The 144,179-nt window shown below is 40.3% G+C and overlaps 5 protein-coding genes across 6 annotated transcripts in view; 2 read left to right on the plus strand and 3 right to left on the minus strand.

Moving 5' to 3' along the window:
- Positions 1–21,983: 21,983 nt before the first annotated feature.
- cunh3orf38 (chromosome unknown C3orf38 homolog) lies at positions 21,984–26,962 on the minus strand. Its single transcript, XM_034134167.1, has 3 exons — positions 26,741–26,962; positions 26,061–26,394; positions 21,984–22,672 (listed from the first exon to the last, which is right to left on the minus strand). The coding sequence occupies exons 1-3, from the start codon at positions 26,865–26,867 to the stop codon at positions 22,309–22,311; spliced, it is 825 nt and encodes a 274-aa protein (XP_033990058.1). The 5' UTR covers positions 26,868–26,962; the 3' UTR covers positions 21,984–22,308.
- Positions 26,963–27,419: 457 nt separating this feature from the next.
- zgc:152951 (uncharacterized protein LOC569013 homolog) lies at positions 27,420–37,757 on the plus strand. Its single transcript, XM_034134389.1, is given in 12 exon segments — positions 27,420–27,607; positions 29,408–29,647; positions 30,146–30,208; positions 30,210–30,264; positions 31,429–31,581; positions 31,714–31,899; positions 32,775–32,848; positions 33,969–34,166; positions 34,534–34,671; positions 34,780–34,869; positions 34,947–35,090; positions 35,358–37,757. Coding segments are annotated over 11 exon segments (1,470 nt in total). The 5' UTR covers positions 27,420–27,607; the 3' UTR covers positions 35,487–37,757.
- Positions 37,758–37,888: 131 nt separating this feature from the next.
- Positions 37,889–49,255, minus strand: LOC117485787 (zinc finger protein 292-like). 2 transcript variants are annotated; one of them, XM_034134488.1, is made up of 12 exons: positions 49,117–49,255; positions 47,877–48,022; positions 47,424–47,505; positions 47,042–47,174; positions 46,361–46,563; positions 45,938–46,074; positions 44,432–44,573; positions 43,976–44,260; positions 42,708–43,883; positions 41,698–42,461; positions 39,888–40,894; positions 37,889–39,322 (listed from the first exon to the last, which is right to left on the minus strand). In XM_034134488.1, exons 1-12 carry the CDS (start codon positions 49,240–49,242, stop codon positions 39,318–39,320), a joined length of 4,206 nt encoding a protein of 1,401 aa, XP_033990379.1. In that variant the 5' UTR covers positions 49,243–49,255; the 3' UTR covers positions 37,889–39,317. The 2 variants fall into 2 exon arrangements, with proteins under 2 accessions (XP_033990379.1, XP_033990377.1); XM_034134486.1 differs by having other exon boundaries at positions 47,042–47,177.
- A 1,658-nt stretch (positions 49,256–50,913) lies between these two features.
- Positions 50,914–70,594, minus strand: htr1fa (5-hydroxytryptamine (serotonin) receptor 1Fa). Its single transcript, XM_034134503.1, has 3 exons — positions 70,466–70,594; positions 53,777–53,884; positions 50,914–53,455 (listed from the first exon to the last, which is right to left on the minus strand). Exon 3 carries the CDS (start codon positions 53,452–53,454, stop codon positions 52,249–52,251), a length of 1,206 nt encoding a protein of 401 aa, XP_033990394.1. The 5' UTR covers position 53,455; positions 53,777–53,884; positions 70,466–70,594; the 3' UTR covers positions 50,914–52,248.
- Positions 70,595–138,042: 67,448 nt separating this feature from the next.
- The window catches only part of pou1f1 (POU class 1 homeobox 1), an 11,328-nt gene continuing 5,191 nt past the window's right edge, over positions 138,043–144,179 (plus strand). The window contains exons 1-3 of the mRNA XM_034134197.1: positions 138,043–138,725; positions 140,755–140,910; positions 141,132–141,230. Of these exons, the coding sequence (XP_033990088.1) occupies positions 138,593–138,725; positions 140,755–140,910; positions 141,132–141,230 (388 nt within the window). The 5' untranslated portion in view covers positions 138,043–138,592. The remainder of the gene's footprint in view (positions 138,726–140,754; positions 140,911–141,131; positions 141,231–144,179) is intronic.

The following is a 144,179-nucleotide window of genomic DNA, read 5'->3' on the forward strand; positions in this document are numbered from 1 at the left end:
TAATATGAAGGAATGAATTCAGTATTTTTAGGCCTGTGAAAAGAAACACAGCTGCCAGCTGGCTGCCGATTCTCCTCCATCACTGCTCAGAATACACATAACAACCTGTAACTCTATTCATGCATTACATTTTGTTTTGGACAGAGATTTCTTGATATACTGATTTATACAGATTCTGCCAGTTAGATAATAAATAACATGTAAATGGCACAGGGTGTATAATGCTATATACCCATTGCGTGGCCAAAGAGTAGAAAAAAAAGGAACTTGTGATTTAATAATGTATCTATGTGCACTGTTCCTATATGTTTAAAGGGGACCTATCATGCAAAATGCACTTTTGTATGTCTTTTATACATAAATATGTGTCCCCGGCATGTCAGGGAACTCAAAAAGTGTCAGAAAATAAAACCCTCTCTCTTTTCCTCCATGCGCAAATCTCTGAAAACGGGGCTACAACAAGATTATCCAGATTTGCCATCCGATATGACGTTATTTACGTCATATCGGAAGGCACCCACGTGGTGGACCCACGGCCCTATCAGAAACTCGCTATCAGAATCAATGCCCGACGTGTTTTGGACGTAATATGGTCTTTGTTTACATTAGCAAGCATCGCTAACACTCAGAGCTTTTTGTAAAGCTTTATTCCCCGAATCAGCACTTTAATAAAAGGGCTGAAACGGAGGGGTATGAGGCATGGCTAGAATGGGTGATCTGTTTGGTATTTGGAGCAAAACACTTCCAATGCCCCTTTCACACCAACGCAACTCCGGTTCAAGCTCCGTGCTAGAGCTTTTCTGGTTCAGAACCGGTTCTTCGGTTTAGCGCCGGCTCTTTTCACACCGCTCAGAGCCCGACTGGTGCTGCCGCTGCTGCGTCATGACGTCACAGTTTACGTCGCTGAGTTTCTCCCCAACGCCGGAGCTCACCTCACAACAACAACGGGCCGGGGACTGCGTTGCTTTTAATCATACGAAGCCAGATTAAATTAAATAACGACTTCTCCAACCTTATACTTTTCTCCAGAGTGCCGTGGTTCATTGTTTATTAATGTGTTTCAGCGGCATTTACCGAACGCTGCAGTGTTGGCCGGCTGCTCTTCCACGAGTGTATTCTCCCATTAGCTCCGGGTTAGCTCACACGGCTCTAAAGTATTCACTGTCTGACTGTCACACAAGCAGCTGATACATATCCCCAGTTCCCCTTAAGTGAATGTGTGTCAGTCTGAATTGACGCTGTTTGGTGTCAGTCTGAATTGACGTTTCTCTGGTATAACATGGGTGATGTTAGCATAGCAACCGAAGCTAAACTGACTACTTGCTAAGCCGTTTTCTACAGGCACTTTTTACCGACGTATTTTTCATTATGATTCTACTTGTGATAGTCGGACATGACAACCTGTGCAGCCCATGTATTGATTCCATCCGATAGCTGCTATAATAACAAACAAAACGTCTGCCTGCTCTCCACAATGATCAATAACAGCGAACGGATGGTCAAAGTAAGGTACAAATAAACAGAATCACACGAAGCCTGGTTAGTGTTGCCTGACTTTATAAAGTGTGTTTTTTTTAACAAGTGTGTGGTTGCGTTCTAGTCACTTTGCTCAGCACTACTGCTTGTTAGAACTTTTATTTGCCGTACTCGCCTTAAGTGTTAGCTCAGGTTAATCTCGCCCCCCTCCGACGTAAGCGTGACGTATGCGGTTCTTGCTTCTAGACGGACAACTTTTTGGTGCTCGAAACGAACCGGATTCCGGAGCTATGACGCTGCTCCGCTGCGGTGTGAACAGGAAAACCCGGTGCTTTTCAAGCACCAGCACCGAACCGGCCCCGAAACACCGTTGGTGTGAAAGGGGTAATAGACATGTTTTTTATACATTTTTATATATCTGAGACCTATGCTATTGCCTAAAAATTGCATGATAGGTGACCTTTAAATCTTCAGTTTGATTGTTTTGTGTCTTTTATCTTAATCTTTAGTATGTATAAACTCTTTTGGCAGTGTACATGTGACTCTGAACTAGTCTATCATTCCAAAAAAAATATTACAAATCTTAATCAAGAAAAAAAAAAAAAAGGATTTTTCCACTCCATCAAGCTTCCTCAAACATCCTGAATATGATGGTCTTTTCCTACCTGACAGTGGAAGTACCATCTGTGCCTGCAGACCCCATCTGTAGTGCTTAGTCAGCATCAGACCATATGCTTGGTCATTGCTCTGTGTCCTCATCTGTGTTCACCAAATAAACTCTATGTTAAACTGGTGTTTGTCTTATACAACTTATATAAGTTAACAAAAAGCACACAATCTTTACTTATGAATTGAAGGTTCACAGAGCGCAAGGCCCTTTTTTTTTAAGGACCGGCTCTCATATCACACTGACATAGCACAGAACCTTTAGCAGATATGGACTTCTGTAGTCCTGTTAGGAGAGGAGTGGTCCTTTTGTCCCTTCTACATTCAACAACATATGTCTTAGTAATTCACCAGAGTATTGTAAAGACTGGAGTAAAATAGTAAAAATAAGTTCCTGGAAGTACAAAAAACATGCTAATAGGTGGCCTTTTGTAGCTAAGCGCAACACATAAATAAAGCAAGCAAAATAAAGGTTGTTTCTCACTGTGTACAGTTTTAGGAGTCTATTTCTAAATACCATTTGGAGTAGGAATTGTTAAATAGATTGCCCTGATCATTCACAAATGTAGGGCTATCATTATTGGATGGATGCAATCCCAAATCTGAGCTCTCAGGGAGTTAAAAAAAAGATTAGTTTGTTGTTTATTTGGAATCTTTATGGGTGTTAGTTACCATGGCCATAACTGCTTTTTCATAGAAGGCTGGAGGGTCGGTGATGAGTACTACATTTATTTTTTCATTAAAATGACGACCACTTTGTTGTGTTCAAGCTCCTTACTCAGAACTGATTTGTTCATGGTCACATTAGAGAGCGCGCCAGCTCTTATCATCTTCTCCTGTCCAGGCCCAGAGTCAGGGGGGGTGCGCCCGGGACATTCACACAGCTGGGGTGTGTTTTATAAAGTTTGTCAAAGGGAGGATAAGAAGAGCAATGACTCACTGTTTAGTAGATAGGTTTGTGATGTTTATGATAGTAATTAATTTAAAATGAACTCAGTCCTTTGGGGGCACCTCCCCTTCTCTGGCCTTGCAAAGGGTGAGATCTGCTATATGTCAGTACAACTGGTGGGGATTTAGTGTAAAGCATTTTCAGCAGCACCCCCTTTAAACCATGATGTATGGTTTAGATACAAGTCATTCAGTATAAATCCAAGTGTATTCTGTAATTAAGACAATACTCATTAGTGAGTGACTACAAATGTCACAGCAAGCAAACCATGTGAAAAATGTTCAAAACACATAAACTGTTTTTATTCAAATAGAATTAGGGTCAGGGTTAGAGAAACAAAATGGATGAATAATGCTTAATAATATTAAGTTGATTTAAAAAAAAGGGTTAGGGTTAGAGCACACGATTTGTTAAATAAATGACAATCTGCACCAACTATGATGTATTAAAATTGCAACTATTAGGCTACGTTGACATTACTACAGATGCTAACAAATTGAGCTGACTGCCGAACACTTTCTGATGGTAACATCTTTCCCTTTAAGACCTGACGTTATGGCCTTGTCGTGACTCGTTAGGCGCTGACAGAGATATTGGAATGTAGCCTTAGACATCTTTAAGTTTTGAATAAACTATTCCTCTGTCAAACTTTCCACATTGCCGCCCAATCACTCATGACTTCCCCACCACCAAAACCTCTCATTCCACATTTCTTTATTTTCTCCGCCTCATCTCCAACACATGACAAATTGTTATAGGATCTCCGCAGCAAATCATTCAGACGTTTTTGTTGTTGTTCCAGACACTTGCATGTTTGTGAAATAATTTGCTGCATGTGAGGCGTTCCGGGGCAGAGATCGGGTCACGCAGATGTCAGATATGGGCCACTGCGAACATGAATGTGAACCGTCTAGGCACTAGGATTTGAAGAAATAAACTTATATTGAGCATTAAGTCCCGTAATGTGAATTTAGCCTTTGACACATTGGGGCGGAACAGTTTTAAACTCAAACTGAGCAGACACTTGACACAACACAATAATGTAAGACCCATACGAACAGGCATGCACACTATATGCGTATGCGTATTAACACACACTCACATTGTGTCATCTGCTTTCAGCAATAATTTAGCCATCTGTGATGAGATCTGGCAGGCCGACATGACAGGATAATGACTGGGCTGACAAGTATGAGCAGTACAAGAAACAGAAATGGGTGGAAAAAAAGAGAAGGATTTTGGCTCCTTCAGTGTGAGTGTGAGAGTGTGTGTGTGTGTGTGTGTGTGTGTGTGTGTGTGTGTGTGTGTGTGTGTGTGTGTGTGTGTGTGTGTGTGTGTGTGTGTGTGTGCACAGGCGGACAGAGGAAGCTGTTAATTACTGTGATAGAGAGTGAGAAGGCTTGTCACGTTACCCCCCAGGTGGCATTGACAATAAAAGGTGATTTACATGACAGAGATGATGGAAGGATATGGAGGGCTCGTCAGGTGGAAAGAGATGATTATGACTGTGTGCGTGCGTGTGTGTGTGTGTGTGTGTGTGTGTGTGTGTGTGTGTGTGTGTGTGTGTGTGTGTGTGTGTGTGTGTGTGTGTGGCATTTATGTGTATACATTTTCTGTTAGTGTCCCCTTGATGTTAACTTGTCTTTGAACACTTCATTATGATGGGACTAAAAAGCTTGCATTTTTTATTTGAAATATTCTTAAGCATTGCCATTCAACTACATTTTAATTTACAGAGACAGACGGTTCAAGTTATACAGAATTTTAATGAGATGATTAATTCAAACAAAGTTTTTAAGGTCCGTCTGAAATTCTCCAAATGATTCAAAAACATAGATAAACACTAAATAAATAATTGGTCTATAAAAAGAGATCTAAATCAGTAGCTATACGATATGTCTTTGGGTTTATCTTTACCCACTGATAATAATTTATTTTGTAACATAACTAATGTAAGAGGAAATATGAGACAAATGTGACAAGAATGAAATGGATAAGAGTAAGCAAAATAACATGAAACAAGATAAGACATTTAGACAATGCTGTGCCATCAGCTGACAACACCAGACAAAGCAAGATCGGAATAGATGATTTAGGTAATCGAGTAAAGGAATGTAAATAAGACGAGGGAGAATATGCTGACAAGAACAAATGAGTGGAGGCAGCAGGAATCATGATGATAAAATAGGCGATTAAACGTGAAACAAAGCCTAAAATGTGGGGGGTCAAAATAAAGTGACATGACATGAGATGAAGGAAATAAGACAACAGTTATTGAGATGAAACTAGAAGGATCCGCGGAGAGCACTGACAAGGTCAAATTCCCTTTGGGATTCACTCACAAAAAAAGCTAACCAACATTAATGAGGTACGGAGGGGCAGAATGGGCGCTTTCACACCAAGTACTTTGCCGTACTAATGGCGCGTTTCCACTACAGCGCGGAGCACGGTTTAAGAGGGCTGTGACGTCAGCGGCCCGTTTTTGGTTGCGTTTCCACTTGGCCTAGTACCGGCCAGCGGGTCCTAATTCACAGTTTTTCTGGCCTCATAAAATCGTGGGTCTAGGGCCAGAGACAACGAGGCTGAGTCGGGCTGAGTATGCTAAACTAGAGAGAGAATCGCTGGCAAGGGGGCTACAACTACAACAAGATGGACATATTTGACCGTGATTTAATTGTAATGCACGTTTCAAAATGATGCCGAAGTAACAACATACTGATACCGGTTAGTAAAAACCATGAATTAATGCTTTGACAAGTCTGCAGACAGACGGCAGGCGAAAAACCTTTTAAAATGCGTGTTTTCTAAATGGAGATTGGCTAAGCTAACGCAGTATATGCTCCGACCGTCCACACTTACAACAACGGCCTATACAGACATAAATAAAGCAGCGACTGTATTCGCCATGACACAGGCAGTCTGTGGTTTGTACTTGTTTAACTTTTGTCTAGTTTCTGAACATCTATGAGGAGCTGTGAGCTCTGAGGGCTAACAGCTAACGGCTGATGTTGGTTTTCTGTGGTTCTCATTGAAGATGACGTCACGGCTCCGCCTACACTGCGTTACTATAGATACTACCCCAGTTCCTAAACTGTAATGGAAATGCGCCATAAAGTGAGCCAGTCCTAACGAGGCCTAGCCATACCGAGCGAGGCCGAGCGAGGCCGTGTAGTGGAAATGCGTCATTAGTTCCCAGTACTTAGTTCATTAGAACTCTTTAGTTCTGATGAACTAAAGAGCAGATCGCTCTTATGCATTGTGAATACTAAAGAAGACCATTGTCTCTGTGTTAGCTGATTATTTAGTAGATTTCTGTTGAGTATTAAACAATTGCGTGAGTGTGAGGGTATTAAAAATAAATTGGTCAGTAAGTCAGAGATGTGCAACTATATTTAACTTTTTGTTTTAAAACATTTTTTTATAAATGATTATGGGAAGTGCCCTTTTTCTCACTTGAGCACCCGCCCCCCAAAATGTCTGTGAACGTCCCTGCTCTCTCCGTTGGTGCGCTGGGCTAATGCTAATGCTAATAATGCTAATGCCAGCAAATACAATGGCGGCTTCACAAAACCTTTCGGAGTTTTACGGGGCGTGGTTTGCAATTCGCCCAGCCAATCAGAAATGGGAACCTTTTTCTCCCAGGAAAGTACCTGCTCTCTAGCACGGACTAAAAAGGTTCTCATGAAGTTCTAGTTCCGGATCTTTTTGGTGTGAACGCAACATTGCAAGAACTATCGGAACTATACTGGGAAAAGTACTCCGGTGTGAAAGTGCCTATTGAAACTAATGATGATATGAGGCAAGAAATAAATGACAAAATGTGACAAAAAATATAAAATAAGAACAAATGAGATTGCCTCTTGGTCTTACAGTAAGCTCACCTTTACTGTTCTTTTTTTTGCATGAAATTTGATTGAATTCAAAACATGATGAATCAGCAAAAAGATGACTTGTCTATTAGGATGCAGCCCTGGTCTTTGTTTCCCTCTGACACCTTGTGAATGAAACAAGATTTGAGGATGCAAGGGGTCAAAAAACAAATTCAAGTCAGCAGGAAATGAGACAAGATGAGGGGAGACAACTCAATATGAAAAAAGCAAAAAAGGACGTGTTGGTAGGCAGACTCCTCCAAGTTAACTAATCCCTTAATTAATAAGATGTGACGAGTAATGAAACCAGATTAACTAAAGGTGAGATGGGCGACCAAGCTGAGAGTCCTTTTCAGTTTCTTATTAACTGAACAGTGTCTCCAAGACGTTAGCAGATTCTTATCGGTAAATCGCGTCCTGTCGCCCTAATCACTGCAGATGTGATTACTGAATTATCCGTCTCCTCTGATCTTTCCATCTGATAGAAAAACTACACTTCCATCTCTCCGGGGCACAATTCAACTCCGGTGAACTGCTACCGTTTTCCCAGCCTCGCATATCTGTACCCCGGCTCTGATCATATCTGTGCAGTTCAGCGAGAGGAACAGAGGAGATCACAAGGAGTCAATTGCCTGTCCTGATTCATTGGTTGTAATGCTTGTCATGGCTCATAGGCAGCACACATTGGAATCAGCATCACAGTGAAAGACAGTCAGATGAGATCTAAGATGTGAGCAAGGAAGGAATAAACATCCTTTCAAGTCATTCAAGATCGTTCATGAATGATTAACACTTGAATAAATAAAAACAAGACCACAGACAGATTTATTTTGTTTGACCAATAGAAGAAAATACATGACGGGCCATGGGGAAAATATCTGAGGTTCCAAGAATATATAATATCCTGCTTTATAGTTTATATAATATATAATATCCTGCCATTTTTTTTAATACTATTTTATTGCCATTGAGATGTTGACATTTTGGAATTTACTTATAGTCTTTTAATTTGTATTGTACAATGTCTTTTTATGCTGCTGCAACGCAAACATTTCCCAATTTGGGATCAATAAAGTACTCATCTTATCTTATCTTAAGAATAAAGGAAAAAATGTACACGAAAAAAAAGTGATAATATCTCCAAGAGAAGAACACCCTATTACGAGCTGACGTGTTGTTAACAGTTGAGGGTCAGTTTTCTATGTGTCAAATTAGGTTTCACTACTTAACACCTTATCATCGAAGATTTACAGCATATCAAACTGATTAAATGAAACCAGGTACATGATGTATGAGTCATGCTCGGCTGGAGCACAGAGGGGACAGTCATTGCATTATAAAGTGATTAAAAAGCTTTAGGCTCTTTGTAAAATACAGATTCCTGTGGTATACTAAACTGTGCAATACGTTTTGTCTTCTGGTATATCATTCAAAAGACACATCAGATTTTGGAATGTGTCTGAATGAGACAAAGTTTACAGTGCTGTGTTCTATATACTTTTCATATACGAGCATTTGCCAAAATAAGTCATTATGCTAGAATCATCATCACTTTTAAAACCAACCTAAAACTAAAGTAGAAGGCTAATAATCGGATATGTATGTACGTCTGACAAACACAGATGCCAGTAGTCACCCAGTTATAATGGGACGATCCTCAATTTAACATCACATTTGTTGTTAGTTGACAGTTCTGAAACAAGGATTTAGTTTATACTCTTTGAAACAATATAATGTGTGTGTGTAGAAAATGTGTCCCGCCCTGAAACAGCACTAAGGCATTTTGTGGACATAGATCTGTCAAAGTGAGAGCTGCTGGTGGTTTTAATTGTCTCCTACAGCACCATAAAGAACTTTGAACAATGTTCTGTCATAATGCTGTGATGAAGAGAGAACATCTGTGCCTGACAGGCAGCCTCTCAAAAACACTGGGACTCGCTGACCTGCTTTGAGGTCCAAAAGTTTGCTTCATGAAATGTTATTCTGCTCAGCTTGATAAAAATGCCGCTGTTGTGTTACAGGGAAATTGACTATTGCCACATAGCCCTCCACCTTTCTCCTTCTCTTGATGCAAAATGATAACAGATAGCCAGTTAATGAAGCGTGGATGATTAAAGAGGCCCGCAGGGAAAGGTTGTCAAACTCTGCAGACAGTAAACCTTTTTTTATTCGTGTCATCCTCTGTTCACTTTCAGCTGGGGGCAGGAGACACACAGGGAGGGGGGGTGGGTGGAGCTGTGTGTCATAGGGTGAACTTGAAGGAGACATTTGCAAAACAAGTAAGACACTCAGAGAATAAGAAAGGAAATACAAGCAAGGTTTAAAGAGATGAAAAGTAGAGCAGAATTGTTCATTGTACCAGCATGTTCAAAATACCCTGACAAGTGACCTGCTCTAATTTGAATTGCATGAAAAACCAAAACATTATAATTTCCTCAGTTTAATACGGGCCATTAAACCCTTACACACACACACCCCTCACACGCTTATATTTTTGCAACTCTGCAGCTTCCCTCCTTACTTCACAGCTCTCCCTGCCACCGTCCATCTCCCCCTCCATCCTTTGATCAGGAGCCCTCAGTAAACAGCGGCAGGATTTACATCAGTGAAGTCAAGCTGCTCTCATCACTTTGTGTGCCAAAGCTCCGCGGAGCATTTCAGGCACCCATGGAGAAGAATTACATCAGCTCTTAGGGTGCAGCTTTTTTCTGTCAGCAGGACTATGACTGTGCTTCAGAGCTAGTAAATAATCCCTAAGTGCTCCTTATTTGACCTCGGATTGATTCGGCGGGGATAAATCTCATTGCCGTGTGCAAAGCTCTCTAATGAAAGTGTGAAAACATTTGGTTGTAGTTTAGTAATTTAGTTTGTGTCAACACATCAAACAATAAGAAAACAATACATCACTGGAACCTGATTTGTAAATGGTGTTTATGGAAATGCATTAATATGATATAGAGATTTTGAAATACCAACAGTGTTTCTTTCATGCTGTAGATCAAGTTGTTAAGTGGCTGCAATTTAAAGCCTCTTAATTTCATCAACATATAGGATCTTATTCACTTTGAACATTCATCAGATATCCAGTTTACAGTCATTCTTCACAAGCCGAGCCCGTCAAGTATCTTGGGAAAAATGCTTCTCCTTTTTTCTGTAAGTGTTTAATCTTTTATACGAATTTCAGAGGCTTTGACTATTATAATTGAATAAAATATACTCTGAAGTTTCAGCCATCAAAATAATGTATTCATCCACCTTCCATTCACACGTTTAAATCAATCACAAATGTATTATAGCCTGTGTTGGTATAGTTAAAGGTAAAAACATTTGAGCTTCCTGGAAGTAAATAAGATGTGGAGATTCAAAACACTTTAATCTTTGTACACTAAAAATAAAGCTACCGCCAACAGCCATTTTATTTACAACTTATAAATTACGATTTTAAAAAGTGTGGGAAACAGCCTAAGTTAACGTACCAGAACCTCTTAAACTCCAGTAACACATGGTTATTGTTTTACAGGGGCTGTGAGGGACTATTTGAGATGGCTAATTCAAATAAACAAGAGTTGTCTGCACTCGGCAGGAATAGTAACATATTTCAGCTCCAAAAATATGTATTCCGATTAACATTATGTGTGAGTGACACTTTTTATTGCGTCTATATAATCAATGCCCACTTAAATCTTATTGACGAAGAAAAAGGGGAAATAAAGTGATGATATCTTCATATAAATCTAGTCCAGTAACCAGTTCCCCTGAACACTTTATCTTGATGATATCCTTAAAGGAGGATGTTGGGCTATTCATCTGCATTGCTGATCTAAGCACCTCTCACACAGATGTGGCCCATTCATGTACAATGTTTAAACAGACTTTCACATTATGGGGGTGTCCTAATATAAATACTGTAAGTGAACTCCATAAAGAACGATCAGAATGTGTTCTGAACACAGCAGATGGTTGCAATTCTGCCAGCGCTAACTAGTGCCGGGCGATTATGTGAGATGATAAGTTGCTTCTCAGTTGAAAGCCTATCATTAGGGCTTTAATTAAAGCAGTAGCCAGGGAGGGTGACACTGTCTGCCTCGGATTCCTCGTACACAGGAGGAGGTGGGAGAAGGGGGAGGGGGGGCACTCTTGCTTATTCTCTCTCTGTCAAAGCCAAGTGGTGCACATGTGTGCCACATGAATCCGTTTTTCCTTTCGTGTAAGTGGCTCGGTATACACAGAATAAGCAGCACGCACACATGGCAGCGTCTCAGACTGGGGGCAGCCAGTGTCGCCTTGTGTGGTCGAGCGTCTAGACTCAGTGATGCCCGATGGCATTTATTAAGGGGATGGCATGGGGAGAGGGCAATGGAGAGTCTTATTCTGAATTAATGCAGCCTTTCACTGTTGTTTGGACACAAGGGCCTGTCAGACACAATGCAAACTACTCCCCTCATTACTGTCCAAAACTGCAGAGTCATATCGACAGAATTTGAACAGCAGAGACATTCAGCCACATGTTGTGCATCTGCAGCCCATTCTTTGCCGCTCTGTGGCTCCCTGATAGGCAGCTCTCATTACAAAAATGAAATAAGCACTGCTCTGTGCATTTGACCCCAGCACAAAAACAGAAAAAAACAACAATAATGCCATCTGTACAAAGGACAAGTGGATAGTCCGGGCTCTGTGTGACTGGCCTAGTTTTCGAGGATGCAGATGGATTAATAAAACATGGCTGGGAATAGATGTTGTGCTGATTGGAGAGACAGAGGAGGACAAAGTGGCCTTTTAACACTTTTAATGTTCAGGATTTGAAGTTGCAACACTAACAGGTTTTAGAGCAGTTAACATATACTATAATCATTAGTGAAGTTTTGTTTCCATTTAAGAACATCAGACTTCACATAATTAAGAGGGTAAAGAGCTGACTTTCACATTTAAGACGCTTTGAGGTGTTCACATTTGGTAAACAGTGTATGAGCCATTTGTATTGAGATCCTGTATTCATTAAATACTTGCTCACAACCAAACTGAAAGCAAAAAGTGCTAGAAAATGCAAAAAGTAAAGATGTGAGGCCTGTCGGGTGTTTGATGATGTCTGTTGGTTGTAGACTTTAGCATTGACATGATTCATTGCAAAGGGTGTGCAATAGAAACAAATCATCTTCAGTAATGATAATGATAAGTATATCAATTTCATCTGTGATCTCCCTCAAATTAAAGCTGACAGTAAGCACTTAACCTTACAGCCATTGCTTCATTACAAATCTAATGTCCTGGAGCACAGGCCAAATGATTAAAATGTGTCACTGTCCGATTACAGCATTTACCCAGCGAAGTGGGAATGAAATCTAGTATCTTAAAATAATTGCTTTAGAGAAAGCACATCGCTTAATTCTGACCTTCTTTGTGTCTCCATCCCTTTCCCAGCAACTCACTGTCTCTCAAAGAGCACTTTGAAAACGCCAGGCATCTGGCAGCACCCTTATTAAAAGAAAATACAGATAAATTGAATGCCATCAATACGGCTAAACTGCAGGAGCTGTATAAAATGTCAATCAGCGTCCTTGAGAGGCCGGCCGGGAGCGAGAGGATTTAAATGTTCCCTCACTTTGTTAGTGTCTCTGGATTTATGGAGGCAGGAAGGACAGTTGACTTTATATCAGACAAATTCAAAGTAAAAAACACTGCAAATAACCGCTCATCTCTCTACCAGCAAAGAGTCATTTGTAAAAGTGTTGTTTTTCAGAACATCAAGTGCAGGTGGGCGATCCATTCGCTCAACAACTGCCAGCTAAAATGATATTGTTGTGTTTTTGGCCTTGCTAATGCCCACTCCTAAATCACCTATTAAACTAAGGACATTAAACATATTTAAAAATAAGTTACATCATTTCTTTAACTTTGAACTATTCTCTGCTTTTCTATACATATTAACATGAAGCTAACTTTTACCCTGGGTGCTTTGCAATTCAATAATGAATATGTCCACTTTGGTGGTTTTTCTAACAATATCAAGGAAGCTCTTATACATACTGATATTTGATTTGGATTATCTAATTTCCTTCAGGTTAGTGCAGTTTAAAGTTTGCTTTATATTACAAACAAAAGAAATGAATCCTAAAATAAATAGATGTATAGAATAAAGAAAACATTTTAGACTTTTGCCAAAGTCTAATTGCCGTGAATGATTTTCAGTTCAAATATTGAGAGACTTGAGTGTTTTCTATGGTTTCTCCGGATATCTGAAGTCATTCCTGAAAATCCTTTTTCCATATTTGATGTAGCTGAAAGAATGTGATCCCTGAGAGTTCAATTACATGTAAATGATAACAGAAAGTGAACCTGATCCTTTATTGAAACAAGGTTTGACTGATGGATGTCATTTCAGACAGTTTGGGTGTGTTTAGCCCGATGGAGTGAGCTATCTAAACACCTCGAGCTGTTTGAATTAATACTGTACAGCGCAGTAACCACCAGCAGAAAATGAAGATGGATGACCCTGCTATGAAAAACATTCCTCGGTTAAAGGTCACACATCACCTCACATGCAGCCTCTGACTCTCTCCACCCATAATCTAGGCGGGACTCAATACAAACACAATCTCATGCACGTCAACGTAAGAAAGCAGTTTTAAAGAGTGTTCAAACATACACATTTAAAGCTTCTTGTTTGCCCCAAAGCTGAAAAACTGTATTTATAGACATCTCAGGGGGAGTAAACAAAATATCTGAAATGTTTTAAATTCAATTGCATGTAATACAGTCATGATCATCATCCATTACCGCTGCTGCTCCTGAAATGAAATCTCAGTCATCTCGTCCTCTATTAGCTGTGCATTATATTACAGCCGAGGGAACGTCAAGGCAGCGTGAGTGGACGTGTTCTGCTCTCCTTTGCTATGAGGGGTACTCCGCTTAGGGAGGAGTCAGACTTCACTCGTTCTCCTTTCCCCTCTTCTCTTTCTTTCTTTGCCCGTTTTTTCCCCTGTCACTTTCTCTGTGACCCTCGCTAAATGCAGTAAAGACAATTACCGTCTCGAAGCCTGATATTAAGAAGCCCAGAAATGTTCCACTGAGCTTGATACTGTTCTCCGAATGGCCATGATATTGCGGTGATTTCCTGGCTTTTAGCAAAGTGCTTCATATTTACAGTGCACTTTCTGGTCTAAATGAAACATTTAGTTACATTGTGTATGGTGATATGAAGTATTTTTGCAAATCGCAGCAGCTTGCGGTAGAGGATGGATGGCGACATTAAAAATAACAGCCTTTATATCTAAGCAAAGTCAGAATATTGTTCAGAAGGCAAAGTTGTAAAGTGTGCTGGATGCTTCTATAACTTTATACACGTTTTTCAAAGCTTTTTTATGAACACTCTCTTTATTGTAGCAAAGAAGAGACTTATAAAGGACTTCTTTATGGCCAAAGCTTCACATTTTCCCTTGATGCCCCGCACACAAAGATTAAACTAAATAATTCATACGCTACATTTGTACTGAAGGTGTATCATCCTATGAAACGGTCGGTTTGTTCTCCAAACTGGCTAAAATTGTGTTGTCAGCACTGCCAGATTGGACCATAAGTGCTTACGTCTGCTTACTGTGCACGACTCCACCCGGCTAAGAGTCCCTTTCTTGCACAAAACAAACACTCCCCCATGTGTCCGTTCATCATCACAAATACCTCTCCGTCACACGAATGGGAAGCACATCATGGGCCGCCTGAGTTATGAGCCTTCCTGTGAATACAGAGGAGAGGTGTGTGTCCTGCAATGGATATTCAGTGGAAAGAAATACTAATAAAATGGAGACTGTTTTGCTGACACATCTGCAGCGGGTTACTATTCGCTGCCAACTGGCAGATATGACGATGATGACATATTGACAGAGAATCCACGGGGATCCTCCCAACTCCATCGCTTTCCTGGGCTCGGGGCATGAGATTTCTGCTCTGGGGTTTCGTCGGGGGAAATCTAGACGGGGTTGATGACGCCTGCGGGCCTCTTGGATGAGGATGGATGAGGACATTTGGCTGTCAGCAGTAAGGAGGCCTATCTGGCTTTGTCAGGGGCTCACAAGGGAAAGAGAAGACACCCAGGGGCCTGGTCTCAATAGGCAAATGTAGCCTTCCTCACACACATTCCTCATCATCCTCATCTTTCTCAGGCTGGAATGTGTGGTATTTGAGTGTTAGAGTTGCTTTATAATACCAGGATGTTAGTCATCGATTGCCTTAGCGCAGCTTGCAGTTCCTTCCTGAACTCTTGTGTCTTTAACAAATCTTGCTATTTTTTTTGTGGTGGCAAGTAGAGGTGTCAAGGGAGCCACTTGAGATGATTGGGACGAACGTGTAAGAGCCCTGTGTGAGACGGCCATTGATTTGGCTGTCTTTCTCTGCCTGTTAGTGTTGTTCAGGGCCTTCAGGGCAGCAGTCTGGCATCCCACAACAAACACTATAGGGGGCGAGCAATCCACTGCCCGATCCACTGGGCGCTTTATCAATCAATATGACCTTCTGCTACAGCACTGATTCCTCCCTTCATCTCTGCCTTCACCCTCCAGCTCCTTTCGCCCCACGGCCTACATTGCCCACTGGGTAACGTTGGCCCTCAGCACCCACAGAGAGGAGGCAATCTCATTATCTGGGTATCCTGTAAAAAGATTGCAATGGGAAAATGATGAGAGGAACTCTAGCTTGTCTGCAGGATGCTGCACAGCCAGTTTATTTGCAGCCCACTGGCATGACATTGAATTCTTGAGGCACTCCTTGGTGGACCATTAAAACCAGTCGTAGAAAAATCTCAGGAAGAAGGTGAAACAAGAAATGGATTTAATAAACGACTACAGCCGCCTTGGGAGTTTGAGTCCGGAATGTTTTCATTTTCTCCGACTGAGGACTGGTTCACTAATTGGGTTACGTGGGCTCAGCGAGGAAGTTGTCAGGCTTCAGGGGTTTTTATTTGTGCCTGGCCGTCAAATCACAGTCCAGGGCAGTGACCCTCGGGGCGACACCCCCACAAGGACCTTTAAGGTACAGCTGTCTGATGAGTCAGTCCAGAAGCCCCGCTTTCCCAGAAAATCCCAGATTCTGAGGTGATAGGGTGACAGAAGGCGAGAGGCCACACAGCTTGGTATTATGGGGGGGTTTTACTGCCCCTCCGGTCAGCTTAGCGGCTGCTGAGGAGGAGTAGCAGCCGCAGTCAGTATGTCACTCTCAACTTTCAAGGATAAAAAAAAAACTCACAAGTTGATGAGGTAGTGTGGATGATGCACTCTGTGGACACACCTACAACTCTATTGTAATGTGTTATCATCCATACATGCATGTGGTGCTGTTATTTTAATTGCTTGATATGTCTGTGTATTTTAAATAAACACACAAAGTTTCATGTTTGTTCATTAAGGAAGGATGTTGTCTAATCCGTATCGCCACTAAGCCGCTTCACTTTTGCTGATTATGCTACATTTGCTCTCAGGAAAGTGTTTGCGTATGAGCTTGAAATTGTAATGAGTCAAAGGTAATAATATGGTATGACATTGAATTTTCCTTTACAGTTAATTTTGTAGCACTACCATAATTACAAGGCCACCCTGCTGGCCCAGATGTTGGGAGTTTACCAGATGTGGTCCACCTGCTGAGATGAGGACAATGACTTATGAGCAGCCGGTCCGAACAACTTTCTTCTTGTCCGCCGGCTTACAGCTGCTAATAACATTCAAAAAATGTGACGCAGAGGGTGTTTGCATCTGTGCATATGATCACAAGAAACATGAAACTTATATTAGTCAACATATCATCATGACTCTCATGCACAGACTCAGAAACAGTGCACATTTAACCAGCGAATTACATTGTTAGTAAAGATATAAACCATAATTCACTAATAATCGAATTTGTGATTAAGAAATATTGAATTAAAATAAATATTTAAGATGACATATTTGGAGGGTATAATTAAGAGCTAACAGTTTCCCTCAAATGTAACTATTCTATAGCTACCTCCTCCTCATTTTGAACCATAATTGCAGTATGACTGTATGTAGGTGTGCTAAATGAGAACATGCAGAGACAAAACATTTTGAATATCTAACACCGTTCGTACATTTACGCCTGTCCATGCATGTTTGTGTGTGCGTGTGCGTGCCGTGTGCGTGTGTGTGTGTGCCTGTCTAAAGGCAGCTACGGTGGTGGTGGTGGTGGCTTCCTGGGGAATTGAAATTAATGAGTGTAATCAGAAGCAAACAGCGAGCCAGGCAAGGGCAATTAATACAAGCAAGGCGAGCAGAGCTGCTGGTTTGCTCGGCCAGGCATGGCTGCAGCCGAAGAGATGGAGGATTAAGATGCAGCCGCAGACAAACTGCACAGCTTTTCCACACGCAGCAGATGTCCATGGAGGGGAGGCGCTGGGAGCCTGGCATGGACACGCATCCGCCAACCGGCCACTCGGTCAGCCCGGCCCAATACGAGCTGACAACCTCCTGGCAGCACTCTGATAACACCATCTTCTCTGTTTGGTTCGAGAGCCAAGGGAAGGCCCTCAGCGGGGCCCTTGCACTGCATACTGAAGGGACTCAGTGCAAAGCTGCACAGTGGAGCCACTATGTGTGAGAGAAGGAGAGGGACATAAAGAGATAAAGAGAGATGGGAGGGAGGGCATTGTGTTGTGAGATCAACTCAAGTACATCTCAATGTGAGGGACATGTTTGTTCTCCATCCATGTTTTCCTGATTGAAACATCCTTGGCTGGTGCATTCACCTCAAACATGCATATTTGCCTCAGTATAAATACAAACTTTGGACCCAGCTGCCTCCAGGAACGTCTCTGCTTGTTGTTTTCTTTAATTGACGCTAAGCGAGAGTGTCACCGCCCAGGATCTTTTCACTCAGCCCCTCGCTTTGTTGCGTTGAATGGCGTTTGTTCCCCCGGCGGTCTCCAGTTTCCAGTGTTTACGTGAGATAATGATGCATGTGTAAGGATACACCGCCAGGCCAGGAGAGGGGCTGATATGAACTGTGACGGCTGCCTCCTCGGTCCAAACCAATTTGTGTTGAAACGGAACAATGAAGTCAGCTCGGACATCGGGGAGTGAAATGAAGAGTGATTAGGGGAGATCTGTGATGCACACTGACTGTAAAGGCTCAGGCCCATTCCCAACAGGTTACGTAAGGTCAAACCAACATGAGGCCAAACCTGATTCTACAGATGCCACAATGTTGTTGAACTCATTACCTCTCTGTGTAATGTCCTTAAAATGCAAATGGTATCACTTTGCTTGCATATTGAGTCTAAGTAGACCTTTTCAGGAAACAACCACTACTTTATGGCTAGAGTTGACCGTACAAGATGTTTTTCTCTTGGGTAATAATAAAATAGATGTCGGGACACTCAAAACATCAATAATGTTGTTGGGAACAACTTAAAATGTACGGATAATTAACTTTACTCAAATGAAAGCTCTAGAGCAATTCAAATTGCAATAAATAAAAAGTGCAATAAGCCAAAGCAGTTTGTCGCCCTATAATCAAAACAAATAATGAAATCCTAACCCCTCCTGAGCAAACAGAAAGTGTGAGGTTGGAGTATTGTGGATTGTGGTTTTAACACCAACGCCAAACTCTGTTGACCTCATTCCCCCCTCCTCCTCCAGTTATGTGGTGGTTTCTGTGCAGTGTTAGTGTGTACTGGTTTATGAAACACTGTTGGGTTGGAGGGCAAGTCCAACAAAAATGACAACTACGTCAAACTGTGATTGAATTCTCCTCCAGCATGTTTTGTCAGCGGGAGAAATATCATGGCCTATTGATTGCGTCCCCTTCCCAATCATAAATCATTGTCTTTATTGTCCAGAGAATGCAGACCGCTGAGAGTATTGTGTAAAAATGGTCTTTGACACCTTCACGGGTACAGATAAATTACTGACACTTCAATAACTTGTGAAATACGTGCTCTGATGCCTATGAAAGACAACAGTTTAACGGGTCTCTCTTTTAGAACCCCATTACTTTAATGGAGGACAATTCAAAAATCGAAAAATGTACGGTTTTCCTCATGGCATTGGCTGGATAGATATTGCCTGGTAACATCAGATTGCTCTGAGGAATTTATGAGTTTCCTCAAGTAATAGTGTTAAAAGGATTTTTTTCACTCCACTCTTCTCTTGGCCCGGGATCAAAGTCTGTCTTCTCTCTGGTGCAGCTTGTCTGCCCTCTTCTGGCCTCATGTCGCCATGAGGTCAAATCAAATTGACGGATCACTGAGCAAAATAAATGAAATATTAACATGGTACTTCTTGTATAAATCCAAAATCACATAAGGACACAAGTTACTTCAAAAAGACCCAAACAGTACGGGCACATTTATGAAATGATTGAGTAAATGTCTATTTTACAAGCTGGAGGTTTATTGAGAGAATGGGACATGCATGTGTTATTCTAGCCACTCAGATCATTTCTATTAATAAACACTATAAAGATGAGACTCATTTTGCATAATACCACTTCAAGGACTCCTTCAACTCGCTGAGAAAATCCTGGGTGTCCCCACGCCCCACTTTGAGAATTACTGCTGTAGACATTTAAAAAAAATGCACTTTGGCATTAATGGATGTGTAAAACCATCAGATTGTCACACAGTGGAAAATGGCTGTGGCGTGAAGCGTTTAATAAAGTAATGTTTGAAACCTAATGAAGCAGTTTCTATGAGCAAACCCAACATCCAATCAGTCACAATCAAAGTAAAAGGTGGGGAAAAATGGATTGACAATTAAAGCAGCAGTCTCCATGGTTCACCACCCATAAGCTATTTCAAAGAGCCATGCATCGAAGTTTTCGCATGTTTTTTTATGAGAAACACACTTCCCTATTAGAGGAGGGGAAAGAAAATGTAAGAGAAAAAAAAAGCTTTCAGAGTCAAAACCATCACCAGACGCCACTGTAACGGTATTTTTGAACCCATGCGTCAGAGCTGCGCCCGTGGCCAAACCGCTTATTAAAACTCAGAGAAGCCAAGTGCCATAAAGACAGAAGGCGAGCAGCTTGTTATTATTCTTTCTGAGAGGTGAACAGGCTGAGATCAATGGCTGCAGTGGTTTCCCCTCACCACAACTATGGCCCAGTAAAGCACAAAGAGCCATGCGGCTCCGACCCATACAGTCACAGATATTAAGTATTCCAGGAGCCTTTGAGAACAGCTGCCAAGAATAATTTCCCACATGTAACATTTCCCACCAAAGCCACAGAGTCAGAATGGCATATTCTGTACCCACCAGACCCCATGTGCCCTGCCGGGGATGGCAGAGTAATCAACGGAAAACTAGATCCACTTCACCAATAACGTCTTCATTAGGAGCTTATGAAATGTATTCGTTTTGTCCAATTAATAGGACATATGAGCATATCAAAGAAAATGGTGTTTTGTACAGGTAAATAAAAGTACCAGTCAATCAGAAAGGATAAGCTGTTAAAGGGATATATATTGATGGAGTCTTTTCAGGCTCCCATCGGGTGTTACCATAGACTGTATGGGTGTTGCTAAGCTGTTGCTCAGCAACTCATGACCTGTGTTAATGATGAGGAGGCCAGATCCCCTCCTCCCTCCTGACTCATACCCTTTCACCCTTGATATTTTTGGTATTGGTACTGAGTGCCAATGAGGCTGAACCTGCTGCTGTCAGGGATGCAATGAGGGCGGACTTGATTTATTTTTCACTTTTTCAAGGCAGAAGTTTTGCTGTTTCCAAATTGTAACAAAGAGTGTAACAAATGATTTGTGTGTCATATGCATTTTGGCCAGAAACAAATAAGATGTTAAATATTAAATATAACAGATCCTGCAATCAAACCCGACAGCATGGAGAGGGTCACATTTATGGATATTGAATACTTGCCCAAAAACGTGCCCTTTATCATCGGGGGTTGGTGACAGGCTTTGGTTTGGACACAATGTATGTTTTGGAAAAAGTCCTTTACTTAACTAAAAGCAAACATATAATGGTCTCAAAATACTCAATCAGAAGTTAAAGTCCTGAATAGAAAATGCTCTTAGTAGACATACAGAAGTATAATCAGCAGAAATGAACTCCAAGTACCAAAAGTAAATGATGATGTTCAAATACCGGTTAAAAGAATATTGATTTATGTTGTCAATGTTTTTTTTGTTTTTTTTAAATACTGGGTACATCGGCAGTAAAGTAGGCTACTACATCATGTCTTATTACTTTGCATATCATGTGTTTTAATAGGAAGTACAAAGTAGCTAGTGTTAAATAAATGTATTGGTATTAAAGTAAAATAAAATAATATTTCCCTACAAAATGTAGTTGAGTATATATATATATATGTACTTTGTCACTGCACAATGTACAGATGCTTGTCCTCTGCTGGTCTATGAGGGATGGAAGTCCCAAATATGAAACAAATGTGACAAAAATGCATCTACTCACATACATTCCAACTATGATAATCAGACAAAACATCTTTCTTCGCAGTGAAATACTATAATGATCACATCTGTGAGAGGAGTTTCGACTTGAGAAAAGCAACACGGATCTGCTCATGTGGATAATACTTGGGGAAATTATATGATTATACCTTCAATACAGCATCAGTCTGAGCTGCGGGACTGCACAGCATCTGGCCTCCGTGTGAACAAGGGAAGTAACTCAAAGTAATCCTCGTTGTGTTTAGGTTGAGGCTGAATGGGACTTACATTCATCAGGCAAATGTTGTGCCAAATTACACTGTGCCCCGGGATGAATAGAACGAGAACAAAAACATAACAACTAGGCTGCTATTCTCCCAACAGCTGTGCACTATGCTATCACAATGTAAAATGGAGTAAGACTAATATGCTTTTCCATGCTACTGCTGATAATCACAGGATACTTCACTGCCACTTATTGCCACAACGCAGTGATTCAGCAATAGTGTCATCATCAAGGAAACATCAAGAAACTGTTTGTATACTGTGTGTACAAAAAGTGTGAATCACTCATATCAACAAGTAAAACCAGAAAGAGAAATAACTGCCCGGATACATTGAGATATACCTACATTTATTTATTTTGATACATATATACAAAAGCCCATCCATGTCTGTATTTACATTGTATTTTAAGTAAGGCAAAAGATGAAAGAGCAACATGTTTTATAAAAGTACATTATAAAGTTAAATAAAATATTTCCACAACAAGAAGCAGCAAACTTATATTTTCTAGAAAGCCGAAAACAATATTCTTTTTCTCGGGTTTTGTCCTGTGTTCATGTTACATCAACAATATGCCGAGTAGATTTAGATGAAACAGTGAGAACCTAACCCTACATCCTGACATGCTAAACATCAACAAATAAAGTGTCTCATCAACTGAAGAGAAGTTGCAATTCAGTGGAGTTGTAAGTCAAGGTGGGCGCTGCCGTCTCTGCGCCCGCCAGAGAGTCCTGCCCTCTGATCTTCAGGTTGACGAACTTGATCTTCCAGCTGTTGTTCTCCAGCGGGGAGCGGATGAGGCCAAATATTTGCTCAAACACGCCCAGACAAGCTCCGTCTCTGTGGATGGTCCCGGCTACTGCCACCAGCACCAGGCCGTGGGGGGAGGCCAGGGTCCTGAGGCCCTGGGGCTCCAGGTTGGGGCTGAGGAGGACCTGCTCGTCCCGGGTCAGAGCCAGGAGACGCAGGCTGACCAGCTCAGCCCCCAGGAACTCCTCCATCTGCTCGCTGCCAGCTCTGAGAACAGAGACACAGCTCTGTCATCACGGTTTAGTTTTTGGGTTATTTTCCCAAAATGTATTGTGACTGCTTTAGTTCAAGCCTTTACTGTATGTGTGAAAGGTGCTTATCATATCTCACAAATCATTCTGATGGTCATTTTGTATACAGAAAAGTTGAAGACAATTGGTTCAGTTGGTCCTACCCAAAATAAATAACTGATTTGAACATTGAGAGTCCAACAAACCACATATCATTATAAGAAAAAGATATATTGCAATACACTTTCCAAATTCTGATTATGTTTTAAAGTCTTTTTAAGACCTACCATTCCAATTGTCTTTCTAAAAAACATAATTGACAGCATACACAAACATTTTGTAACTTTTTCTTGAATGGAAAATTCAATTGTATGTTGCATTCTTTGAAATAAATCTCTATGAATCGTATCTATTTACAAGAATGTAAAGGTATGCATAATATAATAACTTGAGGCGTCCTCCTGTCTGCCCCACATTACCTGACAGAGGAAGGATTCTGTGTGTGTGTGTGGCTGCTATGTTACTGTTAAGGCCCTGACACACCAAGCAGTCACCAGAGAACTCGCCGACGCCGACTGTTGCGTCGCCGTGTTCTTCTGCGTCTTGGCCATGTGTCGCACTGGAACACACCGCAAAGACTTCAGCCGAGCACGTACAAACTGCGCATGCGTGAGTGGCAATAACTCTCCTTACCAGCAGGCGGCGGTAGTGTGTATTCGTCATTCAAAAGAGACAACAACCGGAAGACAGAGAAGAAGAAGAAGAGACTGCGTGATCTAAACAAACAACAAATAGTGTGTGCGTTCCATTTTCACTCTCGTCCATCGAAAACATGTTTCGTGCGGTACTGGAGCTATCAGCCATTGGAGTGTTGCTTGTGAAAGATATTCTCAAGCAACCGTTTCGCTTCTCATGCACTGATTTGCTAGCTGAACAGCCAATCAGAGTGATTTCTTTGGCCTGTGGCCGACATGTTGAATCAGCCGTGCGTCGGCCATGAAAGGCCAAATAAGACGTGTCACGGCCGACGGTGCGGGACACACCAAATTGAGTTTGGGCGACAGGGCACGCTTTGTCGTCCGATTAACGAAAACGGCCGATTTCGGCCTGGTGTGTCAGGGCCTTTAGTGCTGTGGGGGAAACTCCTGAAGCAATTGGAGTCAGGACTCAGAGAGACACGAGGAGAGCTGGAGCTTTGATGGCAAACACTGACGGTTTATTTGGAGCTTCGGCCGGAGAATTCACAAGACATGTCACGGGCCACGATCTGACCACACGGTTGAGATGCCACAATCAATTCTGAAGAACCCTCCTGTAGCTCGAGGTTTTAACTAGTTCAGAGTGTAATAATCAACATTCTTCAATAGATAGACTAAACAGCTGAGGACACTGAATCACAGTTGTTGTCGCTTATGGCTCGGGGTCATCTATGGGCTCAGAACAGTCTCATAATACACACATGCACAAAGAAGGATTCACACTTGTATTTCCGGATCCACACTTGTGTTTTTCAATGCACACACAAATGTGTTCCGTTTCATATACATGTAAATAAAATCCAAATACAGAAAAAAGTTTTACATATGTATTTTTGATCCTCACATATTTGTTTTCCGTTTGAATCCCCTGCACCTGCAAACACAAACCGCTTTCTGTGCATGGATCGCTGTGCAATCGTGTGTGGGTTTTTTGAGACTCCCCTGACGGTGACCCGATTCGTACTTGTAATTTTCTATCTATAGCCAATCAGATGTCTCCTCAATTCTAAGCCAATCACATGAGCGCGTCCCCACGAGGGTATGATTTATTGCGTTCATGACACTTCATATACGCATTTTGCGCTGTCCGGAGCAGGGTTTCCGCAGACAGAATTTATTTTACCGGACAAATTTGAAACTTACCGGTCATGTTTCAATAATAATATTAATAATAAGAATTGTGTAGCAGAGTTTCCGTTAGCAGGTAATTACCGGACTATGACCGGATATGGCTAATAACACGGGAGTAACGGCTCCTCTCTTTTCCTCTCTCCCTCCCTCTCTCCTGACAGCCCGTCAGTTTCTCATGCAGCTCGCTAAAACTTCACTCGCGTTTATGTCCATATCGATCAGATCCAGCTCTCCTGATCGGCCTTTATAGAGAGCACCGATCAAACTATTAAAAGTGAATATCGGCCGATAATGACCGGCGGGGCTCCCCCCGTTGACAGTTCACTGTCTAGCACTGGCTTCGTAGTGCACTGATCGATTAGGCTAAGCTAACCTGAAGCTGCTCCCTCCACACTCACAACAACTTCATACAGACATAAATAAAGCAGCTGTATTCACCATACAGGAAACACACATTTAAAACGGTTTTGCCTGCCGTTTTTATGTACACAAGCATTCATTAATGGTTCGGAAAGTGGCACTGTACCTTAATAATATAAAGGCTTGTATTTGCGTGCATTTCCTGTTCGGAAAGTGGCAATGTACTGAGAGTGGAAGTGTCCTGAGATTAGCGCCTGCAGGCAGGCTCCATGGACCTGTCAGCTCCGGACAGCGCAAAATGCGTACATGAAGCGCTACGTCATGAACGCAAGAAATCTACCCTCGTGGGGGCGCGCTTATGTGATTGGCTTAGAATTGAGGAGACATCTGATTGGCTATAGATAGAAAAAATTACAAATACGAATCGGGTGACCGTCAGGGGAGTCTCAAAAAACCCACACACGAATGCACAGCAATCCATGCACAGAAAGCGGTTTGTGTTTGTAGGTGCAGCGGTTTTAAACGGAAAACAAATATGTGAGGATCAAAAATACATATGTAAAACTTTTTTCTGTATTTGGATTTTATTTAAAATGTATATGAAACGGAACACATTTGTGTGTGCATTGAAAAACACAAGTGTGGATCCGGAAACACAAGTGTGAATCCTTTTGCGGATCATGAAATACAAGTGTGAATCCTTCTGTGTGCATGTGTGTATTATGAGACTGTTCTGAGCCCATAGTGAAGGATGTGTTCCAGGTGTCCCACAACAATAACTATCTCTGACAGAGAGTTGCCCGGTCATAAACTGGTAACAACAACAAAATGCTAGGGCAGCCCCTCCTTAAGGGAGATAGCATGCTGCCCAAGGCTGGGCCTCTGCGTCAGAGGGCGAAAGATGACATGCAGGGGAAATTATTCCCTGACAAGTGCCACTGTGTTTACGATATAAAACCATTTTAAGCCAGGTGTGTAAATTTGAACAGCACATATATATGAGATTGAATAGCCGGTCACCATAATGTCAGACTATCTGACAACCCTGACATTTTGCTTGGTGAATCTCTAAGAGTAGCTTAATTTCAATGTACTTACTGTTAATGGCATTCTTACCTGGAGAGAAGGCATAGCTTCGCATCAGGCCAGAAGTGTTTTGGTCCCCAGTCCTGAGGCGGCTGGCCCAGAGAGGGGTTCTGACTGTTTAAGAGTGGGAAGAACCACTGGCAGAACTGCTGGCCGAGCACCAGCTCTAACCCTGACCCTGTCCCTACCTTCCCAGAAGACCAGAGCTCCAGGGTCCTTTTCACCAGCTTGTTTTTCTCGCTGTTTGGGGGCATCACCACACCTTCATTGGCAAGGTATTTAAATATGAGGTCACGATGAACCTTCTTCCTTTTCAGGAACTCTTCAGCATTTTCAGTAAAGGTGATAATTGCTCCAATGGCCTCTATACAAACATATGAAGAAAAGGCACATGGATGATGTTATTATTTGAACATATGTTCTTTCGGTATAAGAAAAAACGCACGAGCAGTCCCTGGCGTCAGTTCATGCACATTTTTATGTTCTGAACTAATGTCATGTTAGTTCATGTCTGAGACATTTATAGCTGACAAAATAGCCCCACCAAGTCTGTGGCACGAAAATATAATTTAAATAATATAAAATATATGTTAAACATTGACTTGTTCAGTCTGTTGAAATATAAGGCAATTGATTGTAGTTAAAGTTAAGTAAGCTTTAGTTGATAGTATGCTAGCTATCTTGCTACTTGTTATCTGGTACAACGTTACCTGTCACATTCTCCACAACTATCAGCTTGTTCGTCACTGTGTCACTGAGTGAGAATACATCGTCTTTTGACAGAGACTGCAGTAACTTTGTACATCCAGCTCGCTCTGTTTCTGACAGTCCAGACATTTTCGACACTGCATAACGAAACTTAAGATCCTCTTCCCTCTATTTGTGTCCTTCTAGAAAAGTGTCCGTACAGAAACATGAATGAGTGGGAAAACGTTCCGGAAAAAGCCATGGTACGACCATTCTGCAGAGGACACCAAGCTGCTTTCAGGACTATAGGAATTATTGTTTATATGGTTAACCCTAACCCTAAATACACATGAACAACAACCCGTAATACTTGGTTCTACTATCTGAAGAAAATCATCAGAAGTTATGTGACCAACGTGTTTTTAAGGATTAACTAGAATTTCATAGATTATTTTACATTTCAAAGCAGTCCTTTTTTTGTTCGATAATAATTACATGTATGGTTGTATATGCCATGTTAAAAGGGGACCTTTTAATTAGAACAAAATGCAGAATTCAGTTCACAGATACAAAAATCTGGTTTTAGGTTTTAAACATGTGATTGTTTTTTTGTATTGGTAATTTAGGTTTTGGATGTTTTTATTTATAATCAATCGTATTTACGAGGAGCACCTGAAGGCATCACAGGACAAGATAGCTAGCTAAATAAAAGCAGCTAGCCTGCGCAATGATGATGTTCTGCCAGTGCAGCTGTGTGGAAATACACCTGCAAGATAAGCGACCTCTCAGCTGGCAACACACATAGCATTTTAATTCACAGGAAAGAAGAACGCAACTGCACGATTTAAAACTGTACTGCCGAATAACGAAAGGGAGTAAATCGCGTAAAGGTAACGTACCACTATGTTTTGATAATAGATCCACATTAGCTTGTTTAACCTTTCGCCCCTGCATAGTTTAGCTTGTATACACATACCTGTATCGTTAAATATTGTTTATCGTATGCCATTAAACGACTTGTGTAATGATTTAATCTCTGTTGATATTATCGCTTCTTAGGTATTGGAGCAAACGACCGTATCCAGTGCCAAACTCCATAAGAAACTTTGCACATTTAAAGTAACTTTAGCATTGCTCGTTAGTAACCCTTTACAACCACTAACATGTAAACATTTTCTATAATAATACGTTTTATTTTACAATTCGGGATATTGGTATAACTTTAGTTTGAGTTAATTTGTTGGTTTAAAGGCTTAGTTAATGTGCATTCATCTTTTATCAACATTCTGAATAAGGTATTATTACTGTATAAATGCTGTATAAATGAAGCTGATATACAGGCGGACGGGAAAATTCCTTAGTAGTAAATCAATTATAAAATAAGAACATTTTGTGGAGTCAATGCTTGTGGACTGTTTTTAATGCAAATGTTATGTTCTCACTTGCATATTGTTTTTGGAAGCATTTATTTTGTTAAGAAATCAGGACATGGAATTTGACCATGTTTTCAACACTAGGTGTGGTATTGATTGATAAGCCTGACAGGCTGATATTGCCTAACTGCTGCACTAAAACTCTGTCACAATGAGGAACTGTTTTATTGGCTTACTTCAGTTTCTATCATTTCACATCGTTACACATCACAGTGGCCTGCTTTCAACACAAGGACATGTTCTGAAATGAGCTAAGAGGAAATTGTTTAAGTAATTTCCCAAATGATGCAAACATATTTCCTCAAACCAGAGTAATAAAGAAACTGGTTTAAATCTCTCAACTGGCCAACATAACTCAACATACAGTACTATTAGAAATTGTCAAAAAAAAGTAACTTCTTTCCTTTAGTCATTTGCTAAATAACTCAGTTTCCTTCCTGAGAAAGCACAAATTAAATCAGAAGAAAGAGAGAGATACAAATCTGTAAAGAGTGGAACAGATATGAAATAATTAGTATGTCCTGGATCTTGTCTAAATAGAAGTCAGAATAAATCATACATTTTAAACCTGCAGTTTTCTTTGTACTACCAATTTCATGCTTTAAGTGTCAACAAAGAAAAGTGTAGGTATACAAACAAACATTTTTCACATTTAGGCAAATCACACTATTAAATTGTTTTTAAATCAGTCTTTCAAGAGTCTGAAACACTAAGTAGGGGGAATTAGGATTGAATATATTTTCTGACGTTGCATTATAACATTTCTTCATATTTGTAACATTGATTTTTTGTTAAATATTATAGATCCGGATAGAGGAAAGGATTGGGTTCAAAACTGTTTTTTAATATTATTCCGAATATCATTAAAATAAAAGTCTTGCTCCTAACTAGCATTAAGCTACAGAAACCAACTCTTCATGCATGAATAAAACACAGACAATATGGAGCTACCCAATAACACAAAAAGCCCAAAAAGCGTAGAATTACACTTTCAACGATATAAAGACTTGAAAAAGTCAAAAATTGGAATCCACAAGCTAACCCAGAGAAATGCAATTGTTTAAAGCTTTATTCAGGCCAAAAGGTATGTCGCTTATACATTGGAATTCAACAACATTTAAGTGTGTTGAATAAAGTACCTGTGTACACATGTGAATCATATCGTTGATCAGGAAAAACAGGGAGCGCAGCATTTCTTTTATCTGGCAGTCGAAGTTTAAAACATTTAGCTTTCTTATGTTTCCTTTATTGCAGCAGATGGAGGAGTTTGAGAGCAGTTCTCTGGGCCGGGTCACGGTGTACTCAATCCAGGGCTGCCCACACTGTGTGCAGGCTAAAGCCACCCTGGGGGGTCTGGGGGTCCCAGTGTGTGACGTGGATGTGGGGAAGCATCCGGAGCTCAGAGCCAGGGTGAAGCAGCTGACCGGACGCAGCTCCGTGCCTCAGATCTTCTTCAACAATATTCATGTAGGCGGGAATGATGACCTACAGAAAATGGTGAGAAGAAACTAAGTTTAATGTATAAAATGTTTTGTGTAAGTGTCAAAAAATATATAATTGCAGAAAAAACTAATTTTTGAAATTGTGGTTTAACTCTTTTAAATTATTTAACCATTTTGCCCATACATGTACTTTGTTTTTCACACAATATAAATACAACAATACAAAGAACATGCCTAAGCCTATGCCATATATCCAATAACATTTTGGCAAAGCAAACCGACCAAATAATATGTACAGTATACCAAAAAGTCAAACATATACAGAAGAGGATTAGGGCCACACGAAAACAAAAATGTGGGGATGTGAAAAAAGTCAGAATTCTGAGATTAAAGTCAGAATTCTGAGAAAAAAGTCAGGTCAGTCAAAAAAAAACTTTTTTCTTCTTCACATCCCCAAAAAATTGTTTTCATCTGACCCTAATCCTCTCCCGTACACATACATTTAAATGCATAGAAATACAAATCAAACACTTGCATGTGTGTCTGTCCTCAGGCTCCTGAAGAGCTGCAGAGGCTGGTGAATGTTGTGAGGAAAGAGCCTCTTCCAGCAGACGCCCCCCCCCCTCCCAGAGGAGAATCCAACAGAGAGCACGTCAGGGGAGACGGATGGAGGTGAGGGATTCAGGTTCTGACAAAACACTTTTTCCTTTTCCCAATTCAAGTTGTTTTCTTTGCCAGCAATATCATTTGTTAGAGATTTTGTGCAGAAATACATTTGACACTGCTGTACTCAATGCCTTAACCCTATTAGAATGCACATTTCATGGTGTGTTTATCTTGAAGTGTATTTAAAAAGATCTGATGGTTTACTGTGCTCAGAAATGAGATGGTGAAATGAACCACACTGAGGGGTGTGTTTGGGTAACAGCAGATGTGTGTGTCACTCTTGCTAACACACACAGTTGATACAGGAAACATGACACTCCGTCTGGCAGCACAGTACCTGTTTGGCTTTAACCTCCTACAGTGTAAACAAAGTCTGTCCAAAGAGACACAAACACAGCTCTTAGTGGAGTAAGATTTGCGTTTGAATTATATCATTATGTTAACACATTCCATCTGTTTTTTACTCCCTTGACAGTCTTGATTAAAACAATTCTTATAATACCGTTGACGTATTTCAGTAATTCTGTCCAGATTTGGCTGCTATGAGGAGCATGTAGGCCACTGTATAGCCCCGTGTTATTAGGAGAGAATCTGACTCTCAAAGTTGTTAATCTGAATGAACCACTTTGATTCAATGCTGTCATTTCCCAATTCTTTAATCCAAATAAGTGGATATAGTGAAGATATGTCCTGTTTAAATATGTTTCACCACATGTTGTGTGGTAAAAGGGCAAAAATATATATATTTTTTAAGTAAAATAGTCCTAAACTCTATGGTACGTTTTTTTTCTTTGGTCTTTCTTTCTTTAAATACAAAGAAACCGAACAGCCATGCTGGATTATTCCTTTATTTCCCGGGGTCTACACAAAAACATCAAAAATGAAAAGCTAGTTAAAATAAAACAAGGAAAGACAAAACAAGCAAAATATAAGGATCAGAAAATGTGTGAAATTACATATGGAACAATAAACAATGATGTACTACAATGTAAACAAAAACAAAAGTGTCACAAATACATAGCAACAAAGTAATAAAAATAGTAGATGCAACACTGAAAAAAAACAATAACCAAAGAGAAAAGGAGAAGCTATGACCTGATGAAACTAATTTGCCACCTTTCCCACCAACAACATTTTCTGTGTTTGTACATATGTCGCTGACCCTCACAGAGTTTGTGTGTGAGAGAGATGAGTTGGCGGACCTGGTAGAGAACTTCAAACATGGCAATGTGATTGGCAGTCATAGGAAGGGGCTGACAGTACACAAAAAGAGCTTCTCCAGTGACCAGCTGGTTGACTGGCTACACAAAGAGAAGGGCATGGGTGAGTAAGGCTGTGGACCTGCAGTCAAACAGGCGTTCAGCGTCCTGTCACTCTGATTCTAAAGCAGTTAATAGCATAATCTGATGCCCTGATTGATACAAATTGTCTGTGGCGTGTGTGTGTGTGTGCCAGCCAGGGCTGAGGCCTGTAGCACTGGCCAGGCCATGATGCAGAAGAAGTACATGGTGAGTGTGCGTGGCTGTGGGGAGAAGGAAGTCTGTTTTGGAGAGGGGAAAGGCGCTCTGTACAGGCTGCTCGAGCACGACCCTCACTCGGCCCTCAACGCAGGACGGATGGCCGCCTGCATCCCCATCCCGGGTAGGTCAGGACTAGACCCGGCTCTGGGGCGTACGCACTCACATTGTAGATTCAGGCTGACTGGGGGCCTCCAGTGCTCTCTAACCCCCGTCCTCTCTCTGCTGCTGCTGGCTTTGGTTTATGAACTCTTTGGAGGCTTGGGGGTGCGTATTATGTCTGTGAGCTTTGTGGTGGGGCGAACTGAGGTAGGGCTTAATGATATATCTTGTATATATGGCCTTTTATGATAAATTATGGACAGAAACGTCTATGCTTGACCCTTAGAATTAAGCTGTAGTTAGATTTGTTTTAGTCTGTAATGTTATATTGTAAATTCAGTGCTATAATTATTTAGTCTGTCAGAAACCTCATCCATTGATTTTGATCAAAAGGGAAAATTGGCCTGAAAAATGTATATCATTGAAGCCCTATTTCAAACCCATGTTTGCTTTCTGCAGGTCTGGTGTCATCTTCTGATGATTCTTTTCTTCTCCCAAGTGTTTTGTTCTTTGGTCGTGCTTAGATGTTTGGTGCGTTGTATTTATACCTGAATGTTGCTCACCTCCAGAAGCTAACTAACAAATTACTCCGTGCTGAACACAGAGGTGACCATAATCACTGTTAGCATTATTATGCTTCATCTGCAGTGCTCTCTTTTTCCACAGGTACTAAGTATCTTATCTGTAGACAACACTAGCCTGATCTTTATGCAAATGATTTAGTTTTTTCCCCCATGGATTATTTCACAGCTACTCTGAGTACACTCACCAAACATGTATGCTGCTTTGCTAACACAGTTGCTTTTACCTTTCAGATATTGGTTTTGTTGGTCTCACCAAAGAACACTGTTTAATCTAAAACATTAACCCTTCTCTCTATCTCTTTCTCTCTCTCAGCTGCCGAGCTGTCTTTGCTTTTACGGGAGTTGATCCTGAAATTGTTCTCTGAACATCTTTCTGCTGACGGCAAGGTAAGGAGACGCAGAGTGTTTTCATCTGTCTGTTGATTTTTAACTGGTTATGATTAGATGGCATACACTGCTTACTATTGCACTTGGAAGGTGAATGTTAGGGGAGGTTTGGTGTTTTGGAGACAAACAGGTTTATTTACAGGTCTATCCTTTTCTGCTATATCTTAAAAGGTCAAACAAAAAAAAAAGATGATATATATTAACTCATATTATTTAACCAGGTAAATGTGTCATTGAGATTTAAAATCTATTTTTCAAGAGCGACCTGGCCAAGAGGGCAGCATGAACAATGTTCCAACAAATGAACCCAAAACAAAACAGGCAGACGAATACAGGGGTCGTAAAACAGAAATAAAACCAGTCAATATGCAAATAAAAGAAACTATTATAAAACATTTAAAAACTGGCACAATTTTCAAACGACTTCAATTAGGGGGTGTAAGAGCAATCACATCGACCAATGGTTTCTTGTTCTCTGTTCTTTAAGATGGACTTGAACTCCCCATAGTGATTCAATCTGACGGTTTCAGCTCCTTCTGTACATTATTTCAGACAGAAGGAGCTGAATTTTTACCTAGTTCTGCTCTCACTTTAGGAACCAGCATCTGAATAATATCTTGAGAGCGCAGGCCATATAGACTTTGTTTTTTTACACATATAAGTGCAAATATAATTGATGGTGTAGAGGCTAAGCCAACGCTTTAAGCCTCTGAGGATCCACTATGTTTGCGTAATTGACGCACATAACATTTGCCAGGTGAATAAAAGTCAGATACCAAGTTTCCAGTTAAATACAGTCCATGTATTTCCTTTTTACTGGTGTCCATTTAACTTGCTTCATTTTATTATTCACCATACACAATATTACGGTTCACACAATACCTTTAGCAAATGTTTGTAATCCTGTGTTTGTGTGTGTTCTCCGTGTGTGTGTGTGTGTTCTTTGTGTGTGTTCTCCGTGTGTGGCCAAAAACTGTATGGCCTTCCGGCGGAACCTCTAACCACGAACATTGGTTCCTACCTTTATACCCACGGTGTTAATTGGCTCCTAGAGATGGGTTTGTTAAGCTGTGCATATTTGTGAAACAGGGTACTGTATGTTTTCTTGTTGCTCCACCAGTCTGTGGACTACAAGGGCATGTCAGGTGACCCTGCCTTCGAGCGGTACTGTGAGCTGGCCATCCAGCTGCAGCGGGTGGAGCTGCTCTCTCTCAGCCGGGAGGAGAAGCTGGCCTTCTTCATCAACATCTACAACGCCTTGGTCATCCACGGGAACCTCCGCCTGGGGGCCCCCACCAACATGCTGCAGAGATACAAAGTAGGGTCACACAGCCACACTTTAAGAGGCTACAGGGTCTCCTGAAGTCCTCATAGCCCATAGTCCTCACTGTAATTGAAAATACAATATGAAAATATTTATGTGTTTTTTAATACTTTGAAATAGTGCTGCAAAAAATATGTAGATATCAATATTGCTTAGATAATGTTTCTATGTTGAAGTTGAGGTTAGCCATTTCTTTATGCTGATTTTAACCAGTATCTCCTATAATGTACATAATTGTACATCCAGAGTGAAATCTAAAGATAAACATGCAAATTAAGTGACATAAATGGTTGTGTTATCTTAATATTTGATACATGTACTTTGATTAAAAATATATATTGTGTTCCTGTCCCTTATGTAGTTCTTCAACTATGTGAGCTACCTGATTGGAGGAGAGTTGTTCACACTACAGGACATTGAGAATGGCGTTCTGAGAGGGAACAGTAGAGGAATGGCTCAGCTATTAAGGCCCTTTTCCAAAACAGACCCACGACTACAGGTATTCAGACATTCTGTTAAATCACAGAACATTTAAATAATTCACAAGATAGACACTGTTTTGACAGAATAACTAGAGTAATGTTCTATTTCTCATGTTGTCCACTAGGTGGCGCTTCCAGATGCTGAGCCCCTCATTCACTTTGCCTTGAACTGTGGAGCAAAGGGCTGCCCACCCATCAAAACATACACTCCAAAGGTGAGCAGAGTTCAGCAATATGGATTAAGTGTATCTGCAACATATGTGGTGAATACAAATCTGATCTACCCTATCAGGACATCGACAGCCAGCTCCGCACAGCAGCAGAGGCCTTCCTGGAAAACGATGACTCCTGCCTGGTGGATTCTGGGAAAAGAGAAGTGCGACTCAGTCAGATTTTCAAGTGGTACAAAGCTGACTTTGGAGGAACGGATGAAAAGGTACTTCTGACTCCCAACTGACCACTGCGCAGTCTTTTTTTCAAAAACTGGAATCACAGGAGTGGTGGAAGAAATATTGAAATATTTTTTCACAAGTTAAAGTAGAAACATACTATACTTTTTTGTATTAAATTGTACCAAAAGTATGATGCAATACAAATATTTTTTTAACAAAATTGAAGTTAGTGTTGCCAGTGTCTTAATCATATTTCGATGATAATTGTGAATAAATACCATCCATTAACCCTGTGTTTTCTCTCTCTGCAGCTGCTGAAGTGGGTGCTGGATCACATGGGCGACTCCCCGAAGAAGAACAGCCTGCAGGATGTGATATCTGCTGGGAAGACCAAAGTCATCTTCCTCCCTTACGACTGGAGCACCAACGGCACACACTGAGCATCTCTCTGCTGCTCCAGTGTGTCTCTGCTTCTGTCCACTTCCTACTGAGCTGCATCTCCTCTGAAACCAGAAGGTCGGTGACCATGTGTTTCACAAATGCAATCCACTGGTCCTCAACCATGCAAATCGACGTTATGCAAAACAAACTGTACATTCAAGTGGTGAGAGGGGCGCGTTTGCACTGTCCCATAGAGTCATACTTCTCCCCCATGTTTAAATGTCATACGTACGAGTTGAACATCAACGTTTTCATTGGTTTGAAGCAACAATAATCGAGCCATTTAGAAATCAAGATGTTATTGACTTCCGTTATTATTGTACTATGTTCAATTTTATCCTGAAACTTTCCCAAATTATTAATCGAACCCCTACCCAAAGACTGCATTTAGTGTGTTGAGAAAAAAAATCTATAATATTTATTGTAATTGGTCTAAATTCTTGAAATCGGATATGGACCTACTTCATAACCAAGTCCACAACTTGGACATTTTTAGATCGCATGAAATCTGACTTTTGTAATTCAGGAAAAAGAATGACAAAATAGACTAGTGTTTTTTCCTCAAGTATAACGATATATAGTACAAACACCGTTTACCCAAATACTGTATATAGTAAGACAAGAAAATCTAACTTTGTCCTACAAAAATGTAACATTTCTTCAGAGTTTTCTTGGGCAAGCACTTCAACCTTTGAATTAGGAAGGACATTCAAAAATGAACTAAAAGCATACTGTATAATAATTTAACAATTCTCAACATGGCTTCCATGTCCTCAACACTATGTCAGCAACTCGGGAGTCATAGATTACCACCCTCTTCAGTCCAATACAACACTCAGCAGGCGGTTTATGTGGAGCATTTCATCAGAGCAGAGGTAGGTGAGACACACACCCTGCCTTGGAAAGCCATATCGAAGCCCTTTTAACTCACAAACTTACACAGTCAAGTTTAGCAGCTGCAGATTCTCCTCATTCTCCAATGTTTAAAATGCTTTTTTACAGGTAAAGAAACTACAAGCTGTGGAAATTAAACATTAGTATCCAACTTATGGATATTAAATATTAAAATATAAAGACAACTTCACCTCTGGCTGTAGAACAAGATAACATTCTTTGAAGCTTTTTACAAAAAAACTATGATAATGAATTTATTATAAAAGAAAATCTTGTTTACAGCGCTTTTGCATGGCTTGATTATTTTTTTTATTATTTTGTTACTTCCTTACTTTATGTTAGCCTACATGGATGTCCACCCCTCTCTTTTTGATCCAGGTCTTCCATTTGAAATGACTACTGCTGTGTTTTTAAGCGCAGTTATTTAGTAAAATATATATATATATATATAGTAATATTTTGAATTCTAGAAATATGTATCATAGCTACACCCCTTTGGGAAGCACTCTGCCACTTTGCATGTGTATCACCAACTCTGAATGCTGTTCAGACATGTTTGTACTGTGTTTTTCACAAACAAAAAAGTTAACTGTTGGTCAGTGTGAGATTTATGGGCTGTTTGTCCAGATATTTCAAGGGTGTCTGCGGGAAGTGAAGAAAAACTTCATGTCTTCAATTATTGTTTGTTTTATTACCCAGATCATTAGTCATGAATATAATTAAATGTAGCAATTTGAGTGTAGATTATATTACTTTAGGGTTTCTGCCTTTAAATCTGTACAGGACCTACCTTTGGTTCCATAATTGAAGGATTTTCTTATCTCAGGTCAAAGGAAAATGTGTGAGGAAACGATATTAGGGTGTCTGATGTCATCGATGCACTGTAGGATGCATGTTGTGTATAACATGTCCATCTCTCTCCATATTCCTTTGCAAAGACATCGTGTCCGTTTCTTAGTCCTTAAAATAAGCAGCACCAGAGCATATGGTGAAATAAGCATGTGTTAAAAACTGGAATGCATTCGCTGCACGACTCTGGAAACTGTTGAAAGCTGTTCTGTAGCCGGACAGCCTGTCAACTCTCTAGAGCCTGTTATTGGAATGCAATAGATTGAGAATATAACCTGAGTTCCTGTTACTCTATTATTTAGTGACCGATGGTAAAATACACTTTGTTGGCTAAACTGGACTGAACAAGTACATTTTATTTATGTATTTAGATTTTCCCTGTACTTTATAGAACCTTGTGTATCAGGAAAATGTGACGCAAAAAGTTTTTTAAACAAGAAATTCTAATATATTCTATTTCCTCTTTCCTGGGGTGAACAATAAAGCAATATGTTTATGAACAATAAATATGCAATGCCTGAACTTAACCGTCTCCTTTACTGTGTAAACTCACTGCATTTTCTTTTGAAGCAAATGAAACTAAGAAAGAAAACTGGATTGTTGATTTATGTGAATACATTATTATATTAAACCAATGACAACGTTTAGTTTCATTTGTTTATTCAAACAAATGAAATCCCTTTTTTTTTTTTTTGATGAAAAATAGATGGGAAATCGTCCTTCCATTTACAAATCTAATATATTAACATTTGTACATATAAATAAGCAGGTTTAAGTGCACAGTCCCATAAAAAAAGATTACACATACAAACTTATTTGAGTATCTCAAAAGTATATACATAACATGGGGTTAAACTGAATTAAAAAATAAATTCAAAGTGAACAGAGATTTTAAATTGTATATCTACCGACAGTGCAAAACAGATTTGTTCTTGGCACTAATGAAGTTATAAATATGTGGCGTATTGTACAGAATAATAGTGTGACTTTACAAAGGCATGATCACAGGGTTTCAGACATTTTAATATGCAAGTCACTCCTGTTGTCAGACCATAATCAGAAGACTTGTTGACAAAGGAAAACCCAGTCCGGGAAATCCTACATCCACCTCTTAGTTTCAAAAGTTACTTTGGAGGATTTATTTAGAAATAAATACTGTTTAACAGTATAGATGTACAACCACCACATATCTACTGTTAGTCATTATTAGTGACACTTTTTACCAAAGCTCAAACCAGTGCATGATTGGAAGACAGTCATTGAAGAAACACATTTCATCTTTCCATCCATTTATGTGGTTTGATGCAATAGTTCAGAGAGTTGCAAATACTGCTCATGACATACTGTATGTAAATACATAATGAAAGGTTCAAATCAAGAGCTGAAGCCATTAAATGAAATGATTTCAAGTGTTGCCAGCAAGTCAGGAAGAGAAAACATATTCAAAGCCAGATTCTTAATGCCTGCTTTTTTGCCTTCAAAATAGATTACAGTGTAAAGTAAATCATAGTTGTCCCTGGAGTAAATTACTTCGGCAACCTTTTGTCTTAAAGGGATTCAAATCAAAAGCACACTTGATCAAATAAAGGCTTAGTGAAGAGAGTAAAACAATATATTTAAATTAAAACTACCTGAACAAGTGGTTTAAATCTTTTTTTTCAGGCTCACTAACCAGTATATGAGCGACATGGACATTCACCTGATAGTGTTAACGGGACAAGCCAAAGACAACCCTTCAAATATTGGCCTTCTGTTGGTGAAATAAACGAATGCAGTAACCAACATAGTATTTGTTTGAAGAGGAAAACATGATAATTATCACAGGTTTAGTTTTTTTTATATATACTTATATGATATTTTGAAAAGAATGTGTTAAAATATAGTTTTAACTATGCAAAATATTGCTTCGAAAAGGTTTCATCAGTTGAAGAGAAATACAAATCCCCAAATTAGCTATTTTGGCACAAATCTCCTCTTTCTTTTGAGTACTGTAGTATTATGAGAGTCTTCCTCCATCTTGATGCTAGCCCTGAGCCCGGTGGCAGAGTAGAGTGGTCACCATGGTTACAGCTCCTCTTCAGTCATTACTAACCTAAACAAATAAAACAAAGATCATCCAGCGGTAGGTTAGAGAGTCCTACAACCCAGGAATGAGTTCAGCACTTCCGTTCCCTCGTCTAAATGTTTTTTTGGTTAGACGTCTGAAATAAGATGTGTGGTGAACGCAAGCTTAAGAAATGTTCATGTTATGGTCTAGGACAAAAAACAAGTGAGTTAATACCCTACAGGTGAATGTCTAAAGCTTCTATGAGTCATACAAACTGCGGATGCTAACGCTAAAGTGGCTAAATGAGACTACGTACTAAACGCCATCACGGGCAAAATCAAGTCTGCCTTTAGCTTAGCAGTGGTGACGCAAAGCTATGTTTCCAGGAAGTAGTCAGTTTATAGCCTAACGTTAGCTATTACTACAACTATTATAAAAGTGTTGTTGATACATGCGGAGTATCCTGCTTGAAAAAATATGTGTATGTATTATAATTATTTGTTTGTCACAATACAAAATCCAATTGCATAGTCTTTTGTTGAGGGAGACATTGGGATGCTAACGTCCAGGTTAGACTACTTGATATGATCCCTGCATCCAGCCTACTTACTTTCATCGTCTGAGTCGAATCCAAAGAGTGCGGAGCAGGTGTTGAGGGCTTGGTGTTTCTGGAGTTCCTCCACGCTGCTGAAAGAGGAGAGACATTTGTCGCAGCGCTGCCTGACCTTCTGCACGTCCTCCTCCACCTGCTGCTCCTCCTTATTTCTCTTAATGTGCCAGTAGGTGGTGTTCTTCTTCGGAGCGACCTCTTCGGGGGCCCTCCTCTTGCGCATGGAGAGCCGGGCTTCATCCAGGTAGGTGGAGGGCGGCGGCCGGATGAAGGGGGCTTTGACGGAAGGGGTGTATGCGGGCTCTTCTGGTTTGAACGTTTTGTGCTCGGTAATGTGCGGCTCTCCTATTGCCCGCTGGACTCCCTCGGACAAAGTGGTCAAGTCCTCCAGTTCTTTGACGTTCAACGGGTCCACCTCGACGGGCACTCTTTTCCGACGGCTCTTCTTTGGAGTGGCTCCACCAGAACCAGTGGACGTCTTTCCTTCCGTCCTCCTCGTCTCCTGCTCATGTCCATTGATGGTGGATTTAGTGTTGCACATAGGCTCATGACTGACTGTTTTCTCTGGGCAGTTATCCGGCTGATAGCCGTCTGGGAAGTGCTGACCTTCAGTTTTAATTTCTCTGGAGCCCTCGACATTAGAGGCCTCCTCCCTCTGCCCCTTTTTACTCTGCAGCCACAGCTCCTCTACTTTCACCCTCTGCTTCCAGGGGGCTTCAGCACTTTGCTGCATCTGCCGGCCGGGTCCCATCTCCAGCTCATCTTTCTGAGGCGCTGGGATGTAGTGTCTCCATTCGTGCTCCTGGAGCCCTGTAATGCTTGAGAACAGCTTCTCACAGTCTGAGAATGGACATTGAGGTCTGAAGGGCTTATGGGTGATGACGTGGTCCTTTAGTTCCTGCTGTGAAGGGAAGCGCTGCTCACAGTCCTGATGGTAGCAGAAGTGCTGCAGCGTGGTGTCGTGGAGCTTCATGTGGTCCTTATAGTGCTGCACAAACTGGATCTGCCTGTGGGGGGAGAGCACAGTCAGGATAATAACCAAATATTGTTTCAAAAAAAGAAAAAACACATTTTTTTCAGAACAATGAAGACATAAATTCTACTTTAGGCCCCTTAGGAGGAAAGATAACAGTTGTATTATTAATATTATATTAATCCGGTATCCAAAAAAGTACCCACAGGGACAGTTCACCCCAAAATCAAAACATACATATTTTCTATTTTACGTTTATTGCTACTTATCAATCAAGACCGTTTTGGTGTGAGTGTTGGAGACATCCGACACAGAGCTTCCCGTTTTCCATCAAATATCATAGAGCTCAAAGAACCAAAACTAATGATTTGAAGGACAAAACAGCAATGTCTCTTTGCAGAAGTTATGAGCCAGTTACTCAAGATAAATCTCAGACCTTGTGGGGAGCAATTTCATGTAGAAAACATTTTCTTTCTACCAAAATCAACTCAATGAGTGACAAAGAGATGCTCATCCATGAGGAACTGCATGCTTCCTTGTGCACATGTTGGTCAGTTGCCATAGCTACAACTGATATCCCCAACACTGGAGCAATTCACACCAAAATAACTTAAGATTGATACGTAGCTTTACAAGTAAGAGCAAAAATAAAACAAATAGATTTTGGAGTGAACTGCTACTTTAAGTTCGGAAGGCAACATACATTTGCTCATGTGAAAAGCCATGTGTGGTCTATATAAATTCACTTAACAAGTCAGTTTTCACCATCCCTGATTTACATTGCCACTAGAACTAGCATTGGGAAATGTTAGATGTTATCCTACGAGTCTTTCTTACCTGAGGCATATGGAGCACTTGTGTTTGGCCCACACAAAGGTCTTCTCCAGCACCTTCTCTTCGCTGATATGGCATTTGATGGCGTGCTTAGTTAGTGTGCTGCTGACCCTCAGGAAGACTCTGTCACAGGTCTCTGAGGGACACAGGTGGTACGTGATGTCCACACTGAAGCCATTCTCCCCCGCTGGCTTCTCCTCCTCTCCCTCTCTCCCCACCACAGAGGGGTCCTTCACGATCACCAGGCCATCTTGAATGACTACCTGCTCGTCCTTGAAGTCGACCTGCCTGTATATATTAGAGTCAGGTTTTTTGCACTTCTTGTGAAGCACAGCTGTCTTTTTGATGAGGGTGCGCAGGTTCCTGATGATTCGATCTTCCCTTTGGAGGCTTGACACTTTACATTTCCCCGCGGGTTTGGGTTCAGGAGTTTCCTCATTGGAAATGGAAGTTGTGTTTTTATCCTGATGCTGATTGTCCACATGATCTGCTACACCATTAGCAGCAGGAGCGTCCTCAGTACATCGCTTCTTCTGTTTGGACATTTCATCAATGTGGTCCATGACATGCTTTTTGGCAAAGGGGAGTTGTTTAAAGGCCTTTTCACAGAGTATACATTTGAGTTTCCTACTCTTAAGGTGCGAGAGAGCATGCCTCATGACATTCAAGCCTTTATAGTCCTTGTGGCAAAAGTTGCAGTGGTACATCAAGTGGGCATATTGTTGAGTACGCAGCATTCGGTCCTTCCATGACCTCTTGGATTTCACCTGGAGAAAAGAGACAACAGAATGAGTGCTATGACATTGAAAGAAAAGCCAGTAGAATGTCAAATAAAATGTTTTTTTCTCATTTATATGCAGTAAGTGTTCTTCCTGAATAGCACACACATTCCACAGAAATATAGCAAGTTGCTGCTAATGCATAATGCAACAAGACAAATCAAACTGAACGTGATTTCCCAAAATGAAAAGGCCTGCATTATGACATTCCTGAGAGGGTAAAAACAAACTGACCTCAGTGTCCGTTTCCTCCTTGGGTTTCGGCTCCTCTTCTGTATTGCCATTAACCTCGTCCGGTGCCGAGGATTCTGGGGGTTTCTCCTCATCAGGCTTTTTGGATTTTAGAGAGTAGCTGTGTAACGCTTCTATTGGACAATTTATTAAGTATAAGGGAGGACCATCGAGCTCAGGATCGGCTTCAACAGCCGGAGCAGCAGCTTGAGGTTCAACAGAAAGACAAAGCTGTGTGTGAGATTCCTTTTGGGTTAGTTCTTCGAGAATGCTTTTACAGTCCGAGTCTGGAAGTTTCTCAAGTCCATTTTCCCTCTGGAGATCATCCATCTGCTCAAATCGATTCTCTTCCTGTTTGATCGTTTGATCAAGTTCATTCTCCAGGTGAGGCATGCCCGGCTCTTTGTCTTCTGTGTCAGTTATCTCCTCAAAACCAGACTCTTCCTCTCTACGGGATATCTCATTATCAGGGTATGAGAGTTCCACTTTCTGTAAGGGCTTCCGTCCGCGCTTTTTCCCTTTGTATATGACCTTCTCCTTAACTTTGACCGTGGTCTTTTTAACCGTCTGCACCTGCTCCAGCCTCGGGAGACCCTGCAACCATCGCTTCTTCCGACCCTTCCTTTTCAGAATTTGGCTCTTCACACACCGAGCAAGATACTCTCTCTTGGGTTTCAGAGGGACTTTTACGGAAGCTGAATTTTCCGTTTTAATGTGATTGCGTCTTAGTGAGTACATCTGTTTATTGCCTAAAGAGGTGAGTTTGAGATTGTATTTGAACTCTGGATCATCTACACGTTCGGGTTCATCGTCAGACAACGATCGGCTTTTCCTTCCCATCTTTTTTCTCCATTTTCTCCTCTTCAGAAGATTATTATTTGACGGGGCCACACACTTTTCCGTCTCTTCAGCCACAGCCTGCACCTCTGGGAGGTCTCGGCTCACAACAGCAGTCTCTGCGGCCTCAGTGCACCGACAGGGATTTAAACCTGGACTGCATGATTGGTTTATACACTTATTTATGAACTCTTCTTCCCTGTTTTCCTTCTCTTCTTCCTCCTTCATCTCACTGAGAACAGCAGCCTTCATGACGTTGTCACTTATCAACTCCAAGCAATGAGTCCTGATGGTCAGGAGGTTCCAAAACTCGGGGTCGAAACACAGGCGCGCCTTGAGCATCTGGAAAAGAAAGATGCAGCATTTTTAGGCACAGATTATAATGCTATATATAAAAAATAACTATACATGCAGATCATATATCTTCCTCTGACCTGCAGAATATGGAATCGCACGCTGGTCCGGACCGGGCTGTTTTGGGGATGCGGCTCCTGGTCGGGATGATTGTAAAGCAGGCAGACAGTTCGGTAAGCTTCCAGGCTGCGCTCCTGGCAGAACACCAGCAGGGCGCACGCTCGACAGATCTCCAGGTCGTGAGGCAGCAGGAAGGCGATGGTCTTGCAAGCAAGAGAGCGGGTCACACTGTCAGCCTGCATGTCAGCCAGCCGCAGGGCCCTGGCACAAAGCTCCACACACACCTGGACGCTTTCCACTCCCAGCTATCCAAAGGCAAAAGAGTGGTTGAACAAGATGAAATGGTAGATAAGAGCATCAAATGATTAAGGCTTTTTCATTTCGACTTAATTACAGAAAACGGAAGATGCTACATTTTTTCTTTTCGTTTGTCCTGAGAAACACAACATGGTAAAAGGTGATGATGTGAGTCTCACCTCTGTTGTGACCAGTTTGATGAAGGGGAAGATGGCTCTGACGTTAGTAGCGGAAGAAGCTAACTGCAAGCACTCAGCCAGAAAGCCATGTCTGGAGGGATGGGCCCGGAGATGCAACCTGCTCCAGATGAACACCAGGTCCCTGCAGGAGGAAGCGCATGGCGAGCAAAATATATCAGTTATATTTTAATTAAGCAAACTCTTTTCCTAGCTATTCCTATTTCAGCAATCAAACAGGGGTAACTGAACCAATCAAAAATGTCAAACTGTGCACCCTGACACCAGCTCCCCTTACTACAGGATGTATCATAAACTCTGGGGAAATGACAGAAGTGTATCATAATCATAGTCCGGTGTTAGAGTGATGCAGAGATGGAGTCCTGGACTCGAGTCGGACTCCAGTGTCGATTTTCGGGACTCGTGACTCGACTCGGACTCGTGCACTGATTGACGCGACTGGGACTCGGACTCGTGAATTTTTCCCCCACGATGACTCGGACTCGACTTGTACATTGACGCTCCGACTTGGACTCGGACTCGAGCAAGTTTTCTCTGGAGTCTGATGTCCTCTATCCTGGCGTGTGCACCTGCGAGGCGAGTTCACGTACTGGGCCCCGCTATTCCAGTCTAGAGATGTCTAGAGACACACCCCGCATCGTGCTGTATGCTTTCACACATTCTGCTTCCACATTGGAAAAGAGCAGCGCAAAATGCTCGTTATGTGGAAACAATTGAAGAGAAGGCTCAGTAACACATTACTCTAAACATCGAGTTCAGACATATAGGCTGTCTTGAACACTATCATCAGAGTAACATGATCTAATCAATAAATAAAGATTCAGCCATAACACGAAAGCACATGGCTACTTAACATGCAGAATGACTCATTTTGCATGCTAAGTAGCCATGTGCTTTCTGGGGCTTAATCTTCATCAGTAAACCGATTTAACCGGTAAAAGTTCCTTCAAAATAAGAGTCCCGATCTTATTACTATCAAAATAAAAGTGCAAAACGAAAACTTTACCATAGGAAAATATTGGCATACAAATATAATCACTTCTCTAAAAGGTAACTCATTTTAAATATAGTTAGACATATTATAGGTCATTTACAATAATAATAATAATAATATTAATATTAGTAATAAGCTTTATATTTGTATAGCACCTATTACAAGAATTGTAGCCAAACTGGCTTCACAGCAGTTCAATAGACACATTAGTATAACATGACAGGATAAAAGCAATGTAGAGGAGCAGCTACATTACAACACATATATCCACGAAGATTAATACATGAAGACTTGTGACTCGGACTTGACTTGGACTCTTCTTAGGTGACTCGGACTCGAACACAGGTAATGATGACTCGGACTCGACTCGGACACTCCTTGGGTGACTCAGACTTGGACTCGGACTCGAAGAGTGGTGACTCGAGAGTGACTTGGACTCGTGAATTGGTGACTTGACTATAAAACTGGAGTGATGTATTAAAAATCATTCTTACCAGATGTAGTACATGTCTCCATTGTGTAGCTGCTGGGTAAGGAAAGCTTTACACAGCGACAACAGGAGCTCGTCTTTCTCCATGCTCTCTGTGTTGCAGATGATCTCCACTGCATCGCGGCCATCTATCTCCGCCATCTGAAGAGGAATATGTAGAAGCACATGCTTAGAAAAATACACCAAATGCAAACTTATTCAAAACGAATTACAAACAACTATGGATACAACCTAAATCACACAATGTTAACACATATTATTTTTATACAGCATCATAAATATTTGTTGGGTTTTAATTATTTGTCAGATTATTACTGGTTGATTTATATATATATATAACAGATTATTTAATACTATCATAGTCCAACTATTAGAGATCTTGCGATGCGCTTTGTTCTAAATCCCATTATGACTTCCTGTCTCTTACCTCCTTGTGAAGGTGCTCGTGCAGTGAGGCCTTGTAGAGGCAGGTCAGGTAGGCCTGATGGAAGTACAGATGCTTTCCAGCCTCGAAATTTTCCAGGCAGCTTTTAGCCAGAGCCATGGCCTCTTGCATTCGTTCACAGGCCAGCAGGTAGCGAATCCGCAGCTCAAAGAATACTGCCAACTCTGAGCTTAAGTAGTCCTCAACTGCATTGGACGAAAATCACAATGATATGTGACAAATGACATTTAGGTGTTTGCTTAGGGTCATGTTGGTGTTGTTAGAATTCTATACTGGCAAAGTTGTTGTAATATACCGTAAAGTCTTAGGAATATTATTTGTTAAATATGAAACAAACAACATTTTAATAAACAGCTTATCATCAATTACTAGCTTTGCTAAAACTAGACTTTTGAAAGTAAGTGAGTTTATCTCATAGAGAATGATTGACAGGAAGGAGAGTCTATAACACAACATCTCACGCCCCCTGTCAATCAGCACTGCTACTCCACAAAGCTGTTAGCTCACCTCTCCTCTTCTACCTGTACTCTCCATTAAACCCATGATGCTTGTTGATCAAACAACATCGGTAAGTCTGCTCACAGGAGTGGGCTGACCTCCTTGATAATGCAGTGTTATCTGTGTGTATGCTATATTAGCTATTCAAAACGGACAGGAGCCCACCCTGTTTTGGTGGAAAGTGGGCCTCCTTCAGGATTCCTTGCAGCACTGGGTTTTCCCACGGGCCTCCGGCTTTGATGATGAGCTTTACATGCTGAAGGTAGCTGTTCCTGTGCCTCAGGAGCTGACAGTGGCACTGCTGCAAAGAGAGGTAAAATGACACGTTAAACACAAAAACCATACTAAAAAAAATCAAAGTTACAACTAGACTATCAGTAGCAAACCCTGAGGTAGACGTTGTTTTATTTTAAAACAGGGGGGTAAAATTGGCTGTTGGATAGGTGCTGGCAACTTTTAATGAATTAACAAATGGTAGATATGAATCTAGGTATTATAAAAAGTGTTGTGGGAATTAGAAAACAAGGTATTGAAACAGTTTTTTCACCTGAAAGCAGTCAAGGATGTCTTTTAAAGGCTCTTCCACAAATTCTTCTTTGCTGAAAAACAGCATCAGTTCAAAAAAGCTCCTGCAAGACAATGAGAGGAACATGTCAGATAATTACAAAACCCTTAGCAGTTGTGTTCTATGCAAGTGCTACTGTCACAGAGTAAATGACGACAACATTGATGTTACACTACTAACAGCGGATCCAAGCAAAATGCTATTAGGTTTCTACTGGTTTGCCAAAATAGACAGAAAACATAACATTAGTATACTTTAGCCCTGGGACAATGTATTTAAAAAGGTATGGTCCAGCATTTTGCTAGCAAACAAGGTTGCCATGTTCACAAGAGTACATGGTCTAGTTTTTAGATTACGGGTATGCATATTCAAAGTGTAGGCTAAGAATTCCCCAGTATGCATGTTTGCCACTCTTACATGTAACACAGTACTTACAAGGCCATACTGCTGAGAACATAGTGGACGTGCTGACAGTCCTCAGGGAAGGCAGCAGTGGCTTTGGTGAAGCTGCAGAGTGCGGTCCGCAGCACCTTCAGCTGAGGGAGAGGAACCTGCCATTGCCCTGTGTACTCCTCAACCAACTGTGCATAAAGAAGACAGAAATGTAGAAATATGAAACATTATGCACTTCATGTATTATAATCTATTGTAGCTTTAGTTGATTATGACAGCAAGGCTTTGAGTGCATGACATAGTAGTGAACAATCCACATTTCATTTCAATTATTTTAAAGTATGACATTCTTAAAGTGCCAAAAATCCAATAGGTTCTATGTTGGTCTTATTTGTTTAACCAAGGAGAAAGCTGTAGAAATGAATTACAGATAGTCACTTGGGTGTGTGGTACATTAAAGGTATCTGTCTAATAACAAAGCAAGGAGGTTCAATATATGGAATGAATCATGACAATATATACCGTGTTATACATAGAATACGTATTCAATATTGTATCCATACCAAAGCAGTAGTAAGAATTATTGTCAATTGAAATATAATTATCCTTGTGTACAACATGTGTGAAATATGTTAACGTTTTGCAGTTAAGTCAACAAGCTATAACTCTGACATCTCGATCTTAGATAAACCCCTAGGAAATATCGGCCAATCATATGAGATATTTGGATAAGATCAGTGTATAAGCAAGGCTAAAACCTGACAAACGCATGACTTTAACAAGGCGTACATTTGATTTTAAATAGTGTTTAAACTAAGTTTACTGTTGATACATGACTGTCAGGCTTATGGTTGGTGAATTCAACGTTTGACTCAGAGAAATGTAGATCGTTCAGAACATAACAACATTAGAAAGGTCTTTTTAATGTGTCAAATCATGAAGATATTAAAGTGGGGAACATAGGAGTCTGGAAACATAGATACGCTCTGCTCTGACTGCGTTAGCTATGAAGCTAAGCATTAACAAATGCAGGCAGATAACTCGAGAAACATGGGAACCATATGGAGTTACCTTTCCAGTAGCACAGTATATATGTATCTATACTTAGGTAATCAGTTCTGTGTGTTTCGGGCGGGCTATATAACAGTCTTAGAAACACAACTTAGCTACACAATAAACAGAGCTACTTTGGGGGCTAATGTTAGCTAGCATAGCTAGTTAGCGTTAGCAATAAACAGACGCAGACTATGGAGACCATTTAACACAATTGAGTTTAACTCACCTCACAAAACTCAGAGCAATAGTCTTTGCTCTTCAGAGACAACTGGTTGCTGCAGTGTCTTCCACACAATGTGTCCAGAGCTAATTCAAGCCCTTCTGTTTCCAAATCACTCTCGCATTCCGCCATACTGTCTGCTGTATCCAGCGCATAGTCCAAGTTGCCAGGTTTGTAAGGTAGCATCCTCCTATCTGCTCACGACAAAAGCATCTGCAACCTGGCAACCCAGTCATAAATACGTACAGATGAAGTTTTTGTTGTTGTAAAGAGTAAACAATACTCTTAAACCACGTTAAATGCAGATTTAAACATTGGTAAATATTTTTGGGAATATTAACATGACAAGCGGAGTTTTCTGCAGCGTTTAGAAAGTGAAAATACTTTCAACGAAGGACTTAGCTGCATTATACATACATGGTAGGGACCTGACAAGTTAGAGCGCATGTGTGAGCTACGGGCCCCATATATATTTTCTTCAGAATATCTTTGTTACTTTATTGAACTTTGAGCTCATGTGTTTTGGCCATAAGCATCAACTTACTGAGACGAGAAACTTGCTTGATTTTATTGAACACAGATAGGCTACTTGTTTGAGGTAAGTCAACACAGGGTGATGCTGTCCATTTGTAACACAATATTTTTTTAATGTATGTTTTTCGTTCACACTTCAGACTGTTATGGCGCTATCACGATTAAGTCCAAATTAACGAGACACGACCAATGAGCAAACTTGGGTAAGTATGTTTTAATGGGATAGGATAGCAGTTAAACTTTCAGAGGTCTTAATTGACATTTACTATTCATTTAAATGCCCTGTCTAGTCATTTCACACTGATCAAATACATATTTCACTTTTATTTTCTATAAGTAAGGTGGTTAGAATTTACATACCCAAGTATTTTGGTGAACAATTGTGTCTAATCTTGAACAAACGATTTAGAAGAGATGAAAGTTTGACTATGTTCTAGATATTTTCTTCTCCATGAAACAGGCCTTTCGCCTTAATTTTAAAGCCCAATTTTATGAGGCATTTTTACACGAATAGCCAAAATTGTTGTATTTTATATAGATTTAGTTTCTGGTTTGTTGTTCTCTTATAGAATATTTGTGTGTACGTTTTATAATAAGCAAGAATATATTTTTCCTGAAAATGTTGACAGAAGTAATAATTGCACATAAATGCAGACTTTCTATTTTATAAATGTAATTTGTTTTGATGATGTTGATTGATGAGGCTACATTAGACAACATTTCCAGATTAATACATTTTATGCTAAAGCAGCTACAAAAAGGCTGCACTGTTTCCAGCAGCCACAATGGGGCGCCATAACACAGAGATATGGAAACATCCCTTCACATTTACTTAGCTAGTTTACTCTAACAATCAGCTAACTGAAATGTTGGTTTGCAGTATATCATCAGCCCTGATCAGTATGTGATCATCATTCATTCCCACATAAAAATTATTATTCAGCTACAACATTAATTCCCCTAAAAGCGGTCTAGCACAGGATTTGACTCGACCTATTCATTTATAGGGTGCATGTGTGTAAGCAAAAACGTTATAAAGAATAATATGTATTGAATTGTGTGTGATCAGGCTGATGTTGGAATATTTAATGTTTGTTTTATTTCTTTATGTTTGGTCCTGCGATAACCCTTGCTCCAAGAGTATGACCCTAAACCTCATGTTTTCATTAATTCATTCAATCCATGCATATACTGTATCACTCATGTACCAAATCCAGAAATATATCTATAAGAATAACAGGGGAACATCATTCATATGTGGGCTTTTTATTATTGATTAAGACAGTGAGAGACAAAGAAAGAAACAGTATACAAATACTGGTCATACTGTATGAGATGTATGTACATGTATGACACACTTTCTATTATCTTCCTGGCATTCAGTACACCCTCACACATGACTCATCCACAGTATTTCCATCAATTTATCGTGTGCCCTCTTGCAGGCAGTAAAGAAATAGTAGTTATTTTCCAAGTACTCGAGTGGGATTAATGTAATGAGGATTTCTGCACCGGTGGTTCTCACATTCATTGACCTATAACGCTGCCTATGGTGGGAGTGAGATGAGAAGGGGTGTTTAATAGCTCCAAAAGAGATACTTGTGAAAAATGAATGAATAATTACCCCACAAAATAGCATAAAGGAAATTAAAAAGTGTGCAAAACATCAAATAAAGTGGCAGTGTCTTAAAAAACATTTACACCAATACCTTAAACCATCTACGAAAAACATTTTGTTGTGAAAGTTGAAGAAAGCTCATTTTTATTTTGGTCCCCAAATATTCTTTGTTGTATAATTCAGAAAGTGCTTATATTAGTATCATTTGGTCCAGGATCATAAAACAGTTTATTCACATTAAGGGCATTCTTAGCTGTTCACCCTAAACCTTTAAAACATGGTTTGTTTAGTTCAGCATTCTGAAATCTATGAAAGCCAGCTGATAACCCTTTGCTATCAGATGGCCTAGTGAATCAAGCGGGTATCATTTGCCAATAACAGACATAAACTTTAAAAATCTACAAATGTATAACTTATTTGTTGGGAGAGTTTTCTGAGTACATATCACAACAATGTTAATAATCATTGCGACAGTCAATCGGATAAAGGTCACCCTCTGAAACGCCATGGCCACATGAAATCACAAATTGGTATGCTGTGGTATTTTACACATGTTAGCCGGCAGCTTGGACGAGATAGAAGGGAGGTCATTAGATGAAAAAGCAGTAATGGCCAGCTATCTCAAGGCCTGTTAATGAGGCTGATCACTAATGATCAGAACCCAGCCCTCAAAAAGGTCAGCAATGGCCCATTTTCAAAAAAACAACATGTCACTGTCCTTTCCATCACAACAATTAAGATCAATGAAAGCATTTCCATTAATAGCAGGACTTGGACTTCAATATGGAACTTTGCTGCAAGCTCATGGCTGAGCTGGTGCCATGCTGGCTGTTGGAGCGCATGGCAGATGTTCTGGAAATGGAGGTCATCCTTAGTGTCTCTCAGGTAAATTCAGTCAGTATTTGGTCAGTTCTCTCCGATCTCCATAGTTTGTTTCATGGGCATGTGTTGGGGTGTATGGGTGTGATCATGTGCAATTGTTACCATCAGAGGTAATGACTGCACCTAATAAGTCTCTGGAAAGCTTTTTTGAAGTCTTCATTAAAGATAGTGTAGATGAGGGGATTGATTAGCGAGTTGACGTAGCCCAACCACGTCAGGAAGTCAGCCATCTCCATCGAAGTACTGCACTCACTGCAGGTGTTGACAATCACCTCCTTGACAAAAAATGGCAGCCAACAGATGACGAATGCCCCTATTATCAACCCCAACGTTGATGCTGCTTTGCGCTCCCGTGAGCCTGAGATCCGTGGACCTTGGTAAAACTGGCTCCGACGTGACTCACTGCGGGACTCACTACGTGACTCATGCCGGCGCGACTTGCCCTGGAAAGCCTTAGATTTACGCACCCGTTCACGTGGAGGCTCCTCAGTTGAGGGTTCAGAGAAAGACTTTTCTGGAGGGCTTATGGGCTCCGGACTTTGGGCTCCCCTATCCTCGTTGCCATCTCCAGCAGGGTAGGACGAGGGGATCATGCTCCCATTGGTCACACTTGAATAGCGGCTGGCCCGGCTGGCCTCCCTGCGCATATACAGGGTCTGAGCGGCACGGTATATCTTGTAGTAGAGGATGAGTATGAGCATCAGAGGGATGTAGAACGCTCCAAGGGTAGAGTATAAGGTGAAGGCCATGTGATGGTGCATCATGATGCACTGGTCTACCTGCTCGGCATCCCCGCTGTAGTGCCGCCAGATTAGAGGAGGAAGTGAGATGAGGATGGACAGGAACCACACCAATGCCACCATCGCCCCAGCCCTGGCCCCCGTGCGTTTGCGTGAATACTCCACTGCATCTGTAATGGCCCTGTATCGGTCGATGGCGATGGCAGCAAGGTGCAGGATGGAGCATGTGCAACAAGTGATATCCACACTTAACCAGATGGTACACACCACCTGGCCCATGCCCCAGGTCTCTTTCTGGATGTACATAATACTGAAGGGCATGACCAGCACAGCCACCAGCAGGTCGGTCACTGCTAATGAGCAGATGAGGTAGTTGGCCGGGTGGTGCAACTTGCGTGTGACTGCGATAGCTGTGATCACCAGGCAGTTGAAGAATGTAGTCAGGACGGCCACTACAGACAGGGTAAGCGTTAGCAGGATCTTACTAGGAGGGGGTTTAGTGGCCTCCAGGGAGTCATTACCACTGCTGCTTGTGGCAAACACCCCTTCAGTGTAATTGGGAAAATCCATTCTGCAAGCAGAAGAGAAAAGTGCATTAGATATAAAGGGAGCTTAGGGAGAATGTCAAACATCATTTTCAGATGACGAGCAAAATCATTTGAAGTGAAAAAGAAGTTTCACTGCCGTGTATATTCTTGTTTGAATCTGGCATAGAATTTTCATCACTTAATTGCCATAAAATGACTGCAAGAATTGTACTGTTATTGCTTCTTTAAATCCGAGTCAAGGATTTTGCTTTCTGCACTTCATACAGAAGACAGCATGCCAACGTGGAGGGAAAAATATTCAAAATGTGCTTATAAAGCCAACGGACTTCCAAAGGTATGCCTACCTGTCTAAGGACTCTAACGTGTTGCATCCAGTTGGTTTAGTGTGCAGCAGACAGATCTGTCCTGCCTGCAAGCGCTGCCATCACATCACCTCTGTCTCTTATTAAAACCTGGAAGAGATAGAGAACAAAACAGAAATATTTTCAGAAAGGAGAAAGAGACAAAAAGGTATAGGGAGGAAAAAAGACTTAGAATTAACTTCAACAAAGTAAGGAGACAGTACACCTACACAGCAGATGCACTGAATAGTTTCTATGAAGCTAATGTTTGCATGACTGTGTTCATTAAATTCAATCTTTATTCATGTGAACCACTTTGTGGGTATGTGGCTTGTTTATTAAGTTGATATATTGAGTGTTCAACAATGTTGCTACCGCTCTTCCAATTAGGGAACAGCCTATTGTTTTGCTAGTATGATTATCTTTTGTTCTTTTCATTTTAACCTCATGGTCTAAACTTTGTTTCACAGGCTTCTCAAAGACAATAAGATTCAAACTTGACTGTTTTGTAATTTTGTCATGGACATACTTAAATGTATGATTAAATCCAAATGCTCAGGTATGATTGTCATTGCAGCTCATCTTCACTTCCCGCATTGCACAGTATCCTGAAGACATGAGTGGGAACGGTTGCTATAGAAACAACAAGAAGTAAAGTACTTTTATTTAATATGGCGTCGAAGCAGAGGCAGCTAAACTCTGACTGCAGGTCTCTGGTGAAACTGTTCGATTCCCAGAGTAGGTCCAGGGGGTAGTTGGGTGGGCGAGCAGGGTGGCAGAGCTACATGACAACAGAATGAGATAAGAGATTTCAGTTCACTCAAACCTAACAGATGGCAAAGTGCCAGCTAATATCATTTCCCATGATACTTTCCAAAGCTGCTATCAAGACAAAATAAGTTTATATATGACCAAAACTGTTTTTAATGTTGGAGCAAAGCTTACCTTCCTACATGAGATTGTTTTTTACTTTTATAAAAGTGTTGAAGCATTAGATGTAAAATCCTGCTCAAACAGTGGCATATCATTCTCATTCTTACAATATTGAGCAACTTATGCAGAATACATGTGTAGTAGCAGTGCGGAGGCATATGATAAGTATTGTTTCACCACTTCATTCAAGGTGTGGGCACTGGCCACCCCTGAGTCACCTAGATGCTCTTTGATAGTTTGATGGTTATCGTATAAGAAACACTGTTTATACTGAGACAAAGAGCCCTTTATATCATGAAATAACCCCTGCACTGTGTTTATAAGTCATATCCATTCAACTACCTATTTTGTTTCTTTTGAATGTTCATGCAGAGATAAAACATGATTGCTTCCCCTTCTCTCTGTTAACAGTGCCAACGCTAGTGTTGAAAACAACAGCTCTGGCCTCTTAGCGAAGGTTTTTAAATTGATCTTCAGTGGAAGAAAATGACTTACTAAAGTGAAGATTCAACAAATACTTTATTAAAGTGATTCAAAAACCATGATGCCATTGGCTGCAAATACAAATGGTCTCACGCTATTCCAGAACAAATTGCTTTGCAGTGGACCAGTGAAGAGTATTAGCTTCTCTACACCTTTGATTTCAGTCTTTAAAGAAAATGCAATTGTCTCCTCTGTGTTGTGATGCAATTATACACTCCTTTCCATTTACCCTTGAATGGATCTGGAAGAACAGCACTTGATATGCAGATTGCTTTGCTCAGATAGACGGATGATAATTACTGCTGCACTTCTGTTGTGCACTGTCATTGCATTGTTGCCTCTCACCTGTGTATCTGAAAATCTTGTTTTTTTGTCAGTGTTTGTGCTCAGAGGTATATGTATATGGTGTGGGCATAGTGGGGTGTTTTTGAGGGTGTGCATGCATGTTTCTTCAGTGATTGACAGTAGGCGTACACTTTGTCAGCCTGTTATTATGTGCAACAAAGAAAATCATTTGCCTTTGTCTCAAAATGTTCTAAAACACAGGCTTTCTTTTCCAAGGCCATCTGAAGATAAGCTCCACTGAGCCAGAGTGAGTCTTCTCCCTGCTTTATTCAGAACAAAACACACTGCCCTTGCTGGAGAATTCAGCAAACACAGAAAACACAGAATGATGGCAACATTGTTATTACATTATGGAGTATATTTCAAGTTTGCTTTTTAATATTGTTTAAGTACAACATGTCCTTATTAACGATCTACTCCTATTGGATGAAGTGATAAGAGATAAGAACCAGCACACCCTAATACGCTCAGTCAGAGGTTTGGCGAACTGCACAATTATTAAGCACTCAAAATCCATCCGATTTGGCTGTTATGTGGCTGTAATATAAAGCTACAGAAATATTGTGTAATGATGCTTGTGCAGTCAGTCAACAAACAACAGATTCAGGTTGGCAGATAACGAGGAGGCTGACAAAGCACACATGTTAAAAATATCCCTCCACATTCAGAGATGAAGAGAAAGAGATGAGTTTAATTCATCCTCATCCAGTGTCTCTCACTCTCTCACAGCTCAAACACACAAAGCACCCTAAGACATAAGGTAAACACACACACACACACATACATGTACAGTATGCCCAACACCAACTTCCCTCTAATTTCAAAAGGTTTGCAGTTATCAAAATAATGTCAATTGTCTGACATTCAATCGCTCCCTCCTTCGCTCTATCCTCTTACAAGAACAGGATTTGTCCCACGGAGTACAATCTCTGAAAAACAAACAGTTTGGCTCAGGCAGGACATCAAGCTGCCAAGTGTTGTTTGGTGAAGGAGGAGAGTTGTGAAAAAACTGACTGACAGCTCAGGAAAGATGCTAAATAGATGAATAACGGCAGCACCATAAAGCAGCACAGCAACCCTCATTCATTTGCCGGTTTATCTGTCTCCTCATCTCTTTCCATCCATCTATTTAATTTGGTGGTGGAGGTAAATAACTTAGTTGGCAGGAAGTAATAAGGCTCCATCTTAGGATATATTGTTTTTGTTTTCTCTTGAAATTGAAGTGCGTACTCTCATATAAACATGAATACTACCATTCTGGTGCAGAAAACCACCCTACATTCAAATACGATCATGATAGATGAACACAATACACTTTATTTTTATGGAATGGTAAATGCATTGATGAAATGCACATTTTTATAAATATTACATTTTAATCAGAACATGCCATGAGATGAGACCACTCGCAAGAAAATGTAACTGCACAACAAGGATTCATTACATAAAAAAGGTTTTTTTAAATAAACAAATAATATTTTGGATAATGAAGACAATTTCTTGTGCTAATTGCTCATTTCAAATGAGTTTGACCCATACTGAATGCCCTGTCATTCACAATATGACCATGCTGTCATGTCCAGCAAGTCACTAGTCACATTCATTGACCTGTGTCCTTGTTTCAGGCTTGACTGAATCACTTAATGAGTGTCACAGCTGGGGTTTCACTGCACAAGCAAATGCCCAGCATGTCAGCGTCAGCCCGCTACCTGCCTCATGCAGATAGAGGTATTAACAGGTAAGGATCCACCATCCCGAGGGCTGCGTCTAATGGAACTGGTTCAAGTGCTATTGTGGCATCCTAGACTGTGAGTGAGTGAGTGAGTGAGTGAGTGAGTGAGTGAGTGAGTGAGTGAGTGAGTGAGCGAGTGAGCGAGTGAGTGAGAGAGAGAGAGAGAGAGTGAGAGAGTGATTGATTGAGAAAGGAAGGATAGAAGGAAGAAAGGAAGGAAGGGAGTAGGTAAGGAAGTGAGTAAGTAATTTAGGTTTAAGCACTGACCAGATGCTGTCAGTGTTGTTTGAATTGTGTTAGCTTTAATTGCTCATATAAGTACATTGTACACGTTTGTTACTAATGCTCAAGCCAACAGTTTTGATGTTTTTCAATTAAGCAATTTTGTATGCAAAAGTGTCAGAAAATGCTGCTTCTAGCTTCTAAAATATGGAGATATCCGCATTTTATGTTTTACATCAATTTAAACAGAATATATTTGGGTTTGGACTGACTAAAGGGACATTTAAAGACATCCCATTAGAATTGAATAAACTAGGATAAACATTTTTACACCTTTTAATATTGTTCCTATATTTTATAAAACAAACAAATCAAGTGAAATAAGCTGCAATTACAGTAACTAATAAAGAAAATAATCTTTAGGTACAGCCCTACTGTTGAATGGTATGGTTTTAAGACAGATCTGTATCTGGAATGGATTGGTCGTTTGTACCTAAACTCTTTTGAGTATGTGGTGCGCTGTGTGCAAATATTCTATATTGAACTATATTTAAAAAATCAGCTCCATCATCAGTGTATGTGCACCGGAGGCTTCTAGCTACATATTGGACTTTGCTTGCCCAAACTAGTTGTGTTACCACAAACTCATGATGTGACACTCATTTTAAGGTGAGAAACTTTCCCCCTCCAGCAGATGAATGTGAAAACTGCTTTCTGGTGTCAAAGTCTGCACAAAAATTATTCTGCAAAGTGAAACAACAAATGAAGGATAATCAGCAAATGATATTCTCAGTGCAGGGCCTTTCAGAGAGGGCTGTGATGGCTGAAACTCTGAATTGCCTATCAGTATCCGTCAGTGCTTAAAAGGATCTATTATTTCTTCTTGTTAGCGTCTGTGGTTCTGCAAGTCTATCCCTGCAAAGTCGGTTTATCGAGCTTGAATGTTAATGCAGTGTAGTAGACAAAGACGTCACTATTTTATACTCCTAGACAAAGTTCAATATACTATATATATTTGTTATTATATATCTTACTGGCTCACTTAACGAAAGCAAAATACAGAACAGCCAAATATGTACACCATGACTGATACATAATACTTCTGGGATGAGAAAGTTATGTACCTCAATTATAAACCTTGTCTCATTGCTCTGCTGCTGTTAGACTGTGTGCGGGTATGAATGACATGAATTGCACCAATACATGTAAGCTAAGTCTGGGTCAGAATCACCTGTTCAGGGGCAAATCAACTTGACAAAACACTCGGTCAAAGCATGTTGATGCGACACATTATGGCAAATTAATCCTCGTCTTGTAACAGATGATGAGAATGTCTGGATCACAGGCTGAGATTAGTTTTGCCAAGTCATGCACCAGTCACACAGGGAGCTCTGGAAAAGGCTTTCGTCAAGCAACCATGCTAACCAATGGGATACATTTCCTCATGAATAATGAGTACTGTATTCTTAATACAACTTTATAGTAATACCTTTACAATGCAACAAAACAGCTCTTACTTTTGATTTCACCGGCAAGCACACAAACAGTAGAATGTCTCTCTGATTAGACATTCTCCATGATTATCGAGAAAATCATCGAGCTTTTTATCTAGTGAATAGTGAATTCGAGGGATTAAAAAAACAGGAGACATGTTTTTGAATCCGCATTAAGAAGACAGTTCTGAAATGACTATAGGGAAACGGGCCAAAAGCAATCGGTACCGAGTTTAAAATTAATGGGAATTGTTACTATATTAAAATGTAAAAAAAAAAGGTATAACTGTGGTGGACATGAATTAATAAATATCTGTATAGCTTAATGGAATTCAAATAATGTATACAATTATTATTATAGAAACATTTATAAATCATTACCTCTGTTATTCATACTGCATGAAACAGTATGATGTGTTATTTATTTAATTGTGACCCACGTACATTTTCATAATTTGTGTTTTAACAACAGCCAGTTCTCCCGTTAATGAAGGTATGAACACATTTATCATCCATTGCTGTCAGCACTCTGAGCTGGAGCAGAAAATGTTTGCAAAACAATACATGATTAGAAAGTGTGAAGCTTGGGACAAACTCAGAGGCGGATTGTGTCCATCACGTAATGCAGATCAAATAATTTATTTTAAGACTTATACCAATATGGAATGAGAGTCTTAACTAATAAAGTGTGTTTTACTGTTCATTGTTTTCACCAAAGGATGGAAATAAATCAGATATGTAATACTGTATTTATGTGGGCAAAAATGCACTAGGAGTAGAGCTAACATGTGCCCTAAGAGCTTGTCAATTTGATATAATTTGGAGATAAAAATGTGGTTTCTCAAAAGACTAAAATGATCAGAGGGCAATTCAGACTCCAAAACTGAAGTGAAACATCTGTGCTATTTACTTCAATTTCACTTAAAAGAAACCTGAAACCCCTCAGTAGCTGCCAGGAAAGAGCAGAGGTTATTATCTTTCACCAAATTACGGTTAAAGAGATATTTTTAAAAATATTTAAGAAAATGAGTGTCTAATTTAATATAACTAATGACCTGATACCCACATGTTACAGCTCTGAGGGTCACACATATTGTCCAAAGTGGTTCTAATGAATTGAAACCTTCCCAGGAGGAGAGGCATGATTACAACTCCTGAAGGATATACTGTACTGTAATTGTTTGCCTCTCTAAATTGCATTGCCCCTTAACATTGAGGAACATCAACACAAGCTGCCAGATACTCAGCAGCCACCAGATAATGAAGTTGTTTCTGTGAATGTGTTGGCAAGATATGCCTCCAGACATCATCACTTCATCATTCTTCTAGTCACATGAATACTTAATAGCTATATCTTTCCTTTTCTTTTGGCTGGATCCACCATTGCTAAAGTAAAACATTCTGCTTGAACTGGGCTGGCAGTAGTTAAAGTCTGTATATTTCAGATGTTGCTGCCTTTGTGTGATCATTCTTTGTATTTTCCGCACAAAGGGAAAACGCTTGATATACAGTCGATATCACAAATACTGATTCATGCAGTGTTAAATTAGTGCATAAATAAACCTGTCAGTATCAACCTCATAATGCCTCTCAAACATAGGCAATGACCTTTGCACGAATGTTCTCTGAAAACCTCAGCCAGTGAGCAACCGTTCCCTTAGTATGATAAACACACTGCGGCAGAATCTTAACTCAAGTATGTGTGAGGATTATAAATAATTGTCACATTATATATGCCCATACTTATCATTTTTGCTTCATTAAAAATGCGTTATGCATTATGTGTAAATAACATACAGACCCGAGGGGGCTCACACTCACACACACACACACAGATAATGAACCGTAATACTGACGCGATCATCATCTCATGCAGAGGTCCCTAAACCAGCAGGAGCTAATAACCCCTGCCGATGGTCACTTATTTCTACATGAGTTACCTTCTAACGGGGGAACCTAAGTGTCAATGGCCTGGGTGGAGGCAAGAAAGCAAATGGATTTAAACTGATAGGATGTCCATACGAACATTTTAAATATAATTAATGCAGAAAATGTCCTTTAATTGCATGTCCTCTTTTATCCTACTAATGCAATCATGTTCTGTTTTATAGCTTAATCAAAATACATCAACAATTTGAATTAAGATGTTTCTTTGAAATTCAACAGTGAGATCTAAAGACTCAAAAGTCATTTGAATTCATCAACGACATTTTTGAAGTCATAACGCCAATGTGTCCAATAAATATGTCCTGTGAACTGTTCACTACTTCTGCTTGAGATTTTGCTTGGAAACAGAGCCATCTATTCAGTAAGTCTCCTTGCAAATTGTTTGGAGCAGATCAAGGTTAAACTGGCGCACTCATGCTTCAACAAAAGTGATGCTGTAAAATGTAATGCAGGGCAGAAACTGGATGATAAAAGATAAATCAAGTACTTTCTTGGCACAGGATTGTTCAAGGTGAATCTGTGTGAGAGAGGAGGACTTGATGTGCGGGATTGTTGCCTATAGCATGTCGTCTATTAGTACCATGGTGTTCATATAAATCCCTCTGAAAAGGTAAATGACATAACTGATTTTCCTTCTGATATGATGCTGACTCAAGCTGCACTGTTGGGAACAGAATAGAGATTACAACCTGCAAGGTGAGAGGAAAGGCTTGGAGTGCAGCAGCATGCGGCTCTATAATTTAAATACACTTGAGAAGGACTTCAACATAACTGCAGGGGGTGAATACATAACATATTACCAATTGAATTATGTTATCAAGCGTTGAGATTAAGGGCTTTCAAAATAGTTTTTTCTCAGCAAGTTGTTTGGCCTTCACTCAGCTCCCAACTGGCAGATGATGGAAAACATTGGAAACTAAGATACATAAAAAGCTTTACGTTGTATTACACAGAAGTTGATGTTGTTGCCACCGATTACAACATTTGATTTGAGGTTTGGTTTTTCTTTTCTTTTCCAAAATAAGAGCTGTGTTTGAGATGAATCTCACTGGAAAGATGTTCTTTAGTCAGATCTCATCCATTTCTCCTCGTAGTCCCTCGTCTTTAATTGATGGATTTCAAAGTGACTCTTTTGTAAGCAACTTGTTTATGAAGATTCTGATCCTCAAAGCAGATGAAATATCACTGTCAAAGGCCTGTAGATATAAACAGCATGATTCACATATATATTGCTTTTCTCTTCTTCAGATTCAGCTCTTCCACTCTCTATGTCTTAGAGAGTTTAACTTAATAACATTTAAAATATAAATTAGGCTTACAACAAATTGATTAATAACATTAAGAACGAAAAGAAGATTGTATTTATTCCAAGCTGGTAAATTGCAGTGCAAAACAGAGGCTAAAAAGGCAGGTACAGATGGGAGAATATGCTAAATAAAATGTGATAATGTGCTTTGGCAAAAAGCAATTATTTCCAAAAGTGTAATTATGTTTAAATAACTAATTGTTTTTATTGAATTGGTAGAGACTTGAGTGGTTACTCTACCTTGTAACAGCTTGTGATTTGAATGCAATCATAGCTTACAATGCAAATAAATTCACTTTAAATGATGAAGTTTTGTTATTGGATAAACACTGTGACAACAACCACCTCAGTGGTCTTTGTCTTAAAGGAGCGGCTAGTTATATTGAACAAGTTGCTTATTTTGCTTAAAGATATAATGATCTGCAGGTTTTATAAGTAAACATCATGATATCAGGAGCATGCACAGTTACTTAAAACATTGCCACAAATGTGAAAACAACAAGATTGTTACACAAAACTCCTCTCACTTATACAAACCAATAAATGATTCCTCTAAGTTGATTTGGCCAATGATATTAGATTAGTGTAGTTGTAAATAAGACAAACGGAAGTCTGTTAATGGATGCTTTTTTTATAGTCTACCTTGATTAACCCAACCCCTATTTGGTCAGAAAAGCAGCAGAAAACGTTAGATCTGCTCAAAAAGCCAAAAACCTCTTCCTAATGTAATGGTTTCTAATCTAGTTTATCAATTTAACTCAAAATTAAAATACTTTAGTTCACCAAATTATTGGTCAATAAGCGGTAGCCGAGCTTTGACTCATCTGTTGACAACATTTGAGATTAAGATTAGATTTATACATTCCAAAGTTAAAATCAGCTGATGTTGCCATGACACCAGAACAACATCCAGAGGATTTTCTATCTTGGTTTGCAGACCAACACTGAGGATGAGCGGGACTCCTTTTCAATATAGATTAGGAGAGCAATAAGAACATCAGGTGCCACATTTACATTGGCATAAATCAAAACAGACACCTCTTTGGGGAACATAACAGCATCACTACAGGGGTACCAAATGTTTATGTATATATTTAAGCACCTCTTTCACACATAGTTCCCAGTCACTTATTCTATGGCAATGCAGGAATAGATGAGGAAATGGACAGGCAAGTCTTTGGTGGCAATGCAACACTATTGGATTCAACCCGGCATTGAAATCAACAAAGGAAGATGTTTGTTTATGATTTGCGGCTGCTGTACGTTGCTCAGTTTAAAATAACTTGTGATTTTGCAGATGATTTTTGAACTTGTTTATTTGACCTTCCTCTTTAAAGCACATCAGCAGTTCCATATCAATGCGATGGAAGACCTCTCCTACAATTTTCAGAAACATGGATGGAAGAAGCTGTTTTTTTCTGGAGCCAATGTTCTTGTAACATGTGTTTTTAAAGTTTAATGCTAAACAATAAACTGATCAAATGTCATCAGCTGATTCTTGTTATTGGTTTGTGTGAGAATGTCTGTATTCAGACGGACGTAACCCTTTATGTGCTTGTTCCTGCAATGTCTCACAGCCAGGCATCTTCCCTGAAAGGTTAATTGGTCCTAAGGTGGAAAACTGTTGGCATCAATTTCCCTTCCCTTGCTCACCTTCACACATGCGCCCTATGCAGAGGATGTTCCTGAATGGCAAAGTTTGCACATTTTGGAAGGAGAAGTGTATCCTACAAACACCTATCCAACCAAAACTCACAACATAGAATCATATTGTGCTTGTGGTGTGGCGCACATTGTAATAAAACACCACAGTTAACACAAACACATAAACACACAGTCACACACAAATACTGATGCACACATTATTCTGCCTGCATCTACAATCCTCCCACACACACACACACACACACACACACACACACACACACACACACACACACACACACACACACACACACGCACACACACACACGCACACACACACACGCACACACACACACACACACACACACACACACACACACACACACACACACACACACACACACACACAGAGTTTTAAAAGCAACTGCAACAAGTCCATGAGGTCACTGCAAACCCTCGTGGGATGAGTAATGCTGCACAATCAAATTCAGTTTTTTGACAAACTCTTAAACATGCAAACGTGAGGCAATACAACTGGTCACATTGCTTTTGCAACATGAGATCAAGTGCTGCTTGTTTATAAAGCATTCAGAATACTTTTACACTCAATGGTGGATCAAGAACTGGTGAACTGACACATAACTTGTGTGCCATTCCCCAGCTGAAACTGAGCTTAAATGGCACTACAAGCAGAGGAAACAAATAATTGAAAGACGTTCCAAACTCCAACTGCAGAGAGCCGCTGGGAAATCTGAATTCAAATCGGTTGGCTTTTGTGTGTTTGTCTACGATTCAAGGCTTGACTTGCTACAATGTGCCATCTGGACCCGAATTCACCAAGCAATAACCTGAAATATTAGCTTTGATCCTTGACTTGTCCCACACATTCAGAAAAGAAGTGCTTCTTTTTGTGGTTGTTGAATTGGCACCACAGTCATACATGTAATTTAAATCATACAACAAAGGCTTAAAGGTGGGGTAGGTAAGTTTGAGAAACCGGCTCGAGATACACTTTTTGTTATATTCCATGGAATGCTCTTAACATCCCGATAGCAATGAATATCTTAAGTGCTTTCACAAAAAATCCATAAAGAAATTTCATCTGTGGAAGCCGTAGTACTGTAAAAAGTACGACCAACCATTTTAGCCGGCCCGGCTAAAATGACTGGATGGCCTACCTGCCTGTCAGCCTTCCATCTGTGCACAAACTTATCTTCGCGTTCGTGTGTGTTGGAGGAGGGGCTCTGTAAGGAAGAGGCAGATTTTTTCCGGTTGTGTATTTTCAAATTCTAGCGCACTCGAGCTGGTTTCTCCAAAATGACCTTTAATCTTCATTTAAACCTTTTGTTTTAACACCAGGTTAATTTAATAAATATGGGGGGCAATTAAGTGCCAACAACGTTGTGTTTAATGACCCAAGCAAAGAGGTGGATTTCAACCACACGCTTTAATAGATGTCAAGTTTTTGATAATGGCAGACGAGACCAGTCCTTTGTGTGTATTTGAATAGCTAGTTTACATAAAAGCATATGCTGTATGTGCACAGAGAGAATGATGCACATTGCCTCCACTGCTTATTTCACTCCGGCAAATAGCAACGCAGCTTTAAGGATGGTGATTGATGGTAGGTCAGTTGGTTTGACCTTCAAAAGCCGCAGATACAGTAAATGTATCCATAATCCACATGCTTTTTGTTTCTGGTAATAATTTATTTTTAATAAATGTATCAGAACTTGACAGATGGGCGAGAAATTGCAGCATGTAAATATAGAGGACACAAACTCCACTGTTTATCTTTGCTAGCAGCTTGAACATGTTGATAATTACGGGGTGTTACATTTGAAATCAATGGACTGCTATGGCATGGAGACATGAGCTGTATAAGGCTGTGGAACCACTGATTACTGGGTTTAATTAAGTGACAGAGTTGGTGATTATAATACAGAGATAAAGCCTTAAGAAACATCAGTTTCTATTGGACTGAGAGCTCCCAAGAAGAAAGACAGCACCACTTATTTCAGCAGGTGCCTTAAAAACACACAGTATGATTACCTGTGGCAAAAGTGACAAAGCCCTCTGGGTCATTTTATTATGAAAGGAGCACAGGCGGTGACAAAATCCTCATGGGTATGTCAGAATGGATAGATTGGTAAAACAAATATTGTACTTCGATAGTAATTTACGGGAAATAATGGGAATAAAATGTTCTCCTCCGGCTGTAATTGACATGACATATGCAAATAGAAACTAACGTATTACCATTTCCTAAGCTAACAGTACCCATTAATATGCCAAATAAATCTGTGTGGTTGTCATAACCTACAATGTAATTAGTGTGCTAGCCATAATGTTGAGTAAAGAATAAAGGTAATTACAAAGTTTGAGCATTCAAGGTGTACAAAGTTATGGGTTGAAATGCAACAACTAATATATAATAGGAACATCCAAAAAATAATGAAGATTATCTTTCAACTCTTTAATTAGAATGCTAAATCAAGCTACATCCCAAAATGTTGTAAAAACTAGCAGGTTTTAAAAAGTTATAAACCATCTGTTTTGCCTCTGCTGCTTCATATATAATACGATTGCAATGAGCATGTACATGTTTGTATCTTAGTTAATGGGATGATGGCCAATTATCGGCACATGTGATGGAAGAGGGCGCTGCTGAATGCGGTGCACGATAACATCACATTGAAATGCATACCCATACTTCCATCAGTTGAAGGGGATCAATTAAAACACAAGTGCAAAGTCATCAGACCTATTATATTTGTAAGGGTTGTACTTTGAACAAAAATATACCATAACATGTAGCATTGCTTTTTCTCCCTCCATAAGATCTTCAAAATCACTCAAATTTCCCTTGAGATTTACGAAAAAATAAACACATGAGATCTCTCAAACAATTTCTTAAGTGCCAAAACCTTATACAATTTTTTTTCTTGCGGACAAACAATATTTGGACTTAGGGACTGGAAATGTTTGACATCACCAATTGATGAGGGGCGATTCAATTCACCTTCAGTTGTGGTGATAGAAGTTCAAGTATTATCTTTAGCCCCAGGTAAAGCTGTAAGACAGATGGGAATGTAACTACAGTATGTGGCTCATTCCAACAAATAATCATCCTGTGGAATTAAATGCACATTGCAACCTTTGGGTGTAGCAAGCATGGTTTTAGGCTTTTACTCTTGTTCCATTAGGAGTCAATTTCCTGTAAGAGCCACGGGGAGAGCATCTGTCAGGCAGGGACCACTCTATTAAATGTAGCCCCTACAGGTCTGTCAAATTGAGGCAGTCGTTCACCTATACAAGGTCTCTCACTCTGTTGCTCTGCGTAATGCCTCCAGAACACATGCAGACACACAAACAGAAAATCCCTAAGGTATAGTGCCGGTATGTTCTTTCTATGCCTGCTGGATTTGAAGGCCCTTCTGATGTCTTCAAAGATCCATGAAGAAACAATGAGAGCTGTCTTGCATTTGCATACTTCTGGCAGCTAATGTCTGCATGAAAACCTATCATTTGAATCTTCTTCTGTCATGGATTGGTAACAATTAATTAAACATTGATTCCTGAAGGCTATGGGCTTTTAAAGGTAGCAGAGAATCATTTTCACAGCTACTTTTAAAATAGGCAGTGCTGGCAGACACATTAGGACAAGAGAGCACAAAAAAGGATATTTTTCATCGTGTTCTTGGATATATCCAGACATATTTTGAGTGAAGCTTTCGCCTCTGTGACATGTCAGTGAAAAGCTGGACCAGATCAGATGGATCTGTCTGGGCTTTTTGAGTAGCCAGGGGAAAACAGAAGGACACCGAGAGCTTTTCTAAAAGCTAACAAGCCAACATTTTTAACAAGAAAAGTTACTTGTTTAATCAATCTAATTTACGTGATAGGCCTACAAGATTTTTGTTTTGTTTCAGCCAAACAAATTGCTTTTGTCCTAATGAAATTACATTGCTAGGCAAAGAATGCTCTGTCACAGAAAAGGACAGACTGAAATAAAAGAGTAAACACCAGAAAATAAACCCTTAAATCCAGAGAACATGAAGTCCTCTATATTGAGGTTGGTTGAATTATGATTTTATCGGAAGTACAGATAGCTGTTAGGAAAACGAGCTGTATAAAAACAGAAACAGTGGGCCTAATTAAAATGATGGTGCTGATACCAGCCGCAAACTGCAGCTATTATAACCCTTTTATTTCAGATCAATACACTTTCAGTTCACCACTTAGATCCACCAGGCTGTAAACAAAACAAATGCAACCAGCACATCTCCTGCAAAAAAAGAAAGATAGAGGACACACTTGTTTAACATCATTTTAAAATGAAGCCACCATGTCCTCTACACATTCAAATTGGCTCAGCTACAGCTTTGTGTTTGCCAGCTGGCTTTCAAGGGTTGTAAACCAATAAAGAAAGTTTGGAGATCAACCTTCACATTGAAAGTTTCTGAAGTAAAGGTCTTCTTCTTAAATCTTTCCTCACCTGGAAGACCATAATCAACTCTTGGGGATTTGAAGTTGAACGCTTATGTGGATGTGAATCTGTGTTTACTGTTGTGTCCTTGCTTTTTTATTTTCATTCACAGCCTATAAACGTCTTTTGTTCTCATTGCGTTTCATGATTGTCGTTATTGTTTCTTTTTGTCTCTATTCTTTAGGTCTTTTATATGTTTGTTTCCTTTTAAAGCACTAATATTTAAGAAAATCGGTTAATAAAGGCTATTATCACTATAAAAAGTCCAAAGGTGGTTCAGTTTAGTAGGATGTAAAATGTTAGCTTGCAAATGCCTGTCTTTGAAACTGCCACTAATATTGTTTCATTGCAATTGGCTGTCATCAAATGTGTCAGCCTAGGAGATAATATGCTTTTGAAGTCCTTTAAAGGAAAGAAGGTGCAGAAGCAAGAATAAACAAGGAAACAATATAAAACCTTTGAATACAAATAGGAAAAGGCAAAGGCATTCATCATAATAGTTAAGGCACATCTGTGTCCTCTCCTTGTCTCTACAGTTGCCTTGAATATAAATCATGGATGGTGTTGGCACCAGCAATGACGACTCAAATTATAGTTAAGAAGTTGTGAGTAGCTAAATGAAACAAATAGGATGATGCGGTAAATCCAGTCAAATGGAGAAATAAAGAACCACTGGTATTGGATCGGTACTCCCTATCAGTCAATAGTCAAGTATCATCAGAGGGAAAGTGGATTGGTGGATCCCCATATAAAAGCCCACTTGGCAGGGTGCTACAGGATGAGCTACACTGAATGCTCCTGGCCTCAAATCAGGCCATGTGTCCTTGGTTTGACTCTGCTACCCTCTATCACTGCTGTCCATTATTTTTATTTCCAACATAACTCCCTGACTGTAATTAAGTACCGCAGGGAAATGTGTCTCATCTGCCAGAAAAAGAACCAAGTGTGAGGACCTTCATTCCAATATTTCAAGCCATTATATGATAGGGTCCTCAATAATAATGTCCTTCAACGCAATGCAATTGCTGGCTTTATTGAAAATACATTTACATTACTTTGCATATTTGGCATGCATGAACCAGCACAGTGTCATGGGAGTTATGTCAATGTTTATATCCAATATCATTGGGCAGTGCCAATGCGTGTATCCTTTATGTTGGTAGGTAGAAAGGGTTGAGGTGGATAGGAGTGCAGTGTGCCCCACTTTGATGCTAAAGAACAGAGATTGCATTCAGCCCGCAATTTCCATGAACTGTCCTTGGAATCACATGCAAGTCACTCACCATTCTCTTCATCATCAACCAGGTCCAACTGGATCCTGCACAAACACTGCAACATGCGCACACACGCCCCTCACATGCAATGCTATAATCTCTACCGCCACACCATCCTTTTTGATCCCACATAATGTTGTGGGTTTGATATTCCATCTGTTGTGGACCTGCTGCTGGGCAAATAACCATTCCCACAGATGCCCAGGAGAATTCCAGCATGTACCTTTGCTTACTTTTAATAAAGTCTAATCCGTGTATGAAGTTCATTTCAAGCAGATACCGTATGTGGACATACTGGGAATGTGCAAACACACATGCGACACTATAGCCTTTGCTTTCAGATTGAACCTTCAGGAAAAAAAAGGACTACTGATCATGATTCCCTCCTGAGCCAGGATGAGCCCGGTCTGATCCTGGCAATATCAGCCAATATATATAGCTCTTTATTACTAACAGCTTAATGCGTCTCTTTTTTCTCTATTACGATTCAAATGTCCCCCTGTAATTATGAATAAAAACAGTTAGACAATTAGACATATTGACATGCAGTTAATGGGACCACCCAGCCCTGACTTTATCTGTTTTATAAGCATTAAAATAGTTAGGTTTACAAATGTGCAAAGACCAAATTGATGAGTGCAATATTTAAAAGCCAATTAGGATGACAAATGCATATTTAAATCATATCAATTAAACCTAATGCGCACACATAGAGCGACTGTCTACAGTAGAAACTACTTCCCAAATTCAGAGCATGAATTCAGAAACTGCATGACAACCTGTGTTTCTCAAAACATGTGCCACCTGCAAAAACATGAACTTACCCGGGTTTCGTTGCAGAGATTGAATGACAGAAGAAAGCAGGCACTGGGAGAAGAACATAACATTCCCTATTAATGTCCATTCACCGCTCAGCGAAATTCACGCCGACACCCGTTTACTGTTACGACGGAGAGGCGGGGGCGCGCGCCGGCGAGTGCACGCTTCTTGGCCAGAGACAGAGCTCAGAGAGGTGCGTCAGTGAGGAGGAGGAGGAGGTGTAAAAGACAAGATAAGAGTAATAACAGCCTTCCAGCAACAAAGGCTAATAAGAAGACAAACATTAATGGAGAAAGATAATCTTATACTGTAAATCTTTATTTGATACATTGTGACCTTTTTCTCATCTCAATATTGTTCATGGAGCTTAATTAGGGCTCCCATACGGTGGAAATTGGTGGAAATACTGAAGAAATATATAGTTTAATATCTCTGTAGTCATACAGAAAATGTATATATTTTTGATAACACATTAAAAACGAACCATCTTTATTCCTAGTATGATTTCTAAATAATAAGTTGAGTGTTGTTGAATGAAAATGTACATATAATGGATTCCTCTGTGTCTGTGTACATGAACATTGAACTTACAATACTATAAATAAAGAAATTACTAAAATGATTTACTAAAGTTTGTTATGTTTCGGATCAATACTATTAAATATGTGGCGAATAATAAAGAAAATGCTTTACCTTCTATATGTCGTGTTTTTATTTTCTATATTAAACGTTTGTTCCAAGTCCTCACGCATATTTTATATTCCTTTCAAGTTCAATTTAATGTTTTTTCATTGTGTGTGTGAAAGAAAATAAAAGAATACATTAACCAATGAGTGTAAAATGTGTTGTAGGCAGTAGGCTGTAAGCAATAAAGTGTCTTCTTATGAGGGTTGTGACTTCAGGACTATACTTAAACCTTGAGGATACATTTGTGTTACCATTGAGAGGTGTGTTTATTTCTGCAAACCTTCAGTAAGTGTTCAACTCAGTCTGACAATACCCACCGAATGTCCTCGGTTGATGTATGTAGCAGGTAAGGTACATGGAATAGAATAGAATAGGGAGGGATGAAACCCTCTTTAATGGTCACACATGCAGAGCACACAGCACACACAGTGAAATTTGGCCTCTGCTTTTAACCCATCCTAGTACAAGGAGTCTAGTACTAGGAGCAGTGGGCAGCTATTGTACAGCGCCCGGGGAGCAATGGGAGTGGGGGGGAAGGGGGGTGTCCGGTGCCTTGCTCAAGGGCACCACGGCAGGGCAGGAGGTGAACTGGGACCTCTCCAAGTAGAAGTCCACACTCCATATTTAGGTCTGGTCGGGGACTTGAACCAGCGACCCTACGGCTCACAGTCCAAGCCCCTACTGACTGAGCCACTGCCGGACATGGAGGTGGGTTTAGAACCTATATTAGTGCAGAACATAAGAAGGGTACTTGAAATGCCACTGAAGAGGCTCTGTGAATTTATAGCAATAGTACATAATGTCTAAAATGCCCCCCTTGCTCACATTAACAAGTTATTTCACACTATCACAGTGACACATTCCTTTTATTTCACAGAGAGAGTGTGAAATCTTTGAAGGTTTCATGCAGAGGCAATGAAGGTTAATCCAAGAGTTAAAACGCATATGAAAGCACTAGAAAATGCTTTAATGTAAGAGGAGAAGGACGATTTGTTGATATATTAGCGGTTTGACGGTCATATTAAGCAAATGGTTATAAAATGAGCTGACTCCTGTTTTTGAGTTGGAGGTGTGTAATATTATCAATCAATCTCTCAACACATCTCCCTCCCTGCTGCTTATTTAGCTGGCAGTTATGTAAATGTGTAGTCTTTTTGTTTCCGCTAAGAAATCACTGACTGATGCTCAAAATCCCCTGAAAGATGTTAAGATGTAGATTAGTTTTTAGTCTGCCGTGGAGATAGAAATGTGGACAGTTGGGTGTGATGTGTGTGGGCTGACGTGCATTAACAAGAGAGAGGCTAACACCAATCCAGCAGACAAAGACGGATTCATTGTGTGTCAGATAAAGGGACGGTAAACCTCCGTTCATCACTATTGAAATCAGTTTTTTTGCTTGGACTCCTTTGAAACATGTGAACCTTGATGTTAAATGTTGACAATTCTCACCTTGGGAGAGTTTGCTCTTTTTAATCTAATAAAGAGGTAATCTCTTGAATACAACGTTTTTTTTCTGCATTTCAGTCACTTTTCTTGGCTTCAGTTATGAACAGTATGATGGCTGCTGCCTACAATAACACTTCAGCGAAGCTCAAGCTCATATTAGTCACTGGTAACAAAATGTCTGCTGCCAAATGGAAGAAAATCAATTTAATCAAGTGTTGACAAAGTGAAAGATCACACCAGGATATGGAGTGACTCTAGGACACATGTCCAATTACCTTAGAATAAAGTCTTCATTTGAAACTGCAGAGTGTGAAGAATGTGGTTGTACAGGATTTGAAAAAAGTGAGAAAGTCACAAAGGCGACTTTATAGAATGACAAGGTCAGCCTCTCAAAAGACACAGTTTTGTCAGTAAAAACACAGCAGTACACCAGCTTTTAACAAACCTCAGTTTGAAAAAAACAACATGGAGTCTTCCTTCCGAAAATAAATCTGCTGGAGTTGCTCTCGGGCTCCTCGTCTAGCTGTACAGTGGGCGGTAAGAGCACTTATGTTCCCTCGGAGGATTCTGCTTGAGAAACTCTGGGAAGTCACAGCACATCATGAGGGAAATATCTTTTTCCTTCCTGAAAGAGTCCCACAGAATAAGTGAATTCAACCATTGTTTTAATAAGATTACACACAATGAAACCTATTTGATCCTTTGGGAGATGTGTGTAATGTTTCCCTTTCATGTATATAAGCCCTATCTGTCAGTAAATGCACATTGTTTTTAGAGTAAATGCTTACCCTTGCAAGTTAAAAATGTTCCTAATATTGCAACCACGGTTAGAAAACGTTCTCATTATAGCTCCTGTGTTTGAAGTGCATCTGAAAGCCTCAGGATTAATGGTCCCTCCCAGGAAATAATCCCTCAAAAATGTGTCGCTCACAAACTGTCTTGTCACATCTGTGTTTGCTTATTAGGTACATTATTTTAGTTAGGAAGCAATTTGTTCAAGCAAAGTTTGACTTCAATAATGCAGTATTTCAAGCTTTTCAAAAAGCAAGTAAATGCTCAAAATTGCATATCTAGTACTGACTCCTTATTCCTTTTTTAATTGAATTTTGCATTGCATGTTATTATAATGTATAATAAATACATCAACATTAAATAGCAGTGAGCCCAACCTTCTGCAATTAGTCTGCATATGTAATTATCAGTTGAAAGGTTTGTGTAATGCAGAGTATTGTGAATACTAAAAGGGGAGAGGAAAGGAAATTTAACAATTTTTACTATTATATTTATCTATTCAGTTAACTCCAGTTATAATAGGCTCCGATCTATAATTGTATGCATATTTAAACCGTTAAAATGTAATTAAGAAAAGACGGCAATGAGATTTCCATCAGGAGAAGCAAACTCTAACATATTTTCCAGCACTGCATCATTTTGCATTTCCTATGCTCTGAAATACAGAGCCCAGCCGCATAAACTATTTATTAACAGATTATGGTTGTAGCATTTTACTGAAATAAGTGTTTATGGTTTCTAATTGATTTCTAAACCATTACGGAATTGTTTATAGAACATCTATGAACATTACATAGATAGATGGATTGAAAAACAGGAACAACATTTATTAACATTTCTATAGATTATTTAGAATAATTATCTAAATAATGTTTATAGATGGTTTATAAATCTGTTTATAACGACTAACACATTTCTGTTCCATATTGTTTTTAGATGTTTTACTAACAATATCGTCAAGGTTTATAAATGGTTTATTAATCATTGGAAAAAATCAATAAATTATAAAGTGTTCAACAACTGTTCAAATAACATTACTAAAGTAATTTAAAATTATAGTTGTATTGTTTGTAAACACTTACAGAACGTTTTACTAGGTTAACTGAACTTAATCAGTTGTATCACTTATGATCATGATTATTATATCACTTTATATTAGAAATGATAACTAGAAATTCCAGTAGTTTAATGAGAGGAAGAGACAGTGAAAGTAGTCTTTGTGGAGTTGGACAGAATTCACTTTCCAGCAAACTGTGGTATCCGACAAACAGAGACATTCGCAGTGTGCAGTAAAAGGTGCAGTAAAAAGGCTGAGCAGTAAAAAAGATTTGTGTAATGGATCCCAGGAGGAATAGCTGCTGCTTCAGCTAGAGCTAGTGGGGATCCTAGAAAATAAAACAAATGTCAGAATTTCTGGATACAGATTGCCTGCTAAGATGCCAAGCTGTTTCATAAATCCCTTAATGACTAATAAAACAAACGTAACTAAATCAGCCCCCTGTGCTCTGAGGTCTTGAACATGCTGCTGTCAAAAGTAAACAATAATATCATGCTTCAGGAGCTGAAATGGATATAGAGGCTTTTTGCACACTCAGTCTGAGCTCGCTGCTAGTCGCTTTGGAGAGGGATCTGATTCATCATTGTAATCATGACAAGTCGTCACCTAAAAAACTGTACTTCCATCCTTCACTGCAGAGTAGAAAAAGTCTTCACCTCATGTCTCAGAACGGCTCCTTTTAAATGCTACTCACACCATGGTTCCATACTGTAACACAGAGACATAATTCAGATCTGCTAACCAAGAAATAGCAGTCACCCTTGTTGTGGCTAATTAGAATTGAATGAGTTTTTCTTATCTTGTTACTTTTGAAGATGAACGAGCCAAATTAATGAACTATCATCGCAGTGTCACTGTCACTGCCATGAACGAGCAAAATAAGATGCTATAATGCTGCCTTCCATGTAAAACACAAGACCATTTTGGTATTCATGTGTTTATCTTCACCAAATTAGATTTAGTTATATGGCAGAGAGAAGAGATCTTTTTTACTTTAGGCTTGCTAAAGCAAAAAAAAAAATACAGGATTTGCTTGTCAACTCCTACTGCACATCCGTTTTTACCCACTCCTCTATGCCGTCATGCGAGTTATGTAACAAGTTCAGCAAAAAGTATGCACATTTACTCATATGTAACCTGTGTGTTGTCTGCTGCTCATTAAGCTAAAATAGAAATCTGAGATGTCTCACAAATAACAGGGGGGTTACATCAGCATGACCCTCTCCCTGACAATCTTATGTTTTATTCAGTGCTTTTTTTCTATGGCTATACAATGCGTTTGTCTTGTTGCAAAGATTTGAAAATGGGGGAGACAAAGTAAAAACTCAAGAATTGTCTTAAACTGCGATGGTATTCAGTGCAGTTATTGAGATTTTAATTAAGATGGATTGAAAAAACGCTTTTTGAGATTGCACAAATCCCCATGGCAAGCATTCCTCTACATAAGAAAAAACAAAAGGTTTTCCATCCCATTTCCAATAGAGACACCAAAAACTGATCCAGATTTGAACACTGTCCTGACGTCAGGACAGTGGCGCTACGGCTATTGGGCCAACTCCACCAATCAGGAGGAGACAGCCACGGCCATTGCCGTTCGAAAGCGCTGGAGACGCTGTAGTACATATGCCAGGCCTGTAGATGGTGCTGTTCTCACTGAATCAGCCCTTGCAAAAACAGCTACATTTTTTCAAATTGAGCAAAATGAGGCATGGCTAAAATGCATGATCTGTTTGGTATTTTGAAAAAAAAAAAGTATAAATATGCCTTATATAGGTATGGTCCTACACTATATTATTCAAATATAGCATGATAGGTCCACTTTAAACAATGTCTCTTCCAAAATAACCACAATAACCACTATAAACAATAACTATTACATACACCTTCACTTCATTCTCTGTTTTGTGGAAAATGTATTCACTTCTACATTATAGTAGCTGTTTTATAAACATTAAAAAGGTTGAAAATTGCAATAAATCAAAGGAACTCCAACTACTACACTCAAAATACTAACTACTACACAAAAAATCACTTGCAATAAGTATGTTACATTTACAGATGGTTCACATTGATAATAAACCTATTGTTCGATGCGTCAAAAACATACATGTTGTAAATAAGTTTCTCTTGAATTTTACTATGCAGTTTCAATGTATAGGAAAATTACTTTAGGAGACCATGCTGAAACAGTCTCACACATTTTCGATTCCTCATCTCGAGATGCAAATTATATGTCTCTGGATTGGTACAAGATTGACCTACTCTTTCTACCAAAGGCAATATGTAGATTGGTTTCAGCAAGCCTGACCTGCATGCATTTAGAAAACAGGAGAACACACTTGCAAAGACAACATAAACTGCATATACAAGGGGACAAGAGTAAACATTTGAACACGGGAAACGGTTGCTGTGAGTTGTAATGACTAAGTAACAATGTCAGACTTCTCAAATGAAGATTCGAGGCAACCTCTAAGAAAAGCTGAGAGCACAATGTGAAGACGCTTTGTACTTCGGTATTGATATCTCTTTTATTTATCTTTCTTTGTAGGTATTTGATGCAAGGGTGGAGTCGGGTGCCTATTATCAGATCCGTCAAAGATGCTTGAGTTGTGAAGACACCCCTTCAGAGATGCCAGCCTCTCATGTGTCACAACAAAGCTCTACCGGTTATTAGGGCTCATTTGAATCATCCAAGTGCGTCTCCGAGTGTGTACCTCGTGTCAAGTCTGATCCACATGTTGATTTAGAAGAAGAAAAGAGTTGCTTTCTTTCTTTTGTAGACACACTCTTAGACTCATACTGTGTGGCTTCAATGATGATTCCCCCACAAGAGCAATACATTGGAGGATTGAAGATGAAGGATCACATGGTGAGAGGGCATTTGAATATGATTTTTTTTCTTTTTACTGAACTGCAGTCCAGTATTTCCAACACAAATCAGCTATTTCACCACCTACACGATTGTAAATCAAGAGTAACACAAATATTTTAAAGCAAATGTTCTATCCACAGTGTGGGAACAGTAAGGTAGACCGCGCAAAGCAACCTCTGGTCACATTTGTATAACATGAGTACTGTGTTCTCCACCATCAGGACTTAATTGAGACAGATGGGTGGCTTGGCTTTTTGAATGCCATCACAACATAATAATTAGCTAATGATTTGCAGCCCTCTGGTTTGTGTTAAACATGCATTTTTAGAGCTGGCCAAGTGCAACGAGCATGTATAAATCATCTGATGTATATGAATGCACCTGCCCATTACCTGCACAAGTTAGATGCCGCCTATCACAGTGCACTGAGATTTGTTACTAACTGTAAAGCACTTACTCATCACTGTACCCTGTATGCCAGGGCAGGTTTGCCTTCTCTTACTGTACGGAGGCTCAGTCATTGGTACATGTTCATCTATAAAGCCATGTTGGGTAAACTCCCATCGTACATCTGCTCTCTGATCACACAGAGAGTTGCAGGTAGCTATTGCCTGAGATCACATGATGTGGTCTTGTTACATGTGCCAAGTGCAAGGACTGACTTAGGTACGAAAGCTTTTATGTGCGCAGCTCCTCTTGCTTGGAACAGTTTAAAAAAGAATTGAAACTGAGCAATTTGGTTCCACTGCATGTTTTTAAAGCTCGGATAGGTGCAATGCTCTTTGATACTGTTGGTACTTGTACATGTCTATAGGTATGTAAATGTAGCCCTGTAAATATGATGTATGATGTCCTTTATTGTTTTATGTTGTTTTATGTTTCATGTGTAACCTACTTAGTGCAGGTTGTTTTATGTTTCATGTGTAACCTACTTGCTGCAGGTCTCCCTTGAAAAAGAGATCAATGATCTCAATGGGACATACCTGGTTAAATAAAGGTTTGAAATTAAATGAAATGATGGCTTAGCAACATTGCTCTACACTATATTGGAAACATTTTAAAGCACAACAATCAAACATGTTGTACTTATTGATTTGCATTACTTAAAGGAGTTAAATTATTAAGATAGCAAGCTAGCAGGAGAGGTAACCATAGAAACAAAACTTAACTTGTTGTTTTCACCGCAAGGCTCAGCGCCAAACCTTGCGATGAGCAAAGAACAAATCTCCGATCATGTGAATGCAGCTCAAGGCTGATGTGATTCAATATTTAATTTTAAATCTTTCATACCATGACTGCCCAAAGACCCATTCATTCTGACGTAGTTACAAAGAAAAACATTTGCAAATACTTTAAACCCCAACTCTGCCCAAAGTTAGTTTGATTGTTAAAGCCATGCTGCTCTCATGTGAAATATTGCCAGGTCAATAATTCAGTGATTTTGAACTGAGGGAGACTGTGGAAATTCTGAAATATGCACACAAACACACACAGAAACCCTTATAAAACCACAAAAATGCTTCTTTTAAAAAAAATGTTGTTGCTATTTTTAATGAATCCAGTTACTCATACTCACGTCTTTGGTCCTTTGAGATTTTGCTGTAAGAAGAAGAGGTAAAGTAGATTCACACAAGGTAAAACAATTGCACTGCACCCTCACCTTCAGTAGTTTTGTTTCAGTTCAGATCAGTGGCAGTTCTACGGGGTGGCACGGGGTGGCAGCTGCCACCTCAGAAAAATGCCTTGCCACCCTAGTTGCCACCCCAGTTGGCAGCTTTGTTTTGAAAGAAAAGTTGTGGCTCATCGGACATTTATGAGAGAAAATCTCTAATGTCCGAGTGCAGGTGAATGCAGCACAAGACGCGAGCCTTGTAACCCCTCCCCCGGCCCTGGCGCGAGCGTGGAAATATGATTGGCGGCGATTTCATTTGAACGGGGGGACAGCGCAAAACGAGAAGCATTTCGGATCCAAGCAGACGGAAGGAATGAGGTATTTGCGGTCTACAATGACAGAGAAGAGACTGTCAAGTTTGGCTGTACTCAGCATTGAATCAAAACGCACTAAAGCTTTGGATCTAAATCAGTTTGTGAGGCGTGTTGCTGAACAAGATGGTAATCGCCGCATTCAGCTGTTATAGGCATGCCAACTTGATGCTCTGCTCACGGATGACTCGATGAGCATACAAAACTGTTAAGATGATGACCTTATGTGTGTATATATATTTTTTCTTTGAGGGGGTCTGCCCCCAAAAAACAGTTTCAAGTCCTGATAAAGTAAAATAAGACGGTGTGTAAAACTACACTGCCCAGCCAAAAAAAAGTAACCACTTTGATTTAATTAGGCCAGTAGGTAAGGACTTTCCACTGGATAATAACTTACTGCAGCCATGTATATGTTTTAGCTGAATACACGTTTTTAACCCTAACTGATGCAGTTAGTCACTTCTTTAATGTTTGTTCTTTCTGATGTAAAGTCAAGGTTGTAACTGTTTGCAATGAAGTCGTGGGGCGCTGAACTGTTCCTTTGATTCTTTTGATATATGATAGTAATTACTTGTCTTTCAAATTTGAAGGAGGGTGAGCAAGCATCTTGAGGAACATTCATCATTAACTCCTCCAAAAAATATAGTTTATTTAATAATAACACTGAATATGTGAATCATAAAAGTGATTGACAGCTGATAGGAATAATATGATTGTTAATAGTATCATATTAATTTAGACAAACATCGACGAGACAGTTAATTAATGTACTTATTGCAGCAGTCTGCATAGATTTGGTACCCCCTTTGGTGTTTTTATATGTACAAAAGTGGTGGGGCACAAAAAACGTAGATGTCTATAAGTTTCTGCAGTGATGTGCAGTGAGGTTCATGGCTGGTGAGGCACTGGCACTGACTCTTCAGGTTTACACATTTATATTTTGACCTAAATCAAAATATAATATTATTTTCAAAAGCTTTTTTAGTTTGATGCTTCGATTACTTTTAAACAGACAGTTCAACAAAAGGATACCCAAAAAATGTAATTTTATCATTTAAATATTGAATTGTTCTCTCTTAGTAAGATCCCATTTTCAATAAAATTGCGGTCTTACCTTGACTTGAAGATGAAGTCCATTTTCCTATCCTTCTGGACAAAAATCTCTATTACTTTTTTGTAAAAATCCTCCTTATCTTCTTGTAGTTTCAAAAGTCTATCATAAATCTAATCGATAGATTTATGATTCGAAAATTATAAAAGTAGGGTAGACATGTGGATATTATCCGGCTGAACAAAACGTGCATTCATCTAACAGGTACATTTCCCACAGATCTTAATTGGAGCTATTTTCTAAAATCCTATCGAGAAATCTCATTGCTTTTTTGTCGAGGGAAGCGATGCGCAGCTTACTTCCGGGTTTTAGGACGCGTCACTGCACCTCTCTCGTCTCGTCTTCACACACCACACTTTTCGCGGCACACGTACTTACAGCCAATCAGCTCTGAATTATGTGAGATGACGTATGGTGGGGATGGCAGCTCAGTGCCCCTATGGTCATTATTTTTTTGCCACACACATTAAATTGAAAAATACTCTGAGCATGCGCAGTGTAGTTTTTACAGTCACCATTCACTTAGACAGTGAGAGGGAGGGGCATGATCGGGTTTTGTCCCACATGGCTCAAAACAGCTCAATAGGCACACACTGTAGACACTAATTAGAAGAACACAGACTAAAACAGCAATATACAGACGAATCAGTTTTTTTTGCAGTTTTTTGTAATCATTATTTGTAATACTTTCTGCTGACACTAGGTGGGGCTGTACCTGCCCCTAATGACCAGTCGTACCCCTGCTGGTCTAAGAGTCAAACTCATTCAGTTATTGTTCAGTTAAAATTCATTCAATTATGTCTGCCACCTTATATATTTATATGTAAGGCTTTACTGATGTGCCACAATAATGTCACCTATGTTATTCAGTTAAAATATCAATATTGTGGCTTTCCAAGTTAACATTAATTGATATGACTGCGATTAAATCAGCATATACTTCTGCCAGGGGATGCCACCCCTGAAATTCTCCTGCCACCCTCTTGCCACCCCATGAATATTTTTCTAGATCCGCCCCTGGTTCAGATGCAGTAAAGCGTGCCAATTATTAACACCACACATTTGATTTACATGGTAAACTCTTTATTTGCTTGTAATCTGACATTACTTAGTTTATTTTCAAACAAGTATTTGTTTGCAATAATTACTTTCTTATCTTTGAGTTCCCGTGGCAGTTGGGGGAGGTTACTTCCTGGTTCAGTAAAAGGCGTGGCTGAGCGCAGAGGACTCATAAATACTGCAAGGAGACAATTGGGACAAACCACCTGATTACAAGTAAAAGGGAGGATTTGGGTTTGTCAGGGTCCTTTTTTTATTCTGTTAATCTGAATTACCCCTTGGTTTCTACTTGGTTTGGCCAAGCCACTATATATGTTCCTTGGTTTGTCATTGTAGCAGGTCAGTTTGTTTGAGTTAACGCCTGTTAATGCAGCTATGCAGGAGAACCATTTCACAAACCTCCTGTAGTAGGAGGACAGGCCCAGGAAGCTTTTCAGGTCCTGCACAGAGCTGGGGGTGGGCCAGTCCTTCACAGCCTGCACCTTTTCTCCCATGGTGCCGCCGCCGCCTCCGTTAGCCTGTGACCGAGAAAAGTCAACTCACGCTTCATGAAACAGCACTTCTGGGGGTGCAATTTCAGTCGTTTGAGGGACCCGAGAGCTGACTCGAAGGATTCCCCATGGACGAGGATATCGTCCTGGTAAACAACACACTCATGGCGGGGGATGTCTGCCAGCACCTGGTCCATAAGCCTCTCAAACGTGGCAGGGGCATTACAGAGGCCGAATGGGAGAACCTTAAATTGCCATAAACCCCCGATGGAGGCGTGTGGTGCAGTGGGTTGTGTGTTGGTGTTCGGATCAGGGGGTCACAGGTTCAAACCCCACTGCAGTCAGCATGTCGTTGTGTCCCTGGGCAAGACACTTCACCCCAAATTGCTCCTGTGGGGATTGCCCACAGTATTGAGTATGTAAGTCGCTTTGGATAAAAGCATCTAACAAGTGACAAGTAATGTAATGTGATGAAGGCTGTTTTCTGTCTGGCCTCAGGGGCAAGGGGGACCTGCCAATATCCGCTGCACAGGTCCAGGGAGGAGAACCATGAAGACCCTGCCAGTGTATCGAGTGGCTCATCGATGCGAGGAAGGGGGTACAGGTCCTTCTTGGTCACTTTATTGAGCGGTCTGAAGTCTACGCAGAACCGAAAGTCCTCCTTCTTTCTCTTGGGAACCATGACTACTGGAGCGGCCCAGGGGCTGTTGGAGGGTTCGATGAGATTGCATCTCCCCCAGTGCTTTACCTGCTGCAGCTTGTCTGGCCAGAGGGAGGCGTCGTGGTCTCATTCTAATGGGCTGTGCATCTCCAGTGTCGATGTTGTGTTCGATGAGATCTGTCCGGCCAACATTGGCCTCAGACAGTGAAAAACAGTCTTTGAATTCCAGCAAGAGCTGCAGCAGCAGGTTCTGCTCATTGGGAGTTAGTCCATCAGAGTTTATCTGCCAGACCTCTGTCACTGCCTAAACTCTCTCATCTGCGACAGGTTCTGCAGCAATGACTGGGTGAAGGCAAGGGTCCAGGGTCGGCAGGGTGGGGGGTTGTGCAGGTGCCGTCATCTGGGGGTTGCAACAAGCAACGGCGTCGGTCACTGTCTCGGCTGTCTGTGTTATAATGGTGTGGGTCACACGACAGCCTGTCTGGGGTGGCTGCCCACACATCTGAACGACCTGTCCATCTGGAAAAGTGAGCGTACCCCTCTTTGTATCAATGACACAGTCTAATGTCCCAAGAACATCCAGCCCCAGGATGCAATCTTCCAGGTTTGCGACCCACACTGGGCAGCGAACAGACTTCTTTCCCGCCCCCATTGTCACAATTGTCTCTCCCACCATCGGAGATCGTTCCCCGGTAACTGTCTGTAATTTCACTATGGTGGGGCAAATTGTTATTTTAATTCTGACCGTTTCAGGCTTCACCAGGGTTGCTGAAGAACCTGGTGAAGCCAGCGCAAAACAGTCTGTTCCCGCAATAGTCACTGGGGCATACCAGCAGTCCTCAACCCAGGTTCGGCCCAGCCTGATGATTTGCTCCGGCTGGCCGTCAGCCTCTTCTGTTGGTTGTAACACTTCTGCTTGGTTAATGCGCTGTGACGTTTCCTCATTTGAAGAGGGACGGGACACATCATCAGGGGTCCGCATTTTCCCGGTTATGCAGACCCGGCCCCATTTCCCTGGTTAGCTGTGCAGCGAGGGCAATCTCGAACCAGATGGCCAGGCTGTCCACACCCCCAGCAGATCCTCTGGCGGGGCCTCGGAGACTGCTCCTCTCTCAGCGTGGTGGCATGCACAAGCTGTGTAAATGTTTCCACCCAGACCGGCTCTGCTGTATTCAGCTCAATACCACATGCGGCGCTCACCTTCGGTGTGTGGTCATCCGCACTCCCTGAAGCAGCACATAGCATCTCTGTGGCAAAGCCTCCTGCAGAGGCTTGGGATGGGCGAGCAAAGTCTGCGTACGCAGGTCGGCTGGTAGTAGGCCCTGGAGGAAGTAGTCCCGGGCTAACTCACTCTGGATAACAGGAGGCATGTGAGCATAGGTGCGGTGAACCAGCCCCTCAATGTCGTTGGCGAGCTCCCTCAGCGGCTCCCCAGGGCGACGCTTATGGCTACACAGTTCAGAGCGGAGCAGGCTAGCTGCAGAGCATAGTCCAAAGCGCCTCATTAAAGCTCCTACCAAAGCATCATAGTCACTCCTATCATCAGGGTTAAGTAGCAGCAGGCTGGCTAAAGCATCCCCAGTAAGGCACATTGCGAGCTGGAGGGCCTTTTCTTCAGCAGACCACTTGGCTAGCAATTCAAATTGTGCCTGGAATGCTTCCCAGTTAGCTTTGCCATCATACCTGGGAGCAGTGGTGTAGTGGGGATTTTTTTACTGGGTGGACGGGGCGGGGGTGGACGGGAGACACTATGGATGCGCTCGTGAACTGTCAATGGGGGGGGGGGGGGGGGGTACACTGTGTGTGGACCTCTGTGTCGTCAGCGCAACTTACATGATGCTGTTTAGACAATATAATAATAAAGGGCGGTGCCGGCCGTCAGCGAACTGATCCGGCCATTCTGCGCGAATGTCTCTCAAATGCGGGACATAGTCTCAATTTGTGGGACGCGGGACAAATAATAAAAATGCTGTGTGTGCAGTCCTGCACAAAGCGGGACACCTGGTCACCCTACACACACACACACACGCTTCAAATCAAGTTGCATAAATGCTTGAGCTACGTTTTTATTATAATTACTGTGAAATCTGCCTATTATGTTTTCGTCATTATTACAACAAATACTTGCAACTGATAACACTGGCAATGATTTTATATTTATTAGACTATAAAAAAAAAATCATGCTTCAAATAAGTGGGGGTACGGCGTACCCCCGCGTCCAACGCCCACTACACCACTGCCTGGGAGTTTTCATAGATGAGGGGAGGGCTTCTCTGTGCTGCTCAGTGTGTTGACTCATGCCTGCCATCTTTGTCTCTGTTTTCCCGCGTGTGGCGTCTCTATCGGAGGGGTAGCCGGAGCGGTCAAAGCCAGCCTCAGCGGCCATTCTCATAGTCATTTCTCTCACCCGCTCTCTGTGGCTGTCCATTCCCCGACCCTCAGCAGCGCCGAAGTGTTGCCGCTCGTCGGCTTCCTCCTCCCGTTTAATCTTAGAGTAGTCCCAAAGCGCCATGTTCTCACCAAGATGGAAACTGTAGGCTGTATGGCAGCAATCACTGTAGCACGCCGCTAGTTAGCTGCCATGCTAATCCTGAGTTGAAACTTTTACTTCTGACACCAAATGTAGCGTCTCGCTATAGAAACACAGGGAGGCTTTGCTTGTCCTTTATGCGGGAGTTTATTATGAAGATCACAGGTTACTGTTGGCCGTAACCACGCCAAAACAATCCACTAACTCTGTTAAGTTCTCACTCTCACATACCCCGTTAGCTCTCTCCCAGCATTCCTCGTCTCTCGCTCCAGGAACCTCCCTCCTCCACACCCAACCAACCAGACAACACTGTCCCACCCATCCCGCAGCCACAGGTCACAAGAACCGTCCATCAAAACAGTGGCACGTTCACTGACACTTTTTAATATGCAAACAAACTCTGAACAACAAAACGGATCAAACATCAACATTATAACCAGTCCGTTACAGTATGTTCAATAGTGTAAAGTTTACCTCAGTGTTAAAATGCTCGCCATTACTGTAAATACTGTAAGAAATAAAATCAATGTTTATATGGCGTAATTTAAATTAAATACACTGTTTTAATTTAAAGCTGTTTTATTCTGAAAACCGGAAATTAAATACACGGTTTTGATTTTAAAACGTTTTATTCGTTCACACAACGACTTCCTGCGAGTACATTTTGATAGCTTCAATTTAAGGTTAGCATTAGCATGTGGATGAAGACTACGTTTTGAAACAGTGAATTCAAGGTTAAATGACACATAGTGTTGCACACTAAAAACACTGTCTTTAACTCTCACTTATTGACGCTGCAATACTGTTATTAGGGAATGTTTAAATAACCACAGACATTTGAATATTATAAAATCAAAGAGAAAAACGACAGGATTTGCATTGGACATGCCCCCGTCGACGCCAGCCAATAGGAGAAGACCACAGATGACAACAGGAAGAGCAAGCCAATAGAGAGGCGAAGTCCGACACATTTTTATTTTTTTGACTTGTGGCACACAATTCAAACGGGATCGAAAGATAATCTTTCTCTCTCCATTGACTTCAATGCATAACTTTTCCGAAATAAGGTCCCATGGAGGTCCACCGGAAAGGGAGGGACTTCGCCTCTCTATAATCGCTCTCTTCCACTCGCCCCAAGCGCCAGGCAACAGCTGATGGGGAGAGAGCCTCCACTCGCAAAATCTCATTTGTATATCATCGCATTATTTTGTTTAATGAAATGCTGTTAACTTTTATAAGCTTTCTTGGACTCTTTTCAGTTTATCCTGCACTGTAAAAACTGTTGCTTTGGTAAAAATTTAAAAATAATGTGTCAACAGTTTCCAAGCAATTTTAAGAGTTTAGTCAACTTTTGCATTTTTTGAGTTGGTGAAATGTACTTTTTTTTGTTTTCCTCTACTCAAGAACATGGTACTTTTCTCAAACTTAAAAAAATTGTGTCAACAGTTTCCAAGCAATTTTTAGAGTTTAGTCAACTTTTGCATTTTTTGAGTTGGTGAAACTTACTTTTTTTTGTTTTCCTCTACTCAAGAATGTGTCACTTTGCTAAAACTTAAAAGCAATGTGTCAACAGTTCCCAAGCAATTTCAGGAGTTGGGTAAACTCACTAATGTGATTTTTTTCTGCAGGTGAAAAGATGAGTTGAGCCTACAATTAAAAGCCAAGATATTAAGTGTAACCAATGCAAATAACAATCTGCTAACAACCACATAAGACAAGAATAAATAAAGTAAATTATAAAACACAATTGAGTTGCCGGAACCTATATACGACAAAACTCTTCCTGATTTCAATCCAACCCTTTAAATATTTGATAGCATTGAAACATTGCAGATTAAACAAATAGATTTAAAAAAGGGAACATTATGGACATGTTAATACATTTTATTAAAATTTGATTATTTCAAAATAGTTTTCATAAAACAGTAACAAGTTTGTTTAAAAGCACAACACATTAACATACATGGAGACACATGGTTATTACTTGATGGTTATTCCAACTGCATCTGGCTCGTGGGCAACGTATAACTTCATGCTGTGCATCACGAGCGTGTTGCACTTCGACCTCTGCTATTCCCTGTACAAACAAAACACTAAATTGAGTACAAATCAGGACACACCATGTGTTTTCCTCAACAACAAAAATCAAATCCGTCTTGAAATCACAATGAGCCAGTTTACATTAGCTGTTAACAGACGGTAACAGAGGTGCTATTCACATGCATTACAAGGGATTTAAGCCATCAAAAAAAGGCTGGTTTGCAAGAAAATGGAACACATAGTCATGATATGTGAGAGCGCAGGCCAGTACATGAATGCAGGGCAAAGCAGGTTTCTGTCCAAAGGTTCCATGATGGAGTCGATAATGTTTTAAAATATCACTTTGAGTGGTGACACTAGTGCTGCATAGTTTACATCTCCATCCCATCTGTGATTCAAAAAATAGAAATGGGTATGTTTACCTGATGCTCATTATATTAGAATGTAAACATAACACGTCTTGAATTAACCTCTGAAACAACAACTTTAGTCTGACACATTCAAGGGCTTACCTAATGTGAACCTGAAGTCGATAGCAGGAGGCAAAATGTCTTCAAGAGGAGGTGGGACTGTTTTCTGGTGAGGCAAATAAAAGAACAAAATAGTTACATGATGACAATAGCCGCATTCACACCGGAGTACTTTTCACCATACTTTTCGCCGTACTTTTCGCGTTTAGTTCCGTTAATACCCCTTATGTCGCGTTCACACCAAAAAGAGCACTTAATCTCGGGAACTTTTACACCCATTTTTAGTGCCTGCTGAGAGATGGTACTTTCCTGGGGGAAAAAAGTGCCCCAGTTCTGATTGGCTGGGCGAATTGCAAACTACGCCCCGTACAACTCTGAAATGTTTTGTAGAGCCGCCATTTTATTATCCTCGCATTAACATTATTAGCATTAGCATTAGCCCAGCGCACAAACGCAGAGAGACTAAGCAGCTTCTACTGAAGCCAGTCCCCAACTCCGGGGACTTCCGGCCAGGGACTCCGGGTGGCAGTATACACCGTGAAGTTGTTTGTGGCCTGCCAGTAAACCCAAAGCAGAAGAAGACGAAGTGACGTCAGCGGCTCATTTGGGTAATCTTCCCTCAGGGAATTTATTCCGGTGTGAACACGATCTGTACTAAATGCCCTGGGGTAATAAGTGACGGGGCACTAAGTGCCGGCACTAAATAGGGCAAAGTACTTGGTGTGAACGCGCCTATTGTAACAATCATTTCAGTAGAATTCATTAAAACATCTTTAATTCAATTAATGGAATCAAACATAATTAAAATACAAGTATCATTTAAAACTGTATTGTATTTATATATATATTTATAAGGATGGCATTTATTAAGGATGGTATTGGTAGATACCAGTCAAATTCCATGATTCTCTACACAGCGGATCCTAATTACTTCAATATACACTCCTTTATCTCGTTTGCATACTGTCTAATATCTACTTTATGTTGTAGTAAAACATCTCCTTAATAAAACTGTATTTATTGATATTTCTCGCTAAAGACTGCATTTTACTGGACTACATTGAACACATCCTGCTGACGTTATAAATGCATCTTCGCCCAATACACACTTTTACTGAATTGCGCCTGAATGCACCTTAAAGTGGACCTATCATGCTATATTTGAAACATATATTGTAGGGCCATACCTATACAAAACATGTCTGTGAAGTTTTTTTTTCAAAATACCAAACAGTTCACCCATTGTAGCCATGCCTCATACTGCTCAAACCCCTCTTTTGCAGCCCTGTTAGAGAAACGCGGATCTTGGGTCCTTAGCTTGAAAAAAAAGAAGAAGAGGAGGCGGAGCTAATGCCTGATCAGAATTCTACCGGAGATAAAGTTAAATTCGGTTGTGATAAAACGCCATCCTGTTTAAACCACGTCAAGGATTATTTCTGAAACAGTATGGAGCTCAAATGCTTTTTCTCTTGCAGGTTTATCACAAGGTGAGTTCTTTTTTTATTTCCTGCTTTTTAAACACATGTGCTCTACACAGTACAGGTTAGCTCTGAGTGTTAGCGAGGCTTGCTAATGTAAACAAAGACGAGACTACGTCCAAAACACGTCAGGCATTGTTTCTGATAGCAACTTTCTGTGGGTCCGCTGCCGATTTGACGTCAGTTCGGATGGAATCTGTATCCGCTCGTTGTACATCCGTTTTTAAAAGATTTGAGTACGGAGGAAAAGAGAGAGGGTTTTATTTTCTGACGCTGCGTGAGTTCCCCGACGCACCGGGGACACATATGTATGTATAAAAGACATCACAAAGTGCATTTTGCATGATAGGTCCCCTTTAACTGAAGTCAATGGCACTTCCGTCACTGGCTACTGAGAGCTAACGTTAACTCTCCTGCAGATTCAAACATGGATTTGCATCTATAGCGTTGCATAAGCATGAAAAATATAGTTTGCACTTCATATTGTATAATAACAACTCGATGCTGTAACTGCAGTCGATGAGTTTAAATTGGGTACACATCTAGATTGTAGACATTTATAATAAATAGCTCACAGTAAAACAAACGGTGAAATACATACAGAGGAATTAATATCAAATAGGCGCATTAGTAGCTTACTCTTACATAACCGCTGGTAGGGCTGTGCGATTATGGCAAAAATCATAATCACGATTATTTGGGTCAATAATTGATATCACGATTATTAAATACAATTATTCATTGACTTCAATTTATTGAACTTTAAAACAAATACAAATAATAATTTGAACAGTATCTTTTTAAAGGTAGGGTAGGTAAGCTTGAGAAACCAGCTCGAGTGTGCTAGAATTTGAAAATACACAACCGGAGAAAATCTGCCACTTCCTTACAGAGCCCCTCCTCCAACACACACGAACGCACACATGACCAATGAGGGCACGAGATAAGTTTGTGCACAGATGGAAGGCTGACAGGCAGGTAGGCCATAAATAAATAATAAATTAGACTAAAAAAAATTAGATCAAATATGTTGCAGTGCGCTGTCACAACCTAGCAAAGCTAAATAATTGTTGTTTTCGTAATTGTGGCAGGCCAAAATCGTAATTGCGATTAAAATACGATTAATTGCACAGCCCTAGTCCACTGTATCTTCGGGCTCTGCCTCTTCATCTGGGAGCTTGGTGAGGAACGTCTCAGCTGTTCAACTTCTCGCTGAAGAGCTGCGCTCTTGTCTTTCTCAAACTGCAGCTCTTTTGAGAGCTTAGCTTGAGTGACAATATGCGCCACTTTGAGCTCCTCAAAATCCTCCCGAAGAACCGTCTTCTTCTTCTCCCTGAGACAATTGCTCTGGATAGCTGCAATCCTGGAGCTGCTGACGTCGTCTTGGTTACAGCTCCTCTTCAGCCTGTCCAGCTCTTTATGCATAGACCTACTTCTCTTGGTGTGCATCAGCTTGAGGGATTTCTCCTGACCTAACTGCAATGTAGTCTGGTCCAGTTCTTCCTGTGCCTCCTTCTTGCTGTTGAGGATCTCTTGGTTGATGCACTTCTGACGAGCCAGCTCTCGTTTAGCCTCCTCCAGTGCTCTGCTGAGCCTTGAGTTAGCATCAAAACTGTTAGCAGGCTCGTGCTTGAGCATATTGTTCTGCTCTCTGTGTGAGTTCTGCACGGTGTGGGGGCCCAGGGCCATCCTATGGGTTCTCCCTCGCTCCATCTTTAGCAGGTAGAATATTTCCTTGCTTTGTGTGTGGATGAAGTCTGTCACTGGTGTGTCTCTGCTACAGATGTGTCAGGTCACTCTGAAGAAAAGTTGTTTGTGCTGACTCAGAGCCTGGGTCCTATTTGCTAACTATTTTGGAATGACCTGTGATGTCATGATGATGTCACGAGCAGATAAAAGCACTTGGAACATCTGATGTCATCGGAACACTGCCAACATTCTATAATGACATGAGGCTCATCTCAATACCCCTCCTCGACTCAAATCGATCAAGACACGCCATGTTGAAGGACGTCCCAATACTTGAAATGCACACGGAGGAGGCGAGGAGGGGTGAGGGAGGAGACAAAAGGGAGGATACATGAGAGCAGACTACCGGAAGTGTTTTCACTACTCGCGTATAAAAGCCCCGCCCCCACCTTCACAGCTGGTCGATTTCAACACAGGAAAACGGAGAACTGGAAGAATAAGTGGAAAAGCGTCACATAATTGTCTAAGTGGTCACAGCTCCATGGGAATTATTATGTGCAATTCATTTCTTAAGGTTATACTAACAATTGAAGTCCTGTTTAATGATCTTGAACGTCACTAAAACATAACTATTAAGAAAGCTATTTCATAAATGGCTAGATCTTGATAAATAACAATTATTTTATAGTTTTGTGTTACAATATTCGGTAGTTAAATTATTTAAAATTCACAATTTATGTTCAGAGTAGAACATAAATTAATGCAAGAGAATGTTGCAAGACTAATGCAAGAGAGGTTAACTATATACAAGTAAAACAGAATCATTTCTATTCTAAAAGAGACACATATCACTAGGATGAGACTAAAAATGACCTCAAAGAAAGACAAAGTGACCAAAAAGAGTGAAAACATTACCATAATGATACTTATAATAACCGCAAACAGCCATAATAAGTTACCAAAATGAGACACAAGGAAACAAAAAGGTGTAAAAATGTCAATAAAATGGGAGAAAAAAAATTACTTAAAGGTCCCATGACATGCTTTTCTGGTTATTACCCATCTCCTTGTGTTATGTAGGTTTTTCTGCATGTGAACGGTCTGCAGAGTCACAAACCCTCAAAGTACACCCTGTAGCGAGTAAAACTCTAACACAGAAAAGACCTGTCTATGCTGCCCCAGAACGCCTCGTTGGAGATTTCTCTTTTTCTTCCTGGTCACAGTGACCAAATGGACCAATCTGTGGAGCTCCTCACACAGACACACTCACTCAGCCTTATCTTTTCTCAGGCTGTGAGTGTGTGGCACCAGTAATCCAGCTCACACTGTCCGCTCCTCGAGCCTCAAAGGGCGGAGCAGCGAGCCCCGCAACGTCCCGCCAACACGGCACCCAGACCCCATGCAGTCATCTGTTTGTCATTACTGGTGTCATTTCCTGGTTGCTAACTAACGCCATTGTAATACATAATCACTGTTCAATGTTCCGCTGTAACGGTGGTGGACTCATCAGAGTGGGCGAGCTGACCAATCAGAGCACAGTGGGCTCACAGGGGGGGGGGGGGGGGGGGGGGGGGGGGGGGCAGGAGCTCCAACAAGCCGTTTAGGACAGAGAGTGAATACACATACTATACAGAGATGCTGTATGAGAAACCAATGTGAGTTTGGAACATTGAACAATGTAAATCTATTCTAGTAGACCTCAACAATGGAATTACGATCAGTAGAAATGGCCATGACATGGGACCTTTAAGTCATCAATAGACCCAACACAAGTGGATTTGTTGTCAAGGACAATTTAACTACAGAAAAACATGTTATTTTTATGTATGCTTCATTGACTCTTTATTTTTGAGTAATTCTTCAGAAAAACATGTCTTCTTCCATATCGTCCAGGATTGTAGGAGTCCACTGTAGGGCTGTGCGATTATGGCAAAAATCATAATCACGATTATTTGGGTCAATAATTGATATCACGATTATTAAATACGATTATTCATTGACTTCAATTTATTGAACTTTAAAACAAATACAAATAATAATTTGAACAGTATCTTTTTAAAGGTAGGGTAGGTAAGTTTGAGAAACCAGCTCGAGTGTGCTAGAATTTGAAAATACACAACCGGAGAAAATCTGCCACTTCCTTACAGAGCCCCTCCTCCAACACACACGAACGCACACATGACCAATGAGGGCACGAGATAAGTTTGTGCACAGATGGAAGGCTGACAGGCAGGTAGGCCATCCAGTTATCTTAGCCGGGCCGGCTCAGATGATTGGTCGTGCTTTTTACAGTACTACGGCTTCCATAGATGACATTTTTTTATGGATTTTTTGTCAAAGCACTTCAGATATTCATTGCTATCGGGATGTTAAGAGCATTCCATGGAATATAACAAAAAGTGTATCTCGAGCCGGTTTCTCAAACTTACCTACCCTACCTTTAACTGTTGATTACCCTGAAGGTATAATTCAACTGAAAAACCAATACAAAAATAAATGAACATTTAAATAAATAATATCAAAATAATAAATACCAATAAACAAGATCAACAAATATTTTGGAGCGCACTTCCCCAAGCTACTAAACATATATAAATATGATAAATACAAATAAATTAGACTAAAAAAAATTAGATCAAATATGTTGCAGTGCGCTGTCACAACCTAGCAAAGCTAAATAATTGTTGTTTTCGATTATGTTGTTTTCGTAATTGTGGCAGGCCAAAATCGTAATTGCGATTAAAATACGATTAATTGCACAGCCCTAACCGCTGGGTTATAAAGTAGTAGGGAATAGTTTTAGCGGAGGTATTTTACTGCACAACATGCAGCACAGCCTCTGTGCCCCCGGCCGCATGACGGAACCCGGCCAACGCTTACAGCGGCACAGGGGAACAGTTTGCAGAGTTTATTCTTAATACGTAGTCTTAACTTTTAACAGAATTGTGTAGGTAAGCACTTGATGCAAACTTTGCCCAACACCATTTGCGCAAAAAAAATAGACTACACATGAGCACGACAGGGCTGAGTCTAACTTTAACAGCAGTATTGGCGCTGGCATGCATTAAAATGTAGATGTTCCGTTCGAAACAGCGAATACAAGAAAACTAAATAACACTTGCTAGTTAAAAATCAGTAATGAATAACTCAGGTGGCATGCTTACTTGTTTTACGATGATTTGAAGAGGATCCAACACAAACACGTGTAGAACTGCTGAAGAATCGCTGGAAATAGGAACCGGAAGTCCCACACCGCGGTATTCTCGTTTGAGGGCGTGTCATGACCGTGGCGTTGACAAAAGCATTTTTATGAAGTTTTCCAAAACGTATTCATAAGAAAGTTAATATCAAAATTAAATTTGATATTAATTTATAAATTAATGAGTTCTTAAAACATGTTCTCATTGTTGCTTAAGTGTTACTTATTTAAACGCACATTGAAAACAAATTAATTTAGGGCATGTAAATTACATAAAAAAATTGAGTTTTGTTGACTTCACCATCGGAACTGTTTTTACAGAATTCCTAACAATACTGCATACCTTAGCCTTTATCTTTAATATGCTATATTACACTGCATTTCACTGCTTCTTTGCCATCTGGTTAGATGCAAAAGCTGATTCTACAGGTGCTTCTCAAAAAATTACTATATCATAGAACTATTTTTCTGTAATTTATTTCAAAAAATGAAACATTCATATATTCTAGATTTATTATACATAAAGTGAAATATGTCAAGCCTTTTGATAAAATCTTTGGGCAGCAAATTGGTGAGGGCCGGCCCTGGTTGAGCCAGCTTTGTCATCTAACACGTTGAATTTACGGGTACCTTTCAACCATAACTGAATTTCTGATTGTGTGAACAGTGGAAGGACTAAAACAGTTTTTTTGAGTTTTATTTGATCCTGTCATATTTTCGAATGAAAATGTCTTCTGGTTTCTTTTCAGTAAACGCTTTGAAATGGGTTTATTTGGACCAAACCAGAGTTAACTTATTGTCAATGTCGCATTGCTGTTTTTAGTCTTTTTATATACATCCATTTATTCCGCACACTGGCACACTTGCACACTTGCACACTTGCACACTTGCACACTTTCAAGTGTTTCTATGTGAGTTCCGAAAATGCTAGGAGGGAGTCTTGTCTCTCCTCTGTACAATCCGTAAAGCCTCCTAAGAGTCTACAGTATTTTGGCATACAAGCTAACATGCTTATGTTAAGAAAATATAATGTTTGACTCTGGCTGTTTCTCAAAGTCGAGGACGCTTCCTTGGTAGGACATGTCCTTCCGAGTCATGTCCTTCAGAGGCTAGGCAAGAATCCTTCCTAGCATTCGGAGAACGAAGAATGGAACAGGCTAGCAAGTGTGCAGGTGTGCGTCATATGAGAGGCCCCGCCTTAAATTGAGCGTGATTTGTTTGAAGACTCATAACTGATTTGCGAAGATACTTGAGTAACTGTATTTTGTAAAATGATCATCTCTCCAGGACAGAACCTCTAAACTAACATAAAACGTTCTCCTTCTGTTTGCAGCCTTGAAAAAGCCTTGGAGGATAAGCAGCCATAAGATAATCATAAAATCACCATCACCAATCAATAATAAAATGTGTATTCATATATCATACTTGATGTCTGCAAACCTTTTTTACACATATTGGTGCACATTGTAGCATAAACCACAAATATCAACAAAAGAGGCAAAGTCAAAACAAGGTTCATTTTAATTATTTATTTAGGTGCGAAACGCTCTAAGGTCTCATTCAAACCTAATAGTCCGCTTCTCTGGTGCGCACCAGACGACCGTTTGTTACATTGTTTCATTTTTCAGAAGGTTCGGTTTGCGTTCACACGGGCAAAACTCAAACGGACTATAAACTTTAAACACAAGTCATGTGCACATTTACTACGCCACTCATGGGCAGCGCCAAGATTTTTTTGCTGCAGTAGCTTAGCAGTTGCCGGAGCACGGCGTTGCTAGTTCATTTTCAAAATAAATAAACAAACAATACCAGTGGGCCAAGCACGAGCCTGTTCATATTGTAGCGTTCACCGCTATTCAAGATCACAGATCACGAGCCTTCAATGTCGAAAACGTTCTCTTTATTTTCTGGTATTGACGGCCACAGCCACGCCTTACAGAACCAATCAATAGTATAACATTCATTATGACTTTTCCCCACACTCGAACACAACTCCTACCGTCTCGTACTCCCTCCACACTCACCGGAAAACGCACACACACACCTGGAAGGGGCGGTCTCTCCCTAACTCCCACCAACAACATTGCCTAAATAACTTTACAAATGTACTAAACTGTGCACATCTGATAACTGAAATAACTATTAACTTGGACATGCTACAATATTATCATTAATATTTACATTAAAACATTCCTTTGACACTTATAACATTACTTTGCAAGGTAAGCACAACCAAAATAAGTTTGTAAAAGCAGAATTTGAACACTGTTTCTGTGCTCCAATATTTTTGTATAATACCATTACACCCTAAGCGTACAAGTACACAATAGCGATCGTTCACTGTTTCAACTGGCATGCTGTGGCATTTAACCTCATCACCACACCGCAAACAAACAGACAGACACACACACACAAACACACACGCACACACACGCACACACACACACACACACACACACACACACCACACACACACACACACACACACACACACACACACACACACACACACACACACACACACACACACACACACACACACACACACACACACACACACACACACACACACACACACACACACACACACACACACACACACACACACACACACACACACACACACACACAGGGTTGTCCGGCTCCATTGGAGATCGCGGTCGTTTACGCTGACTTGTGAAAAATCTTTCCATTTTCGATCTGTGTTCACATACTGAGAATTATAACAACATTAGCCAAGTAACAGTTTGCGCTTTAACTTACAACGACCCCTGATAGATCTCGCGAGAATGTGTATAAATATATAGATACATTTTCATAACAAAACAATGGGGTTGCTAAGCCGTTGCTAGGCCAATTGTTGGAGTTGCTATAGCAACTCCAAGCTACCCCCTGGCGCCGCCCCTGACGCCACTGAACATACTTACATTTAAGTGTGTACTGCCTGGTTCAGCCATTTCCGCCAAAGATTTTGGACATTGGTCCGTGCGCAAAGAATTGTGGGTAATTTAAGACCGCCGAGGATACACATGAGCAGCCTCGAAATGTCCTTACAATGAAGGTAGAATTCTAAGGATCCTGTACATTGGAACAGTCCTTCGGCGGGATTCGATGACGTAGCATCCTTGAAATAGTGGCTCTGAAGGATCCTTCCTTGACATTGAGAAGCACCCTCTGTAAGACCCCATTTACACTGGAACGAAACGGGTTGTATCCGCATAGTTTCTCTTGCGTATAGCCCTTTCATTTACACGAGGCTGTAACAAAACGATAGAAACGGCCCCCGCAAACGATAATGGGTCCCAAGGTGGATAGATCTGCAAACGGAACGCTCTGGGGGGTCAAACGGCTCTGTGTAATCGCCTCTATACGATCATTTCCCGATAGATGAAGCCATAGCCCCGCCTCTCCCCACCTCTGCTGCTCACTGCTGTAGCATGGTCAGTAGCTACTGTCAGTAGCTACTGCTAGTGCTACTGCTACTGACCATGCTACAGATGTTAGTACAAAATCTACAGCTCGACCATGCTACAGATGTTAGTGCAAAATCTACAGCTCCTCTACCACAACCATCAGCAACAAATGGACATGGAGAATTACATGAACTACTACATGTTGCTAAATCCACCACGAGGCATAAACAGAAGGGCATCCATGGCAACCATGCTCCGGGGTCTTCTTCGCTGCTTTTGGTGTATTTTGTGGCGGCAGCAGCACCACTTACAGGCCTGGCATATGTACTACAGCGTTTCCAGCGGGTCGAGCAGTCTCGTGTGAACAGACACGTTAAATGAATCGAATGCGTGTGAACGGAAGACTTTTTTGAAAACACATACTGTGCGTAAACGCAAACGTTCCTGTGTAAAGGCAGTCTGCTGGCTTGCAAACATTACCTAATTAACACTAAACTATCAATTGCTGAGGCTGTTGGTGATGCAATTAGTTTAGCATTTATAGACTCATAAACCATAATTGGGATATTGACCAGATGATATCCATGGATGAAAAGTCATATAAACATGTTTTGGTTCATCCTTAGAGGTACATTAGATATGTGACACATATCATGGCAGTGCATCCAAAAGTTGTTTCTAGGATGACTAAAAATATTTTATGCATAAAACCAGTCTGGGAAATTCTCCAGGCTGAGACAACACCTCACTGGCAGGGACATTAAGTAAAGCTGTTTTGAGCATTTTGTTCAGTGACAATGCCAAGACTCACTTTGCATTTATCACACATGTTGGCGGTTTGTCAAGCTGTTGTCTGAACAAATACTGTACATGCAGTTCTGTAAGTGCTGCATGACTACTTCAAAGAAAATATCCTCCAAATAACAGTTTGCATTTTGTTCTTACTAACTGTGTGGGAGACCTGTGTCACTCTGCCTTATGTAGCAGAAAACCCATTTGAGTGTCTGCCTTCATTAGTCTGGCTTTCACTGGCATGTTTAACTGTCCTTTGATGGTTCAAAAGCTGTTTCTGTTTTTTTTTTTTTACACCGACCATTTATCCTTGTGTATCAGGGGATTTTTTGGGAAAACATATAGTCAAAACCGAGAATGTGTCAGCTCAAAAATCCTGGCAATACCAGTCTAGAAATTGACATGGGTATCAGGTGTCTAAAAGCACTTATCAGGCGGACCCTATAAAGGTCCATGCCAGGCGACACATTACCGCAGATTGCAGAGGCTCTAGCTTCCGCTCAGTGCCCCCTTAGTCCAGCCAGACAATGCGAATGCACTGACGGAAAGTGGCACAGTTAATGGTGGGCTCACAAATAAGATGATAGCGGTTGCAGTCACACACTAAAAAGACCAACATGCTAACACATGTCTGCAAAAGCCCGCTTGTACACAAACACAAATACGCTTCTGGTTCAGTTGAGAGGAGATGAGTCACTCTTTAAATAGAAGTCACTCTCGCATCTGTGATTAACCAGATAGAGCCAGATATCGATTAATACAAGTCAAATCTGATGAATTGCATTGCCAACGCTGCCATTAAACACACTCACATAGTCACTGAATGGAGAAAAAAAATTGATATTTTTCAATTGGCATGGAAACTCACACCATTGATTGCACACGATAGTCCTTGAGAGAGGTAGTTTCTTTTTTGCAGGTGAAATAATTATCTTTCAATCCTTAAAACCAGAGTAAAAGCTGGCTTTCTTTATTTCTAAATCTAGCTTTTGGCTCGAGCAGCTCTTATTTCCCACAAGCTCCATGTCCTTGAGGTCTTAGCCAAACTTCAATTGGCTTCGGGGCACAGTTTCTCTCAGTGGCAGATGGATCAAGTTGTTCATTGGAGCCCGTCATTGAATTAGGGATAGTTTAACTTATTTGTCATTCTTACTCTATACACCAACAACTTAATGACTCATTAGCTTTCGCTAACAACATGTTTTGTGTTTATCTGACCTTTAGACTTCTTTCAGTTACTCCCCGACTCTTTTCAGCCAAGTGCTATCTTTGTAATGACCTTCTCAAGAAAGTGGAGAAACAATATCATGACACAATATTTAGTGAATTAAATGACAGTTTTGGCTTGCTGCAGTGTTTTTCTTCCCCGTCTTTGTTTTTTCGCCAAAAGCAGTCAATAGATTTCCCTGGCGTCTTCTGTGATAGAGCAGCATCTCTGTGTGACAGCTCAAACACACTGATTAACCAATTTACCAGCAGCTCCACATTTCACATTCCTCCATAATCCCTTCTTGTTGCCTCCAAGTCTGTTCATATTGTCAAAGGATGATTCATAAACTACTTGCTATTTACATATAAAGTCAATATACAATCATAAACTACATATTAGAAGTTATTGATCAGATCACTGTTTTGGAGGCCTATGTAATGGAAGAGGGGATACAAATAAAGTTATAACCAGATCTAACTTTGGACCTGTCTGCTGCATTCGACACGGTGAACCATCAGATCCTCCTTCGCACTCTCCAAAAACTTGGAGTTTCAGGCTCTGCACTTTCCCTCCTCACCTCATACCTCAAAGACCGCACCTACAGGGTAACTTGGAGAGGGTCCGAGTCCGACCCTTGTCAATTAACTACAGGGGACCCTCAGGGCTATGTCCTTGGTCCCCTCCTCTTCTCTCTGTACACAAACTCGCTCGGATCGGTCATTAGTTTGGTTTTTCATACCACTGCTACGCTGACGACACCCAATTAATTTAGTCTTTTCCCCGCTCAGAGACCCAGGTCGTCGCACGCATCTCTGCTCAGTGGATGTCTGCTCACCACCTCAAGCTCAACCTTGACAAGATTGAACTGCTTTTTCTTTCTGGAAAAGATTGTCCCACTCTTGACCTAACAATCAACATCGGCCCCTCTGTTGTTTCCCCGACTCAGACTGCAAGGAATCTGGGTGTGACCCTAGATAACAACCTGTCCTTCACTGCAAACATCGTTGCTACAACCCGCTGCTGCAAATACACTATTTACAATATCAGGAGGATACGTCCCCTCCTGACCCAGAAAGCGACGCAACTTCTGGTCCAGGCTCTCCTCATCTCACGCCTAGACTACTGCAACTCCCTCCTGGCTGGTCTACCTGCATGTGCCATCCGACCTCTGCAACGCATCCAGAATGCAGCGGCTCGTCTGGTCTTCAACCTTCCAAAATGTTCCCACACCACACCGCTCCTCCGCTCCCTTCACTGGCTTCCAGTAACTGCTAGAATCCTCTTCAAGACACTGGTACTTGCGTAACATGCTGTGAATGGATCTGGCCCTTCCTACATCCAAGACATGGTTAAACCATACACCCCAGCACGTGCACTCCGCTCTGCATCAGCCAAACGGCTCGCTGCACCCGCACTGCGAGGGGGACCCAAGTTCCCATCAGCAAAAACACGTCGGTTTGCTATCCTGGCTCCAAAATGGTGGAATGAGCTCCCCATTGACATCAGGACAGCAGAAAGCCTACACATCTTTCGGTGCAGACTGAAAACTCATCTCTTTCGACTCCACTTCAAGCAATAAAATGACTAACAAAGCACTTATATACTAATAAAGGACTGGCTTATCTAAAGCCAGTTGAGTAGCACTTGAAATGTTATGGCTCTATGAAACCTGATGTACTTATGATTATGTTTTCTTCAAGTTTGTATCTTCTTGGTCGAATGCACTTATTGTAAGTCGCTTTGGATAAAAGCGTCAGCTAAATGCAATGTAATGTAATCTAACCGAGTTATAAAATGAACTATTTACAGACACACATAAGCTTCTAAATATCTAATAAGTCTTGCAAGAAAACTAGCAACGGGAATGTTTTTTTTTTGTATGTTTCTTCTCTGTAATCATAATGTTAGTGGATGAAAAAATCTGCTTCACAAATGTGTGTGATCTGGACGGGCAATAAAGTCAGAGCATACTGACGGTCAGATGGGATATGTAGCCATAATGCACAACAGAAATTATGATAAAAGTGGATAATGATCTGAAAGCGATATCAGGAGGTGAGCTCCAGAACTACACGGACAGGTAATTGAGAATAGCTGATCCACACAGTAGCTATGCAGAGGTGTACAAAATACCACATAAAAGTTGCCCATTAGCTATTATACATAATAAATTCACACATTGGTCCACGCTCAAAGGCAATGTTCTCTCAAACAATAAAAATGAAGGATGATTTTAATTAATGTTATGTTTTTCTTATGTAATTCATTGCAGTATTATAAATCTTATTCAACATTTTTTCAAGAACCCTTAAAACTGAATGTTGTGTTGCTTCTGGGAGTGCTCATAATTCTGGTGATTCAAACACTGCTTATGCTTATTAGAGTTAGATTTGAAAATATACACTGTTCTCAATAGCAAAAAGACTGTTAGCTTATAGCACAATGACTGTTTAGAACTGAAAATGGTAGGTTTGCTCTTTAACATATTACATTTTTATAGTAATCATTATAGTGCTTTCTTTGCAGATGGGTTCAAATGGCATGGTTTCAATTATCTAAAGATGTCTCTGCTATTATTGTATTCGCCTGCGCTGGTCTGTAAACACATTTTGGGTCATGGTCAAATTGCACCAAAATCACTTTTGCTGACCACTTTCATTAGATCATATGTTATAAAATAATGGATGCACAAATAATGCTGCTGGCAGGTCATTTGTTTGCGCCTTTCACAGTTTCTGATCCACTAACAAGTCCTTAAACACTGCAGAGCCCATACAGTGTTCCTGTTAGTGTTTACTTCCTCTCTGCCTTCTTCTGGTGATTTATCTGACGTCCAGCGCTCCGTCTTTTACCCTCTTTTACTTTCTCTTTCTTGATCCTCCTCAGCAACGGCAGGAACTGCTTCGATAGCGTTTTTGAGGTGCTTTTTAAGGTTTTACAGATTTGAAAACATTGTTGCTTGCTTTAAAAGTAGCACAATTCATTATGTCAAACCTTGGGAAGTATCTAGATATCCCTGCCATAATGCCAAAGTTACTGGCAACTGAATATGTTTTGCAAACGGCAAAACATATTGTCTATGGCTGGACTGTTGCGTAAAAAGGAGGGTTTCTGCCCCGTTACTTCTCCGCTGTTTTCTTGTCCCAGTTTGAAAAGCAAACTGCATGCAGTTTGTTTTTCGGCCAAAGTGTATACAGTTCAATCGAACGGACTTCTTTGTGCAGATGTGAGCGTCCTTAACAACGGTCAATAAATCCTTGACAGCGGTCTGTACTACTGGATTAAAAACGTGTCACGTGTTCTGAATTGACCAATCAGAATCGAGTATTTAACTAAGCCATGTAATAAAATGCCATAAATCACACCCTTTGACCCCATATTCACTATTTGTATAGGATGTGTTGTAGTTTAATACGAACGAAAGATGAAGTTTAATGTCATGCTCATTTTCTTTTCTTTTTTTCAGATTACACAATTATTTAAATTTAGTTCAGATGCTTTACCTTACCAAAGACCCTGGATCAACCTGTATTCTTGATGAACGACCCATTCAGATGATCTTTAAGGATTCATGGCAAGTGGACATTCATTTAAACTGCTCCATTTCCCTTTTTTGGCCAAATCGGAGGTGGCAGTTTCACTAGACTTTCATCACATGCATAATTACGGACCGTCCACACAGCAGCGTTAAAAAAATCTTGGAGGTGGGCGTATCTGAAGCTTGGGGATTTTTTGCGAGCAACGCGACCAACAACCAATCACATGAATCTCCCGCCCCCGACATACAAAGCAAAAAAGCCCGAAGTAAACTGGATATAAACTCCCCAAACAGGCGAAAACATACCACTGTCTCTGCCACCTCCCTCCATGCCTGGCTCCTCCGGTTTGTATCCCGGTAGGTAAATAGGGACTGGTCATAAAGCACCGGGTGATTCCCTACCGCTAATTTCTCCTCAATTTTTTGGAATATGAGGAAATGACCTGCGGTATGTCTCTCCCAGCTTAGACGCGGTTTGATTGGCTAGCGCTTGAACTGTCAGATTTGCATAAACGGGATTTGATTGGCTGACGCTTGCACCTCAGCTTCAAAAGTTGAACATTGCTCAACTTTGAATCCTGAAAATCCTGGAAATCTCCGCTCTGCTTCCCACAATGCAGTTCGGCGAAAAGTGAGACAAAGTGACGTCACCCCATTCAAAGTGAATGGGCAGAAGCGTTAGAAGATTTTTTTAACGCTGCTGTGTGGACGCTCCGTTACTGTGGGATCACTGCTAGGTGTGTACAATAATTGCTTTTTGAAGAACACAGAGCCAGCCTAAGGCCAAGGGAGAGAATGAATCAGGCTCTGAATGCATAAGTTTGAAAATATTGTTGCAACCTGTTACGGCCTAGAGATATTGGACCCCAAAGCAAAAGACTTAGAGAGAGAGATGGTCAAAAACAAAACGTTTATTTTAAGCAGAGACACAGGTAACGGCAGTGGAGGCAGGAAGCTGGCTGGCACGGAGACAGAAAGGACAGGAGTCACAAATCCAGGCGTCAAGATCACAGGGACGAGGAGAACAGCGAGACACACAGGAGGGTCGAACACAACGGAATTGTCTGGCAGGGAAGTGGCATGAGGACCGGGCTTTTATGTCAACAGGTTGAAGAGGTGAGTGAAAATAGCTGTGCCTCGTCTGCTGCTGGGAGGAGCCAGCCAACTCCCTGTCACACACCAGCCCTGCACTGAAAAACAGAGAAGGGAGGGGGAGACAGAAGAAAACACAAAAAAAGCACACAACAAAACCAAAACTAAACAGAATCATCACAGCAACCAGCAGGAAAGTAGCCAACGCTATACACTTACATGATTGTATTTTTATTATTACCCACTCTCTCTAGTCTTTACTTTTTCATAGCTTGAGTCCGAAGGCTCTTGACGTTATATTAAAAATACATTTTCAGCTAAAAATTCAAGAAGGAATTTAACTGAAATAAAAAGAAGTAACTAAATACCGGAATCATAATATGTCATCGTTCTCCTGCTCCGGAACACTGGAATTGTTGCTATAGTCCCCAGACTGCCCTGACATTCACAAGTAGCCAAGCACTGGATAAGCTGCATGTTAACTGCACACAAACAAAGAAAATGATTCACGACGGTAAAGGTGACCACTGGGTAGAAGATCTAAACCCACCACCACCAAATCCAATGTTCCCCTTTGAGGATCTTGATTTTGTTGCTGCTCACCCTCGATTCATAGCAAACCTTCTGGAGCAGCTTTCAGTTGAGGAGGAATATGATGTGGAAGAATCTGATGTGGAGAAATCTGATGTAGAGGAAGCTGATGTGGAGGAAGCTGATGTGGAGGAAGCTGATGTGGAGGAAGCTGATTTGGAGGAAGCTGATGTGGAGGAAGCTGATGTGGAGGAAGCTGATGTGGAGGACTCCGACAATGAGGACTTTTACACGGATGACTCTGAATCCTCTGTGTATTCTGAAATCGAAGATCATATGTTCTTGGATGAAGATATAAGGGAGAGTGGGGTAAGATGAGTCAATATTTACTTATGTTTTCCTTTAGTCAAGGAAAAATGAGAAAGAAGTCAAATGACAACAACAACTGTTACTTCAGGATGTCTTCTGTCAATCAAAATGATACAAATGCATCTATAGAAAAGTGCCATGAAAATATGACTTCTCAAAATTAAGTAGTCTTGATAAATTGACCAATTGACTTTTCAAACCTGAAGTAAACCATTATATCATCCTCTCTCTGACACTACCTGCTTTGGTGTCTGCACTGTAGTGACATCTGTTTTCTCAACATTATAAATCATGTATGGAGGGAGTTTATACCTGTAAAACCAACCTGAGCTGACCCACTGAATCATGTGATCTCCTGCACACCCTACCTGCTAAATCCTTCTCTTTCCAGTCGTTTAGTGCAGGAAAGTTGTTTATTTCTGCTAATTCAAAAGCAATTCACAACATTTCTTTGGAGTAAGGCCATAGAATCATGCAAGCTCCTTCTCTCTCCTGTGTGAAGGCCATCTTTGCCTCTGCTGTTCCACTGTACTCTGTACTGTTTTCACTTCCTTTTCCTCTTTCATTTTTATGTATCTACGCAGTGTTGAAATGTCCGTATTTTTGTCTTTTGCCACTGCTCTGATGGATATTCCGATCTTGTCATCAGCGGCTGCTCTCTCCATCTCCTCAGTCTTCCTCGTGTACTTTCTTGGCATGATGACTTTTCTACAATGTTTAAAACGTTAAAAAAACAAATCAGTTGTGTAAAACTACATTGAAATAGCATTTTATACTACAGAGATTTAACTTAACTTCAGCGCCTCATGGAGGTTAAGTTGAACTGCTGGCTCGATTTACCCCACAGGTTTTAGTCATTCATGCTAATCTTTAGCTAAATGATTCACATGGTTTTACCCCTTGCTAAATAACCAACTTTTATTTTCAGACCTGGATACAGTTGCTTTGACATAAACCTGACATTTTACATTTACCACTTTAGCATGTGCTTCTCTCCATCACAGTATTGCTTCCTGAATATACTATGGTCATATGAGAACAAATGTGCACATTTCCCTAGATAAAGGGGATGGGTCAACTTACCCACTGACTCATCTTACCCCACTTTCTCCTACAGGATGTTGGTGTGCCGCTGATTTCCATTGACATCAGCAAAATTACTGCTGTTATAGAACAGAAGAAAGAGTCCTTCCTTGCCCCCAAGAAGAGAGCCAGGGAGGATGAGGTAGAGATGGAGTGTATATACTCTTTAACCTGCAGAAGGAGCTTTGATTGTTGGATGAGAGAAGTAATCACCAACGTATGCCGCTCACTGAACCAGCCTGATGCAGGTACTCAACGTTCCTACTGAAATAACTATGTATAACAAATCACCTCTGGCTGGCAGAGAACTCATAGCTATATAGGTTATCTTTTGTTAACTGGACTTATAACTTCACACTGTACATTTTACATTTACAGAAGGATCCAAAAAGAGGGCACGTGAAGACGATGAGGAAGATAAGAAGGAGAGGCAGAGTCAATTGTTGAAATGGGATGCAGAAAGTGATGAGGAAAGTGACATCACTGATGAAGAGTGAGGAGAGTTAACATCACTCAACTGTCTCTACGAATGATGATGCATTCATGAGATGTTGACAGCAACTCTGGAAAAGAACACCTTCCCTGCACACCACCTCTCCAAACAGCCATTAAACCCTCATCCAGTGTGACCTCCATCAAACACCAGCAGAGATAACTGTGGGTTTTGTCAAGAAACTCTGGTTTCCTCCCAAAGACCAAAGACGTGATGTCTTGGTAAATGAGTGACTCTGAATTGCCTGCCGTAAATCATAAATAAATGTTGAAAAAGGCATTTCACTTGTTGAAGCCTTATCTTTTTTTTTCTATACCAAGGTGTACAAGAAGGTTGCTTACAAATGATTATTTAATTATGTTAGTATTTAATACACTTATATTGTTTTATGTTTGTATTCATGTACATTTCCTTTTTATCTGAAAAACAATGAGGTGATACTATCTTCTGATAATTATTGTTGTTAAGTCCACTAAAACTCATATTAATTCTCAATTGTAAGATGATGTTTTTAACAAAGTTTAGTGTTTTACATACTGTTATCCACATTTTTGGTATTATTTATGTTAATAATGAATCATTTTAGAACAATATGGATGAGAGCATAATTTATTTTACTTTCAAGATTGTGTGTTTTATTGTGTACTCTTATCATCAAAGTTGTCTTAAATGGTAAGATTGAGGAGCAGTGACTGCCCTCTCAGTGTTCAGTCAGTTACACTCATCAGTCATATTGTGTATGGTCCAGTGTTTTAATTAATACCAAATATCACAATGGGAACTCTTTTTTTTTTTTAACTCAACCTCTTTACTAAGACATTTTGACTTATTTCTCAATAATTCTCTTGTCATTGATGATGTTATTTCCTACATCCACTCCATTCCAAAAATAGTAGTATTTGTATTTGTGTTGTGTCAAAAACAAACAATATACATACAAATATACATATATTCCCTAAAAGCAGAAATTACAGTGCAGTTTCACTGCAGTGCTTGCGAGCAGGCAGTCAACTCAAGCACACATACATTAACACGTGACGCACCTCGTCCCTCTTACAACCAACCAAACACATTCTCCTAAACATGCCACTCTATTTAAGCTGCCAGGTCTTCCTGCCTCTGCCTCGCTATGCTGCTGCTGCCACTGCTGTCTGCAAAGCTGCATTCTTAATCATTCAACCTGTGTTTCTCATCAAATAAGGACAAGATATAATCTTATTGTGAAATAAGTTTGACTAAAATGACAAATGATTGGTTTTGGCTAGACTAGTTTGACTGAAATGTTCTATATAATCTGATGACTAAAAAAGACTCAACAGTTTTCATTGACAAAAAGTAGACTAAAATAATTAGTTTTCTTTGACTAAAATAAGACTAAAATGTTCAGACGTTTAGTCGACTAAAACTTGACTAAATAAAAACAGGATGAAGGTGACTAAATATGACTAAAACTAAAAAGGAAATTTAACACAGGACTAAGACTAAAACTAAATAAAAAAATAGCTGACAAAATTAACACTAGCTTCCACCCCAGCTTCCACCCCAGCTTCCACCCCAGCTTCCACCCCAGCTTCCACCCCAGCTTCCACCCCAGCTTCCACCCCAGCTTCCACCCCAGCTTCCACCCCAGCTTCCACCCCAGCTTCCACCCCAGCTTCCACCCCAGCTTCCACCTGTAGGCTCTGGGGATAGTTATCTAATCATCACTCAATGTTCTTTGTAAATCTGTGGAGTGATGAGGCCCGAGCCTAGACGCCAAACTCAAACTATATGCTGCTTCTAATAAACATATTAAGAAACACGTGAGTTGTAATAGTTCTTTTTTATTTTAACAATATGGTTTATCGATTCAGATATTATTGCAGATATCAGGGTGTGCCTTTTGCTTTGTTTAACCAGCCAGTTAAAGTAATAAAATAATAGGTTTCGTAACTGTAACTGTTTTTTGAGTGAGCCGCTGGACATGAAGGAAGTGTCTGGCCAATTGAGTCAGAACTTCCTGTTGAGACAGCCGAGGGTGTGAAAGAATACTATGCCTAAAGATGTGAACAAAATGTCCCACAAGAAAAATGTATCCATTGTGAATAAATGAGTCTTGTATTGTTATGGGCAAGACTGTTATGCAGTGAAATGTTAAACTTAATCCTGTCTGCCTTACTGTTCACTGTTATTATTAATAGTATTTTTAATATCTCTACTTTTTCAATATATCTTGCTCTGGAATACACTTATCCGAGATCCCTCAAGTATTATAAAGACTTTTCCCTTTCTTTTGACTTGCTCTTATCTATCCTCTCCTGTGTGATTACTATAACTGCTCAGGCTAACACAAAGTGCCCTGCTTTCACACTATACTGTATACAGGGGGAATTGAGTCTGTCACATCTTATGGTCCTGTTGCATGTAGTGCCTCAGTGGGAGACGACTCTTCAATCACTGTCAGACTGTGCGCGTGTGCGTGAGAACCACATGTTGCCAGTTTACCCTCTTCAAAAGAAACGACATGACAGCCTCTTCATGGGAGGACAGACAATTGCTTTTGAGATAGTGAACACAGGGTACAAAAACAACATGTACACACAGGTGTTATATTACCTTGAGTGTTGCCATGAACTATTCATGGTTAAGGTCCTTGAAGAGACAGGAAATGAAAAGGCGGATATTTGCTCCCCTATAAGATGTCTGGGGGTGTACTGAGCTCTGATGATTTGTGTGTGCCCAAACTGAGAGAGAGTGTATTTCTTCTTTCACGCCAGTACAGGATTATCTCTGCCTGAGTGACTTCCTCCCTCATTTTCACCCCAGTAGGACCTGTATTCATTTCCACAGCGCCTAATACCCAGAAAGGAAATGGAAAAACCAAGCAAACTATAGAAAAGAGCTTCATAGCTTGAAAGAGGTAACTTTTTCTGAGAAATTGAATATTTCTATGACTTTTAATTTCTCCAAGGAAACTTCCACCCCTATATGTTGCACCATTAATAAAGTAATTGGTTTACTTCTACTGACAGCATTGTGTGCAAAGGGTTGCACCACTGAGGAAGTTTGTAATGCCCACAGGAAAATAATGGCGTGTGTGTGCGTGTGTGTGTGTGTGTGTGTGTGTGTGTGTGTGTGTGTGTGTGTGTGTGTGTGTGTGTGTGTGTGTGTGTGTGTGTGTGTGTGTGTGTGTGTGTGTGTGTGTGTGTGTGTGTATTAGTTATTTGAATGAAGTTTTTGTTTATTTATGTTAAAAGTCATTCTATAACAAAGCAGATACACCTTCCAGTCTCTAGTTGGTCGAAATGTCAAGTGAGATATATGTGCAGATATATGTCGGCACAGACAAATTCCCATCCGTTGGAATTTTATCAACAACTGGCATCACACTCTTGCACACATACAAAAAACACAGTTTGTAGCATTTTTGATTGGCGTGCATTTTTTTACTATCCTAATTGCACCATAATAGGGCCGGTACAAGTGTAAGTGTGTGTCAGTGTGTTATTTGTCTGTTTTTCCCAGAAAGGCAGTAGGAGACAAAAAAAGCAGAATGGTTTTTTGTTCCTTCGCAGAAAACACTTTCTCTAATTGGCCAAACACGCTGAGTGTTGTAGCAGCGAGCATGAGCAATAGCTGCGGTGACTCGTTGTTAGCTCCAACACTCTGCTGAGCTCATTAGAAAGCCACAGTGCACAATATTCCAGGCTAACTAAATCAAATACCAACAGTTGCCTCACAGCTGAACAATTTCAAGTGTCGGGCTCAGTCACCCCAAACTTTTCTTTGATTAAAACTTTTTGGCAGATTAAGCAATGTTGGCTTAAAATGTAGCTCTTTGACTTTGTGAAATTTTAAGCATGCAATTATAGTGATGAAGAGAAATCAGCTGAATATGCAGCTCCCTTGGCTTTGTGGATCTTCAACACGATGTTGTGCTCAAAGGTTAGCCTTCCGGCCTGGAACTTTGATGCAGTAACATTGTTCTCGCAATATCATCTTGTTAGGCTTGAAGTAGTGCGTTTGCATGAGAATCCTGTGAGAAGCTACTGGCAGCTACGAGCAGGGTATAGCTTTTTGGTTGAAGTTTTTTGGAGAAACTGTGATAGAAAAATATTTTAGTGTGACTGGCGAAGCAACACACAGTATAGTATTCAACATACTTATTAGTGTGAATGCTGTTCAACAGCAAATACTACATGGATCATTAGAGCATGCTGGGAAAAATATGAATCCAGTTAGACAACAAACCTTTTGAGCTACCCATATCTGATGGAGGAGAGGAGCTTCTCTTTCTCGGCTTCACCTGCACATCGTTCATAGGCTGTCAGAAGACTGAGAGTAAGAGAGGAAGAAAGATTTGAAATAAATATCAACAATCTCTTACAGTAGTCTTGTACTCAGGAATATAAGTGAGTTTGTATAAAAATGTAGTATACCCTTACTTTTCAACCTTGTATTTAATTACCAAAAACATTTTCTTAAACAAAACTCACGAAAAACTCACCTTTCTGACAGAATTCAGTCAGAAATGTCAATGAGGTTTTTGTATCTTATTCTATATTATATTAACATATTCTTATTCCTTCAACCTACCTTCCCCATTTTGTCTATTGCATTATTTTATTCTTATGTTTAATTCTTTCATGTTGGGTATATTGTATGTTGCATTGCCGGAGGAGGAGCATGAGATATGAGACTTTCATTACCAAAACTAAACTGTGGGCTCGTGGATATGAAAAATAAAGCCTTTGAATCCTTTGAAATGTCATCTTTTACATCCACTATATCTATCTCTGCTAGTGCTAACTGCCTCATTCTTTATATATGTTACCTAAATACACCTTTGTTGCTGCTGCAGGAAATCCTGAGAACATTACCAGGAAAAAAAAGGTGGGAATATTTGGTGAAAAGGTGAGATGTGTATACAAACTGTATAATATGTGTGTTACCTGAGTGGAGTGCTGAGAGCTCCAGTATAGCAGCTGCTATGTCTCCTGACAATCTGCTCACCTGCATCAGCTGACGGGCAAACACTTCTTTCACTGTCTGACACTGAAAGGGAAAAGAGGGAAACAGGGATTTATGGATTTCCAAAAACACACTGTAAAATAGATTACGGACCAACAGGGTAGTTGGAAATTAAAACAGTTATTGCTATAAGTCTTTCTTTTAAATACAAAAACAGAGAGATGGTGATTTGAAATGTGCTTGGTGCTTGTACACACACACACACACACACACACACACACACACACACACACACACACACACACACACACACACACACACACACACACACACACACACACACACACACACACACACACACACGACAACATTAATACAGTACAGACTCATATTGTGATTAATGCAGTGCACATTACTAATAATAATAATAATAATACATGACAATTATATAGCCCTTTTCTAAAAACTCAAAGACGCTTTGACAGAGAGTAGCACAAAAAACGAAGAAAATATGTAAACAGACAAACAAAAACAGAAAAAGGGGGCGGGGGGGTGGTCAGTGGTTGACATTAAACTGCCTCCAAGTGTATGAGTGTGTGTTTTCTCACCTGTGTGTTGACTATCGCCTGCTGCAGCGTAGTTTCAGGTGAACTCAGGTGAGAGGCAACTCTTGTTTTTATGCACCATGACACCAAGTCAAATTCCTCATACTTGTAAACCTACCTGGTAATAAACCTGTTTCTGATTCTGATTCCCGCACTCCTCCACCAGGCAGCAGGGTTTACGCAGACCACAGCGCTTCAGACGGAACTGATGCAGGAGAAAAGTAAGAGGAGGAAGAGAAGAAGGTCCATGTTTTGGTTGTGCACAGTAACACATAACCAAACACACCTAAAATAGGTTGATTTACAGCTTGGTAGAATACAAATTAGTGTTTCCAAATAAAAAAAAATATGGAAAATGTGTTTTTTTAATCAAAAGATACTGAGAGTAAAGCATAGGTGGACTTCAATACAGAAGATTTAACTATTTGTATTTGTGATTAATTGTTCAAATGAATAATCAAGTGCAAATACAACGTAACAAGATGTACCCTACTGTACAGTATGTACCTACTTTTGGACATGCACTTGCAGACAGACATTTATATATATTTTAATTATCCATAACTATTAATATCTGTTTGTATGTTAACATTTTCACGTAATTATTTTTTGTAATTTTCCAGGTTTCACTCTTATACTGCTGCTTTACCATTAGAATAACCCTAAAGGGATTAATAAAGGTTTATCTAATCTTAAATATGATAATCTCTTTGCATTTCTCCATTTCATGTCATAATAAACGGAAAATATATTTGGGTTTATTGACCATTTGTCAGACAGAACAAGCCATTTCAAGTCAGCATGCAGGGCTCTGGTAAAGCGACTAGATGACGATTAATTTGATGCAATAAATGTTAGAAACTATAGTTCAGAAAGATTAATTTCTTCACCTTCTGTTCCCTGAAGCGTCCGTCGATGATGCTGCCACACAGGTTGTCCATCCTCTTCCTCTCGATGATGTAATCCAGGACGAGCTCACGGCCAACGGGGGATTGCAACTGACCTGAAGACAGAGGAAAACTAATAATTACGAGTTGGAATTTATAAAAAATGGGGACTATGCAGAAGCTATGGACGGTTAAAGTGAAAAGACTAAACTACTGTGAGGAAATGTTGAATATGGTTAATCTATTTGGATAATTATAAGCTGTACTCTGCTCTGTTTGTGGATGTGCTTTTATTGTATTTTTGTTGAATTTGTTAATTTGCAAATGTGTTATATTCTTGGTCTGTACTTTAAACTGATTTCTAGTAACTGCACACTTTTTCTTTTTCTTTTAATAAATGTTGTTGCATTGTTTTGTAATCTGCCATATGTCTAATGTTGGGGAATGTTCGGTTGTGTTTGTGTAATGTGATACATGTAAAAAATCAATAAATACATGTTTTAAAAATATATATATATTATTATTTATGTAGATAGTTTTGAGACATGCTAAGGACACAAGGTGATATGCATTCCCCAAAATAGCTACACTTTCAATTAAGACTTTGAAAACCAGATGCTCTTTATTTGCTCCTTATAAAAGTTATTGAAGGATTCTGTTCCTCCATTCCTGTTTCTTCTTGTTTATGTAAAAGTAGGTTTTTACCTTGTGTTACCCGGAATAGGTGCGACTTTTTCTCGAGCGAACCCACAGGAAATCTCCCACGCTGAGCTTCCTCACATCGAAGCTCACTCCGTTCCTCTGCAGCTCTTTGACCAGATCCTGCTTGCAGTAAAGTCTACATATTTTTGTATATATTAGTAGAATGCACCATATTTTTCTGTATTTACTTTTTACATGAATATAGTTAATCCACTTTTGTATTTTACTTGCACCATTCTGTTTCTTTTTGGACTATATGTATTCCTTTTAATGTTGTTAGTTGTTGGAAGAGGCTGGGGCTTAGGATTGTCATGACCAAGACCACGTTATTTTGAATCTTGAATGTTTAAATGGTCCCAAAACATTTATTTTATCAGTCCAAGCATAAGTTAAAATATATTGATATGAGAAACACAAACATATGACATGGGGGAAAATAATTGAGAAAGGACACCATCAGAGTTAATGGTTCGCTGGAGGAAGAACTTGAGTGTCTCACGCAAAGGAAAGAGCAACTTCAGGATCGTTTCCAGCTGTCTAAGGCAGAGATAGAGGCGGTTTGCCGGCAGAACCAGGATCTGCAGCAGGAAGTTGAGGATCTCTGCCAGGAGCTTAAAAATGAAAGCACAGTGAAGAATGAGATCAACGCAATGAACCGGTCGAAATATGAGGAAAGGAGCAAAATTGAAGACTTGCAAGAACAGATCTTTGAGCTTTCAAAGAGGCTTCTGGGTTTAGCGGATCTTAAGGGGTCATACAATGTTGCGAAGGCAGAAAAATAGTTGATTTTCTAGCAAAATCTGTTGCTGCAACAAAAGAAAGTGGAGATGTGACAAGACCTTCAAAATGAGGACACCATTAGGGAAAATTACAACGCAATGGTGACAGAAAAAGCCGCCATGAGCCTTGAACATCTCTCCCTGCGAGAAGACGTTTTGCAGCTCAAGGAAAGGCGTCTTCTTGGACCTAGAGGACTCTTTCAAGGAGGCGAAAGCTGAGAAAGAGGACTTTACGAGGAAGAACGAGGCTTTAATGAACAAGATCCAGGGTTTGAGCAATGACGTTCACAAGGAAAAGGATCTCATGGTCAAGTATGAGGCCTTGAATGCATCCAACGAGACCTTGAGGTGTGATAGTGAAGCCATGGGGAAGGATCTCGTGGATCTTAACCTGGAGCTTGGTGTTTTGAAGAAGGGTCGTTCTCATTTGCTGACATTCGATCACTTGAATGATTTGAAAGAGGAAAACGACCTCTTGCAAAATAATCTGGATGATGTCAACAAAGAGATTGATAGTAAAAAACACTTTTAGCACAATCTCCTCAAACTGGAAGTCAGTGAAGCAGCTCTAAAGGTGAAACACAGGTTCCTGAAAAACGTGCTTGCTGAGGCCCAGGAGAAACTCCTTAGTGAAACACAGTGGCAGCAGAAATACAATACAGCTGTTCTTCACAAAGACATCTTGGAGAAAGAGCAAAAGATACTGAATGGAGACATCCAGGCTTTCCAAGACCTGCTTAAATCTCAGGGGGAGTTCAAGAAGAGTTCTGAAACCACGGAGGCGGCGAAAAAAACTCTTACTAGCGAGAACAAAACCCTGCAGAAAAAGATGAATGGCCTGCAGTTTATGTGTCCAATTGATGAGCTGCTGAGGGGAAAAAACACCGCGGTTCAGAATCCAAACGGGGATCCGAAAGTTTTTCCAGCAAGCAACAATTGCCAGGAGTTAAATGCCACTAACTTCTCAGTGGCAGAACAGGTTTTTCCCCGGGAGCGCCGGGTTTTCCTGCATTTAACATTTCAAATGATGATTTAAAAATACTAAACCTTATTAACATATCTTACTATGACATCAGGGGTAACTACAGGGGCTACATTTGTTTTATAGCAATGTATAATTTTCTTAATTTGCCAAGAGCATAAATAAATAAATGTTTAAATGTACATAATTATGTATTGAGTTCTATGTTGGTTTGTTTCTCTTAATCAAAGTTCAAAAACACAATAAATAGTGTTTTATAATTTTCATACTTCTCGACCTTTTTCTGATAATTTCTTCTACAAATGATTTTCTGTGAAAAAAACAATAAAAAACTGAAATAAGTATATATTAACACTTAACACTAGTTAAGTTTAGAGTGCTTTTATCTCAAAACAGAGTGGAAGAGAGCTTGAAATTCGCCCACACATAAGTCCCAAACCCTACACTCCTGGGACATAATTTTGAATGAAAAACGTAGGAAAAGCTTTCTTATGTTAAAAAATATATTTATTTTAAACAAATAAACTTAAAATATGCCTCTTGTCTTGAGTGCAAGGAAGTGAGAAAAACGTATCACATGTCTCCATTAAGGCCCATTGTAAATGTAGCCTCGTCGTTCCTCAGAGCACTAGCTGCACACCTTTAGTTAAACTGCCAAAGGAGCCACATTATTGACCCGAAAGTACACAAAAAGCAGACTGAGAAGCTCATCAGGGTCCTGACATGCTCACAGCGTAGACATTTTACCGATAGCAGCTACCGTTTTTCAACAATAGTTTGAAATGTAAGAGATCACTGCACATCTCCATGGAAACCTCTGATCTCTGCACACAGTTGTAATGATTAGGAGTTCAGCACAGACACTGACACTGACACACAGACTGGAGTTTAATACACTGTCTCAGCCTACTGTCTGATGGAAACTCCATACACTTAAATATTAAGCTTTATCACTATTTGTCCTACTCTTCCAGTTTTACATTTCCCTTTCAAGTTTTCCAACAAAGTCAGTGCAATGCATTTGAGCTTTAACAATTTTAATTCAAATAATTTAACTTTTCTGCATTTGTACACCAAGTTCAGCAGTTTTTAGCTAAAAGCAGCTACAGTCACCATTCAACTATTTAAATATTCAGCTTTTTCTGCATTTTAAGCTAAGTTCAGCAACAAATTTGCGCAGTTTACAGCATTTGCACGCATTTTCAGCAGGAAATGCATTTCATAGTCTCATTTTATTCTCCTTCTTCCGCCACAAATGTTGTCATGCTACTCGTTCGGCAGTGTTGACACAAAACACACAAAAAACACATCGAAATGTGCGGAATGACCGAGATCGGGTTGCTATGTGTTTTATAAGAGATTCGCCTAGCCGTTTTCACGCAAATCACAGAAAACGGCGATAATTTGCCCCATAGGAATGAATGGGAAATTCATTTGAACAGAGCTCAAAAACACCCCAGTTTGACCCCATACAGATTCCGCATACTTTAACGTAGAACAACAATTACAAGTTTAAACGGTTCTCGAGACTATGGACTTTATTAGACTACTTTGATATTTTTTGCTAGCTAGTACGGTTTTCACGTGTGTATGGGAGAGTTAAGACCCGGACACACCAAGCCGATTTTGGCAGTCGGTGGGCATCAGGCCGACGATGAGCGTCGACACGCCCTACTCAGATTGGTGTGTCCCGCACATGGATGTATAATAAGAACTGGATACAGCGTGGGAGGCGGGGCCTCATTCATTCCTATGAGAGCTGCTCATTCGCGCATGAAGATAAAATGGCCCAACTTTTGAGAGAGCGAAAAGTCACAGATTACCCGTCATGCCTGAGAAGTACCCGTATGTGCGCTCATAGAGCATGCGCAACTTTAACCACACCCCCCAAAAGGCTCGTTCACATTAAGCACGTCAATTTGTACACGTAACAGCACCGCGCATTCATGACAGCATGGTACTGGATTGCTATATGATGGATTTTTATTAGGGCTGTCAAGTTAACGCGTTAATAACGCGTTAACGCAAAAAAAAATTAACGCCACTAATTATTTTAACGCGATTAACGCATGTGTATTTTTTGTCCTCGGCCGCCCCGTAGTTTCAGAGCGCATCGAGTTTAAAATACCATCTACAAGCTGATGCTGACAGCCCTACTCCTGCCGCCCGCTTGTGGCAGACCACACTTCCACGCCCACCGGCAGGCCCGGACTGGCCATCGGGAGGACCGGGAGGGTGTGTGTATGTGTGGCGCGACTCGCGCGAGCGAGGCACACCTTACGTGTTGTTGTTGTTAGCATCTGGTGCTAGCTAGCTGCGCTAACGGATATAAGGAGCTGTTTCAATGACATTTCGTCGACAACTGCGCCGAGCACTTGACTTTATGCAGGTAGCCAGACAGTGGGACATTGTACGAAAAGTCAGCACACTCAGCACGGATAGTACGCGCAACATTATTGCAGCGTCCAGGCAGCTCCCATTCGAGCATATATGCCTTGAGCTGCACGTAGCTCCAACGATCCATCACAGTGTCTCAACATTCTCACACACACACACACACACACACACACACACACACACACACACACACACACACACACACACACACACACTGTATTATTGTATGAGAGAGGTTCCAGGTTGAATTGAGGCGAATATTTGTAATGTTCAGAGGTTGTTGTGTTTAATATTCATGAGAATATTTGTCATTGTTCAAATGATAATAAACAAACATATAAAGCATATTTGTCCACTCATATGTTGATAAGAGTATTAAAAACGTGAAAGATATCCCTCCAAGGTACATTTAGAACAGATAAAAAATGTGCGATTAATTTGCGATTAATCGCGATTAACTATGGACAATCATGCGATTAATCGCGATTAAATATTTTAATCGACTGACAGCCCTAATTTTTATATTAACGGCCGCGGTTAGCAGTTAGCAGCTAGCGGCTAGCGGCTAGCTAGTAATTATGCTAATTTACACATCAATCGTTATGTACTTATATCCAAGCAACAGAGCTTAATTTAGCATGATACTTGTGTGGGTTGTACATGAAACCACTTGGTAATATATAAAAATATATGTATTTTGAGTTATGATCAATTGTGAGTTAAATCTTTATCTAAAAAGTAAAGCTGATGATGGATTACTGTGGTGGAGTTAAAATAACAATAGCCTATTTCTTTTTGAAATGTGATGGAGTAAAAGGATAGTAACTGTGATTATTCATGTTAAGTAGCCCACATATACATATATATGTGTATATATACATATATATATATATATACAGTGCAATAAGCTTCTTAGTGCAATAAGAAGCTACAGGGACGTTAATCTACGTCGGTAATATTAGCTTTATTTAATACAACATTTACGGTACAAGATTTACATCATACAGCCCATGTAGTATAATATTTTACAAATGATGAATTACAGCAAACATGTGCAATATATCCATTATTACAGCTCCGTGGGCTAGCAGTAAGGCGATATGGGTCCGTTCTTATTGTGCATCCATGGTAAAGGTAAAACGCATGTAGTACTGAACACGTAATGCCGAGGGAAATAACTCTCAGAATAACGTTATTAGCACATTTTACAACTTGAGGACCGAATGTTTTTAATAAGGGCTATACAAACGTTCATACTGGGTAGTTTATTTAGTTTCAAAAAAATTATCCAACGATTTACAGACCACTCTTTCCCAATGTAAGTCAATGGGAAAAGGTGTTTCCGGGCCCAGCAACCTAACGGAAGTGTAGTACCGCCGTTTGGCCACAACGAATATTTTCCTCAGAGTCCGGCGCATTCCCTGGGGGCTTGGTCCCGCACCGTTGTGTCTTTTCAGCCGTGCCGACGCCTTTTCGGCCGAAAACGCAACAGTCTGTGTCAGTTCTTTGGTGTCAGCTTGGTGTGTCCGCCCTGGCCTTAAGAGTGGGTGACATCAGAGTGGAGAGGAGCTGGAATATCTGAAGAGTATTTTTTCCAACTATTGCTCGGCTGGCCACAATTTTCACTCTTCATACATCATTTGGTGATCATAATCTAGGGAAATCTGTCACGGCCGCACCAATATGCTCATTTAATCAAACGGATTTACACATATAGCAAACAGGAGAGTCATCAGGTGTGTTCATCTGGTATCCTAAATACTCTGGGTAGGATATTTAGCTGATTGGAGTTACAGTTTTTTACTTAGAAGCAATAATGCAGCACAATATTGTCAATACATTCTCTGACAGGCTGTCTCTCGTTCACTGGCAGGGCGTTGCCGTGGAAACGCTTTGATCTTTCAACACATCTGTCGGTCGTTAACTAAATCCAGTGGTAATCTAAAGATGTTCAGAAACGATGCAGGAATGTGGTACAAGAATCCAAAAATGCAATAGATAAACAGTTAAAATAGTCAGCTAAAAGTGAGCTGAATTTAATTGATATTCTTTGTTGTACTTAACAATACAACTAATGCTATCAATACTTACTCAGCGGGGGTACTGTTAGCATTGGGACGCGCACCCAAGTTTCAGTCACACAGTCAACATTTCTCTGAGTTTTCTAGTTTATTCTATCACCTGCCAAGTATTTTTTGAAAATGCCTTTTTCTCAGTTTCCAATGAAGGCTTCTCAGATGGTTCAGTGTGCAACCTATCTCACACGTCAGGTTATTTTCTTTGTAGTAGCAGAGTCGAAGGTGTAGCTGGAATGGCATGGCCAACATCACCTCATTCTTAATTTGTTCACTTATATGGTTAATTCATAAACTTGCTTTACTCATCTCATTAGGACACGTTAAATGCGCATTCGGGTGGTCCAAGGCATGAAGTTGTTCTTTCTCTCTTGATTTTACAATAAAACTTATTTCTTAAAGCCACCTTTTTCTTTGCCTCTCTTCTGCCCACATAGTTACCTTGGAAACCCCAAGTTTTGTTTAAACTTTTATGTTTTGTTTTTTAGTAGCCTTTCAAAAGGTACAGACACCTGAGAAGACTTCAATGCTGTTGTTGTAATTGCTTATGTTGCGTATTGAGACTTGGAATGATGTCAATCTGTAAAGATTTTTTTTTTTTTAACAGTCTAAATTTACAGTGTTTGGTGGAATCTTAGATGGCCTTGTACAATGTGGTCATTGTTGTACTGATATTCAACAACACATTCCTTTATTTCGTTTTCTCAAATGTCAACAGTTGGTGAATCTGCTGCTATAAGAACGAAATCCAGCACAGTGCAGCTGCTTCCTGTCAGAGAGAGTCACACCACTCTGACCTGATATGGTATGTTGATCTAATTCCTTGGTCTATTTCTACACACATGTATTGAAAGATGCAGAGAGGGCGCAGTTGGGGTCGAGGCTGTGCTGCTTGTGAAAATCCTGTGGAAGCTTGTTGCCATGGATTTGTAGCCTCATGCACCACCCGTTTATTCATGGAGTTTGGGGATTCATGGCCGGGATTACAAGGAGCCAACACCAACAGGCGGTCGCTCTGGCTCTACAGAGGACAATCCAAAACATGCAAATACTTCATGACAAACAAAACCTTAGAATTATACATTTTGTCATACAGGGGTATAATTATTACATTATATATGACATACTATTTCTTATGTCCTATTTGTAACCCTAACCTGAAACTCATTTGAACCGCTATGTAAACACTTGGACAGTTCCCCTCTGGCTCATGACCTTATTTTAACCCTCAAATGTATCTTGTTTTATCAGCAATCTGAGGTTTGGCACATGAATTGAAAGCATGCCAGATCGTCCCAAATAAAACCTGGTCAACTAATATTTTAAGCATCAGCCATATAAGCAGTCCCAATATAGAGTGTGAAGGGTATAATATATTGGTGGCATATGAGAGAGAACATTTGAAACCTACAGCAATACCTATGCAGACCATATGTCATCCCATCAAGTATTATGAATACACCAGATGCCATTTTAATTTCAAACCCCAGACGCAAATAAATCTACATAATGACACCAATATGACTCAAATATCAGGCTCATCACCAGGAAAAAATATTGGAATTGTATGTTTATGCAAACCACGCTTATGATGTAAATGTTTTCATGTGTGAAACCAAAAGAAGAGTTTTAATGACAATTTATGTGAGGCTACATCACTGAGTCACATGACATTATGTCCGTAGCTTGCAGTTTATGTCTGTAAAACTGTATAACATTGTGAAATGATTTTGGGAGCTTCTCTGCGGGATAATTTGGATTTTATGTGGATTTTCATGCCTGTTAGTGAATTAATGTGTTAGTGATTCAGGCTTGTATCAGATGGACCCTAGCAGCTGCTGAGAGAGGTCAATAAAGGAGAAACTGAAGCTTTTAAATTGTGTCCGCCATTGAGGAGAAGATTAAAACTCACACATGACAGTTTCCTTTCCCCGTTCTCAGGTCCTTTTGTGTAAAAGCAACAAACATCACAGTCTGTGTGTGTTTGAACGTGCATGTGTGTTCATCATCGAAGTGGGCCTGGACTATATTTTTTTGAAATACCGACTATACCTGTGAAAATGAAGAGACATAAGGTACCCAGTTTGTATGGTCCAAATGCACGAGGACACATGCACACTCCTGCTGCCATTTCACCCTGCTCCGCTGATTGACAGTTGCTGGCGGTAATGAGCTGAGATGTGCCGCAGAGGGGAGAAGAACACAAGCTTGGAAACATGGACTCAAACAATACAGGTTTCAAACTAAACAATTATAAAGATCCGCTTTCCAAGATATTTTATGAAATATAAAACACACAGTGTGTTCTGATTTGAATATGATATATTAATTGTACTTCGATTATCATATACTGTAGACAAATAACAAATGTATGCCTTGGAAAACAATATAGGAAGGGGCAGAAATGAATGCTTGTAAGCAAATAAGGGTATATTATAGTTGCAATGTGTCAATGGCAATGTAATTCAAATGTCTATTCAGTTGTAAAAAATATATTATTTTTCACATTTTCTTGCTCTAAAATGCCACATTTAGCATTTAATTGTGCTTCTGCCATACCTGGTTCCAAAATCTAAGATGGCGTCAGCCAAAATGGCAAATTAATTGTTTCAAAATCGAGTTCACAAACAAATGGGTTATATCACGTCCACAGGATTTAACACAACTGCTGATCCTGGCAGTTTCCAATGGCAGATATTTGGTCATTAACCACAAGATGAACAATTAGCTTAAAATTCCTCCTTTTGAGACAGAATCATCAATTATACATTTTGTTCAAGTTAATGAAAAGCATTCCAGAGCAGCACCAATTTTAACAAAAGTAATTCATCTTGATCCCTGTCCGTCCACCCCCATTCATCCTTAGGAGATGTTAAAAGAAGTGAATGAGTGACATTCTGTCACAGCAGGCAAACCACATCTCAACATCCCATCTGATAGAAAATGGGCAAGTGTTGCTGAGATTGACAGCTGGTTTCTCATTTCCTTTTCTTGCTGACGCATTTGAGCATCTTACCAGCCACACCTCAGGAAATACATTATTGCTGTAGTGGCTGCTACAGGGGAAGTGATAGTCCTGGATGAATTACATCACAGCCTTAGCCTGAAATGAACAACGTACTGTAAATCTACTCGAGCCAACTCTGAGATACTTTTTTATTACATTTTTCCACTATATGCTTCCCCAAATGTCCTCTTAGCCCCAGCTCTGTCACCGTAAACACGTTGTTTTTTGGGTTCTTGCTGAAGATGCTATGGTTCTGCTCGAGAGGACTCTCTCAAATGTTTATCATTTTCTAGTTGTAGAACATTAAAGGTCATGCACCAGCAGCTTAATAGGCTTGTAACCTTTTTATCATTCTGCCTGCTGTTTTGCCGCTCAAACAAATGTTGCTATGGCAGGTAGCCTACAGATAGAGAAGTTCAACCACACAGCAATATACAGTATACACCGCTGGTTATAAATGACAAAACTGCACTGGTTTTGGGATGACTAGAAAACAAAGTTAGTTGCAAGAAGTGTAATGGTGGGAAGCCCGAATGTCTTTCTGTTGGGATTTCCAAATTCACTTCTAAACACTTATAGTCCCAAATATATTCTTATAGATATATAGCTTATGTCAGTGTCTTCAACTCTCAGATATGTTGGATATCCCTTTTTTCTGTTGGAGTTCAGGTAAGGTAATGGTGGTATCACTTTTAGCTTGAAAATTGCACAAAATAGTTAAAGGTATTTCTGAAATTACTTTTTCCCCTTTCATCGGTTCATCACTCTCATTATCCGCTCCTAGATTAATTCCTTCTGCTCTCTCACTTCCTGGCAGCGTTACGTCAGCCAACCTCCCCTCGTTCCTTTTCCTTTCATTATGTCCGACTTCAAAATATATTTTCTCTTCCTCTCCCGCTCGTCGTTTACACTTCAAAGCCTCCTGCACTCTTAGCCAAGAGCTCATTCTCAATATGTAAACCAAGTGCTCTCGACTCTGTCAGAGTCACAGATAAGCTAGACATAACGATGCCTGGACATAGTCTGGATATTTTAGTGGTTCAGCTATTTGACCATATTTGCATTGAGCATATAGACATGCTTAGAATATGAATCTTTTTATGTGCAATGTGAAGCATTGAACCATTTTCAAACTGACTGACAACCAAATGTTTGATTGAAATGTTTTATCAAAAGAGTGCAGGTGCTAACATCACATTCCAATAAAAATAAAAATTAATGTAATTATAGCAAAACTGCAGCTATGCTTTCAAAGAGTCAGATCATGTATTGCAGTTTTATTCATGTTAATCCGAAAACCGCACCAACTTTTATTTTGATGTACCTTTGAATGCACCTGCTCAGAAGTAAAACGTTTTCCCCACAAAACTGAACCTAATAAATTGCATTAACCTTAGTAAAGCCAGTGGAATTAAACTACCGTCATTACATCCCATCAATTGAACAATTCTCTCTCAATAGTGATTAGAGTGTGCAGTGTGCTTCCAGGCAATGCTACAGAAACAAGATGTAAAAGATGATATTTGGAATTAATCCTCATGATTGGACGGATCCAATCACAAAAGAAAGTAGACATCCTTTACATTAGGAGGGTTAATAATAATATACAATCCATTAGCCTAAACTATCTGTCAACACGTGAGTCATGTTGAGGGCTCTGTCTCTCTTTATTTATTGGAGTATGTTTTTTGTTTAACATTTTGTGTATGATATTTTTTAAATGGCTAACATATGTAAATTGTATCCATTAAGTGTATCAGTGACAGCATCTAGTCTGAATTGGTACTATTGGCAGAAACTCAAGGTTGTGTATCATTTACTGAAGCAAGTCAAAATAATTTTTCATCACAAACATGATTACTGTGATTATACATTCTAACACATAATACTTTGAATACACACATGTTCATACAAAAGAAGTACATGGTAGTCTTGTATTGCATGTTTGAATAACTGCCCACATACCTGGTTTCATCAGCAATTCAAATAGATTTTGTGTTTTCAACTGGAGCCAAAACATGGTGACACACAAATTGCGGTGAAAATTGCTGGTTGTGGAGTCAACTCACAAAAACTACCACTTGAATGTGCTCATGGACTGCTGCTCTGCTCATGGATTATTGCTCCTAGCAACCGCAAATGCAGGGTCTTTGTGGACATACATTGGTGTTCATGTTAGCATTTGGGGCAACCACGATCAATTTCAGTACATGGAAGACCATTTTAAAGTCAGAATGAATTATAAAGTGATAAAAGAAATTGGAAAATTGGGTTGCCAGTGGGTAAATTAACAGTTTTCCCTTTGGTTGAAATCCATGATGTTGGATGATTATGTGATTTGTAAATACCTAATTTATTTGTTTTTAGTGTATTATATTATGATGATCTTTTTTTATTTATTCAAGCATGATCTTACATGTTGAGCTGCAGTCTTTGCTCAGAGTCCATCATGGGGGCAGTGCAGCTCAGACCATTGTTTATGTGAAAACCGCCTTTAGGGTTAGGGTTAGGGTCTTGACTGCATTTTACTACACTGCTCTAATTTCCATTTGTTTACATCCAGGTGTCTTTTCATAGCAAAAGATGTATTCATATAATTCCACCAGTTTATTCAATCATTCCATTTATTCATCTTTTTAGGCTGCTGCAGCTTCCTTTTGGATGCACAAGCCTCTCTCCTTGAGATGTTTTGATTGACAAGTAATCTGCTGCTGCGCTCTCTCTTATTGCCATGGTGACTCAGTAACTTTTGGCATAGATTTATTTCACCCAGTGAAGTATATTATTTGTCCATTTGGGAAAGGCTATGCTCCAACAGGGATGCGCCTGCAAAATGGTGTGATAGCACAGCAGGAGCTGCTATTCAAAGGGATTCTGTATACATTCTATAGAAAATGTTTCAGGGCTCCACAGTGCAATACATAAAGTGACTACTCAATTAAACTGCCCTTGGAGAACAAAATGTATAGGAGCTCTTATTCAAAAGCTTTAAGTTACATATATATATATATAACCGTTATCTGAAAATTAACCTTTTATAGCAAAACCTTTTAAACAGGAAGTCAAGAGCCGCTTTCACACCAAGCACTTTGCCGTGCTTAGTTCCCAGCACTTAGTGCCAGCACTTAGTACCCACATGGAAATAAGAGCCGATCGCGTTCACACCGGAATAAATTCCCTGAGGGAAGATTACGCAAAAGAAGCTGCTGACGTCACTTCTTCTTCTTCTGCTTTGGGTTTACTGGCAGGCCGCAAACAGCTTCACGGCGTATACTGCCACCCGAAGTCCCCGGCCGGAAGTCCCCGGAGTTGGGGACTGGCTTCAGTAGAAGCTGCTGGGACTCCCAGCAGCTTCTACTGAAGCCTTCAGAGTAAATCGCCAGAACGCCGACACCTCCTCATCACTCCACCGCTCCAATGTTTTTTTTGTGTTGCCGCAAGTTATTCTCTCTCCGTTGGTGCGCGGGGCTAATGCTAATGCTAATAATGCTAATGCCAGCAAATATATATGGCGGCTTCAAAAAACTTTTTTTTACGGGGCGTGGTTTGCAATTCGCCCAGCCAATCAGAAATTGGAACTTTTTTCTCCCCAGGAAAGTACCACCTCTAGTAGGCACTACAAAGGGGGTAAAAGTTCTCATGAACTAAGTTCTCTTTTTGGTGTGAACGCAAAATCCCAGGAACTATCGGAACTAAACGGGAAAAGTACAGGGAAAAGTACTCCGGTGTGAAAGCGCCTATTTAGATCATGGCTTGGTGTTTGGAGTGTGACAATAGCAATTTCCATAAAGCATGTTGCATGATTTATTCCGAACACAACCTTACCATAGCCAAGGAGTTAACTTAAACATGCATCAAAAGTTGTTTTGGCAACTCTTGGCATCATAATAAGAGAGTGTGAACCAATACGACCACCACAATTGCAAAAAAAATGTCAAAAGAGAGTTGAGTTAACAGTTATCTTTAGGTTATCACCTTTTTATATTACACATATATTTTTCTTCATTAAATATTCAGCACTTCAGCTTTCACTAAAATATTGATTTTATGAAAGCTCTGACCAAAATAAAAATAAATCTGTTTTATTGAGAATTGAAATTATGCATCTGAGAAAAATATATAACATAACTAAAAGTGGATTTAATGTCAATAAAACATGCTTTATGGTTCGTAAAATATTTACTGTCAACGAAAAACAACTCTGATCTGAATTTGTAAGACAATAAAACCTATATAATTTGTTTTGATTTATCTGCCAGTAAACCGTTTTCTCCACCCATTGCCTTAATAATTGTGTATTTACTGGCAAGCGTGCACAAATCTGTGTGTAGGAGGAGCTCCCTTGTGTTTGACAGAACAACAGTAAACTCTTTCACAATTTCTACAACCTTTTGTTTTTCACTAAGCCATATATATGTATTGCTTATCCTCATGTCATCCTCATGTCATCTGTATCTGTATGTAGCATGCCCTTTAGAGATGCAGTAAGGACAAGGTATGGCTATGACAGTAAGTGCTGTATTACTCCTCTGAAATTACACTTAGATTTACCTTAGATGCACTCGTATGTGTCCTTATCAGTAACTACAGGATGAAATGCGGTTGGAAATATCTGCTTGTCACGATGACATTGCAGTTATTCATCAATGATAATCAATATGTCAGTCTTTTATATTTTCAGTGTGGAAATACAACCACATTTAACCTGTGAACATAATTCTTTATAACCTGTTCCCATCCATTTCAATCACTTTGAATAAGAAGCTTAATAAGAAAACCTGTTGGTGTATGAAGTGAGGGTAAAGGCTAGCAGGTGGGCGAATAGATAATAATCAATCTTTATTTACACAGCCAGAGTGTTATTATAATAAAGTCCTGAAGAGTCCTCATAAGCATCAAACTATGCTGTCAGCAGCTGGAGTGCCGATCAGTGAGCTCATCTCTTTTCAAACACCGTTCTGCGGAGGTGGCCTTCAAGTCAGCAGCAGCAATAGAACAGTGTCATGTGATCATGTGACTAATGTGAAATTATCTTCAAAGGTACAATGATTAGGATAAAGAGGCATTCCGCTGTACCGAGCCCTCTGCGGTGCGATCACATAACCTGATCAATGATCTGAGGTTGTGATGCTACCCTTTGAAGCTTTTTAGCCACAGCCTGGTTCATCAGGACAAATTAGCCTTCATTTGGTGCTGCTCTGTGATCGTGTGTCTCGTGCCTTTCTTTCTCTATCAGCCCTCTGAGACCTGATCTTTTCATCACCATGGCTGTTTGATATGAGCTCTGAGCTCTGGTCTTTACAACACAGAGTGAAGCTGACAAAAAGGGACTCACCGTTTTTTCTAAATGTATTGTGCTGACCATTGTCTAGTGATATTTTGGTAAATATCACTTATTTGTATTTACTCGCCATGTTGATTTTATCCTAGCAGCTCTTTGAATTTATGAGAAAAAAGTCCACAGGCACAGTGAAATAATGCTTTCTCTTGTGCTTCCTGTCTCCCTGACACAACAGACTAGACCTGTCCTGCATACTAAACACAGAGCTGTCCTACCACACTGATGTTTATATACTGTACCATTGCAGACCCAGTGCCTGTCAGTGTCATCCTTTCATGTTTAATCTGCCCCCACGGCACCATCAAAGACACTGGTTCGGCAATGGTTCAATTAAATCCATGTGGATAGAGTGAGCCTTGGTTGAGTGACAATTTCTTTTAAATCCAAAGCTGGGTCTTTTATTGACACTGTCAGCTCCAAAGCTTGAGTCTCAAAACCCTCAACTTTTTTTAGGAACCATTAAATGGGCTTGGTTTATTACTTGGTGGGGATTTTCTTTTGAAATAGAAAATCGCTGTGGATTGAAAAAGATGTAAGGGTTCTGCAGGTCTAAAGGTTCAAAACAACTTTCTCAAACTGTGAATGCAACTTTAACCTTCAAAACGTAAAACATAAAAGGCATAAAAGTTAAAGTTAAAGCAGTTTTTATCGATTTTCTTGTCCAGTTGGTGGCAGCAGGAGAATATTTTAACAACATATTGACACATTATCACCTTGTAATTTGATAATGTTGGTGTTCCCTTGGCTTTTGAGAATAGTATTGATTTCTTTTAAGGCGCGTTTTAGATCTCCCAGTTGGAGGAAACAGGGTTAGAGACTGAACATGGAAGTTGATAAACCAAAAAACACAAAAGTATTGAGCTCTGTAGAGCTAAAGGAACTGCAAGTACTGTATGTGAGAGTAATGAATGGTGCGCAACGGTGTACCCTCTCATCCTTGATACCAATTTATTGCAGTGAACTCACCTGGTATATTAAGGCAAAAAAAATCCTTTGCAGCCCAAAAACTATTTCTCTCATATACCACCACTTAAAATGATATTCTTTGTACTTCGCTTTGTTTATCCAACAGGATTTAATATTTGTAAAAAGTGAAACAAAAATGGAGCGAAGCCTGCAAGCTAGTTCAGGGTCAACCTGAGCACCAAGGATGCGTGATATGCATTACCCCGCAATACAACCAACTAAACATATTCTCCGAAATCCAGCGCACTATTTAAAGGTCCCATGTCATGGCCATTTCTACTGATCATATTTCCATTGTTGAGGTATACTAGAATAGATTTAAATTGGGCAATTTCCAAAATCACATTGGTTTCTCATACAGCATCTCTGTATATTATGTGTATTCACCAGGTATTCACTCTCTGTCCTAAACGGCTTGTTGGAGTTCCTGCCCCCCCCCTCCCTGTGAGCCCAGTGTGCTCTGATTGGTCGGGACGTTGCCGAGGCTCGTTGCGAGGCTCGTTGCGAGGCTCGTTGCGAGGCTCGTTGCGAGGCTCGTTGCTGCTCGCCGCTGCTGCGAGCTGCTGTGAGGAGCGGACAGGTTTCCGGGTCGGCGATACAGAGAGACACAGCGAAACTCATCCTGAGCACACACAAACACTCACAGCCGAAGTAAAAACAATAAGTGTGGCTTGATATTGAGTAAGAAAAAGGTTTATAACGCTGTGAGAATGGGTCTGCGGAGAGCATTTCTCCGCGATCCCAACTCGTCTATTACCAGCGTTCAGGGAGCTCTATGCAAGTCAATGGGACTCCCTGTTAGTTAGCCAAGGGATCCTGGTGTGTGAGGTGCTCCGCGGATTGGTCCATTTGGGCCAATCCGGTCATTTGTTGTTGATTTGGGTGTTCACACGTCACAGAACCCAGGAAGAAAACAATGGAAAATGAGAAATCTCCAACGAGGCGTTCTGGGGCAGCATAGACAGGTATTTTCTGTGTTAGAGTTTTACTCCCTACAGGGTGTACTTTGAGGGTTTGTGACTCTGCAGACCGTTTACATGCATAAAAAGCTTCATAACACACAAGGGGACGGGTAATAACCGGAAAAGCATGACATGGGCCCTTTAAGATGTACCATTTTCCATCTCTCCCTCTGTATTGCTGATGCTGCTGCTCCCCTAAATTCGACCTATATGCTTCTGTTAATAAACATTTAAAACCTGAGTTGTCTGAAAGCAAAATAGTAATAGTTGTATTTCATGCACTTGCTGAGCAATTATTATTCATGTGATTGGGCATGAGTTTTGTATCCACTTCTTTAAACACATCCATGGGCACAGTCAGGATAATTATTTGTTGGATTGTCACTGTTTGCGACCTTTCTCACACAGTCCTTTCACACACTGTAAATACAAAGATATTGATTAGTGGATTTCAAATGTAGAAACAGAATGTGAACAGGGTTGCATGTTTAATGAAGAATACAGACAATTATCCCCTGAACCGGCAGCTCTCCTCGGCTTTCAGAGCTTAAAGTGAGTTTCAACTTGTTGTTTAACTGTTTACTTCACAACTCCACGGTTATGGTTCACTCTCACTACTCTAATTGTGTCGTTCTGGCGGCAGCAAGCAGCTGTTTTCCTTACAAAAGTAACACTGTGGACTACCTGCCAGCAGCAGTAAACAGCAGACACTATTGGCAGCTAGTTGGAGAGCACAGTAGAGCATTTAGCAGCAGGAGACACTTCACTTAGTACTTGATGGGGAGTAAAACAGAGCTAAAGCGACATTGAACAGTGGACATACGTTTAATAATTGGTGATAACAAATATTTGTATAAGTATTTTGTTTTCTTGTATATCTGCTGTATGTATAAATACACATCTGTTTGCTAATAAGTTCACCATATCAACTTGAAAGGGGGTATAAATAATGTGTGCAGGTAATTAAACTAGAGAAAACGAGAAAGAATAAGTTGATGACTCAATTACTATTGCCATCCCTGCTTACAGTGTTGACTATATGCACTCAATAAGTAAAAACTAAAATAATCATTAAGAATTGAGGTTTGACATTTCAAACAAAATACTTCACCCCCCAAAATGACCAAATGGACACCTTGCAAAATTGTCCTCCCATGCCTCAAGGTAAACAAAAAATCCCAAAACAGACATTAGCACGCCTGTCCAGGTGTTAGAATTGTATGTAGAAGTCTATGAAGTTGCAGAGTTTAAGCGAGATTCCATTTGTCTGTGAATTACATTAGATTGTACTGCCCAATAAGTGTGCAATTTATATAGTTTTTCAGTTTTTAAAAGCAGCCACAATTTACCCTAATTCATCAAGAATTCTCCATTCTGTGTTCAGTGTTAGGGCATCCAAGAAAAAGTTTTCTTCAAGAATTCAAGAGAACACTGGATGAATAATTGATATACAAATGGTCTTCCTCCGGTATTCCTTTAAAGAAGAGTAACATACCTGGTGCTATAGCTGTTTCTTTAACACACTTGTGGTTCAGAAGAATGGAACAGGTATACATTTTAACAACAGAGTCAGACACTTAACCTTGAATTGTTTCTGCGGGGAGGAATAATCAGGCCCGAGACCTTGTTCATGTTGCACTTATTGCATTTCATTTTATTGTGTGTGTACAGCTGTCAGTAAGTTGCAAGCCTGAGTGCATTCAGACAAATAAATATCCCAACACGAAGTTAACCAGCTTATCAGTCAGACTGTCGGGAGCCTGTCATCAACTGATGTAAATGTAGCTTGAGCCTGCCAACAACAAACACCCTGATCCCGTGTAATGATGTTTCCCTCCAACACCAACTGTAATTTCTCTGTGTAATGAACTGTACGCAGACGAGGCTGTCGACAGCAGACAGAATGATGTCCCTGCTGAATCTGCAGCTAGGGCCAAGAAAAGGCTACAATACATACATCTGAGGTTTAAGAACACAGTTGTAAGAGCACCTTTTGCAGGGTCAGAGGATGTCTTTCCATCTCCCTCTTGCTTTTTTCTCTCTGTTTTCTTTTTAAAAAATTGTGAAATTCTCAGAACCCGTTGCTCTGTAGCCTCCTTGTGGTCAGGTGAGGCAAAAGCATGACGTTCACAATAAGAAAGCAGATGTTGAAAGAGAGTCAGAGCATCAGTTATTGGCATGTTGGCGCTATGGTTGGCACAAATATCTTCAAACTTGGATAATTGCAAGTTTACAAAACGGACTATGCAAGGCTCAAGGTTGGCCTGCGCTAAGTTGTGATATCTAGAAAATAGCTTGACATGACCTTACTTTAAATGATGTTATCTTGTTTTATCTGCAGACGCTCTGACTTATTTGTATCCCTCCCTGCATACACAGACAAATATGCATGTTTCAAGCTAAATAGAGCTCAAATGTTTTGTATGGGGCATTTGTCAGCAGTTATCACAGTCACCAAAATCTACTGTTACAAAACTTGAATTGTGTTTCACAAAGCAGACCCCAGCTACTGTAACTAAGCATGACATGCTGCAGATGAAGGTGCTTTTCCACGCCCACGGCCTCCAGTTGTGGATGCCCATAGGGCAGAGCCTCGATCAGCAAATGAGGGAATATATGGAAATAAAGCTTGCAGACTTCCAAGGCACATGAGTAAACTGCCCTGCCTTGTTGCCTAGTTACCGCCTACATCCTTCCTATCCTGTATTATTGTTATTCCATCTACTTTTTTCCCTCTTTTATTGCCAGTGCAAGCGGAAGACTTGAATGAAGCTGATTACATCACATGCATACGAGTGTGTACATCATGTACTGTAAGTCTTTGTGCTATATTTATTTTTATTCTGTCCCTCATCCCCTATTCTTTGTTCCCCTATGTTTATTTAACTGTCACATGTTTTGAATTTAAAGCCCATTCAGCCAGCTCTTTCAGTGTCCTTTATTTGTTTTATTTTTATTGTATCTGTTCTATCACACATTTTTCACTGTCACCTTTTCCCGTCAGTACTTTTCAACAAAGTCATATATCTGTTGGATTTATTTATCCTTAAGTGACATCTTGTTCTCCAGTTAATGTGTCCTTCAGAGCGTGAGCAAGAGGAGAAATACGCCAGCAGCAGTGTGACTATGTAAAGACAGAGGGCGAAACTCGCCTGGTGCCACTATTGTATATGGATTGTACAATAAAAGTCTCTTTAAACATTCAGCATGCTGTGCAATAAATATATATAGCAAGTCCAATACTGTGAGTGTGTTTTCAGAATCAAACCACAGTTTGTGCACACAGCTGAGGCGCAGCGGCTGACATGTGGCTGTTGGGTCAAAGAGAAATGAAGGAAACTGAGACCCTGTCTGGAACTACAAAGTAGGTTCATCATTGTTTTACTGTTTTCACTGCAGTCATACTGTAATTACCATAATACTATTATTATTGAAGATGTTATAGGTAATGCATTTTTGTAGGGTTGTTCTTGCAAGGACATTTGAAAACTGTACTTATCTTGTATCTTAACCTTGTATGGAACTTTTGTAGGACAAAAAGTGTCTGACGAGTGGTGAAGATTTAAGACTTGTTGCACTTAGTGAATAAAAGGTGTTGCCAATAAAAAATGTCTGTTATTAGTCTTAATAGGGCTACAAAGTGTGAAGTTAATTAAGACCTAATGTGACTGAAAGCCCTTCAATCATTATTGAATTTGTCGAAAGGAACCCTAGAGAGAAATTACAATGTCTTTGCTTTGCAATATCTTTTCTACGTAACAATTTCCACTTATTTTCTATTGCTTTTTTCTATTTCTATTTTCTATTGCTATTTCTATTATTTTCTATTGCCTGCTATTTTATGAATAAATACAGAAAAGCAATGAAACATATTTCTTGAGAAAGACAATATTAGAAGGTTACTGCAAACACTGAAGCTAAAGGGACCTACAGTATTTACGAAGCCAAAAGCTTTAAACTAACGTGGGGATAATGTCATATAACCAGCAAATAATTGATGTAACATTTACTTAATGGAGAGAGATATACATCTGCGAGAGAGCCGAGGGGAGCACATTCAGAACCTGCAGAATCTGGTTTTCTCTTTTGGACATTTAACCTTTGCTGTTTGAACAGAGTTTGTTGAATATGTTGATGAAATTAGCCCCCTCGGATGCGTGCGGCCGGTGTTTGTGCCGTGGTCATGAGTCAGGCGCTGCTCGGGGCAGATGGTGGTCGGAGCGGTGCATACGGTATGATTGATATTCATCAGGAGTGCTGACCTCTGCCATGATGTATTCAAGCATCCAACAAACCTCAATCAGAGTTCATCCCTGCATAATGAATGAATGCAGAAATTCAAAAACAAAACAAAAGCCATCTTTGGTTCTCAGTTTCACTCCTACTTCCCCTCTCTCGTGGTTTGTTAGGGGAAATATTCTGACAAAATCTAGTGTTAATGTTTGTTCGGGTTGGGAGACAAACTGTAGTGCTTATCATTTTAGTCAAAGACGGGTACTTTGATGAAGTGGTGCAGGGTCAATCAGCAAAGATCTGGTTTATTATTAAAAGAAAATACACCCGCACTCAGCCATGAAAATGATTTATCAAGTAGGAAAGGAAAGAAAATAGGTACCAGCACAACGCTGCAGACTGCAATATGATGGCTGAGAGAGGTCTTTGAAATCTGGAAAACATGTGTTGCTTCACACTACTTTAGCTGCTTTAACCTGTCATATTTACTCGGGGTGGGAATAGTTTTGGTCCAATCCACTCCATAATGCCCTGCCAACATTTTTGTTCTCTGTAAATCAAAGAAATATGAGGGTAAGTAATGCTATTATTTAATGATGCTAACAGCATTGATGTTGCTGTACAGCAATCTATAGAAACACACACAAACACACACACAAATTATCTGTGTTATTCCTACAGTATAAAAGCTGCTAAACTGCTAATTAGTAGGCAATTAATTGTAATGTGCTTTGGTGCTTTGTTTGTTGCAGTTCTATGTGTAAACTGTCATGGCATCGTCTTCAATTGCAGAACCAAACACACACACACATACACACATATTGGCAAATAAGAAATCACAGGTTAAACTCCCTGAGATGTGCCAGCTTGTTTTCACACATGCAGACAGACACACCTGGTACACTGTATGTAAGCATGTGATACCTGTGAGAATGTGTCACCTCACTCTGTTCCCACTGGGTCTGAGGATGGATCAGTGTGTGTGCGTGTGCGTTTGTGTGTGTGTGCGTGTGCGTGTGTGTGTGTGTGTGTGTGTGTGTGTGTGTGTGTCTGGTTTGTGTGTTTGTATGTGTTTTTTTGTAGTGGGGAAGGGAATATATCTGTTTTTTTTACTCTGTACAACATGTTGTTATCTTCTAAGATATCAGAGTAGTTCATTTGACATCATTGAAACATTATATGGTGTGTGTGTGTGTGTGTGTGTGTGTGTGTGTGTGTGTGTGTGTGTGTGTGTGTGTGTGTGTGTGTGTGTGTGTGTGTGTGTGTGTGTGTGTGTGTGTGTGAGTGTCTGTGAGTGTCTGTGAGTGTGTGAAGGGGCGAGAGGAGGGGGGGAATCAGGGACAGGTGCTTAAAAGAACCCCTTTGACTCATGGTCTCTTCTCTAATTAAGTTTAGGCTCTTTATGTGCATAATGTATGTGCATTTGTGTGTGTGTGTGTGTGTGTGTGTGTGTGTGTGTGTGTGTGTGTGTGTGTGTGTGTGTGTGTGTGTGTGTGTGTGTGTGTGTCTACTTATCTTCCATGGGAAAGGTTTGCATTTACCACTCCCTTACCCTTTGATAATCTATATTATCTCTTCTGAAAGCCCATTTAGTCCGCTCAAATCGGATCAGAGATCTTTGAAAATTCAATGTGGTGGCAAAATAATATATTTTTTTCATAGCATTTGTCTTCTTTCTTTCAGATAGTGTATGTTTTCGTTCTGAATTCTAGCAGACGCCTCTCTGAAACAGTTAAGAATATTATCAATTAAAAATATAAACTAAAGAAAGTATTTGTAGCAATGAAAATAACATGTTGTGTGCTTTTCTGCAGCAAGATAAAGTAGTAAAGTAGTAGTAAATAAATTACAGTTAAATCAACTGACGTTAAGAGATGACAAAATGTGTTAAAAAATGTACTATATCCCTGATATTAAAGGAAGACAACACTGACTGCACCAAGTATTATTTATAGGTACACATTAAACTATAGGCGGATTTTCAAAGCCTTTATGATAGTATTTATGTCGTGGATACATGTGCTGTTGTGTAAACCTCCAGTCATCACAGCAGGCTGTTACACATGTAAGGCTGATCTGCAAAGGTTTGAAGTATTATAAGTCTGATCTTCTCATGTAAAGGCTACATTTCTGAAGAATGTTTTCACCAGATCTGTTGCTGCCAGTGTACAGATTGATATAAAACAGAGATGGCTTATTCTCTGTGTGCAAAGATAAGCCTGTATTCACCAGCTGGGAAGATGGTCTTTACCCTGAGTGGGAGTTGTTGGCTGAACAGAAAGAAAAGAGAGAATTATTTTAAAGTTGATACTGGTGCTGGTGAGAGATTGTTTTGTCTTTTGTCACACACCATTACATTTAGTTGTGTTCTTTATGTTAGGGATTTAGTGTGTGTTTATTTCAAAACTGCTTGGGTGAAATGAGATTTGTCCAAGTCCGTTTTGATTTGTTTTGCAATTTGTCACAAAGGCTTTCTTTATCAGTGTTCAGCTCCATTGTGTTTAGTTGAATCCAACAAGTGATTTAAGACTTGTCTATCAGGGTGCAGATTGATGAGGAGATGGGTAAATGTGAGACAGTATACAGTGATTGTGATGCCTACAAATGAGTTACAATTTAGCCATATTTAACAGGGATTTATTTCCACAATATTTCAATATGGGATAGCAAGGGACCCTTTCCGCTTTTAAACACAATTACCTTGCACATTTATTGACTCTACAGTTTACTGATTGAATACACACAGCAACCAACCTGAAGATGTTTGTTTCAAATGTGTTTTGAGCAGAGATATTGTCCAAGGGACTGAGTGCATCCAGTCCAAATGTACACTGCCTGCCTGCTTAAGCAAGTCGAGTCGTGCCTGCCACCCACAAGCTATTTTCCACCTGCTGCCCACCTACATCGACAATAGTGAAGCAGAGCCCGGGATAAACACAAACACAAACAGATTGCACAAGGTGGCCACGCTCTTCAGATTAACCTTTATCCTCCCCGATGAGACCTGTTGTCTTTACCTGTGAGTGCTCCGCAGTCACAACAATATGGACACCACGGTGAAACAATACTCACCTTCTCTTCCTCTCACTGTGAGTTAATGCTACATGATCACACTTGAAAGCTCTTGAAAGGCAATTAAAAGTCTGTGGTTGGAGCAAGTGTGTTTCCTCGAGCCGCATTTAAGGGATCACACAAAAAACAAAGCATTTGTTTTCAGACAATGTATGGCAACGATTCATTATTTGTACTGTATTATCCCATTAAACCCAACTAAGTCTTTGTTATTTTAATGAGCACTCGTAAGTGTTCACTTTACTTTTCCTATTACAGCACAACCTGCAATCATGGAGAGAGTCAGGGAGGGGGAGAGGAGGGGGAGAGGAGAGGAGGGGATCGGGTTTCTCAGCCGCTCTGTACCCTAATCCAGGATTTGGAAACGGGATGAGGAGAACGCAGGTAAGGACAAACACAAGTAATAACAGCACCGACATGGGATTGGTAGGTGGGGGGGGGTGGGGGTGAGCAGCTTGATAGGAAATAGGGGGGCCTCATATGTCCAGAGAGGGGTGGTGGTATATAAATACCTGCAGTAGAACAAGGGTGGCAAAAGGCTGAGGGTGGGACAGACACTGGTTGACCTGCATCTGTTGTGGAGAAAAAAGAGACAGAGACATGCACTGCAGACGCCTCAATGAGGGACAGTTTAATAGTTGAGAAACACATTTGAACAGATCCATTAGTAACCTCATCACTATACACCTTCTAGAGTTTTGGCTGAAGGTACAGATGCGGCGTAGACTTCGATGAGTTCGGACTGAAACATCCATTTCCCTTTGAGAGGAAAAAGGTAACGGTTCACAGTTTTCCACCCTGCGTTTTCCCAAGTGTCTGAAGTGAGAACTGTGCTTGGTTGAAATAGGGAGAAAAAGTTGAGGAAGACAAGAACAAACAAGGCAGAACAAGAAAAGGCTGAAGAAGACGAAAGGCAAGACACAATAAGGGACATTTCAAGAAGATAAGGAAGACACAGGACAGGGAAAGCAACAATGGAAGACAAGTCCAATTAAATAAGAGAAAAAACTAAGAAAATAAACCAGTTAAAGGAACCCCGTCAAAATTCAGTGAACCATCGGGACCCTTCGAGGGAGGTCAGAGAAGAATGGCGTGCCAGGCATTCAGCGCCGACTCTTTCAACACGCTTGGAGATTCCGCCTTGCCGATCCTCATGCACCACGTCTCCACGGGCGACTGCCTGCCAGCCAACTCTCACGCTCACAGCATGGTTTCTGCAGGTAATATGCACTCAAATGATCTTCTCTCCTGTGATGATACACACATCTTCCTTTGTGAGAAATCTTTCTCCTCAAGATTCAAAATCAAGGCTTTTAATGTCATGTGTACATAGCTACAGTGTAGATATACCAAGGAAAATATTGGGTCACAGGCTCCTCCAACAGTGCAACACAATTAAAATAAAATAGTTAAAATAGTGCAAGTAAATACAAATCAAATGGAAATAGTGCAAGGAGAGTCTACAAGTAATTGGAATATGATATAGATAAAGCCTCCTCCTGTGTGCCTTAACTTTTTGTTGCCCATTATTTGTTCTGAGAAAGTTATGCTTTCACCGTGGCAAAGCTAGAGGAGAGTGGGAGTTTACAGTGTGTGAACGACACGGACCACGACCCCCATTGTGTTGTTGTGATGTTAAATCCCAGCTGCAATAAGCCAGGCCTCTACTTCACTTGAGCCTTGTAAGGCTTTTGGAAGAGAGCACATATGCATAGAGCCTCTTGCTGTGACAAAGCAAGACTTACTCCAGTTAAAAATGACTACAGTATCGAGCATATATGAAGTCCCAGGAGGTTCTGCAGATGAGCGATGTCTCGTATAGTTCCTCCTATAGACCTCTAACTGAAACAACAATGCTCCGCTCCCCATGCTAATGCTTCCTTGTCGGGCACAGTTGTTTTTCAGGGAATTGGGAGAATGAATTGGATTGGAAAATACATTTATTCAAAAGCAACCCAAATTATGTAAATGTATTTAATCAGCTAGTTTGGCCCAGCTGTCTCTACTCAGTGGATAATTGCTTTGAGGATATGTTATCAGTATTGCAAACTCCCCAAAGTCTCTCTTTTTTCACGATGGAGAAAAACCTCCTGTGGGTTTCAGTGAGTGCTGATTGTTATAGCTTAGAAAAGACTGCCGCATTATAAATACAATGCATTTATATATGGCAGCACTTTAAAACACATCTTGCAAATAGATTTTCAGCCTAGTCATTATTGTACTTGTGGAATCTTGCTGGCTTATATAATTGTTTTACTTCCAATGAGTCTTTGAACAAAACGTGTAATGTTAAAATAAATAGACAAAAATACAAATGTGTTATAACTTAAAAAAGTAAATTCACAATTGTGTCAGGATTGACATCAGAGAAAAGGTATATATGTTGATGTGCCAAAAATAATGATCATACATGACAGAGAGAACAAAGACACTGTCTCTACATACTGTAGCACATATTAGAGACTGTGGACATCAAGCTGCATACAAAGATGAATACACGAATAATTATGCAATTAGCAGAGGACATGAACAGAGCCATGTCTGACTACATTTAAATACACTAAGTAGAGAAGAGCATTTCCTAAATCAAAGGCTTTAAGAGGAGTCTTTATGAACTGTAACTTGGCAACAGTGTCGTAATAAATGCAGTTAGAGGCAGTCTTAAGGTTGGTTTCCCAGATTTGACAAGCATATGTTTGGGCTTGTTGATTCGCTTCATTTGTTAATTTCAAACCAGGTTGTTTACGGTGTAATATCTTTCACATGGCTGACTGTATTTACAGTGAAGTTTAAAGCTGTACCAGAATTCAATGATCCAGTAGCTGACATTTATGTCCAGTGTGTCTATCTTAAATAATAAATGTGTTACATTTAGATTGTTTTACTCTCTGTTCTAGCTCCAGCCTGACATGGTGATGTGCTATGGGAAAACTCAAATAAGAACAGACATCAACATCTTTCTGTTCGATGTGATAGCTTTCTTTAGCAAACAAAGCCTAGAAAATATGTTTTACATTGTATTTGTGATCAGAGAAGTAAAGGAATAGCTTTAACGTGAGTGAGAAATTGCATGCTGTCAATCCTAGTGAAGAGGCTTTTAGTTCTACATATCCCTCTTCAAATCAAATTTCAAAATATGATTGCATCCCGTGTCAACCCTTAGCAATTGTTCTAATTTGAAAACATATTTGTCAAACTCTTTCCCAACTTAAGTGTTTAATCTGCTGCCGTTCTGTTTGTCTCCATCAGTGTCCTCCGGGCTGTCCCTGGGTCAGCCCTCCAAGCGCTCCCACATGCACCTGTCCACCTCCTCCCTCAGCAACGCACTGGGCAACTCCCCCCCGGGACTACATTACCCAGTCACCCCTTGCCACTACAGCAACCAGCAGTATGGCATGATGGCAGGTGAGTGGTGGTGATGGAATTTGTAATAACTATTGCAGGGCTGTTAATTAAACTGTTGGTCAACCAACAAACGATTAATCATCAGGAACACTGATGGTTAATTAAGCATGTCATTAATGTAATCAAATGCTGCTGCTGACAAGCAAGTACTGAGGGTGGTTGAAAAATGATTATAGTGCAGACAATATTAATGCCCCCCCCCCCCTCCCCTCTCTCTGTAGCTCAGGAGATGCTCTCTGCCAGTATTTCTCAGTCTCGCATCCTGCAGACATGTGGTGTCCCTCACCCCAACATGGTGGGCAGTGGGAACCCATTGCAAGGTAATAATCACACACACACACACACACACGCACATACGCACACGCACACGCGCACACGCACACACACACACACACACACACACACACACACACACACACACACACACACACACACACACACACACACACACACACACACACACACACACACACACACACACACACACACAATACAAACAATTCCTGGCCTGGAGCTAAATCAGGTAAATTGAGCAGACAATTAGTTTATTCCCATTTCATTTAAAAATGTGTTACCAGTTAAAAATCAATTTCAGAGATGATTACTTCCCCTAATGTTTGAGCTCCTTAGCGCCCTTGTTAAACATAACCGTCAATGTCAACTTGTCGCTTCCTCTCAATCCTGCAGAAAGAGCAGAAATATTATTTAGAAGTTGTTATGTAAGAAACTGTCATGGGGGATAGTATCTGTTTTGTTTTTTTAAACATGTTTTTCTTGCAACAAGATTCTGGTGGCAAATTATTACTTTTTATAACTGCCAGATAAAGCTTTTCACATTTAGCATTTAGATCTGTAAAGATTTCTGTTCCCTTTTTTAATTATAACAGTTGCTTTCAGAAATAAACATAGTAGATACAAATAATAAGTGGGTGGGAGAAAAAATGACCAGTAAGGATGAGACCTAAAATGTAACCCTGCAGACGCTAAACAAACAACTTATAGGAAATGATATTGCAGCTTCTGTTTTAACAGACAACATTGATAGGGTTTTAATCACTTGAGTGCAGACCCGGAGACATCAACCTTCTACCATTAATGGCCCAATAAAATGGTTTTGTCCGCAGTGTCCCAGGTGGTGCTGAAATACATCAAGATTTAAATTAAACGGCTGGCCACATTTATTACCTCAGGAGGTCCTCACAAAATGAAACTTGCTCTAAGTGCTCAACAACAGCACACAGCAGAGGGATGTTTGAGAGGAAAGGCCAGGGACAGAGTTAATAGCATTTAACAAAACTCTGTAATTATGTGAACTGGATGACACGAGGTCACAGGAGAAATTTGGCCCTTTAATTTTTCATTTCTAAAGCTGCACTAATCTATTTTTTATATTAACAATGGATCAAATGACTTAGTGTAATGTGAAAGGTGTCTCTGTGAATCCAAAGGGAGTTATACACACTGGCAGTTCTTCTGCTTTATGGAGATATTTAACCTCTTTTACCTCATCAACCTTGTTCCAGCCACAGCAGGCAAATGATTACCCCACTGTAGGCTTCCTGACCAGCATACAATGGCACACACTGGCATGACTCAGCTAAAGAGTTGAGTATTGGCACTTGGAGAGCGCTCATCTCCGTCAAGGGCCAATGGCACATAATTGTGCTCCTCGGATAGTCCCCAGTTGGGAAGCTATTCTTCCGACTTCCAATATGTTGTTTTTAATCGCGCAGACTGTTTAAACAACACGTCTATATCTCCTTCAAAGTTGTAGGTCCAACTTTAGTGAGAGTTATTGTGAATTTCCCTGTCTGGTACTAGTTTTTCAGTTTTTTTCCTAAACCCCATGCATGTAAGTGAAATACAATATGTGTTTCCGTCACCATAATTCTGACCTGCTACAGTATTTTATTGGCTCTACCCTTGGTCGTAATTTGACACCTTTCCACCAAGTTTAATGAACATCTGGCCAGTAGAATTTATGTAGCCCTGATGTTGAACAGACACACTCAGCCATAAATAATACCACCCCTTTGGTGGAGGTAATGAAAGGCAATATCACTTACAGTTATCAGGTGGCCATAAAATGAATCCTAACAAATGCTATCGTAACTCTCTATCGGCTGGACGTGTGAATTGGCATCTAAAACGTTGTCCAACATTTAAGGGTAGTATGAAGTTCAGTCATTATATGAACACAGCAGTATGAAGTAAGTCTGTCTTTCAGTTTGTCTGCTCTCTATCTTTGCTGGGATCCATGTGCAAAAAAGCCTGTGAGGTACTGAGTCCACATGTGATTTCAAAGGGGCTTGTTGTCCAGTCTGTCTCCACCACACACAAAAAACTGATGTGTGCAGTGCAGCAGAGCTGTGTGCACTCTCCAGGGAGCAGTGAAGGCAGGCGAGAACGAGGCAAACTCTTCTCTCTTTTTCCAACATGGTGAGGAGAACAAGATGCCTCGCCCTGGATCATCCAGCTCCCAAAATGACTGTTGTCTTTCTCAGGGGTAAAGAGTGTGGGCAGTTTGGAAAACTATAGGCAGATGTTTATTACCTCCAAGACGTAATGGTGCATTATTTTTGCAACTTTTGGAAATCCTAACTTGTGCAGCTGGCCAGGCGGGGGGTGTGAGGGGTTTTTCTGCATTCAGTATTTCTGCCACTGTATTCCTCCAGGGAGAGTCCTAAGGTGTTTCAAACACTGCTGATGGTAGGCGATATTTAGCTATGTCAGAGTTTCAGACAAAGCTTTCTTGGCAATTCTATTCCAGTGTACTATAGAAACAAATATATTACCATGTGTTACATACTCAAGCTGAGAAGGAGATGTAGGATTGCACAGCCTCATCAAACTACATCCTTTATAAAGTTGAAAAACATGTCATGAAGGAAATGAGGCAGGTGTGTTAGGCTCTTTTCCTATCACTAGATCTGTAAATGAAGTACAATGTTAAGTCGTTATGTGATATAGTTACCACTGCATTACAATCCCACTGACACAAGAGGGGAGTGTTGCTCATTTAACAGCAGATATCGTTTCAGCATCTCTGATACAATCAAAAGAGCAATATTCCTAGGATAGTAGAGTGGACTGAAACCAGCATTTGGCTACTGTCAGACTTACCATCACAAATCAGGTTTTGCCTATTGTCAGTCCTTAAAGTACGATGAAGTACAATTTTTAAATGCAGTTGTTTTTCTTCCACTGCAGCTGTGCTGAGAGTTGAGGCAATGAAAAGCAGCATGTTCCAAACAACAATTAGTCATCCA

The sequence above is a fragment of the Trematomus bernacchii genome, unplaced genomic scaffold (genome assembly GCF_902827165.1).
Source record: "Trematomus bernacchii unplaced genomic scaffold, fTreBer1.1, whole genome shotgun sequence".
Classification (NCBI taxonomy): Eukaryota; Metazoa; Chordata; class Actinopteri; order Perciformes; family Nototheniidae; genus Trematomus; species Trematomus bernacchii.

Coding starts and splice junctions, on each gene's coding strand:
- cunh3orf38 (XM_034134167.1), bottom strand. CDS start 26,867: ATGTCTGGACTGTCAGAAACAGAGCGAGCTGGATGTACAAAGTTACTG. Junction 26,395..26,740: donor AGTTGTGGAGAATGTGACAG/GTAACGTTGTAC, acceptor ATGTTTGTATAG/AGGCCATTGGAGCAATTATC. Junction 22,673..26,060: donor AAGCTATGCCTTCTCTCCAG/GTAAGAATGCCA, acceptor CTCTGTTCTCAG/AGCTGGCAGCGAGCAGATGG.
- LOC117485787 (XM_034134486.1), bottom strand. CDS start 49,242: ATGGCGGAATGCGAGAGTGATTTGGAAACAGAAGGGCTTGAATTAGCT. Junction 47,178..47,423: donor ACATCCTTGACTGCTTTCAG/GTGAAAAAACTG, acceptor CTCTCTTTGCAG/CAGTGCCACTGTCAGCTCCT. Junction 42,462..42,707: donor AGGAGGAAACGGACACTGAG/GTCAGTTTGTTT, acceptor TCTTTTCTCCAG/GTGAAATCCAAGAGGTCATG.
- htr1fa (XM_034134503.1), bottom strand. CDS start 53,454: ATGGATTTTCCCAATTACACTGAAGGGGTGTTTGCCACAAGCAGCAGT.